Here is a 144,179-nt window from a genome sequence, read left to right on the forward strand (position 1 = left end):
TGTCTAGTTTGTCTGTTTCTATGTTTGGCCTAATATGGTTCTCAATCAGAGGCAGGTGTTTTGTGTTGTCTCTGATTGGGAATCATATATAGGTGGCTTGTTTTGTGTTGGGGTTTGTGGGTGGTTGTTTCCTGTCTTTGTGTTTTCTCTGCACCAGATAGGGCTGTATCGGTTTGCCACATTTTGTTATTTTGTATCGTTGTAAGTGTTCACTGTTTCGTTTAATTAAACATGTTGAGCACTGGCTACGCTGCGTGTTGGTCCGATCCCTGTTACACCCTCTCTTCTCGTGAAGAGGGGGAAGGCTGCCGTTACAGAACCACCCACCAATCTCGGACCAAGCAGCGTAGCAACGGGCAGCAGCGGCAGCAGCAGCAGCAGCGGTACCAGGAGGAATGGACTTGGGAAGAGGTGTTGGACGGAAAGGGTTGCTACACATGGGAGGAGATCCTGGCTGGTAAGGATCGCCTTCCATGGGAACAGGTGGAAGCAGCTAGGAGAGCGGAAGCAGCCGCGAAGGGGAACCGATGTTATGAGGGAACACGGCTGGCCAGGAAGCCCGAAGAAACCCCAAAAATTTCTTGGGGGGGGGGGGGACTAAAGGGGAGTGTGGCGAAGTAAGGTAGGAGACCTGCGCCAACTTCCCGGGCTTGCCGTGGAGAGCGAGAGTACGGGCAGACACCGCGTTGTGCGGAAAGGCGCACGGTGTCTCCTGTACGTGTGTATAGCCCGGTGCGGTACATCCCAGCTCCACGTATCGGCCGGGCTAGAGTGGGCATCGAGCCAGGTTTCATGAAGCCGGCTCAACATATCTGGTCTCCAGTACGTCTCCTCGGGCCGGTGTACATGGCACCAGCCTTATGCATGGTGTCCCGGTTCGCCAGCACAGCCCAGTGCGGGCTATTCCACCTCGCCGCACTGGCCTGGCTACGGGGAGCATTAAACCAGGTAAGGTTGGGCAGGCTCGGTGCTTAAGAGCTCCTGTACGCCTTCACGGTCCGGTATATCCGGCGCCACCTCCTCGCCCCAGCCCAGTAACACGAGTGCCTACACCACGCACCAGGCTTCCTGTGCGTCTCCAGAACTCTGTTCATCCTCCACGCACTCTCCCTGTGGTGCGTGTCTCCAGCCCGGTACCACCAGTTCCGGCACCACGCACCAAGCTTACTGTGCGTATCCAGAGCCCTGCATGCACTGTTCCTTCTCCCCGCACTCGCCCTGAGGTGCGTGCCCTCAGCCCGGTACCACCAGTGCCGGTACCACGCACCAGGTGTATAGTGCACCTCGAGAGTCCAGTGTGCCCTGTTCCTGCTCCCCGCACTAGCCTTGAGGTGCGTGTCTACAAACCGGTACCACCAGTTCCGGCAACACTCACCAGGCCTACTGTGCGCCTCAGCAGGTCTGAGCTGCCTGCCTGCCCAGCGCCGTCTGAGCTGCCTGCCTACCCAGCGCCGTCTGAGCTGCCTGCCTGCCCAGCGCCGTCTGAGCTGTCTGCCTGCCCAGCGCCGTCTGAGCTGCCTGCCTGCCCAGCGCCATCTGAGCTGCCTGCCTGCCCAGCGCCATCTGAGCCATCCGTCTGCCCAGCGCCATCTGAGCCATCCGTCTGCCCAGCGCCATCTGAGCCATCCGTCTGCCCAGCGCCATCTGAGCCATCCGTCTGCCCAGCGCCATCTGAGCGCCGTCTGTCCGTCTGTCCGCCGTCAGCGCCGTCTGTCCCGAGCCGTCAGAGCCGCCCATCTGTCCCGAGCCGTCAGAGCCGCCCGTCAGTCAGGAGCTGCTAGAGCCGCCAGCCAGTCAGGAGCTGCCAGAGCCACCAGCCAGTCAGGAATTGCCAGAGCCGCCAGCCACTCAGGAGCTGCCAGAGCCGCCAGCCAGTCAGGAGCTGCCAGAGCCGCCAGCCAGTCAGGAGCTGCCAGAGCCGCCAGCCAGTCAGGAGCTGCCAGAGCCGCCAGCCAGTCAGGAGCTGCCAGAGCCGCCAGTCAGGAGCTGCCAGAGCCGCCAGCCAGTCAGGAGCTGCCAGAGCCACCCGCCAGTCATGAGCTGCCAGAGCCGCCCGCCAGTCATGAGCTGCCAGAGCCGCCCGCCAGTCATGAGCCGCCTTCCGGTCATGAGCTGCCCTCCGGTCATGAGCTGCCCTCCGGTCATGAGCTGCCCTCCGGTCATGGGGTGCCATCCAGTCATGGGCTGCCATTCAGTCCGGAGCTGGCACTCAGTCCGGAGCTGCCACTCAGTCCGGAGCTGCCACTCAGTCCGGAGCTGCCAGGGGGTACGTTCGGAGTCCGCACCTCAGGAGAGGGGGTACTGTCACGTTCTGACCATAGTTCTTGTGTGTTTTGATTGTTTTAGTGTTGGTCAGGACGTGAGCTGGGTGGGCATTCTATGTTGTGTGTCTAGTTTGTCTGTTTCTATGTTTGGCCTAATATGGTTCTCAATCAGAGGCAGATGTTTTGTGTTGTCTCTGATTGGGAATCATATATAGGTGGCTTGTTTTGTGTTGGGGATTGTGGGTGGTTGTTTCCTGTCTTTGTGTTTTCTCTGCACCAGATAGGGCTGTATCGGTTTGCCACATTTAATATTTTGTAATTGTTAAGTGTTCACAGTTTCGTATTAAACATGTTGAGCACTGGCTACGCTGCGTGTTGGTCCGATCCTTGCTACACCTTCTCTTCACGTGAAGAGGAGGAAGGCTGCCGTTACAGCTGTCCTCAGGCTACACCATGGTGCTACCCCAGAGAGAGCTGTTGAGGCTACTGTAGACCTTCATTGCAAAACAGTGTGTTTTAATCAATTATTTGGTGACGTGAATATATTGATTATAGTTTTATCTAAAAAGGATAACTTTTTAAATGTTTCACTATTTTTATGAAATTCACTGAAGAGGATGGTCCTCCCCTTGCTCCTCTTGAGGAGCCTCCACTGAGCTCAGCCACGACCTCTGGATAATGCTTTGTCCAGCATTTTTTATTTCCTTCATTACCGTTCTTTTAATTAGGCCTATCTGTTGTATTTATTTAGGCTACCCCACCACTAATACGCGGAGACGTTGACATGAGTCGACCAAGAAATATTTATTTAGATTGTGTGTGATTGACATAATGCCTAACATATCCAGAGTCTCTGTAACCCACATGATTCACATATTATTTAGTCTACAGACATACACTCAAGGTGTCGACGGAATATTTGGAATGATTTCACATTTCACTTGGTCACTGATGGTAGTAATCGGCATCAGCTAATCGCTGAAGGTCGTAGTACAGGGACTGAGAACACGAGAACACGTACGCACATAGTGATCTATTACACCGTATCTCTCAGGCTATATAAGCTGTGTTCTTTCTAATAAAGGTTGGAAAACAAATATCCACTGAAGCTGATTTAGTTCCTTTGTGGCAATCAGAGATGTCAAGTACAGGTGGGACCTCCTCACTGAAGAGTAAGTAACTACAGTACTATCCACCTGATTTCCATGCTTGCTGCTCCCTGATTATATGACTTGCTCTTTGTACTAATACTGTATGTATTTTGAACAATATGTTTGAGATCTCTTCGTTATGTGACATCAAAGGTAACATGTACCACTATGTATTTTTTATTGAGGCGTGCATGTTAAGTGCTTTGGACTGGAAGGGTTGTATGACATTTTGCAATATGACGTTTCTATTACTCCCCTCTCTTTCCAGATGTTCCTACCAGAATGATAATTACCTGACTACCGTGGTTCCTGTGGAACGTTCCTCTGGCCTTCTGTACCCCAACCACTACAAACGCTTTACCCTCGAGATGTTCACCTTTGTGGATCACACTCTGTCTCCCCAGAAAGATTGTGTAATTGGCTGGCTTTTTTAATAATAAATACTTAATTTGATATACTATTTACTTTTCACTAACTTATTTTATTCTGTACTCTCTTGCCAGATTTTCATCCACTGTAGTACATCTGTGTGTTACCCTACTCCAGGGGTCTCCTGTGAACCGAAATGCAACAGGCAAAGTAGGTAGTGGTTCGCCCTTTATAAAGGCCTTGCTTGGGCACCATGACCCATATTTAAAGTGTCTCAGAGTAGAAGTGCTGATCTCCAATCAGATCCTCCTTGTCCATAATCTTAATCATTATGATTTAACAGACAACTGATCCTAGATCAACACTTCTACGTTCAGATGCTTTGTTATTGTGAATATGACCCAGGTTCTGTTCTTATCTGTTTCCGTGGTGTTTTTCAGGGAGAGATGTTGCTGCTGCTCAGAGGAAGACTATACAGACTGCAGTGGTCTCCAGTGGAGAAGTGGTCCTGGTTGACAAAAAGCCTGTCTACCCTTCAGACCACTAATTCAACCAGCTACAGTTCATAATGGCGTATGAAATAATGTACTCCGTACTTCCATACCCGTTACAGCGAAGGTAGTGAAAAGCACTGGCACTCATTTTTCAACAAACTTTTACTTGGTGATACTTTCTTTGTTCTTGATTCGTAAGAAAGTTGTCTCTAATAAAACCCCCGTGTCCAGTTTTTTTATTTGACCTTTATTTAACTAGGCAAGTCAGTTAGGAACAATGACGGCCTAGGAACAATGGGTTAACTGCCTTGTTCAGGGGCAGAACAACAGATGTTTATATTTCGTTGGCTTTCGAAGACCTTAGAAAGGCAGGGTAGGATAGATATAGATATGTAGCAGTTTGGATTAAGAGTGTGTGTCCCCCTTTGAAGAGGGGGATGACCGCAGCTGCTTTCCAATTTTTGGGAATCTCAGACGACACGAAAGAGAGGTTGAACAGGCTAGTAATAGGGGTTGCAACAATTTTAGTTCCATTTATTAAAGTGGCCAGTGATTTCAGGTCTATGTATGTAGAAAACAGCCTCTATGTGCTAGTGATGCCTATTTAACAGTCTGATGGCCTTGAGATAGAAGCTGTTTTTCAGTCTCTTGGTCTCAGCTTTCATGCACCTGTACTGACCTCGCCTTCTGGATGGTAGCGGGGTGAACAGGCCGTGGCTCGGGTGGTTGATGTACTTGATGATCTTTATGGCCTTCCTATTGCATTGGGTGCTGTAGGTGTCCTGGAGGGCAGGCAGTGTGCCCCGCTGATGCATTGGGAAAACCGCACCACCCTCTGGAGAGCCCTGCAGTTGCGGGCAGTGCAGTTGCCGTACCAGGCGGTGATACAGCCCCGACAGGATGCTCTCAATTGTTTCTGAGGGTCTAAGGGGCCAAGCCAAATTTCTTTAGCCTCTTGAGGTTGAAGAGGCGCTGTTGTGCCTCCTTTACCACACTGTCTACATGGGTGGACCATTGCAGATTGTCAGTGACGTGTACGCCAAGGTACTTGAAGATTTCCACCTTCTCCACTGCGGTCCCTTCGATGTGGATAGGGGGGGTGCTCCCTCTGTGTGTCCTGAAGTCCATGATCAGATGCTTCGTTTTGTTGAGGTTGAGGGAGAGGTTATTATCCTGGCATCACTGTCCCAGGGCCCTCACCTCCTCCCTGTAGGCTGTCTCGTAATTGTTGGTAATCAGGCCTACTACAAAGTTATTCTTTGTTGTAAGTTGATCTATATCTCTTTTTTCTTTTTTTGTTTTCTTTAATGTTAATAAGGATACAATGTTATGCAGAGATGTACTTATAACAATTTTATAGACAAATTATACTATTTACAGTCGCGGCGGAGAGTTGGGGGGCGCGAAATGTTTACTTCTTCCTAGGGGGGGGGGGGGGGGGGGGGGCGTAACAGAAAATGAGAAGCACTGGGTTAGAGTGACTTGAATTTCAAGAACTCATGCGTTGTGACATGGCAGCATCAGCACTAGCTGATGTCAGGTTTGATTACCTAGAGTCTCTAGAGCTTGAGCACCGTGACCTAGTCTCCAGCGTGATCTATGGGCTGCCCTCTACATCTGGATGCTGAAGGAAGGTTTGGGTTTTACCTTGATCCTTTGGTTGTTGCAGGATGAGCTTGGGTTACCTCCCTGCGATGATGTCTGATGGCTGAATAGTCTGGCTGGATAGCGACAATAACCCACTGTTAGTCTACACCTGTTGTCTACGAAGCATGTGACAAATAAAATGTGATTTCGATTTTATATTTGATTCAATAAACAGTGGATATGTTTGTGATGCATTTAATGTCTCTGGATAGATTTGAACAATCTAGACCAGTATTAATAATATACTGATCCAGAATAAAATGATATGAACAGCTGGGACCTGATCCTTGATCAGCACTTCTACTCTGAGACACTTTATGAATATGGCAGATTTCCATCAGGATTGCTTACATTATCATCACACCATTGACTCAAAATGATTGAGTTGGTATTTGTCTGTCCCTCAGCCACATTAAATAGAATATTTATATTGTATCTCATTGCTCTTCTGGTCTCAGTAAACCGTTTCCTCATCAAGTTGCTCATTCGGATGGGTGAGGATAACATTTGGCAATTATTTGAAATACAATGTTATTATGTTATAACAGAGAATTAAAAAACAAAAATGTATCAAAACTCATTTGGGATGCATGCCAGCAAAGCCACTACACAACACTAAACAATACATTAATTGCACTATAACGGTGACAAACGATGCCGACAAACTAGAAGTCATACAGGAAGTGGGAGGGAGGAGGAAGATAAAGAACGGTTGAGGACATCTAAGGACCTAGAAAATTCCAGCTTTTCATACTGTCTGCCAGCAGATGGCCCTGTTGCACTATTTTGGGGTATTGAGAGGAACACTTTGATCATGTACTTTGTGAAAAGAGAAAGGAATGGAAAAGTTCCACATTCCACATGTAAAGGACTCGATAGATAATTCAAATGGATTTAAATACTACAACATTTCAGGACCTGCTTTGTAATTGATGATTTTGCTGCCATTTGAGCACTGTCCCTCACGTTCCACCTATAGCCTGCCCTTAACCCCATCAACTTTACATTTACTGTATATTCTGTAGAGGTTTTGTTGTTCATGTAAATGCCGATATCTTGGCCACATGGACAGCATTGTCTCATTTCCAATCAAGAGTTGACTGTGAAGGGGACAGCCATCCACCCCAGTGTGTCTCACATTGTATTCAGTGATGTAGGGGATGGTCCCGTCTTTGTTGTTCTAAATGGGAGGGGTAGATCTTTCACCAAGAACCGACTGTCACCCCTGTCACCACTTATCCAAAGTACAGTCATGAACCTGAAGGGACCAACCTTCCCTGGTGGGGCGTAGAACCTTTCACACTTCCAAACAAAACCAACTTATCTCTTCCAGTGGCGATTTTAGCATGTAAATCTTGGTGGGGCAAAACAAACAAAACTCATTTGGGATGCATGCCAGCAAAGCCACTACACAACACTAAACAATACATTAATTGCACTATAACGGTGACAAACGATGCCCACAAACTGTTAGGGACTACATAAAGCTGTCCCAACAGCAGAGTCCCAACAGCAGTCCCAACACCTTACCACTGCAACACCCGGCTATCAGCGGAGCCTTGTCTGGCAGCCTCATTTACTGCCTTTAAAAAACATAGCCATATCAGCTAACTTGCAAATGTGGTTTCATACTGACAATTGAGATGTACAAACTATAACATAAGGGGACGACAAGTGGATACGAGGCAATCCGTAATTTCAATTAAAAACAATTATGAGCGAGCTAGGACGGACATAGTTAATATCACTATTTGTTCAGCACTTTTGAAATGTACAGTGACAGAATTCTCCCTGTACACCAAGTCAGAACCATAGGATAAATAAAGGGGGCATATAAGCAGACAATGAAAGCTCTTACAATATTCAATAATTACATTTCTCTAAAACAGGTTATAGGCTACATGTGCACCACCAAGTCAGAACAGTAGGTGAAATTAAGAGGGGAGAGGCTACAAAAAGCTTACTACACAACCTACCCTTAGTATTACTTTCTAAGCTACAGTATACAAATCTCCCTGACATGTTACATCATTTATGCAGCAACATACAAGACATTTTTGGCCTCACCTTGTTGTGCTGTGCTCACTTGAACAGGAAGGTGGCACGGAGGTCCTTCGTGGGCAAATTTTGTCATCAAACGTTATCATCAAAGTCTGTAATTCTCTGGATTTATGGTGCTATCAAGACAACTTCGAACTCTGAAAGAAACAAGGTTGAATCATGATGACGTCAGTGATCTTCAAGTCGTAGCTCTAGAAAGAGGCCTGAGTTCCTGACTTACAATTCCAAGTTGGATGTCCGTTCAAAACGTATTTTCCCAGTCAGAACTCGTTTTTTCCCAAGTTCCCAGTTGTCTTAAACTCACTGAAGTCAGATTTCCCAGTTCCAGAGTTAACAGTTGTTTTGAGCGTGGCAGAAATCATGCTGGATTGTCAGCAAGGCCAATGTTGAATGTTTATAATTTTAAGCTTGGAAAGATACCCTTAAACCCAGACTTGGGACCACACACCCACTCCACTGAATAGCAGGCTAGTGATGCCAAGCTTGCAGTTAGCCACTGATTCCTTCCAAACCACTCATTGTTGAATTTGCGTTTTCCAACTTGTTTTGTAATGTTTATGTCCAATGGTCGATGAGCATTGATACGTTTCATCTATAATTTCTCTTCATTATTTATCTTCATGTGACGAGGATTAAAAAGGATTTGCCAGGACATTGTCGAGTTGATTCATGATGATGACTGCTAGCTAAGATTTTGAAAGTATGATGTTGACATGATCAGTCCAATCAAAGCTACTCTAGATATAACGCGATTTGACATTATTTTATCTGTGGCCAATGACATTGAGCCTTCTTGGATGGGCACTTCTAATGTAACTCTATGGCAGCACCCAAGGGGCTTGGATTTTCAAGCTCTACCCTTAGATTTGGCGGTGACGTAGTGTTCCCATGAGTGACAGAACACTGAGCCAATCACAGCGCAACTAGAGAACATTACCATCCCCTACGCTCCGTATTTTCCGCTGGCTGCCCCACCACCACAGAAAGCATTGAGCTAGGCTGAAACACCTGCATTTTGGAGCTGCCTTACTCAAGAAAGCAAAAAAGAGAACATGTTTGTATGCAGCTTTATTAACTCAATGATTTTTTACAATTTTTTTTTACAATGTTTGCAAACTTATATTTGATACGTATTAATGACAAAATAACATGCAAAACAGGCAAGCCCACCTGTCCTGAATGACGGGTAGTAACTGATCGATCTCTTCATCTTTCCAATGTAATTTTCCCTCGCAAAAAGGCAGAATAAAGAAGGTGATATAGAGGATCTCAGAGTAGGCAAGACAGAGATTTAAATGTCAGAATTTTGTATATTGTCTTCTGTAGGCTAAATCCCCATCACACACATGGAGACAACTAAAAAAGCTTATGTGCTATATGCAGAAAAGGTGCCATGCTTGCAGAAAAAGTGGACTGTGGGATAGATACATGGACACAATTATCATTATTTGTCTCTTTTCCACTTCCAGTACAAATGTTTTGAAAAGTTCCCTAAATAAAACTAGTGTTTGCTTAACTGATAAATGGCAAACTCCATATATTATTGAATAGCTGTTATAATTTCATCAATTCGTTTCATCAATTCGTTTGATCGGGACATTTTCAATAGAAGGTTACCGCCAAAAAAGATGTGTCCATATTCAAATAAGACAAGATCACGCCCCCCCCCCCCCCCCCAAAAAAAGCATTTAAATACTTAGCCAGCACTCCTCACAGAGTACGTACGACCTTCCATTTATTTTGCGACGACGTGCCTCTTCAAGCACCAGCTCTTCGCTTTCGGTCTATAAAAGGTACATTTTATAGAAGTTCGTATTTATCTGACTATACAATTTTGTTATATTATTATTTAGGTATTCTAAGTAATAGTTAATGTGTAAATGGCAAGACTTGAGTTATTGTGATTAAACATGGTTGGAATGCGGCTTTAGCTGTTATCTAACATTAGCTATAGTAACGTTAGCTATTCTTCACACGCACCAATTTGCCAGTTCACTTAAATAGTGAACATTTATACGGGTTATATTACCATCTATTAAACACACGGCGGGGGTTTCACTTTCTTACAAATTTATAATTAAAGTTATTTACCTATGCTAGTTATCAACTTCATTGTAAAGGTTGCTGCATCCGCCTTTAGCCAGTTAGCTTAGCACCAAGTGGCGTAACGTGGTGCAAAATGGCGCTAACATTCTTGGCCTGCTTACCCCCCCCCCCCCCCCCCCCAACACGCATTTAGCCAGGCTCATTTAGTGGGCTAATCTTTTGTCCAGACATAACACGTTATGTCAAATAACATTGAAATAGTTATTTGCCTGAATTCGGTTAACTATGTACAGCTAATTACAGCACATTGGTTGGCATAACGCGAACTAGCACATTGGTTGGCCTAACGCTAGCTATCTGGCTAATTCTGTGCGCAATGTGTCGGACAATAGCTCCCGCTCTCGCACACGAGAGCTACGTTTACAACTCATAACTACAAGTATCGTGTACACAATGTAAATAAGTAGGTGCTTTTACTTGACCCGAATTGATCCCTTGCAGACAAAGAATCATGTCCGACGAAGGAAAACTTTTTGTTGGAGGCCTGAGCTTCGACACCACAGAGGAATCTCTGGCAGAAGCTTTCGCGAAGTATGGAAACATCGCAAAAGGTGCGTTTATAGACATTTATTTTATTTAGTAAGTGATAGCTGGCTACTTCCAGAAATATTATTCATGTCCGAAATGCTTAATTTTTTGTTTCCCTCGCACAGTTGATGTCATCAGGGACAAAGAAACGGGGAGGTCTCGTGGATTCGGCTTCGTAAAGTACGATAATGCCGAGGATGCGAAGGACGCATTGGAGGGAATGAACGGCAAGGTACATCGGTTTCACTACTTATATTTACCAATTATTGGAAATTTGTTTAACTGACGAGAACTAAGAATACACCTAGGTGTAGCTTAATTAACCATAAAGTTATTTCTGGTTTATCATATCGAAGTTAACAGGATTAATAAATTACCTGGCTAACTCATTATCCCATTATGAAAAGTCACATGTTTTTGACCCACACTGGGTAACTCTCCTATCTCTTACAGTCTGTCGATGGCAGAACCATTCGTGTGGATGAAGCTGGCAAGGGTGGCGGTCGCTCAGGAGGTGGAGGCGGTGGTGGATTCAGAGGTTCCAGAGGTGGTGGCGGATATGGTGGTGGAGGTGGCTATGGAGGGGGGAGAGGAAGAGGTGGGCGAGTTTACTCGCGAGGTATGGGCAGGCAATCTGCAAGATGGTGTGCTCCCCATCATCCATTAGCGTTTTGTCTTGCCCTCCCTCTTAGCCGTAGTTACATTTCAGTGTGAGTTTTCTTTAGCAGTGAGTTTGTTTTTGAAGTCCTGTGGTGTTTTGTTCCCAGGTGGTGGAGGATATGGTGGCGGTGACAGGGGATATGGTGAGAGGAGCTATGGTGGTGGTGGAGATCGCAGCTATGGGGGTGGAGACCGGAGTTATGGGGGTGGCGGTGGATACAGGAGCGGCGGTGGCGGAGGGTACTCTTCTGGTGGCGGAGGATACAGAGACAATAGGTGAGGCGACACGTCTGATTACAGATTTCCTAAATTGGTGGTTGTAGACATTCCCCTCTTGCATCCTTTACAATGAACTGTAGTGGTGAATGATTGACTGACGTTACAAATTCCATTTAGCTCAGGTGTTTGAGCCCAATGTGCACCCCCCAGCTCGGTGGAAGGGGTTTAAAAGTGATGTTTCACACCTGCTAAAAATCTGTCTAATACCAAGCCCAATGCGTATTTATGGGACCGCCTATTGTTGGGCCATAGACATGATGAGGGGGTGCAGAGACGGGACTATTACTTTAAGGAATGGGAAATTAACGCAATGGATTGTTTTGGCAATTGAATATTTGACTTTAGTGTTTCCTTTTTTGTAAATGCTAATGCCATTTCATGTTAACTTTAAACAGTGATTATTTTTTAATAGCTGTTATGAAACCAAACTGATCTCAAAGCACTAATGAACAGGGACCTTACCTATATTTTTTCCCTTCCAATGTTAGGGGCCAGGGAGGCTACGGGGACCGCTCTGGGGGTTCCTATAGAGACAGCTACGACAGTTAAGGTATGTGCTAATGTATTTGTTTCTTTCTTCATAGGCCTAGGCTGCATTAGACCACTTCCTCATCCAAGGTTCTGGCCTTGAATCTTTTACTAGGTTGCTGCTGAATAGTTTAGGATGAGATCTACTTCTCTTCGGTGTACCTTCCCTCCTACTTTGAACTCATTCATACCAATCTACAGGATCATACATTTCCTTGATCTTACACCAGCACAGTTTATACAGGAAGATGACCCCCCCCCTGGTTGTTTAAACTATTTGGGACTGTTTAGTGCAAGGCTCTCAACCCTTTTCCTGGAGAGCTACTATCCTGTAAGTTTGTGCCAACACTAATCTAGTATACCTGATTCTAATAATTAGCTGGCTGAATCAGGTTAGTTACAAGTGGTTGGAGTGAACCTAGAGGGGGTAGCTCTCCAGGAATATTGTTTGGAGAACCCTGGTTTAGTGGGTAACTGGGGATGTTATCAAGCTCAAATGTTCGTGAAACTTGTTTCCTAAACTCAGTGTCTTTACCTGTGTGCCCAATTCTTGTCCTCAGCTGCACACGAGTAAAAATCCACCCTGATTCAAGATCATCCCTTGGCTGGCTGTATTTAAAAAGCTCCTCAAGAAATTTGTCCACATGTTGACCTGATTTTTGTAGTCCTATTCTGTGTTTAAGTAGCTCGAGCGTCTTTAAATTTAGCCATGAGTTTTGGCCATTAATTTACAAACCATGTTTAAAAAGTTAATGATCTCTAAAGGGTGCATCTCGATTTGCTCTTATGGCATTTAGTTCAATTGATAAAGCATAATGTCTGACTTGTTGGTGCTGTAAAAACCAAAACGTTGCTTCACATGGCTGTTTGTATATAAACGCCCACTGTTCTTTACATTCTACTCCCTGTCCCTATCAGCACTGACATCTCCATTTAAATCCTTGATATTAGTATTGTGGATATCAATGAGGCTTGTTTACCTTCCTGTTTTCTTTTGTTTTAAATGACAATGTCCGACCTACCTCCTGCCAAGTTTTAAACTGAGCGAGAAATAAAATTATTCCTATGACCACCTTTATCTATACAATTGAGGTTCTTAAAATAGCTGAGGGTCCTGTATGTTCAGTTTCCAAAAAGAGTGAATTCCTTTCAGACTGAAGCTGTTCATGAAGTTGCAAATTGCAGCATGCTACAGTCTGCTCACGGTGTTTTGTTGTTTTGCTCTGCTCAATGCCTGGCATTTTAAAATGTGCTTGTTATAATGGACTGAACACAAAGATCTGCATCAATGTTACTACTCTTCTTGCCCAATAATATTCCACCTGGGAACGATTTTGTACTTTCTGTTCTTTGTATCATCAACATTGAAGATTATTTTGTCAATTTTGGCTTCATGGAGCCTATTAAAACGATTTGTTGAAAATACTTGTGCCTTGAACATGCTTATGGGGGAATTGGCTGGTTTATTGTCAGTGATTTTAATAGTTTGGTTATCTTCATAGTGTTGGCTTGTTTCCCTTATGTGGGGCTTTAGAGCTAATTTCTATGGTTTAAACTTCCCAAAAGTGAGAACAAGAACTTTGAAATTTTACAGAGATTCATAGGAAGTGACATGGTTCCAGTATTTGTCTAGTCTTTGGCCTATTTAAGTGATGCTTCTCTGGTGGCTTATGTTGCCTCTGATGCAAGTGTGGTGTTTGCCTTTAAGTGGTTAACAGTGAGTGGGGTACTGGTATAGTCGATGCACTTTTCCAGTTTCCTCAAAGCAAAATTTCACTGAAGTATTGTTCTCATTTTCTGCTGGCTTGCCACCGCAGGGCACAGCAGTGGTTGGTAAATGGTAATCTAATCCTCTAGTTGTAGTCAACGACAGTTTCCAAATTGGCAGTTCAGTATAACTTGGTATGTTTCAATAGTTTGTCAAACAGTGCTAAGACCTGCATATGACAATTGAGGGGTACATTTCAACCTATTGGGTTGACTAATCGTCCATGACTTGTGGGGCCTAATAGTGGGGAGTAGGTGGTCCTGTTAATGCTCCATTGCTCAGCTACAGAAAATGCCTACAAGTCCTTGGAGAATGAAGTGTTGCGCCTACCGACAAGTGCTCGTCAGAAGTGAAAGCTGCTCTCTTGCCTAGTTCATTTGTGGAGAATCGATAGGCCAGTTCACGTGAGGTAAACTCCTTTTGCTCTCCTGCTCACATCCTTCAAACTGAGTGCTCATTATTTCCAGATATGTTATCCATTGTACCCCTCTGCTGCAAAGATTGCCACAGTCCAATGTTCCTTGGCCACTTCTGAATTTCAGAACTCTACACTCTTAAATCCACATAGAAAACAACTGTCCCCCCCTCCTTAATGTGCCTTAGCAAAATTACCATTCACCTGGCCTCAGTCCGATCACTTTCGCATCATGTCCGTCAGAAATTCTGACCACCTCAACTGGCTCAATTGTCCCCTCCTTCAGGCCTGATTTAACAACCCCCCCCCCCCCTCTTGTTTTTATAGTGTGGTTCTAAGCATTGTGTTAAGTCTGGGTAGATGAACATGTAATGAAACGGTTGCTTGCTAAAGTATTGCTGTTTTTGTGAGCTTCTGTTCTAATCTCATGAATGTCTTCTCGTTAGGATGAATTTACCTTCTGGAGACTAACCTGTCCTGAACTCTCCAGTGTGTCAGATGGTGATGAGCTGGAATTGCAGTTACTGCTGCAGCTAAATTTAACAGGTTTGTGTCTTGTTCCTGTGAAGTTGATTTTAAAGGCCCACGAGTGGGAATTAACTTCACAATTTTTCTCCCAGTGACAATGCCTTGCTTTACTATTTGATATGTGCTAGTACTTTTGTCTTTATTTTCTGGGCTGGGTTTTATTTGAATGTTACCACTCACAAGCATGGCATTGTTTATTAATCAAAGAAACACCTTCAATTCTTTGCAACTAATCCAAACAGCTTTTTTTTGTAGTCTACACGTCTGAGCCATGGAGCAAATTAAAATGGGGGGGTAGCAAACATGTTTTTGCCTCTCTATTTTTTTACCTGAACACTCGCCATGTTTCCCCAAGACAAATGGCTTTGCTTCACGATGGGATTCACGGCTTTGGTGCAGCTAAACCACACGTCTATCCTACAATGAACAGGCATCTGCGGAAAAAAATTTGAGGAATTTGTAACTTGTTGTGCTGTTAGATTTGTATTGGCGTTTCAGGTCCGACGTGCTCAGGATGTTACATGTAATTTGCGACGTGCATGAGCGAAGTCATTGTAGCATATCATTCCACTTCCAAAATAAATTAAAATAGGGGTTGCAAACTTGTATTTGCACATTTTTACCAGCGGCAAGGTAACCGTTGTCATGACCCTTGTGGTCATTAAAAATCCCATGACACTTAATGTAAGGGTGTTAGCCACGACCCCAGGGTTAAATTCCTGACCTGCCATCATTCCATCATGGTCACCTAATCTGGCATCACTCCTCACGTCCATTTGATAACTGTTGTGAGCGTTCTGGCAAAATGGTTGCCGCGCATTGGTGGTGGATGAGGTGAGTTTCTCCCTTACTATGAAGTGCTTTCCGAGTACCTCGGTAGAAAAGCACAATATAAATCCAATCTATTATTAATACTTATAGAAGATGCAAAACATTTGGCAATAACAATAAATAGATGGCAAAGTCAAAGACACTGGTTTCATCTGTTGCAAAGTTTCCCTAATATGATTGACAAACCCAGCTCCAGAACCAGCCTAATCTGCACTACCCAGAAGTAAAATGATCTTGCGATAGTTTAATTTTGTGTTTGTCTGGGGAATGCCGTTAACAATTGATTAACCGTTGTGTGAAGGAAGGATACTCGAGGCCAAACCCCCCCCCCCCCTGCAAAATTCAACTATCATGGCCAAAAAGGTAATTTCTGTTATTGATTTGCAATATATAGCAAATTGACTGGCTGTAGAGTTTCCACTAGATTCTATCTACACACAGGCTTGTAAAATCACCGCACCCGTTTAAGCATTCGTCCAAATAATCAATGACAAACCACACTACTGCTGCTTGTAATCACAATTCTACACAAGGCTTGACAGATTCTCACGGTTTAATCTGTCCCGAGAGATTAGAACCAGCCTAGCCAATCTTAATACAATGTGGGGGGGGGGGGAAATTAATGTCAACAATTTTAAGGTTAGCAAGATGGCTAGCCGTACTAGCTACGTATCCATCGAATTGGCGACCAAATATTCAATAATCAAAGAATATGCACGTTTTCCCACCAAATGATTTGTTGCGGCTGAAGATCAGTGCGTGATGACGTAATGTGCACAATGTACTTTTTTGCTCAAGTGTTCATGTACCGATATGGCATTTTCAACTCTACCGATAGTTTTGTCAAGCTGTTGTGTTAAATGCAGATGTGCCTCCTCTGGTCTTGGCGCCAACTGCTAGCAGACAGTGGGGGTAGGCTGTGAAGATTGGCTAGTCTACGTTATGAGATTATTATGGATAAAATCATATTTCTATTTGTTAAACAGCAGTCAAGCATAATCTTGTCACCAGAATAAGATGCTCTGTATTTATAGGAAAGCCACATCAAGTGCGTTACTGATCACTTTCACCACCATGTGAAGTTCATAATTTATATAATAAACTGCATGGTTTGAGTCGTAGTGGGAGGACCACACCATATCGTGTGACTCTTTCTTTACCATTATTATATTAATATTTGGTAGAAGTTTCCACTGACATTTTCTGCATAATAGATTTTACAGACCGAGCCCACCGTGTCATATGAACAGATTGTCGGCATTCATAAAATTACACCGGCGCTTTTCCTTCACAGCTGTCATTTTTGACTACTCGCATAACTGTGGCTTGAAACGTGGTTGGCAGCCTAGCCAATAGGTATCTTCAGTCAGTATCTCATGTGACCATCATTTGCTTCCGTAAAGCGCGACAGAGTTGATCAGGCTGCTGATTGTGGCCTGTGGAATGTTGTCCCAGTCAATGGCTGTGCGAAGTTGCTAAACATTTGTTTGAACTAAAACACTCTGTCATAGACATTGATCCAGAGCATCCCAAACATGCTCAAATGGGTGACAATTACATATTTTAGTGTCCTTTTATTGTCCCCAGCACAATGATCATGTTTAATCCACTTCTTGATATGTCAGGTGGATGGATTATCTTGGCAAAGGAGAAATGCTCACTAACAGATGTATAAACCAACTTGTGCACAACATTTGATGCTTTTTGTATGTATGGAATCTTATTTTAACTTATGGGACCAACGCTACATGTTGCGTTTTATTGTTCAGTGTATAAGTAGCCTGTGTCATTCTTCGGAGGTGGAACCTAAACCAGCATTTACGCTCTAGGGCAGGAATTGTCTACGGGGGACCTTGCCTTCTGGTGGTTGCCTTTTTTAAAGGGGCATAATCTAAAATGAAGTCTGCTAATGGAAACTAGGGTGACTTGTAACCACTGAATTCAAATGTTTCCCCTCCACCACAACCTAGTTGGAGACTTGCTTTCTAGTCTTCTGTTTTTGTCTAACAGCTGAACATACAATTTTTTTGTTATTGACAAGATACAGCAATTTAGATGGTACAATGATTCTTTACGCTTGCTTGTTTTGTCACAAACTGAAATGCTAATGTAGGATTTTGGTTACCAGGAAATGGCAGAGTGATATCTTTTGAAAGCTTGCTCGAGATGCCCATGCCTCGTGAGTGACTGAAAAGGGATGGGGCAGCCTTCAAATTTGAGACAGACCAGCTTTGGTTGAGAAATCAGAGGGCAATTCTTCATTAGAATGAAATTATTGAAACAATATTACTGCAGATATTAAGGACATTTTTTTAAAATTTCAATGCAAAAATTATGTTGATCCTTTAAAGTGAATCCATTAAGCCGCCACTGTTCTAATGCTCTGACAATACATTGATTATAATTGGTTTCTTTCATTCCTTGGTCTCAGGTCCAGTGTATGGAGTTGATGTGAGTGTGAGCAGAAGTGGAGTCCACACATCCGGCCAGAAATCTGCATTAGTCCGAAGATTTTTGTGTACATTTTTTTTTAAATTCCAATGAATAATCATTAACAATTAAGGTCCTACAAGCTGCACCTCATTTAGGAAACAGCCGTTAGGTGGTGGTTTTCGCTATACTGACATGTTACAGAATAAACAAGTGCTCTTCTGTTTTTAAATTGAGTTTCAACATTTCACGGCTGTTGTGTTGAAGGTGTTCATGGCTTTGAAACATTTTGGCGCATGTGTTCAACTAGTAGTTTTTATGTGATGTATTGTGAATTCAAGTATCTTCAATAAAGGTGCAAATCATTAACAGTGCCATATCTATCAAAGTCTTTCGCTAAGGAAATAGACGATGGGGTCAAACCTCTGTTTTGGGTCTTTCAATTAAACATTAAATTGATGTTCAGTTAACTCCTGAAAGATGGCAAGCATTGTTTGGTTATCCCAGCTCAGACGGTGTGCTGCAGTACTCCAGGGCATTTATCATAGGGCAAGATGGGTCCCACCCAGTGCTTAATTTATAAATTGGGGTGACCTGGGGAATCGGAACGCATGCATTATCGCAGAGTAAAGCGGTGCTTGCAGAAGTTGCACATGGGGAACATCTTTGATTAATATCTAATGGCTCATAAATGACAGGCTACTTTGACACTGACATCAATGAAAACGGCCTTGTCTTGAATCAATTGCCTGGGTCTGGAGGCACATTGTACAATATGAGGAAATGATAAACCTTTCCAGTTACACTGACTGAGCCAATGACATGCAGCTCACCCACCGGCGATGGCCAATGCACTCTTGCCTAAAGCTTCCCTCGTTTTACTTGAAATAAATCTCTTCGCTCAAGTCTATTTGGAAGTTGGTAGCCGACAAACAGATTAATTAGTCTTTTTTCCCGCGATTTTATTTGAAATGTCATGAAAAGCCTGATTTGGCTGACTTATTCTATAACGTTGGCAAATGTATTTCAATTTATCAGAGGTGCTGCGGCACCTCCAGCGGCTATGATTCTGTATGCTCATGTCTATCAGAGCAGGGAGAGATAATAAAATGTCATTGTAGTTCTGTGATAACTGCACTTCTCTCTCTGGCCACACATTGGTCTATATTGGCTACAATGTTGAGCAAACCATAAACCAGGGCCAGCCTAACACGAATCAATTCTTAGAATATAAGGCACTGTTTTCACATGGTTTTTAGGGGGCAGCCAGAACAATTACAGAAAAGCCATTTGAATGAACTGATTGCTTTATCATTTTTACATTGCAAACTGAAAATGTCGCATGTCAGGAAAGGCAAATGGGTTCCTGAACAAAAGTCCAAAACAGAGATGAACAGATTCAGGCTCAAATTAAGCACTGGTCGCACCAGGTAATGTGTCCCACCGAAACAGACAGCACACTGTCGGGTTTATACAGTCGACATTGGCCTCGTCCCACCCTGAAATCACACAAATTAGAGGTCATCAAATAAAATGGCCGTAGACCTTACCGTGAAATGCTTACTTTATAAGCCCTTAACCAACAATGCAGTTCAAGAAATAGAGTGAAGGGAAAAAATTAACAAAATTACACTATAAATAGTCCAGGTGGCCATTTGAATAATTGTTCAGGAGTCATGGCTTGGGCATAGAGGCTGTTAAGGAGCCTTTTGGCTCTAGACTTGGCCGTGCGGTAGCAGAGAGAACAGTCTATGACTTAGGTGACTGGACAATTTTTGGGGCCTGACACAGCCTAGTATATAGGTCCTGAATGTCAGGAAGTTGGCCCCAGAGATGTACTGGGCCGTACGCACTACCCTCTGACACACACTCCTGCCCCTCGTCTTACCAGACGTAGCTGCTGTGTCCTGCCGATGCATGGAGAAGCCAGCCAGCTCTATATTATCCGTGTCGTCGTTCAGACACGTCTCGGTGAAACATAAAATATTACAGTTTTTAATGTCCTTCTCAACAAGGCACCCCGGGCCCCTCCTCGCCCTTTTCCTCATGGAGGGATTTGGGACTCATCTTGGCAAAGCAGTATATCCTCATCAGACTCATTAAAGAAAAAATCTCTGTCCTGTTCGAGGTGAGTAATCACTGTTCTGGTGCCCAGAAGCTTTTTTCGGTCATAAGAGACGGTAGCAGCAACATTATGTACAAAATAAGTTACAAACAATGCAAAAAAAACTAACAAAATAGCACGGTTGGTTAAGAGCCCATAAAACGTCAGCCATCCCCTCCGGCGCCATTATCCAACAATATCATATGTCTCATCTTATACTGTACTGGCAGTAAAAGAACACATTACGGCATCATCAGTCCAACCCTATCAAATAACACTAACCTCGGATAGGTTTTTAGCCCCTGGTAATCCTGCAGGTAGATATCATATCAAGCATTTTATTATTGATTAGGCTGTCTTGATGCTTTCATCCAAGTGTGTGTATACGTTGTGGTCACATGAGGGGATGTCCGCGATGGGGATGCCTCGGTGTCTGAGGGAGAGCAAGATGCTGCTGTAGGACTCTACCATAAAAAAATGAACCTTGGTTAGCATTCATTGATTCACAGTAGTTCCCTTACCTCTGCGGGGAGAAATGAGAGGAAAGGGATGTCAGTTCTCTCACACTGCTGTAAAGTCCCGGTGCAAGGCAAGAATAGAGCACTTAGGGTAGTACACCGTGGGTATATAGTCCTGACACAAAGACAGAGATAAGTGGAGAAGAAGAGGGACTGGGTGTCAAGGAAGTGCCTTTTAGTTAGTTCAGAAAAACACACACTCCACTGGCAGGTTACTCACAAACGTGCGTAAGCGCAGGCCAGACCAATACATTCGTTCTGACTGGGACCACAGATCACCAAGACTGTAGGATGCCTCTTCAGGGAACTCAGGGGGAAGGCCTGTATATGAGAATTAAGTTGTATATTCATGTTATTTAATTCCCTAGTTTAAAACTACCCTAAAAAGGTAAGAAGGGAGAGCACAGACCTTGTTGATAGCGATGGCACAGACATGGCCCCAGATCTCCATCAGCTGCTGCGGTCCAAAGGGACACTCTCCCAGCAACTCTGCTGCCTCCTCATTACTGAGGGAGAGAGAGACATCAGGAAGAATAGTTGGAGAAATAGAGATCACTTAAGTGTCCTTTAGGAGGTAAAACTCTAGAGGAGGGTGTTATAGTAAATCAAATGTTATTTGTCACATGCGCCGAATACAACAGTGTAAGTGAATTGCTTACTTACAAGCCCTTAACCAGCAATGCACTTTTAAGAAAAATGCCTAAATAAAAGTAACAAATAATTAACAGCAGTAAAATAACAATAGCGAGGCTATATACAGAGGGTACCGGTACAGAGTCAGTGTGTGGGGGCACCGGTTAGTCGAGGTAATTGAGGTAAATGTACATTTGTTGCTTACATTTGTATATTATCTCTCTATTATGCATGGAAATACTTGGGAACAGATTTCTGCTTGGGAACAGCTGAATTCCCGGTGTTCAATTTTTGTATCTCTTTTATATCCAACATTGAAAGAAACCAAAAAACCTTGGGGTGCTCAGAAAACATGGAGGCAAAATAAAACCACCCGCAGGCAGCCAGCTGGAGAACCCTGATCTATACTGATTGAAGTGGATTTAACAGGTGACATCAATACGGGATTCTAGATTTCACCTGGATAGTCTATGTCATGGAAAGAGCAGGTGTCCTTAATGTTTTGTTTACTCAGTGTATACCCATTATGAATGAGTGATGCTGGAGGGTATCTAGCACTGCCTTTGCCCCAGATTGGAAGCTGGTGGCGGGTAGGGGAAACGAGGGGGAGTGTGGCATGGAGGATGGAGGGCTGGACTGCTGCAACTGGTTTCTCTAAATGGTTCTTCCTCCATAGGGAGTTTTTTTCTTTGTCTCATGTTGCAATACATGTGCTCTTTTATGGGATTTAGAGGATTGGTTAGGAATTCTGTGAGAAAATATTTTAAACACTACTAAATGTCAATTAGATTGATGGTCTGACTTAAAAGAGAACATCTAAAAGCAGGTGAATACCTCCCAACCCCTCTACTAATTCCGATGGGGCCACAGTAATCCTCAAATGTCACACCGCGGGATTATTCATAACATACGATCAATCTGACACCGGTCTGTCACAATTCTTACAAGAATATTTACATAGATACGTGTAACAGGAATGTGAGAATTTTGAGAATGACAGCAAATCATAACGTGGAAACTATTTTTTCAGCATTGTGGAAGGAGAGAGAGAACTTCCTCAAACACTACACATGAAAAAACATCATCCATTGACAAGAATGCCTTAAGAGTAGCTACATGAGTGAGACAGGTGTTCGGGTCTCACCTGAGAAACTTTCTGGGCATTTCCTCCAGGTCAGAGCAGCTGTAGATCATCTTCAGAATCTGTCACAAATTGGTATTTTTGTTTGTCTCGTCTCTCAAACTCACAGTGACGCACACCTCCTGTGTGAGTGATGCCCTTTCAGGACTCGATGTGGGTGAACCTGATTAGTTCAAAGTAAACAGCTCAGTCTAATTAAGCTAAAGTTAAAGGGTAACACACCGCTGGAATGCAAAGCAGCTGGGAGGGGTATGTGGGTGTGTGCCAGATGCAGGGACCTAGTAACCAATTTTCAAGCTCCCACCGATGAACTGGACATAAAAATCAAAGCATTGAGGCCTCTCACTCCATCTGCACACATAATAAAGCAGTGTTTCCAACAGAAAGGGTCATCCAGAGACAGCAAGAGGCTGAAAAGAACAAGGAAAGGGCAAGTCTCTTCATCTGTCACAGTCTTTCTTTCAGTGTGAATGTTGAACATAGTCTGGGTGTAGTGACAAGTGCTGGCCCCCTTTGTTGAATGGGACAAAATAATTGCTGAAGACATTACCACTGAAGCAGGATCAGCGTTTCTTCCCCAAAACTTTTTTTGGGGGGGGACGGGGCATTTATTGTATTTTAAAACATACAATCTACCTGCAGTGAAGCCGCACAACATTTACATTAAATTCAGTCATCTAACAGACTCCCATCCAGAGCGACCCACAGAAGCAACCAGGGTCAAGCGCCCCGCCCAAGGGCACATACACAGATCTCCAGCCAAGTCAAATCGGGGACACGAACCTGCGACCGATCGGCCACCGGCCCAAGCTCCCAACCGCCAGGCCAACCATTCAAGATTCCCCGAGAGCTGCCCCTCAACCGCCCGAAAAACCTCCCCCTCCACAGCGGTCAACATCCTGGTCCTCAAATTAAACTGGAATACTTTGCTATTTTTGTTCCTCCGCCAGTTGATCTTTTATATTGGGCAGATAGACCAGTTCCCTAGCTCTTGCCCCAATCTTAACCATAACAAAACAATAAATAACATGCACAACTGACTTAAGATCAGATATGTTGGCCTGTTTGGACTGGATTTTGGTTGCAAATAGAGAAGTAACGTGTAGTTGACAGACACGGTTCTCCACATGACAGAGGCATGTCTGTTCTACACAACACATTTCTATCATGCGGCTGGGCATTCTGTTATATAGAGCGCTCCTGAATAAGCTTTGTGATGGTCCTTGCCTCCACTGACCGCTGCACAGTCAGGCTTCCTGTTGTAACAGGTGCCAGCACAATGAACAGCAATTTAACATGACTGCATCTCACTGGATAGCAGGCTAAAAGGAAAACAACTTTATTTGGTTGAAATTCCCCAACAAGGAGTCTGAAGAGTAGCCTGTTTGACACCGCTCAACAGAATCACCCCGTCCATGAGGGCTGGAAGGCTGTGTTCGGGGCTGCACAGACAGCCATTGTTAATAAAGGCAATCCACATTGCGTTGACAACATGTTTGCCTATTCTATTGCATATTGTTATAAGGGAAGAATTCAGGCTTGTGCTTTGAAAATGTTCTTACATGTTGGGTAGACTACACACTTTCCTTAACCTGGAGGGGGGAAAAAAAGCAGGAACTCGATGACAACCATGTAGGCCTATCTATAGAATAGAATACATTCAAGATCCTGTTTATCCTGTAATATTCCTTCAGTAAATAAAATAAAGAAAACCGACAGAGAATCAGTATGGGGTACAGAAAAGATCACTTTAATATAGAACATTTACAAGAACATTTACAAGCTGTGTGGAGTTGTGGACTCCAGTCAAAAGGGTACTGGCTGTGGCTGGTATGGTAGCTGAGGTGTACTGGAGTGACACAGTTGGACTGGGGGGCGGCTACACGTACCACAGGAAGCCAAAGCGCTTGTGGAGAAGCTCTTCACGGGGTCGAAGGTTAAACAGCTCCTCTGTGAGGGGGGCCACCCAGCGGTCTGTGTGGAAGACATTCTCGCCCACCTAGACGGAAACAAATAGGAGCTTAGTATTCATCATCACGTAGAATAAGCAGCATTGCAGAGTTATTTCCTTTTCTTGGTTCCATTTTAGTGCATATTCTAGAACATTCAGAACTACCATTTGCCGCTTCATGACAATTGACAAATAAAACAGATGTGTGTCTGTCTAGACTGAAATGGAATCAAGCTTCTCTTTACCTTCCAGCCTGGGACATCTTTCATTACAACTGCTTCCTCCTCCAGATTCTCCCTCAGCATCCGTAGTTGTCTAGAGAGAAGAAAAAAAACACGTTTGGTGTTTGCCAAAAGGCATGTGGGAGACTCCCCAAACATATGGAAGAAGGTACTCTGGTCAGATGAGACTAAAATGTAGCTTTTTGGCCATCAAGGAAAACGTTATGTCTGGCGTAAACCCAACACCTCTCATCACCCCGAGAACACCACCCCACAGTGAAGCATGGTGGAGGCAGCATCATGCTGTGGGGATGTTTTTCCATCGGCAGGGACTGCGAAACTGGTCAGAATTGAAGGAATGATGGATGGCGATAAATACAAGGACATTCTTGAGGGAAACCTGTTTCAGTCTTCCAGAAATTTGAGACTGGGACAGAGGTTCACCTTCCAGCAGGACAATGACCCTAAGCATACTGCTAAAGCAACACTTGAGTGGTTTAAGGGGCAACATTTAAATGTATTGGAATGGCCTAGTCAAAGCCCAGACCTCAATCCAATTGAGAATCTGTGGTATGACTTAAAGATTGCTGTACACCAGCGGAACCCATCCAACTTGAAGGAGCTGGAGCAGTTTTGCCTTGAAGAAAGGACAAAAATCCCAGTGGCTAGACGTGCCAAGCTTATAGAGACATACCCCAAGAGACTTGCAGCTGTAATTGCTGCAAAAGGTGGCTCTACAAAGTATTGACTTTGGGGGGGGTGAATAGTTATGCACGCTCAAGTTCTGTTTGTCTTGTTTCTTTCACAATAAAAAATATTTTGCATCTTCAAAGTGGTAGGCATGTTGTGTAAATCAAATGATACAAACCCCCCAAAAAATCAATTTTAATTCCAGGTTGTAAGGCAACAAAATAGGGAAAATGCCAAGGGGGGTGAATACTTTCGCAAGCCACTGTATGTATTAAATAGATTTATATTTTTCCCAAACGGTAGTCAAGCATCGACCGTCATGTCACCAGAATAAAACCCTTGATATTTATCGGAAAGGAGCATCAGGCTCATCACCGTGCACTTTCACCACCCTGTGAAGTTCATCATAACTTATTTCATCGGTAGCCTAAACTGCATGGTTTCCCCGAGTCGTAAAAGATAGGCTACTTACTAACTCAGGTTTGATCACTAGTTTCTCCTTTCATCTGTGGCGCTGCTTTCCTGTGCTAGTCTACAAGTGCTGCACTATCAAATCAGCTGCTTAATTAGCCAGCTGCTTAATGTACTGTAAGCCAAACAACTGTACAGACTAATAATATTACCTAATTAGGAAAAAGAATGCTCTATTTCACTCCCTTACTCATACAAGTAATCTGATTATGTAATGCGTTACCCCCAACACTGTTCATTGGCAAAATTGGCACATCACCTTTACCCCTGTTGAAGTAGCCTCCGACTCTCTCTCTCTCTTACCTCCGGTCCTGCTCTGCTTGCAGCAAAGGCAGAAGAGCTATCCTCGCTTCCAGCTCCTCAATCTGCAACCGCCTACAACACACCAGCAGAACATAACGTAAAGACATTGACCAACAATAACTCATCACAATGATCTGAATTGGTACAATGAATCAGTGACATTAACTGTATTGTGGCAATTCTTACCTCCTCTCCCTGTTCCATTTGAAGAGTCTCCAATAACCGAAACACATGACACCAACTCCAATGGTGAGCATGCTATATCCTGAAAATAAGAATGTATATTAATTGTCTGCCATTTATTTCAGCAAGATAAGAATCACCACAACCAATTTGACCACTAATGCAAGTTACTAATCAGGTTTCCATCCAACCTTTATGCGAGTAAAGTACATATTGGATAAAAAAAAAAAGTGTGAACAGGCCTTTTGTTGTAATGTTTGAGTCACTCAAATATAACATGAATACACATTAGACATGGCAAAATGTGTAGAATTTAAGAAAATTTGCTTTAAAGCTGCAATATGTAACTTTTTGGGTGACCTGACCAAATTGACATAGAAATGTGAGTTATAGATGTAACTCGCATTGAAAGCAAGTCTAAGAAGCCGTAGATAGATTTTATGTGTGCAATTTCTACGCTTCCCATGCTTAAGATTATTTTTTTCATATTTTACTTTGTTTTCTACACCAGCTTCAAACAGCTGAAAATATAATATTTTTTGTTATGGAAAACATATTTCACATCGGTTTATATTGTACAATGATTCTCTACACTATACTTACTAGTTTTGTCACAAACTTAAATTAGGCAAACTGTCATGAACAGTGTTTGTGCTCATAGAAATAGACGGATGGGGCACAAGATGTTCCCCAATGCTGGAAGGGGGTCCTGAGTGAAAAAGTTTGGGAACACCTGATGTAGACTAGCCTACCTGCACTGTATCTGCGAGCTGTTGACTAGAGCGCATATGCCAATATACCAGAGTGGGCACAATCACTATTTAAAATTCGATGGAAACTCATTTAACTTCTATTGTTTTATTCGGTACGTGAGAATTTAACCGAAAAATGTATGTTTATGTGCACTACTTCATCATGCAAATACTTTTATCCGGAACAAGTCAATTTGGTGGAAACGCATCTCTGGTGGTTAAATGCACATTGTTTTTATGATGAGTTTTGAATATTCGCATGAAACTCTTTCGCCAATTGGATGGAAACCTAGCTACTACTGTTTTGTTTGATCTGTTAATTGTTTCCATTACTGCGCAATGCATGGCATACATTCTAATAGAGCCAACACAAACCCAATTTTCTAACAACTGACAAGGGAGAATATACATGTACAAGATGTTTCACTGATTAGACTTCACCATAAAGCTAGGCAACTGATTAGTTTGCTAGCTAAGCTAACAAGCTAAACGAACCAACTATAGTTGGTAGCAACTACACTTCGCCACATCGGTTTCCATATTAATAAAGTACAATAGTGGGATAATAAACATGGTAACAACTATTTAATGTGTAGAATAAATAGCTAATATCACTAGCTAGCTAAAACATTGAACTTGTTAGCCACTAGCATTGGCGTAATTGTTTGACTGTAAAATGATCTACTCAGAACTTCGCCCATTACAACTGTAACTAGTATACTGACCAGAAAGTCCCCGTTTCGGGAGATTTCTCTTATAGTCGACAGGGCCATAACCTCCCGGAGGAGGCATGTCCTGCATCACCTTGAACGCCGCCATCTTCCACTCCTTCCCTTCTCCAAAACAGACCGGAGCGTGACGGTTTTGACTAGGTGGTATACAGCTACAACCGGAAGTGACTTTTTCGTAGAAGGTTACTCCTCGATCACCCCCACAATGTTTTGCGTTTTGGAACACCAGAAGTACATTCGTTTGCAATGGAACTCTGCGTTGCAGAGGCAGTTGCAGTGCGTTCTGTTCTGTGTGGCGCATACGTTGGATTTATCGAATACATCAAATTGTATACAATGCTTGACAGAAAGGGTAGCAGAAGGTGAATGTTGAACTTCTGTTGGCACACATATCCAGATGATGCTGCGTACCAATTTGCGCAATAACGCCTCGATCACACCGAGTGTCTCTTCGCAAAATGGTAAGCAGCATCATCTGGATATGTGCGCAACAACATTCACCTTCCGCTACCCTTTCTGCCCAGCCTTCAACACATACACGTTATGCTTATGTTCGACAACATACTGCCACTGCAAGGAAAATGTAGTGTTCCGTTGGAAATTAAACTACTTTTGGTGTACCAAAATGCAAAAACCCAAACCCTGTCTGTGTAATTGAGGCGTTAGGATATTTTGTGCAGCAGGTTAGGAGAATAAGGTTACATTAGGAAAACGTTTAAGGTTGGTAAAATGCTTTCCTAACCTGCTACGAAAGGTCACTTTCGGTCATCTGAGAGTGATATCATATTAATCTACTTCTAGTCTAGCGCGACAAACCACAGGAGAATGGGCTCTTTCGCCCCTGGCCAAGCAAAAGTGTCATTGAAAATCAACTCCTGAAAAAGAATACTATGACAGGCAGAATCAACAATTTAATGACACATTCCCACTAAATGAAAGGGTTCAAATTACTTCGTCTTTTTATTGGTACTTCTTGGAGCTGGGAAACATTAAACCAAACAAATTGGACAATCCGTTTCCATGAAGGGATGGGAGGCTTACGCTTGCCAGCGAAGAGCCCAAGCTACCCTGTTGAAACAGGGTGGTTGCTGGCGGTCAGTGTTGTGTAGTGGTTCTGTGGCCCAACTTCAGTTCTTGCGCTAGGTGTCATGTTTTTCATATTTCTTAGCGATGGCATCTGAACTAGCACTGAAAATGATTTCCTAAACAATTTTGACAGCAGTAGACAGAAACCCAAACACAGATGTTAATTCATTTATAAACCACATAGCAGGCCTATGGAACTTTTACAGAAGAGAATTACAGTAGAAGAGAACAAAACGGAAAAGCGAGTATGAGACTGCACTTGAGGAAGTAAAAGGAGCCTACAGGAGCACTGTAGTAAACCCAATTACTTCACCACAGGCCTGTCTGGGATATTGGTCCTGATGCCAAGCATACAAAATCAATGAGTGATTTCAATATAAGACATGTTTATTCTCTCCTCTGTCTTTTGTACATCCTCAAACTTCGCCAAAAGGTTGCTGTACCTAACCAAGCTTCATGACATGGCAACCAAAAACCTAAACTTGAAATGTACCTGAGCAGGTGAAAATACCTGCAATGTTAACTTTTTTTCTTATCACCAGATGAGAACTTTTTGTAAAATGATCTGGGATATGACTCCTGTGAGTCTAGAGTATCGTCTTCCACTGTAACTTTGTTTGCATGTAATTCAGACAGTCTTTATTATGCCACGAGTTCTCTTTACAGACATGTTATTACACATATGAAGGGACAACTCGGAAATTAAATAATGTGAAACCAAAGCAGAGGCTACAGACAAAAATATAATAAAGAGATCCTCTCTACTTGTTCTGCTTATGTGAAACATATGAATGGAGAGAAGCTCTGTCAAACTCTGTAAATAGCTGAACAACATACATGGTGGGGGAAAAAATCTTCACTTAAAAAAAGACAACAAATGTGTATGAGGCTAGTATTAATTGTTCAGTTTTTAAAACCATAACACCACGACAGGAATTGTTCATTTATACATCAGTCCCAAACAATAACCAATAACTTACTGTAAATACCCAACAAATCTAAATCAACTGTTACTGAGTTTATGCACTGAAAACATCACTGCTCAGTTTTTCTTTAAAAGGAGAATTTTCCTTTTCGATAAGCAAATAGCATGTTATAGAAAGGTCTAGACACTTTTTTTTCCCAGTTTCACTTGTTTTTGAGAAACTTACCCCAAACAGTCATTCACTTCCTCATTCTCGTTGTGCCATACAGTGGGGGGGGGGGGGGGGGGGGGGGGGGGGCTCTGAAAAGACATGAACAAATGCTCCAAAAACACCCATTTAGAAACTGAACTGCTCTATTGTGATGCAGGTCTTTAGATGTTGTACAAAACGGAATATAACATTGCGGATAAAGTTTGGAATGACACAATTGCATGTGTACAATATCTAAAGACCTGCATCACTGTACTGAGAGCGTTTCTGTATTTAGGTGTTTTTGGAGCGATTGTTCATGTTTTTCCAGAGCCCCCCGTACTGGACAATGAACACGAGGAAGTGAATTGTTGATTCAGGTAAGTACTTTTTTTTTTAAAGGAAATCACAAAAAGTGTGTGGACTCTTCTATAACATGCAATTTACATAAAAAAATTCAGATTGGGTTGTAAAAAGCTAACTTCTCATTTAAAGAGGATGTTTATTGATCATATTTTTTGTCTTTTATCTTTTATTAGGGTACTCTTGAATATAAGGCAAACAGTTCAAGCTAGTCAGTCATTTAATCTTAAAAACACACCTTGACGATTTGTCTGCATCCCATTGCTGAGTCTGTGATGACAGATGGGCAATCGGCTCATCGTCCCGTCCAATAGGTAAAGCTCCATACATCGTTTTCATGGTCGGATATCAACGCACAGTTGGCAGCACGCCATCTCATGAGTTCTTGAGAGAGAAGCAACATTCTCAAACCATCATGAACTCGCAGACATCATGGCTGACGAACATATGGAAGGAAGCCCTTGGGCACATTCATTTTTTTCCTTCGGAGTAAATCGCTGTTTGTGCACACTGACCAAACATCGGTCAACTTCATAAGAAACAATAGACATGAAAAATAACACAAGAGAAACAAAAACACTCGGCAAAAAAAAAGAAAAAAAAAGGAGAATGCTTCTCCTCAAAAGTTTGAAGACTGCGTTTCCTTAACTGTAAATTGCATTGTTTGCATCGACAACAGTAGCTATTGGTAAAAGGCTATTGATAATGACAATGAGTATGAGATTATTATTTCCACGTGTTAGCTGCCTGGGAGATGGAGCGTGAGGGGATCATGTCCAGGAGGTACTCTCTCTGACGGGCGTCCACTGTGGATGAGGTCTTATGGACTGGCAGGCTGGGGTTCACGTAGGCCATGGTCACACCTGGAGAGAAAGAGGGGACAGTCTCTGAATGGGAGGGTGCATTGAGCAGAATAAAACACACACACACAAATAACATTGATATCATAGCAGGGAAATCATGGACTAACTCTACTATTGGGAAGGTGTTCTAGCCATGGAGTCAAAAGGAGAATGCCAGCCACCAGAGGGACTGAAGCAGAAAGAAGGAAACAGAGCATTGGGGACACAAAGAGCAGTCAGATGCCTAGTCCAAAAACAATCCCTGGCCTCTTACGCAGGTGTAAGCAATGTTGTGATCCATCTAACCCTCTGATGGGCGTAAAGGAGCTCCAGCCATATTGCTTAAATAGTTGTACTTACTCATTGAGACCTGCAAACATCACGGTGTAGGTGATTAGTAAAAGGGGCTAGGGGATATTTTTTTGGACAGGACAAAAGTTCAGGGTGTAGAGGTTGGGGGGGGGCAGTGAGGTGTGGTGGTGGGTTGGGGTCCGAGACGGTGTTAGTCTACCTGTGTTGATGTTGTTCTGCTTCCTCCATGCAGTGGCTTGGGCACTACCACTGCTGCTGTTCCCACTGGAGCTGCCCTTTGAACCCTGGGCAGACGAGCGCACATGGGCATGCTTACCTGGCCGGCTGACCAAGCCTGCAGCGGCCACTGCACTCTGCAGCTGAGAGGAGGAGGAGAAAGAGTGGGACACGCCCCTCAACCCCACCCCCACAGACGGGACACCGCCACGGGAGAGCTGGCCCTGAGGGAGAAGGAAAAAGAAGATTGAGTGACAAGATCTGTGTGACAAGAACACACAACACAAGCCAAGGGAACCATTGGGCTGTTGCAGATGGGGAGGTTCAAGTCCCTAGTGAAACACCATGGTAGAATGTAGGGATGTATTGCAAGAGGAAATGGTAGAATGCTGATCTAATGGGAAAGATGGGGTGATCTGTGGCTGAATGTTGGAATGAATGAGTGATGGGATAAATACATACACACATGCAAAGTGTAAAGGTTTGAGGTCCTCTAATCAGGGGTGAGGGTGGGGGTGCGTTTAGTTATATATGTTTTGTGTTTTGGTTTCACGCTGTGAGCGAAGTGTGTGCTGGTCCTGGTGGTTATGGGTGCACTTGCTTCCATGCCTGCCCGGGCGTCGGCGGGGCTTGGTCCTTCCCGCCCTTGGAAAATCCCTTCGAGCCGGGGGCTTCGCCCTGCCAGCAATCTCAGGCCGGGTGGGGGCGAGCGTAACCACTGATCAGAACACCCACTGATGGGAGCAGCCATTTGTATTAAGCAGCCATTTGTATTGATTTTGTATTGTAGTTGTTATTTTTTTTAAATGGGAACCATATGTACGTGAATATTATAACCGTCTATATCTAATTGAATGTGACAGGACCTGTAATTGAATGTGACAGGACCTGGAGTGGCACAGGTGATGATGTGACAGTTTCAGGGAACTGCTGAGTAGTGCGTCACCCCTACCTGTTTGATGTTGGTGGAGTGGTGGCGTGCAATGCTCTGTCCTCTGTTGTGCTGTTGGTGATGGTGCTGGTGATGCAGAGAGGAGGCCCTAGCCTGGGCCTGAGCCTGTTTCAGCTGCTGGGACACTAGATGCTCCACCTTCACCGACGGAGAGGTGGATGAGGAGGAGAAAGAGGAGGAGGGGGTGTGAGAGACAGGGGAGGCAGCCTGCCGGAGGATCTGCTGCTCTATCTCCTGCTCCTGCTGCAGGGCCTTGACAAACGCAGCCTTCAGCCTATTGGTGTGCTCGGCCTTCAGGGCCTTCTTCTGATTGGAGGACATGCAATCTGCACAGAGGATGGTCCCGCCCTTGGCCTTGTCTTGCCTCCAACGGCAGGTAAAATCGGTGCTGCACTGGGTGCAGGTGAAGGGCTCTTTGATGGCGGGCTTGACCGGGGGCTTCCCTGTTTTAGCTGGGGAAGACAAAAAGGATAGAGCGGCGGGGGGAGGGATGGGTAAGAAAGTGATAGTGATATTATTGTGTAAATTAATTGTACGTAATATGGTGGAATACTGTATGTAGTGTTTGCACCTCTGATGGTATCGTGTTATATAGTGTTTACACAAGCATAATATGTACAGTACCTCTCATCATGGAGTCCAGCAGGTTCTGCACCACATCCTCCAGGCCCACCAGGTAGATGAACTCGTTGTTGGCTGCCGAGGGCAGGAAGTTTAGCTCTGGGGTGGGAAGTTTGGGAGGAGGAATCTCCAGAAGGGTCTTCTCCAGCTGCTTACGCAGGGCGAGCTTAGCTGCGGTCTGACAGGCGGCAGGAGAGCCATTCACGTTGACCACAGACACACTGCTGTTTCCAGACTGGGAGGTCATAGAAGGAACCTTCATGTTAGTTGGGGAGGCCTGGGGGAGAGAGGAATGAGAAGGGGTTGAGAGGGAGAAAGAGGGGGGGGTAGGATCTTTTTATTTGAGTTGACCTTTATTTAACCAGGCAAGTCAGTTAAGAACAAATTCTTATTTACAATGACAGCCTTCCCCCGGGCCAAACCCGAACGACGCTGGGCCAATTGTGCGCCGCCCTATGGGACTCCCAATCACGGCCGGTTGTGATTCAGCCCGGGATCGTCACCGGGTCTGTAGTGACGCCTCTAGGACTGCGATGCAGTGCCTTAGACCGCTGCGCCACTCAGGAGACAAGTGGGGAGACGTGTCCAGTTGAGGTTGTCACGCAAATACAGCATGACAGATCAGATTCATTCAAACTGGGTCACATTCAGGGGGAAAGGGTAGCTGAGTTTGAGTGGTTCAATATATCTGAAACATGAATGCAATTAGGTTGATTAATCAAATCTGCAAGTCTCGATTGCACCACTCTATGATTCTGCACACGCCAGAGATTATGCACAAGCTAGCTGGCTACAGTTTGTATGCACACTACAGGGACGGCCAGAAAAGGTGCAGCAGTATTGAGTGGCTAGCTAGCTAATTAGAAATTGCTAATATCATAGACAGTAGGTTGAGACGTGATACGTATTGTTTTGACTTGCTACATGACATACACAAGCACTGTATATTGCCAGCAAGCTCACGCTAACTACTACTACTATTAGAGCTTCCTCTCCAACTTCACTAAATTATTGCGAGTAGTTGCTAAAATGATTTCTCCAACGTTAAAAGGGAAAATCCACACCCAATTTTTTGTTATTTTCTTTCTCCATTAGTCCATTGATACAGTTCTAAAATATTTTGCATGTCAGTAGTCAAGTTTTCAAGATATTCAAGGGCAAAAGTGACACCTGGCATGTCATCAGTACTTTAGTCCTCCATAACATTTTTTTGTTATGGAGTTTAAAAAGTTTTACTTTAATATTTAAAGCAAAGCAGTTACATATAGTCAAAGTTAAATTTAGTAAAAGAATTGGTCTGATTACTTTGATAGACCACTTTATCAAACTTTATGACTTTGAATTGTGGGGCAGTTAGATCACACAAATGTCTAAACAACAATTGAAAGAAGAAAGACGGGGATCTTCTGTCAGAAGACGGCAATAAAGGGCGCGATGTGGACAACACCCTTCGGAAAGCAAAGCAACTGAATCATATTCATGCTGTGGGTTTCAGATAAATAGATACGCGATACACTTTTGTAAAGTGTTCAGTGTAAATTAAGTTTGATTTGACGTTTTAGGCTATTATTTGGGGAGAGAAATATGATGGTGCATCTAGTGATGACAGCTCTTTAAAAGTATTTTTGTGGTAGTTGAAGAACTATGTAGAATAGGTTCGTATGTAGACCTATTGATAACTAGCTATAATTCTATCTAATAAATAACCTTTCACAATTAATGAACCACACATCTACTGACACAACAACTACTGACCACTTCCACACAACTATTAACCAAAACTACTGCCCACAACCACACAACTACTGTCCTAACCTGCTGAACACAACTACTGTCCTAACCTACTGAACACAACCACACAACTACTGACCACAACTACTGAAGCACACACCTACAGTTGAAGTCGGAAGTTATAATTCACTGTATAATAATTCCAGTGGGTCAGAAGTTTTACATACACTAAGTTGACTGTGCCTTTAAACAGCTTGGAAAATTCCAGAAAATTATGTCATGGCTTTAGAAGCTTCTGATAGGCTAATTGACATCTTTTGAGTCAATTGGAGGTGTACCTGCAAAGACCTCAGAATTTTTTTGTAGACCTCCACAAGTCTGGTTCATCCTTGGGAGCAATTTCCAAACGCCTGAAGGTACCATGTTCATCTGTATAAACAAAAGTACGCAAGTATAAACACCATGGGACCACGCAGCCGTCATACCGCTCAGGAAGGAGATGCGTTCGGTCTCCTAGAGATGAACGCACTTTGGTGCGAAAAGTGCAAATCAATCCCAGAACAATAGCAAAGGACCTTGTGAAGATGCTGGAGGAAACGGGTACAAAAGTATCTATATCCACAGTAAAACGAGTCCTATATCAACATAACCCGAAAGGCCGCTCAGCAAGGAAGAAGCCACTGCTCCAAAACCGCCATAAAAAAGCCAGACTACGGTTTGCAACTGCACATGGGGACAAAGATCGTACATTTTGGAGAAATGTCCTCTGGTCTGATGAAACAAAAATAGAACTGTTTGGCCATCGTTATGTTTGGAGGAAAAAGGGGGATGCTTGCAAGCCGAAGAACACCATCCCAACCGTGAAGCACGGGGGTGGCAAAATCATGTTGTGGGGGTGCTTTGCTGCAGGGGGTACTGGTGCACCTCACAAAATAGATAGCATCATGAGGGAAGAGGAAAATTATGTGGATATATTGAAGCAACATCTCAAGACATCAGTCAGGAAGCTAAAGCTTGGTTGCAAATGGGTCTTCCAAATGGACAATGACCCCAAGCATACTTCCAAAGTTGTAGCAAAATGGCTTAAGGACAACAAAGTCAAGGTATTGGAGTGGCCATCACAAAGCCCCGACCTCAATCCTATAGAAAAATGTGTGGGCAGAACTGAAAAAGCGTGTGCAAGCAAGGAGGCCTACAAATCTGACTCAGTTACACCAGCTCTGTCAGGAGGAATGGGCCAAAATTCACCCAACTTATTGTGGGAGCTTGTGGTAGGCTACCTGAAACATTTGACCCAAGTTAAACAATTCAAAGGCAATGCTACCAATACTAATTGAGTGTATGTAAACTTCTGACCCACTGGGAATGTGATGAAAGAAATAAAAACTGAAATAAATCATTCTCTCTACTATTGGTCTATCAAAGTGATCAGAACAACATTTAACTTAGACAATATCTGACTGCTTGGCTTAACTAAAACACACCAAATTTCTTCCATTACCACAATTTTTGTTTTAAAAGAGTTAAAGCATGTCCCACCAATTACATGGTACAATGGTAATTGTACCATGTACAATTACCATGTAGTTATTATTATTATTAGGAACACTACTCCTCTTACGCCGTTTAAATTAGAAACGCCATTCAAACTTTAAAACGTACAGACGGGTCTGGAATAGTGTGCTTGCATACAACTTTTTGATACTATCTATATACTTATATATACTTATTAAACTACTAAAACCTTCATCCACTTGTATGGGATTTCTTCAATATTCTAAAGCTTCCATTGTGACATCATGACTTCCAACTTTCCATTCGCTGTAAATGCAATAATGTAAATTTGGACACAAATCAGAACTTTGACCACTTTCCCAACAAGTTAGACACAAACATGTATGCATCTTGTTCTACTTCCCTGCTATTCAAATCTGGAATCAGAACATAATTATCTTCTACCAATCAAAAGGTTACAGCTGTTTGTCACCGTTTAGACTGATGGAAACTTGATAGCTAACGCCAGCTAACAGCGCTCTCATGTCTCGTCATTGAGCAGCACAAACGGAGCCATTGTTATGGATACCGATGCAAAAAAGAGCCACGTAAAAACAAAAATCACAAATTCTAGTTCTCTCCTCTTTCACCATCTAAGCTATCAACTCCAAACCAACATTGAGATGTTCATACAGATGCTACTTAGATTGCTTGTCAAAATATTCTAGTCATCTCTCTTCCTTCCAGGCCTTTTCTTCTCTTGACTTTATATTGCGATTGGCAACTTTCATAAATTACGTGCATTACCACCACTGACCTCGTTTGTCTTTCAGTCACCCACGTGGGTATAACCAATGAGGAGATGGCACGTGGGTACCTGCTTCTAGAAACCAATGAGGAGATGGGAGAGGCAGGACTTGCAACGTGATCTGTGTCAGAAATAGAACTGATTTCTATTTTAGGCAACGCAGACGCTCGTTGGCGTGTGCGAGCAGTGAAGGTGCAATAATTGAATAACATAGATTTCTACATTTATTTTGCAACGCTCGCGCCGTGTGCGCGAGCGGTGTGGTCAGCCTGTTAGGTATGCTGCAAGGAGGCATGAGGACTGCAGATGTGGCCAGGGAAATAAATTCCAATGTCTGTACTGTGAGATGCCTAAGACAGCGCTACGGGGAGACAGGACAGACAGCTGATGGTCCTCGCAGTGGCAGACCACGTGTAACATCACCTGCACAGGATTGGTACATCTGAACATCACACCTGCGGGACAGGTACAGGATGGCAACTACAACTGCCCGAGTTACACTAGGAACGCACAATCCCGCCATCAGGGCTCAGACTGTCCGCAATAGGCTGAGAGAGGCCTGTTGTAGGCCTGTTGTAAGGCAGGTCCTCACCAGACATCACCGGCAACAGCGTCGCCTATGGGCACAAAACCACCGTCGCTGGACCAGACAGGACTGGCAAAAAGTGCGCTTCACTGACGAGACGTGGTTTTGTCTCACCAGGTGTGATGGCCAGATTTGCGTTTATCGTCATCCCGATTTGCGTTTATCGTCAAAGGAATGAGTGTTACATCGATTTGGACGTGGAGGGTCCGTCATCATCGGACTGAGCTTGTTGTCATTGCAGGCAATCTCAACGCTGTGCGTTACAGGGAAGACATCCTCCTCCCTCATGTGGTACCCTTCCTGCAGGCTCATCCTGACCTGACCCTCCAGCATGACAATGCCACCGGCCATACTGCTCGTTCTGTGCGTGATTTCCAGCAAGACAGGAATGTCAGTGTTCTGCCATGGCCAGCGAAGAGCCCGGATCTCAATCTCATTGAGCATGTCTGGGCTAGGGCCATTCCCCCCAGAAATGTCCGGGAACTTGCAGGTGCCTTGGTGGAAGAGTGGGGTAACATCTCACAGCAAGAACTGGCAAATCTGGTGCAGTCCATGAGGAGGAGATGCACTGCAGTACTTAATGCAGCTGGTGGCCACACCAGATACTGACTGTTACTTTTGATTTTGACCCCCACTTTGTTCAGGGACACATTTTTCCATTTCTGTTAGTCACATGCCTGCGGAACTTGTTCAGTTTATGTCTCAGTTGTTGAATCTTGTTATGTTCATACAAATATTTACACGATAAGTTTGCTGAAAATAAACGCAGTTGACAGTGAGAGGATGTTTCTTTTTTTGCTGAGTTTATATATACTTTTGGAACTATAACCATTTAAAATGTGCATAAACACAGCAGACATTGTGGCTTTGAATGAGAACCATAGGAATACAAATGGTTCTGCTCCTTGGCCAATTAAGCTACAAGACCAACTTCAAAACATTCAGGCTATGCTAACTTCAAGTTCTTTAGAATCTTTATCAACTACCTACATATACATTTGCATAAATTAGCATAAAGCAACGTACCAACAGTAACTCTTGAACCGTTCAAGCTAGATACACCAAACCGACTTGCACATGTTCTGGCTATCTTAACTTAATATTCTTTAAATAGTTAATCAACTATAACTGTATAAATTAGCATACAAATGTCCCACCAACAGTAGATTAAGGCAGCCCCCCGCACCTCTCTGATTCAGAGGGGTTGGGTTAAATGCGGAAGACACATTTCAGTTGAACGCATTCAGTTGGTCAACTGACGAGGTATCCCCCTTTCCTAACTCTTGAACTGTTCAAGCTGGAGACACCAAAGCAATTTTCACATGTTCAGGCTATTCTATCCACTGCCACAAAAATACTGAAGGAAGTCACAATTTTCATTAATGGAAAAAACCCCATCTAGTTGTTATTATTATCATCACAAACTTGATGCTCTTAAAAGAGGCAGTGTACAATGTTCAATGAGTCTCAATAGGGAAATTATGTTTTTAAATCATGTAGAAACCTAATATTCCACAAATTACTTTTTCATTTCAATCACAGGTATTTATATCAACATTTTAGGTTTTTATGATAATAAAATGTATTTACAGGGTTACATATTAGGTGAGGGCACAACATGTGCTTCAGAAGTAGCTAGAATTCATATAGGCTGTATTTGAATCGATAAACAAATAAAATAAAAATAGAGCCCTGCCTCGGACCCACCCACCTGTGAGATGTTGACCAGCAGGCTGGCATTGTTGATGTTTCCCACCCTGATGAGGCCAGACTGCATGAGGCCTCTCTGGGCCTGGGTGCCGGGTACGTTGGCCCTGGAGGCCAGCAACAGGGGAGGGGGGCCAGAGCCTCCAGAGCCAGATCCTGACAGTTGCTGCTGTTGCTGCTGCCGGAGAGACTGGATCTGCTGAGGAGACACAGCGATTGGCTACAAAGGGGGTCAGGGGAGAGAATTGGGAGAGATTGGACCGAGGAGGAGAAGAGAGACAGGGCAGGGATAAAGAGGGCCAACATTGGACAGAGAGAGGGCATATAGAAGAAGAGAGCATTGGACAGTCGTGCTCATGGGACAGAAGAGGATGAGGGACACAGCAGCAATATGTGAGGGAGGGTGGAGAGATAAGGGGGGGGATGAAAGAGACCGAGACAAAAAGAGAGAGAGAGAAAAGAAAAAACAGGTGAATGTAGTCAAAAACACAAAAGTCAGTCATGAGTAGTGAGTATTAATATCCTCTGATGACCAGTTTGGCAGGTAGATTGTGGTCTCTCGTACCTGTGCCCCTCTAACCAGGGGTGGCATGATGATCTGGGAGTTGTGGGGGCCATGTTTGGAGGAGATCTGCTGCCCGCCCCTCACCAGAGGTGGTGGAATGACTGTGCCTGAACTCCTACTTGACCCCACCTGGGGATGAAATAAAGTCTTCGGACTCATGTCTCGGTCTTAAACTAAATGATGAAATGAACAGAAACGTGGTAAACATGAAGAAAAAAAAAAACGTGTGTGTGCATACAAGCTTGTTCGTGTGAGAGAGATGTCTGACCTGCTGGGAGCCTTTGCTGGCTGTAATGGATCCCCGGATCAGAGATGGAGGAGCTGCAGAACCTGACAATACTGAGGGCTGTGGAACAAGACAGAGATGGATAGAATGAGCTGGGTATGTGTGTGTCTATTTGTACGTTTGTGGAAGTATGCGTCTGGGTGAATGTATTTGTGTTTACCTGTGTGGCTTTTTCTGTATCGCGTGCGTGCGTGTGTGTGTGTGAGAGCAAGAGAACTGGGATCTGAACTCCAGTTTTCCACTTTGGGAAACCAAATTCCTTCTTGGGCAGAGGGTGACACTGATTTTATGTCACAGGGCAGGGCTACCTCATCACGACAACTCACCTTGGCTACATGCGTCCATACCTTCTGCAGTGTGTCCTTCTGTGTCTGGCTCTGTCGTAGTTTCTTCAGCAGCACCAGCTTGGCCTCCTCCTGCCTCAGCTCCCCTTTCAACTGCTTTATGATGCGATCCCTGTCCTCTGGACTGGTCTTCTACACACAGAGACCAGACAAAGACCAATTAGACCAGAGAGAGAGAGACCAGCGCGAGAAAGGCCAGTACAGCAGACACAGAGAAGTAGCTAAAAAGTATTAAGTAGTTGCAAAGTTGTTAATTATCTAAAATGCTAAAGTTGTCCGTGACGAGATTCGAACACGCAGCCTTTGGGTTGCAAGACCTTCGCGTTATACCTTGCCTGAAGTAACATTCTATCTTATGTAACCATACCATAAAGTAACATATCATACTAATTTGAGTGTCCCGGATTTACATTCACTATGCTACGTTTAGCCTCAGTGTATGAATAGAAAAGGTGTATACAGCAGTAGTTACATAGGATGAGCCTTATCTAGAGTACAGTGCATTCGGGAAGTTTTCAGACCCCTTGACTTTTCCCATTACAACCTTATTCTAAAATGGATTAAATGTTTTCCCCATCAATCTGCACACAATACCCCATAAATACAAAGTGAAAACAGGTTTCTAGAAAGTTTTGCCAATTTATTAAAAATAAAAACAGAAATACCTTATTTAAATAAGTATTCAGACCCTTTGCTATGAGACTTGAAATTGAGCTCAGGTGCATCCTGTTTCCATTGATCATTCTTGAGATTTTTCTACAACTTGATTGGAGTCCACCTGTGGTAAATTCAATTGATTGGACATGATTTGGAAAGGCACACACCTGTCAAAATAAGGTCCCACAGTCTATATAAAGGTCCCACAGTTGACAGTGGATGTCAGAGCAAAAATCAAGCCATGAGGTCGAAGAAAGGGTACCATTTATGCAGCATTGAAGGTCCATAAGAACACAGTGGCCTCCATCATTCTTAAATGGAACAAGTTTGTAACCACCTAGATTCTTCCTAGAGCTGGCAGCCCGGCCAAATTGAGCAATCGGGGGAGAAGGGCCTTGGTCAGGGAGGTGACCAAGAACCCGATTGTCACTCTGACAAAGCTCCAGAGTTCCTATGAGGAGATGGGAGAACCTTCCAGAAGGACAACCGCCTCTGCAGCACTCCACCAATCAGGCCTTTATGGTAGAGTGGCCAGACAGAAGCCACTCCTCAGTAAAATGCATGTCAGCCCGCTTGGAGTTTGCCAAAAGGCACCTAAAGGACTCTCAGACCATGAGAAACAAAATTCTCTGGTCTGATGAAAACAAGATTGAACTCTTTGGCCTGAATGCCAAGCATCACTTCAGGAGGAAACCTGGCACCATCCCTATGGTGAAGCACGGTGGTGGCAGCATCATGCCGTAGGGATGTTTTTCAGCGGCAGGGACTGAGAGATTAGTTAGGATCAAGGGAGAGATGAACGGAGCAAAGTACAGAGATATCCTTGATGAAAACCTGCTCAGGATCTCAGACTGGGGTGAAGGTTTACCTTCCAACAGAACAATGACCCTAAGCACACAGCCAAGACAACACAGGAGTGGCTTCGGGACAAGTCTCTCAATGTCCTTGAGTGGCCCAGCCAGAGCCTGGACTTGAACCTGATCGAACATCTCTGGAGAGACATGAAAATAGCTGTGCAGTGATGCTCCCCATCCAACCTAACAGAGCCTGAGAGGATCTGCAGAGAAGAATGGGAGAAACTCCCCAAGTAAAGGTGTGCCAAGTTGGGATGTACAATATATCGGTGAACATATCGGAATAGGCCAATATTAGCAACAATGCCAACATCGGTATCGGCACGATTTCTAGTTTGACGCCGATGTGCAAAACCGATGTCAAAGCTGATGTGCATACCTATATAACGTAGGTTAATGACGTAATGACGGCACGTAAAATTTTGCGCTGTACATGCAACACAGCATTCCTAACCAAGCCCACAATGTCTGCTGTGTGGATCGAGCAGTCAACAAGTCGAGCAGTCATTTGAAAGAGTAAGAAAATCTCAGCGAGACAACTCAATGGCAAAATCCATTAACTTGCCCTTAACAATTAACCATTCTCTGTCGTGGGTGACCAAGTGCGCTATTTTTCAGATGTTGCCCTACCGGAGTTACACAGTAACACTGCCGACACAGGCTGTGAACCATGCTCGATGCAATGTACAAGGACCGCTACCTCGATGCAGACAAGAAACAGGGTTTACGTGAAATGTTACAGACACAGCTGGACAAGATAGAAACGGACACAGTGACAGTGTGCACCGAGGAAGAGAGGCCACGGACAGACAGAGTTGAAACTTCACATGTTTGATGAAATCCTGGTTGAGAATGAAACGACTGAACAAATGAACAACGAAACAGCACAGCAAGTAAGTGAATGAAATAGGTTTTGATTGTTTTACTGGTAATTGGGACATAGGTAAATCCCAACAAAATAACTTTTTGGTCAGTGTGGTGTGTGTAACCTTTATTTAACTAGGCAAGTCAGTTAAGAACAAATTCTTATTTACAATGACGGCCTACCCCGGCCAAACCCGGACGATGCTGGACCAATTGTGCCCCGCGCTACTGGGCTCCCAATAACGTCTGAATGTGATACAACCTGGATTCGAACCAGGGACTTTAGTGACGCCCCTTGCACTGAGATGCAGTGCCTTAGACCGCTGTGTCCACGTGTGTGCGTTAACTATTTAAACTGTACTAGAATGCTTAAAAGGCCGCTAAAAGTTTAAATATCGGTATCGTTTTTTTTGGCAAGGAAAATATTGGATATCGGTATCGGCCAAAAATGTCATATTGGTGCATCACTAGTGCCAAGCTTGTAGCGTCATACCCAAGAAGACTCAAAGCCATAATCACTGCCAAAGGTGCTTCAACAAAGTACTGAGTAAAGGGTCTGAATACTTAAGTAAATGGTATATTTCAGTTTGTTATTTGTAATATATTAGCAAAAATTGTCATTATGAGGTATTGTGTGTAGATTGATGGGGAAAAAACGATTTAATACATTTTATAGAGTAAGGCTGGAACGTAACAAAATGTGGAAAAAGGGAAGGGGTCTGAATACTTTCTGAAAGCCCTGTATATATGAAGTGGGTAAAAAACGATGTAACATTATTAAAGGGACCAGTGTTCAATGACTATGTACATGGTGCAGGATTAAGTACTGGGTGGTAACAGTGACTAAAGTTCAGGGCAGGGTACTGGTATAGTTCTTTCACTAACCATAAGTAGGTCTGTGTCCAGCTCCTTGAGGTGGTTCAAGCCGTTCATCGGCGGACTGCAGGAGTCATTATCCGACAGGACAATGACATCATCGTCTGGGGACAGGAGACGCTTCTCCCTCATTAAGGTGCTAATCGAAGAAGAACATAGTGATTAATTCTACACACAATACCCTATAATGACAAAGCAAAAACAGGTTTTTAGAAATGTTTGCTAATTAATAAAAAATAAATAAACTGAAATATTACATAAGTATTCAGACCCTTTACTCAGTACTTTGCTGGTGCACCTTTGGCAGCGATTACAGCCTCGAGTCTTCTTGGATATGACGCTACATACTTTGCACTAGTCCTGAGTGCTCTGGAACTTTATGCCATTGATCTTTTTCTCAATCATAACTAGTTTCCCAGTCCCTGCCACTGATCAACATCCCCACAGCATGATGCTGCTACCATGCTTCACCGTAGGGATAGTGCCAGGTTTCCTCCAGACGAGATGTTTGGTATTCAGGCCAAAGAGTTCAATCTTGTTTTCATCAAACCAGAGAATTTTGTTTCTCATGGTCTGAGAGTCCTTTAGGTGCCTTTTGGCAAACTCCAAGCGGGCTGTCATATGCATTTTAATGAGGAGTGGCTTCCATCTGGCCACTCTAGCATAAAGGCCTGATTGGTGGAGTGCTGCAGAGGCGGTTGTCCTTCTGGAAGGTTCTCCCATCTCCACAGAGGAACTCTGGAGCTCTGTCAGAGTGACCATCGGGTTCTTGGTCACCTCCCTGACCAAGGCCCTTCTCCTCTGATTGCTCAGTTTGGCAGGGCGGCCAGCTTTAGGAAGAGTCTTGGGGGTTCCAAACGTCTTCCATTTTTTAGAATGATGGAGGCCACTGTGTTCTTGGGGATCTTCAATGCTGCAGGAATGTTTTGTTACCCTTCCCCAGATCTGTGCCTCGACACAATCCTGTCTCGGAGCTCTACAGACAATTCCTTCGACTTCATGGCTTGGTTTTTGCTCTGACATGCACTGTCAACTGTGGGACCTTATATAGAGAGGTGTGTGCCTTTCCAAATCATGTCCAATCAATTGAATTTACCACAGGTGGACTCCAATCAAGTTGTAGATACATCAAGGATGATCAATGGAAACAAGATGCACCTGAGTTCAATTTCGAGTCTCTTAGCAAACGGTGTGAATACTTATGCAAATAAGGTATGTTTTTTATTTTTCATAAATGTGCAAAAATGACTAACGACCTGTTTCCACTTTCTCTTTATGGGATTTTGTGTGTAGATTGATGAAGGAAAAAAAGTAAATTGATCCATTTTAGAATGACGCTGTAACGTAATAAAATGGAAAAAGGGGTCTGAATACTTTCTGAATGCACTGTATGTATAGCACATTATCAAGTCATCGAGTGTTAATGAAAAATTGTTTTTTGGGACGAGGATATTGAGAAAGGAGGATCAATTATCCAGGTTTAGACCATACCGTGAAATTCTACCTTACAAGCCGTTAAGAAACAATGCAGTTCAAGAAGTAGAGTTAAGAAATGATTTACTAAATAAACTAAAAGTAAAAGATTTAATAAAAAGTAACAAAATAACAACACGGCTATATACAGGGGGTACCGGTACAGAGTCAGTGTGAAGGGGGGACAGGTTAGTCGAGGTCATTTGTACGTGTAGGTAGGGGTAAAGCGACTACTCATAGATAATAAAACAGTGAGTAGCAGCAATTGAAAAAACTAGGGGGGGGGGGGTCAATGTAAATAGTGCAGGTGGCCATTTGATTAATTGTTCAGCAGTCTTATGGGGCTTGGGGGTAGAAGCTATTAATAAGGAGCCTTTTGGACCAAGACTTGGTGCTCTGGTACTGCTTGCTGTGCGGTAGCAGAGAGAACAGTCCACGACTTTGTTGACTGGAGCCTTTGATTTTTTGGGGGGGCCTTCCTCTGACACCGCCTAGTATATAGGTCTTGGATGTCAGGAAGCTGGGGCCCAGTGATGTACTAGGCCATACGCACTAGCCTCTGTAGCGCCTTACGGTCAGATGCCGAGCAGTTGCCATTCTAGGCGGTGAAGCAACCGGTCAGGATGCTCTCGGTGGTGCAGCTGTAGAACTTTGAGGATCTGGGGACCCGTGCCAAATCTTTTCAGTCTCCTGAAGGGGAGAATATGTGCCATCTTCACGACTGTCTTGGTGTGTTTGGACCATGATAGTTTGTTGGTGATGTGGACACCAAGGAACTTGAAATTCTCGACCCGCTCCACTGCAGCCCCGTCGATGTTAATGGGGGCCTGTTTGGCCCTCCTTTTCCTATAGTCCACGATCAGCTCCTTTGTCTTGCTCATATTAGGGAGCGGTTGTTGACCTGGCACCACACTGCCAGGTCTCTGACCTCCTCCCTATATGCTGTCTCATCATTGTCGGTGATCAGGCCTACCACTGTTGTGTCATTGGCAAACTTAATGATAGTGTAGGAGCCGTGAAAAGGGAGTGCAGGAGGGGACTAAGCACGCAACCCAGTGTTGAGGATCAGCGTGGCAGATGTGTTGTTGCCTACCCTTACCACCTGGGCTGGCCCGCCAGGAAGTCCAGGATCCAGGTGCAGAGGGAGGTGTTTTGTCCCAGGGTCCTTAGCTTAGTGATGAGCTTTGTGGGCACTATGGTGTTGAACGCTGAGCTGTAGTCAATGAATAGCATTCTCACATAGGTGTTCCTTTTGTCCAGGTGGGAAAGGGCAGTGTGGAGTGCGATTGAAATTGCGTCATCTGTGGATCTGTTGGGGCAGTATGTGAATTGGAGTGGGTCTAGGGTGTCCGGGAGGATGCTGTTGATGTGAGCCATGACCAGCCTTTCAAAGCACTTCATGGCTAGCGACGTGAGTGCTACGGGGCAGTAGTCATTTAGGCAGGTTACCTTCGCTTTCTTGAGCACAGGGACTATGGTGCTCTGCTTGAAACAGTTATTACAGACTCGGTCAGGGAGAAGTTGAAAATGTCAGTGAAGACACTTGCCAGTTGATCTGCGCATGCTCTTAGTACACGTCCTGGTAATCCGTCTGGCCCTGTGGTCTTGTGAATGTTAACCTGTTTAAAGGTCTTGCTCACATCGGCTACGGAGAGCGTGATCACGCAGTCATCCGGAACAACTGGTGCTCTCATGCATGCTTCAGTGTTGCTTGCCTTGGTATTTAGCTGGTCTGGTAGGCTTGCGTCACTGGGCAGCTTACAGCTGGGTTTCCCTTTGTAGTCCGTAATAGTTTTCAAGCCCTGCCACAGCCGAGTGTCAGAGCCGGTGTAGTAGGATTCAATCTTATTCCTGTTTTGACGCTTTGCCCGTTTGATCATTCGTCTGAGGGCACAGCAGGATTTCTTATAAGCGGCAGCTCTAGCCTTTAGCTCGGTGCAGATGTTGCCTGTAATACATGGCTTCTGGTTGGGATATGTACGCTCAGTCACTGTGGGGACGACGTTGTCAATGCACTTATTGATGAAGCCGGTGACTGAGGTGGTATACTCCTCAATGCCATTGGATAAATCCCGGAACATATTCCAGTCTGTGCTAGCAAAAGAGTCCTGTAGCGTAGCATCCGCGTCATCTGACCACTTCCATATTGAGCGAGCCACTGGTATTTCTTGCTTTAGTTTTGCTGGAAAGCAGGAATCAGGAGGATAGAATCATGGTCAGATTTGCCAAATGGAGGGTGAGGGAGAGCTTTGTATGCCGCTCTGTTTTTTCCTCTGGTTGCACATGTGACGTGCTGGTAGAAATTAGGTTAAACGGATTTAAGTTTGCCTGCAAAGTCCCCGGCCACTAGGAGCGCCGCTTCTGGATGAGCATTTTCTTGTTTGCTTATGGCCATATACAGCTTGTTGAGTGTGGTCTTAGTGCCAGTATCAGTTTGTGGTGGTAGATCGATGGCTACGAATAATATTGATGAAAACTCTCTTGGTAGATTGTGTAGTCTACAGCTTATCATGAGGTACTCTACATCAGGCGAGCAATATCTCAAGACTTATTCCATATTAGACATCGCGCACCAGCTGTTATTGACAAATACCCCTCGTCTTTCCAGACGAAGCTGCTCTTTCCTGCCGATGCACGGAAAACCTAGCCTGCTCTATATTCTCTGTGTCGTCGTTCAGCCACGACTCGGTGAAACATAATATATCGATCGAAGATCATCCACTGTTATTTTCCAGTGATTGCACATTGGCCAATAGAACGGATGGTAAAGGCGGTTTACCCACTCGCCAATTAATTCTCACAAGACACCCCGCCCCCTTTATTTCCGTCATTTCTTCAAGCTAATGACGGGGATTTGGGCCTCGTCTTGACAAAGCAGTATATCCTTCGCGTCAGACTCATTAAACAAAAAATCTTTGTCCTGTTCGAGGTGAGTAATCGCTGTTCTGATGTCCAGAAGCTGTTTTGGTCATAAGAGACGGTAGCAGCAACATTATGTACAAAATAAGTTACAAACAACGCAAAAAAACAAACAAAATAGCACAGTTGGTTAATAAGAGCCCGTAAAACGGCAGCCATCCCATCCGGCGCCATTATTCATTACGCTGCTGCTACTGTTTATTATCTATCCTGATTGCCTAGTCACTTTTACCCCTACCTACATGTACACACAGTATTACCTCAATTACCTCATAACCCCAGCACATTGACTCGGTACCGGTACTCCTTGTATATAGTCTCGTTATTGTTATTTTATTGTGTTACTATCTTTTTTTGTTGTTGTTGCAAATTGTCATACATCTTAACTCTGCATTGTTGGGACAGGGCTCGTAAGTAAGCATTTCATGGTCAATTCTACACCCATTGTATTCGACACGTGACAAATAAATTTGATTTGATTTGTTAAGGAGTAGCAGTGTTTGTATTGGAAGGCTATTAGTTTATATCTGTTCTCCTGGGTCTAGAATCTTCTGTGGGCTTGCCAGTTGCCGCTAGTCTAATGACATTCTGTTTGAGTTTGACCAGCATCAATGAAATGTGGATTGCTGTAAACCTTTATGGATATGAATAACCCAGTTTAGATTGGAAAATGAAAGTTAAATGTAGCGCAAATGATGAACTCTAATGAGACAGATTGTCAATCCTCAGAAGTGGGCATTACAGTACGCAGCCCTCTCCTCCTCGGGGTTTAGCACCTTGAGAGTATGTGTGTGTCACCCCATTACCACTTCCTGTGGATTAATCACTCATCCAAAGCAGGTCACATGACCCTCCACTCAGGCATCATCACGTGACCCTGTCTCTCACGCCCCCCCCCGTTCCTTCCACAGTGGAAACCATGGCAACGGCTGGTTGGAACCGGTTGGTGACAACACAGGCTTCATTTTGTGGAGGGGAGTTTTAGGGTTCAGGTGGTGACAGGGGAAATGGAGGGAGGGCCAGGCACTGGAAGTTTTGAAGGACAGTTTTCTTTTGAAAAAAAGTATTAAAAAACTGCACCCCCCCCAATAGTAGGTACTCCGTTCAATAAAAGCAATTTAGATTACAATTACAAAATCTTCTTAAAAAAGTACTCTCATTGATCTCACACTATGCCCCCCCACACACCAAACAGGTTTTAAACACTTGACTTCCGTCAGAACCGAATTCTAAAACTAACTAAGTGCCATCTTGAAACTACTCGAGTAGTCAGGGAAACTGACCTCAAGTCAGTTTTGAATGACGCAGAGTAAATGGTACCAGAACTATAGTAAAAGGAGCTGATCTCACATCAGTTTTTAGGATAATAAATACAGTGTGGTCTCACCCTCTCGAGGTGCTCATGTCCAGCGCCTGCTCTCTTGTCTGGACCTCAACTTTAATGGTAGCCTTCACCTCCGTTGCCGTCATCATACCACTAGCCACCGTCGGTTCCGACTTCACGGTCCTGTTCCGCCCATCTAGAGGCACCTCACTTTTCACCCTGACCTGGTCGCTGTGGTCATTCCTCTCAGTCCGGTTGTCTAAGCTCGGATCTGACCATTTCGGGGCCCAGTCCCGCTCTGGCTCCTTTGCTGGTAACACTAGCGATAATTTTAACTTGGGTAGTTCTGGTGCCTTCTCAGGCTTGACCACATGTTTAAACTGGTCTAGGTCATCTTTTGTGGTTTCGCGTTGTGGTTCCGGTTTAGTTGAGCTCTCATCATCCTGGTCTGGAGCTCCAGTCTCTGCCCGGTCTAGTTTGGGCTTCTTGCAGTCAGACTCAGTGGGAGGGACTTCTCTCCCTAGCGCCCTCTTCTGACTGCGCGTCTGGCGAACAGCCTCCTCAGACATCCCCCTACAAAAAGAGAGAAGAAGAAGACTTGGTCAGACATTCACTTGAATAGACAAAGCTGACATCAATAGACAGTAAAGCATATAGCCTTGGACCAGGATGGGTATAGCTGACCTCAAATCAGTTGTAAAACATAAAGTCTATAGAACTTGGACAGGCATAGCTGACCTTGAATCCATTTTTAGAGATAAAGCCCAGCTGACCTTGAAGCACTTACTGAGGACAGAGGCAAAACACAACGCCAGATTCAGTCCCTCTCTATTAAGCTAGCTAAGTGGGCACCAGATGTTGTCCTGTGGGACAGAATGGAGACAGACGTACAGTAGCTAGTTCTCTCTCCTTTGCTCTCCCTTGTCTGTCAATGGGACCGATGGCTATGGGATTGGAACACACATGACCACCTTGGTGCCCACTACCCAGATGCTAGCGGGTCTTAATCACTACCTCCCGTTTATACACACACACACACACACACACACACACACACACACACACACACACACACACACAGACACAGGAGCTGCCAGGAAACAAGAAGTTGAGAGACTTGACAAAACTGGAGACAAGACTAGACTGTCTGTAGGAGATACTCCGAGACTAATCACAGTCATACAGTAGTGTGAGGAGTCGTGTCCTGCGTCACACATGTGGACTGGGGTCCCACTGCTGTCCTCCATAAATAAACAGAACACTCACTCACTCAGGCCCCTTGTCTGCCCAGTGACGCACGGCAGGAAGCTACGGCTTCGGGGGGAAAAAACTGCCACATTAACCCTTTCACCACCCTCCTTTTTCCTTTTCTCAGAATAGGGTAGTTATGGCGGCAAATATGCAGCACACACTGCCACACTCCTTACTGTACCTGGGCCACACACACACACGCGCTCACATCTTATCTGATAAAAGAAAGCTGACTCAAGTTTTTTTTGTTTTTTTTCAACCTCTCTGACATCACTGAGGCACACATGACCCTTCCCAGGATTCATAGGGAGACACAAAGCACTTTTTCTAAGAACCAGTCTAAACCGGTTGGCGAGTGATTGTGTGTGTGTGTGTGTGTGTGTGTGTGTGTGTGTGTGTGTGTGTGTGTGAGAGAGGCTAAAGCAGTTTTTAACCCTTTGAGGGCCGAAACGGAAACTCAGTTTCTACACTAACAGACGCTTGTATAAGGGATAGGGAGTGAGAGAGAGGGGGCAGAGACGAGAGGAAGGGGGAAAGAAGGGGGGGGGGGGGGATTTGAGGGAGGTAGCGTTCCAAAACACACGTCTGCCGGGAAGATGAGGGAAGAAAAAAAAGAGAGAGGGAGGGAGGAATAAAACGCCCAAAATACTGAAGGACACTCATGTCTGCTGCTGTCAAGACTACAACTAGAACTTTTCTGATCGGCACTAGGCAGTAGGGCCTACAAGGCACAGGTCTGGGATCAGCTCACCCTCCTCAAATCCTAAGCTCATCTATTAGGGCACAAAACTAACTTTCGATTAGATTAGTGTCGAAAACTCATTTGATGCTCCCTGACTGTCTATGAACGTAGCTCCATTATCATTTCTACACAGTTTGCTTTCAGTCATTTTAAAGTATATTTAGTTCATTTCCCACCCCTGGTTTAAAGGCTACTTGATCCTATTGTTACAGTGAAAAGTGCAGTGTCACTGTCTATAGAGTGTAGTGGAAGTTGACCCTATCAGCAGCCGGTCCAAGGGCAGTTCAGCTTTTTAACAGGCAAGGTCAGGATCTGAATGACTTAATGGCAGACATGTATCCGGTTACATCTCTATGGAAGCTCACACATCCACCAAGATGATAGATCCATCAGAAAGCTCTCCCCCTTCGCTACACACAGGAAAGGGAAAGAGGGATACCTAGTCAGTTGCACAACTGAATGCATTCAACTGAAATGTGTCTTCCGCATTTAGCCCAACACGGGGGGCTACCATAATCGACATCCACGTCTTCGGCGCCCGGGGACCAGTGGGTTACTGCCTTGCTCAGGAGCAGAATGACAGATTTTTACCTCGTCAGCTCGGGGAATCAATCCAGCAACCCCAACGCTCTAACCACTAGGCTACCAGGTCTACATTGGCATGATCTTCATCATCACCAACATCATCATCACCGTTGGAAGTTGACCGCTGGTTCTCTTATACAACAGTTATCAGCCAATAACAACACAATCAGGCCTCTGCACAATAACCTAACGTAGCAGGCATCTTCCCCACAGTGACAGTACGTACATACCAAAACCAGAAGCCATGGATTAGAGGCAACATCCGCACTGAGCTAAAGTGAAATGTCAGAATAATAGTAGAGAGAATGATTTATTTCAGCTTTTTTTTCTTTCATCACATTCCCAGTGAGTCAGAAGTGTACATACATTCAATTAGTACTTGGTAGAATTGCCTTTAAGTTGTTTAACTTGGGTCAAATGTTTCAGTTAGCCTTCCACAAGCTTCCCACAATAAAAAAAGTTGGGTAAATTTTGGCCCATTCCTCCTGACAGAGCTGGTGTAACTGAGTCAGGTTTGTAGGCTTCCTTGCTCACACACGCTTTTTCAGTTCTGCCCACAAAATTTCTATAGGATTGAGGTCAGGGCTTTGTGATGTCCACTCCAATACCTTGACTTTGTTGTCCTTAAGCCATTTTGCCATAACTTTGGAACTATGCTTGGGGTCATTGTCCATTTGGAAGACCCATTTGCAACCTAGCTTTAACTGCCTGACTGATGTCTTGAGATGTTGCTTCAATATAATCTACATCATTTTCCATCCTCATGATGCCATCTATTTTGTGAAGTGCACCAGCCCCTCCTGCAGCAAAGCACCCCCACAACATGATGCTGCCACCCCCATGCTTCACGGTTGGGATGGTGTTCTTCGGCTTGCAAGCATTCACCTTTTTCCTCCAAACATAACGAAGGTCATTATGGCCAAACAGTTCTATTTTTGTTTCATCAGACCAGAGGACATTTCTCCAAAAAGTATGATCTTTGTCCCCATGTGCAGTTGCAAACCGTAGTCTGGCTTTTTTATGGCGGTTTTGGAGAAGTGGCTTCTTCCTTGCTGAGCGGCCTTTCAGGTTATGTCGATATTGGACTCGTTTTACTGTGGATACAGATACTTTTGTACGTGTTTCCTCCGGCATCATCACAAGGTCCTTTGCTGTTGTTCTAGGATTGATTTGCACTTTTTGCACCAAAGTACGTTCATCTCTAGGAGACAGAATGCGTCTCCTTCCTGAGCGGTATGACGGCTGCGTGGTCCCACGGTGTTTATATTTCTGTAGTATTGTTTGTACAGATAAACGTGGTACATTCAGGCGTTTGGAAATTGCTCCCAAGGATGAACCAGACCAATTATGTCAATTAGCCTATCAAGAAGCTTCTAAAGCCATGACATTATTTTCTGGAATTTTACAAGCTGCAAAATAGTAAAAACGATAGTTTGTTAACAATAAATTTGTGGAGTGGTGGAAAAAACGAGTTTTAATGACTCCAACCTAAGTGTATGTAAACTTCCGATTTCAACTGTGTATATAAAAACAAAAATGTAAATAAATAAATCGGCCGATTAATCGGTATCGGCTTTTTTTTAAATCCTCCAATAAATTGGTATCCGCGTTGAAAAATCATAAAATCGGTCGACCTCTAGTCTGTAAGCTGTTAGTGTCTTAACGACCGTTCCACAGGTGCATGTTCATTAATTGTTTATGGTTCATTGAACAAGCATGGGAAACAGTGTTTAAACCCTTTACAATGAAGATCTGTGAAGTTATTTGGATTTTTACGAATTATCTTTGAAAGACAGGGTCTTGAAAAAGGGACGTTTATTTTTTTGCTGAGTCTATTTATCTCTCCATGGTTGCAGAATCTTATCTATTTTTATTAATTTTCTATTGAAATGAATTGTGGTATGTGAATTTATATATTTTTTAGATGTGAATACCAAGTATGTCCACTTCACCATCCGCCCATTTTATTGGTAACCTACAAGGTAGTGTAAACACAGTATTGGTTAATATGAGGACAGGGGGTGCTGTTGTCACTTTTTCTGGAAAACGTGTCCAATTTAAACGGCTTCCTACTCAATTCTTGCTCGTACAATATGCATATTATTATTATTGGATAGAAAACACTCTCTAGTTTCTATAACCGTTGGAATTATGTCTCTGAGTGAAACAGAACTCATTCTACAGCACTTTCCCTGACATGGAGTGAGATTTCAGAAATCTTGGCCCCTCTTCCCAGGTCAGTTGTAAGGTCCCTGTAAATGCTATGAGGATACAAACACTGCCTACGTCTTCCTCTAGATGTCAGTAAGGGGTGACGCTTTGAATGGAGTCGATTGCGCAATCAGGGCCTGTATAAAACACCAATGACCGGAAGTAGCTTTCTTTTCGTCTCTGCGCCTGACGCACGATGGTCGTCGGACTTGCCTCCTTCCAAGCTGTTGTTTAGCCAGTAATATTTCTCCGGTCATGCTTTTACTCGTTATAGGTGTTAAAAACATCATAAGGTAGTTAATTTGAACCGTTTTATAGCAATTTATATCCGTTTAGGGCGATTTTATGGCATTTCTGTGTGATGCACTTTGAGGAGCTGGGCACTTTGAGTGCATGGTGAACGTTAGTGGCCATTTCGACGGGACAAGAGGACATCTTTCGACCAAAAGACGATTAGACCGGAGAAAGGATTCATTGCCCAAGATTTTGATGGAAGAACAGCTCATAGTAAGAACTATTTATGATGATAAATCGTGTTTCTGTCGAAAAATGTTAAACGCTTATGCCGCCATTTTGTTTGGTGTAGCTTCGCTTTGGCGCAACCTGTATTGAAAAGTAAGGATAATTTAAAAAATGTAATTCAGCGATTGCATTAAGAATTAAATTGTCTATCAATCGCTGTCAACCCTGTATTTTTTAGTCAAGTTTATGAGTATTTATATATAAGACTAGATCACTGTCTTATATGGCCCCTGACATTTTCTGACCAGCTTGGCTACTTTTCTCATTGTATAACCACAATTTTGGTGGCTAAATATCCACATTTTCGAACAAACTCTATATGTATGTTGTAATATGATGTTACAGGAGTGTCATCTGAAGAATTCTGAGAAGGTTAGTGAAAAAATTAATACATTTTGGTGGTGATAATGCTATCGCTCTTTTGCTGGGGTAATGTTTGCACATGTGCTATGCTAATATAACGATTTATTGTGTTTTCGCTGTAAGACACTTAGAAAATCTGAAATATTGTCTGTATTCACAGGATCTGTGTCTTTCAATTAGTGTACGCTGTGTATTTTTAAGAAATGTTTTATGATTAGTAATTAGGTAATACACGTTGCTCTCTGTATTTATTCTAGTCGAGTTGTGATGGTGGGTGCAATTGTAAACTATGATTTATACCTGAAATATGCACATTTTTCTAACAAAACCTATCCTATACCATAAATATGTTATCAGACTGTCATCTGATGAGGTTTTTTCTTGGTTAGTGGCTATCAATATCTTTATTTGGCCGAATTGGTGATAGCTAGTGGTGTTGGTGGACAAAGAAAAAATGGTGTCTTTTGCTAAGGTGGTTAGCTAATAGATTTACATAGTGTCTTCCCTGTAAAACATTTTAAAAAATCGGACATGTTGGCTGGATTCACACGATCTGTATCTTTCATTAGCTGTATTGGACTTGTTAATGTGTGAAAGTTAAATATTTAAAACAAATATTTATTTTGAATTTCGCGCTGTGCCTTTTCAGTGGAATGTGGGAGGAGTTCCGCTAGCGGAACCCCAGTCCCAGACAGGTTAACGATCCAATACGTAATATGGTACACTTGTCATAATTAGGTTTTAATCCACAGAGGTTAGAAAAGTGATCAAGATCTTCAATGATACTATGCAGGGATCCAGATTGCGTATTTAAGAAAAAAATAGAGTCATCGGCATTCATTGACACTTCAGTTTTTATCTCTTGGATTTCTAACCCCTTGATGTTCTTGTTGGATCTAATTTTAATAGCTAGCATTTCAATGGCTATAATAAATAGATATGGAGACAACAAACAGCCTTGTTTTTCTCCTCTTAAAAGCTCAATATTTTCTGAGAAGTAACTATTATTTACATCTGGGGTCGCTGTACATAACTTTAACCCATTGTATTAGAGATTCAACTGCTATGAAGACCAGGCCTGGTATCTTAGATGTTTCATAATGTTCAATTGTTTCAAGTAATTCCCGTGTATTATCTCCAATATATCATCCATGTAAATTAACCTGTCTGATCAGGATGAATATCTGGTAAAACCTTTGCTATGCATTTCGCCAGGATTTTTGTATCACAACATTGAAGTGTTAGAGGCCTTCAGTTTTTTAAATGGACTGGATCTTTATACTTAGCACCTGGGTCCTGTTTAAGTAGTAATGAAATCAGACCTTCTTGCTGAGTACCTGCTAATAATGGATCTTTTTTTATTTAACCTTTATTTAACTAGGCAAGTCAGTTAACTTCTTCGGGGTAGGGGGCAGTATTTTGACGTCTGGATGAAAAGCGTGCCCAAAGTAAACTGCCTGTTACTCAGGCCCAGAAGCTAGGATATGCATATAATTGGTAGATTTAGATAGAAAACACTAAAGTTTCTAAAACGGTTAAAATGATGTCTGTGAGTATAACAGAACTGATATGGCAGGTGAAACCCCGAGGACAAACCATCCAGGATGCTTTTGTTTTATTTCACTGTTTTCAATTGGTTTTCTATGGGAAACTAGATTTCTGAGGCACCTGGTTGCAGTTCCTATGGCTTTCACTAGATGTCAACAGTCTTTAGAAATTGGTTGATGTTTTTCTTTTGAGTAATGAAGACGTAGCCCTGTTCAGACTGAGTGTCAAGCCAAGTGGACTCTCGTGTTTGGGGTGCGCGACCTGGAGCTCGCTCCACTTTGATTTTATCCGCTATTGAACACAGTATATTCCGTATTAAATTGTATTGATTATTTACGTTTTAGGATACCTAAAGTTGGATTAGGAAAGTTGTTTGAACTGTTTGGACCAAGTTTACAGGTAACTTATTAGATAATTTGTAGTCATGTTGGGCGAGTTGGAACCGGTGTTTTTCTGAATCAAACGCGCCAAATAAATTGACATTTTGGGGATATAACGAAGGAATTCATCAAACAAAAAGGACCATTTGTGATGTTTATGGGACATTTTGGAGTGCCAACAGAAGAAGATCTTCAAAGGTAAGGCATGAATTATATCGTTATTTCTGACTTTCGTGTGGCACCTCCCTGGTTGAAAATGATTTGTTATGCATTTGTATGATGAGGCGCTGTCCTCAGATAATCGCATGGTTTGCTTTCGCCGTAAAGCCTTTTTTGGAATTCTGACACGGCGGCTGTATTAACAAGAAGTTAAGCTTTATTTTGGTGTATTGCACTTGTGATTTTATGAAAGTTAAATATTTAAAATAATTTAATTTGAACTTTGCGCTCTGCAATTTCACCGGATGTTGTCGAAACAGCCGTAACAGGTTATCCTCAATAATGACAAAACTAAACTAATTGTGTTTTCTAAAGCAAGAAATAGACCTCTGAACCTATTACTACCTGTCAGGGCAATGAGATTGAGACTGTAACCTCATATATATCTTGGAATTTTAATTGATGACGGCCTCTTTTAAATTGCATATTCAACAACTTACAAAAAAATCAAAATTTGAAGTTTGGATTTTATTTTAGGAGTAAGGCCTGTTTTTCTTTTGAAGCCAGAAGGAGGCTAGTATCAACTACATTTATGCCTATACTAGACTATTGGGATATTTATATGAATGCTTCCGCTCAGTGTTTGAGATCAATTGACACACTTTACCATGAAGCATTGAGATTTATTTTAAAACTGCAAAACCCTTACGCACCACTGCACTTTGTATACCAGGGTTGGCTGGCCTTCTCTAGTCAATCGTAGGCTCAGTCACTGGTATACGTTTATTTACAAAGCCATTTGGGTTTAGTACCATTTTATTTGGGCATTTTTATTGTTCAGAAATGTGGTGGGTACTCTCTTCTTTCGCAGGACTTTATCCTGCTAACTGTTCCAAATGTCCGAACTGAACTTGGTAAAAAGGGCTTTTATGTACTCCGCGCCATTAGCTGGGAACGCCTTACAGAATACTTTTAAACTGGAAGAACTTGTCCCGATTGGTGTTTTTAAATCATTGATGAAGGATTTTGAGGCTGATTCCCTGACCTGTCAAAGTTTTTAAATTTGCTGTTTTATTGTTATACTCTTGTGAATTCGATAGTTTTTTTTACTAGATTACCTGTAGTTTTTCATGTTGTCTGTCTGTAATTGTGTAATGACTTGGTGCTGCCTATCTTGGCCAGGACGCTCTTGAAAAAGAGATTTCAAATCTCAAATGAGCCCATCCTGGTTAAATAAAGGTTAAATAAATAAAACATTTTTTTTTCTTAAATACAGCTTCATAAATCCGTTCAAGCTCTATTATCGGATGATGACAAGGGTGGGGAAAATGGATTGGTTTGACCCAAAAATGATAAGGTCTGTTGAATTTATGAATAAATGGGTTGGTGATGCAAAATCTTTGGTCACTGAACATCACCCTGAAATAGATGCCGATGACAGTGCGTCAAAAAACTCTAGGAGATCCTCAAAGGCTTCCTCCACAACTTCAACTAGGATAAGGGATGGCCCTCTTGGCCAAGGCAGAAGCAGAAATACTAGCTGAGCTAAATGACAAAAAGGAAAACCTGGAAATGCAAGCCCATCTAATGCCAAAGTAAAAGTTCTGGAAGAACATGAAGATTCCTTACAAATGGGACAAAAGACACAAAAGGATTTGCATGAACGTATATCATGAGGAGTCCAGAATAATGAGGTCTCTTAGAACCCTGGAAAAGGTCAATCCGTATTCTGTGGAGAACTCACCAGAGGAGGATGAAATGTACACTAGTCCTCGCCTGAACCCAAAGCGCATTCAAGATGTATGGCCTAGGAGTAGCCACCAGCATATATCTTCATGGCCAACAGGTGGCACCAATATGCCAAACAATTCTGAGCAGGTTAAATTTGCTGCTGTTCTACACAGACAAAGCAAAGTGACTGAACTCATTGTCAAGCAGCAAAGGTTGACTACTTCCTGTCAGAGAAATTCCAGTCATTCATAAGAGCCTTTGAGCACAGTATAGACAGCAAAGCTGACAGGAGTCAAGACAATATTTATTTCTTAGAGCAATATACAAATGGTCAAGCAAGAGAACTAGTCTGCAGCTGTCATCATATGGAAGCTGGGGTGGGTTACAGGGAAGCTAGGAGGCTATTAGAACAGCATTTTGGAAGTGAAATGATAATATTTCAACTCCTTACATGGAGAATTGGGCTGGTCTGCCATTGAAACTGAGGATGGTAATTGTATTTATTTAATTTAACTAGGCAAGTCAGCTCTGCACACATACGCACTTTTCTTGCAAGGATGCTGCAATGCTATACAACATATTGGATTTATGGATTAAATGAATAGCACCTCAAACATGAGAATAATCCTTTTAAAATGACCATTCAAACTTGAGATCTGTAGCCTGTGATATTCAAGAATGAACTAACCAATGAGCTTGTTTCAGAAACCTTGTGCTTTTCATTGAGGCAGATATCCAGCTTTAGCTTTGGTTTGAGAGTTTGGGTTTTGGAGTTCTGTTCCCAATGAAAGGGTCTTGGATATCTGCCTCTCAATGAAAAGCACAAGGTTTAGCCAAAGTACAATCCATGGAAAATAAAAGACAAACTACGATCACATATATCCTACCAACGGGACATTAAAAACTGTAATATCTTATGTTTCACCGAGTCGTGGCTGAACAGCGGCATGAATAACATACAGCTGGCGTGTTTTAAGCTTTTCGCCAGGACAGAACAGTGTCCTCTGGTAAGACAAGGGATGGTGGTCTATGAATATTTGCAAACAGCTGGTGCACAAAATCTAAGGAAGTCTCGAGCTTTTGCTCACCTGAAGTAGAGTATCTCATGATAAGCTGTAGACCACACTATTCACCAAGAGAGATTTTATCTATATTCTTAGTAGATGTCTATTTACCACCACAAACCGATGCTGGCACTCAATGAGGTGTATAGGGCCATAAGCAAACAGGAAAACACTCATCCAGAAGCGGTGCTCCTAGTGGCCCGAGGACTTTAATGCAGGGAAACTTAAATCCGTTTTACCTAATTTCTACCAGTATATTAAATGTGCAACCAGAGGGAAAAACTCCAGACCACCTTTACTTCATACAGAGACACGTACAAAGCTCTCCCTCCATTTGGCAAATCTGACCATAATACTATCCTCCTGATTCCTGCTTACAAGCAAAAACTAAAGCAGGAAGCACCAGTGACTCGATCAATAAGAAAGTGGTCAGATGAAGCAATGCTTCATACAGGACTGTTTTGCTAGCACATATGTTCTGGTATTCTTCGGATGGCATTGAGGAGTACACCACATCAGTCACTGGCTTCATCAATAAGTGCATCGATGACGTCGTCCCCACAGTGACTGTACATACATACCCCAACCAGAAGCCAGGGATTGCATGCAACATTCACAATGAAAGCTTCGTCTTTCAAGGAGTGGGACTCTAAACCGGACGCTTATAAAAAAAAATCCTGCTATGCCCTCAGACGAACCATTAAACAGGCAAAGAATCAATACAGTACTAAGATTGAATAGTACTACACTGGCTCCGACGCTAGTCGGATGTGGCAGGATTTACAAACTATAACAGACTGAGCTGCCCAGTGACACGAGCCTACCAGACCAGCTAAATTACTTCTATGCTCGCGTTGAGGGAAGCAAAATTGAAGCATGCATGAGAGGCATGCATGAGAGCATCAGCTGTTCCGGACGACTGTGTGATCACGCTCTCCGTAGCCGATCTGAGTAAGACCTTTAAACAGGTCAACATTTATCATTCATAAGGCCGGGGGGCCAGATGGATTACCAGGACGTGTACTCCGAACATGCGCTGACCAACAGGCAAGTGTCTTCACTGACATTTTCAACCTCTCCCTGTCCGAGTCTGTAATACCTACATGTTTCAAGCAGACCACCATAGTCCCTGTGCCCAAGAACACTAAGGTAACCTGCCTAAATGAGTACCGACCCGTAGCACTCACGTCTGTAGCCAAAAAGTGCTTTGAAAGGCTGGTCATGGCTCACATCAACACCATTATCCCAGAAACCCTAGACCCACTCCAATTTGCATACAACCCCAACAGATCCACAGATGATGGAATCTCTTTTGGAGATTGCAGGAGATTCCTGGACAAAAGGAACACCTACGTGAGAATGCTATTCATTGACTACAGCTCAGCGTTCAACACCATAGTGCCCTCAAAGTTCATCACTAAGCTAAGGACCCTGGGACTAAACACCTCCCTCTGCAACTGGATCCTGGACTTCCTGACGGGCCGGCCCCAGGTGGAAAGGGTAGGTAACAACACATCTGCCATGCTGATCCATAACAGGCGGGCCCCTCAGGGGTGCGTGCTTAGTCCCCTCCTGCACTCCCTGTTCACCCATGACTGCATGGCCAGGCACGACTCCCACACCATCATTAAGTTTGCAGACAACACAACAGTGGTAGGCTAGATCACCAACAACGATGAGACAGCCTATAGGGAGGTGGTCAGAGACCTGGCAGTGTGGACAACAGGAAAAGGAGGACCGAATACGCCCCCATTCTCATCGACTGGGCTGTAGTGGAGCAGGTTGAGAGCTTCAAGTTCCTTTGGTATTGACTTCACCAACAAACTAACATCGTCCAAACACACCAAGGCAGTCGTGAAGAGGGCACGACAAAGCCTCAGTAGACTGAAAAGATTTGGCATGGGTGCTCAGATCCTCAAACAGTTATATAGCTGTACCATCGAGAGCATCCTGACTGGTTGCATCACTGCCTCGTATGGCAACTGCTTAGCCTCCGACCACAAGGCACTAAAGAGGGTAGTGCGTACGGCCCAGTACATCACTGGGGCCAAGTTTCCTGCCATCCAGTACCTCTATACCAGGTGGTGTCAGAGGAAGGCCCTAAAAATTATCAAAGACTCCAGACTCTCTCTGCGACCGCACGGCAAGCAGTACCGGAGCACCAATTCTAGGTCCAAGAGGCTCCTTAACAGCTTCTACACCCAAGCCATAAAACTGCTGAACAATTAATCAAATGGCTACCCAGATTATTTGCATTCCCCCCCCCACTCCCTCTTTTACGCTGCTGCTACTCTCGGTTATTATCTATGCATAGTCACTTTAAATCCACCTACAGTTGAAGTCGGAAGTTTACATATACATAGGTTGGAGTCATTAAAACTCGTTTTTCCAACTACTCCACAAATTTCTTGTTAACAAACTACAGTTTTGGGAAGTCAGTTAGGACATCTACATTGTGCCTGACACATGCAAATTTTTCCAACAATTGTTTACACACAGATTATTTCACTTCTAATTCAGTGTATCACAATTCCAGTGGGTCAGAAGTTTACATACACTAAGTTGACTGTGCCTTTAAACAGCTTGGAAAATTCCAAAAAATTATGTCATGGCTTTAGAAGCTTCTGTTAGGCTAATTGACATAATTTTGGTCAATTGGAAGTGCACCTGTGGATGTATTTCAAGGTCTACCGTCAAACAACTCAGTGCCTCTTTGCTTGACATCATGGGAAAAATCTAAAGAAATCTGCCAAGACCTCAGAAAAAAAATTGTAGACACAAATCTGGTTCATCCTTGGGAGCAATTTCCAAACGCCTGAAGGTACCACGTTCACCTGTACAAACAATAGTACGCAAGTATAAACACCATGGGACCACGCAGCCGTCATACTGCACAAGAAGGAGACGCGTTCTGTCTCCTAGAGATGAACGTACTTTGGTGCAAAAAGTGCAAATCAATCTCAGAACAACAGTAAAGGACCTCATGAAGATGCCGGAGGAAACAGGTACAAAAGTATCTATATCCACAGTAAAACGAGTCCTATAATCGACAACCTGAAAGGCTACTCAGCAAGGAAGAAGCCAATGCTCCAAAACCACTATAAAAAAGCCAGACTACGGTTTGCAACTGCACATTGGGACAAAGACGGCAATTTTTGGAGAAATGTCCTCTGGTCTGATGAAACAAAAATAGAACTGTTTGGACATAATGACCATCGTTATGTTTGGAGGAAAAAAGGGAAGGCTTGAAACCCGAAGAACACCATCCTAATCGTGAAGCACGGGGTGGCAGCATCATGTTGTGGGGGTGCTTTGCTGCAGGAGGGACTGGTGCACTTCACAAAATAGATGGCATCATGAGGTAGGAAAAGTATGTGGATATATTAAAGCAACATCTCAAGACATCAGCCTCCCGGGTGGCGCAGTGGTCTAAGGCACTGCACCACCAGAGTCTCTGGGTTCGAGCCCAGGCTCTGTTGCAGCCGGCCACGACCGGGAGGCCCATGGGGCGGCGCGGTGTTTATGTGTACGGTGTTTCCTCCGACACATTGGTGCGACTGGCTTCCGGGTTGGATGCGCGCTGTGTTAAGAGGCAGTGCGTCTTGGTTGGGTTGTGTTTCGGAGGACGCATGGCTCTCGACCTTCGCCTCTCCCGAGTCCGTGCGGGAGTTGTAGCGATGAGACAAGACAGTAACTACTAACAATTGGACACCACGAAATTGGGGAGAAAAAGCGAGAAAAAAAATAATAATCTCAAGACATCAGTCAGGAAGTTAAAGCTTGGTCACAAATGGGTCTTCCAAATGGACAATGACCCCAAGCATAGTTGTGGCAAAATGGCTTATGGACAACAAATTCAAGGTATTGGAGTGACCATCACAAAGCCCTGACCTCAATCCTATAGAAAATGTGTGGGCGGAACTGAAAAAGCTTGTGCGAGCAAGGATGCCTACAAACCTGACTCAGTTACACCAGCTCTGTCAGGAGGAATGGGCCAAAATTCACCCAACTTATTGTGGGAAGCTTGTGGAAGGCTACCCGAAACGTTTAACCCAAGTTAAATAATTTAAGATCAATGCTACCAAATACTAATTGAGTGTATGTAAACTTCTGACCCACTGGGAATGTGATGAAAGAAATAAAAGCTGAAATAAATAATTCTCTACTATTATTCTGACATTTCACATTCTTAAAATAAAGTGGTGATCCTAACTGACCTAAGACAGGGAATTTTTGCTAGGATTAAATTTCAGGAATTGTCAAAAACTGAGTTTAAATGTATTTGGCTAAGGTGTATGTAAACTTCCGACATCAACTGTACATGTACATATTACCTCAATTACCTCGACTAACCGAGGTGCCCCCGCACATTGACAGCGTACCGGTACCCCCTGTATATAGCCTCGCTACTGTTATTTTACTGTTGCTCTTTAACTATTTGGTATTTTAAATTTTAACTTTACACTTATTTTTCTTAAAACTGCATTGTTGGTTAAGGACTTCTAAGTAAGCATTTCACTGTAAGTTCAGCGCATGTGACAAATAAAATTTCCTTTGATTTGAATAAATGTTTTGAGGAAAACATTACTAATGTTGGAAAAAACAGTCTTCCTTATGTTGTCACCCAGAGTCACATTTGTTTATTTTGCAAGCTATAGCACAATATAAGCCACACTGCTTCTTGACACACTGCTCGCTTAACCCGGAAGCCAGCCACACCAACATGTCGGAGAAAACACCATCCAGCTGGCGACCGAAGTCAGCTTGCAGGTACCCGGCCCGCCACAAGGAGTCGCTAGAGCACAATGAGACAAGGAAATGCAATGTGACACAGCCTGGGATCGAACCCGGGACTGTAGTGATGCCTCAAGCACCACCCGGGAAGCCCTTCAGTTTTTTATTTTTAATACATTTGCCAAAATGTATAAAAGTTTTTGTTTCATCATCATAGGGTACTGTGTGTATAGTTTTTCCCCTGAACAATTTAATCAATATTAGAATAAGGCTGTAACATAACAAAATGTGGAAAATGTCAATTGGTCTAAATAAAGGTATATACCGTATTCTTTATATAAATAAAGGAATATACTGTATTCTAGTCATTGAACACTGGTCACTATAATAATGTTATATACAAAACACACCACGATATGTAGATATTTATATATATTATATGTACATATATTTATATTCCAGCCTCTGATATTTCTTAATTTCAGTAGAGCACAGCACAGCAGAGAAGGGTAGACTTTAGTACTTGTACTTACTGTATTGTACTGTACTGTGCTCACTGTACAGTATGGTGCTGTACTGGTCTGTATTCGATACTGTGCTATCCAAACATCAATGATGGGTTTGGATTTGGTCTAGTCAGTCTGTGGACGTTAACATCCAGGCCAGGGTGGACTGACCAAATGTTAACTATATTTCAACTCGGTTGGTACTCAGTGGGTGAGGATGCTGGTTACACTAAATGTAAAGAGAGGAGGCTCATGGGAAGGTGTCAGTAAGATCCAGGAGAGATGACACACACACATACACTACAGTTCAAAAGTCCGGGTCACTTAGAAATGTCCTTGTTTTCCATGAAAACGTACATGAAATGAGTTGCAAAATTAATAGGAAATATAGTCAAGACGTTGACAAGGTTATAAATAATTATTTTTAATTGAAATAATAATTGTGTCCTTCAAACTTTGCTATCATCAAAGAATCCTCCATTTGCAGAAATTACAGCCTTGCAGACCTTTGGCATTCTAGTTGTCAATTTGTTGAGGTAATCTGAAGAGATCACCCCATGCTTTCTGAAGCACCTCCCACAAATTGGATTGGCTTGATGGGCATTTCTTATATACCATACAGTCAAGCTGCTCCCACAACAGCTCAATAGGGTTGAGATCCTGTGACTGTGCTGGCCACTCCAATATAGACAGAATACCAGCTGACTGTTTCTTCCGTAAATAGTTCTTGCATAGTTTGGCGCTGTGCTTTGGATCATTGTTCTGTTGTAGGAGGAAATTGGCTCAATTAAGCGCCGTCCACAGGGTTTGGCATGGCGTTGCAAAATGGAGTGATAGCCTTCCTTCTTCAAGATCCCTTTTACCCTGTTCAAATCTCCCACTTTACCACCACCAAAGCACCCCCAGACCATCACATTGCCTCCATTATGCTAGACAGATGGCGTCAAGCACTCCTCCAGCATCTTTACATTTGTTCTGAACTCATGAATGTTCTTCTTTGTGATCCGAACACCTCAAACTTAGATTCGTCTGTCCATAACACTTTTTCCCAATCTTCCTTTGTCCAGTGTCTGTGTTCTTTTGAGCATCTTAATCTTCTATTTTTATTGGCTAGTCTGAGATATGGCTTTTTCATTGCAACTCTGTCTAAAAGGCCAGCATCCCGGAGTCGCCTCTTCACTGTTGACGTTGAGACTGGTGTTTTGCGGGTACTATTTAATGAAGCTGCCAGTTGAGGACTTGTGAGGCGTCTGTTTCTCAAACTAGACACTAATGTACTTGTCTTCATGCTCAGTTGTGCACCGGGGCCTCCCACTCCTCTTTCTATTCTGGTTAGAGCCAGTTTGCTCTGTTCTGGGAAGAGAAGAGTACAAAGTGTTGTACGAGATCTTCAGTTTCTTGGCAATTTCTCGCATGGACTAGCCTTCATTTCTCAGAACAAGAATAGACTGATGAGTTTCAGAAGAAAGGTCTTTGTTTCTGGCCATATTGAGCCTGCAATCGAACCCACAAATGCTGATGCTCCAGATACTCACCTAGTCTAAAGAAGGCCAGGTTTATTGCTTCTTTAAATCAGCACAACAGTTTTCAGCTGTGCTAACATAATTGCAAAGGGGTTTTCTATTGATTAATTAGCCTTTTAAAATGGTAAACTTGGATTAGGTAACATGCCATTGGAACATGGGAGTATTGGTTGCTGATAATGGGCATCTGTAAACCTATGTAGATATTCCATTTTTTTTTATCTGCCGTTTTCAGCTACAATAGTCATTTACAACATTAACAATGTCTACACTGTAATTCTGATCAATTTGACATTTTAATGGCCAATATTTTTTTTGCTTTTCTTTCAAAACAATAAGGACATTAATAAGTGACAAACTTTTGAACGTTAGTGTTTGTGCATGTGTACACACACACACACACACACACACACACACACAGTACCAGTCAAAAGTTTGGACAACTACACATTCCAGGGTTTTTCCTTTATTTGTACTATTTTCTAAATTGTAGAATAATAGTGAAGATATCAACACTATGAAATAACACATATGGAACACTGTAGTAACCAAAAAAGTGTTAAACAAATGAAAATATATTTGAGATTCTTAAAAGTAGCCACCCATTGCCTTTGCTTGCTTTGCACTCTTGGCATGCTCTCAACCAGCTTCACCTGGAATGCTTTTCCAACAGTCTTGAAGGAGTTCCCACATATGCTGAGCACTTGTTGGCTGCTTTTCCTTCACTCTGCAGTCCAACTCATCCCAAACCATCTCAATTGGGTTGAGGTCTGGTGATTGTGGAGGCCAGGTCTTCTGATGCAGCACTCCATCGCGCTCCTTCTTGGTAATATACCCCTTACACAGCCTGGAGGTGTGTTGGGTCATTGGCCTGTTGAAAAACAAATGATAGTGGGACTAAGCGCAAACCAGATGGGATGGCTTATCGCTGCAGAATACTGTGGTGGTCATGCTGGTTAAGTGTGCCTTGAATTCTAAATAAATCACAGACAGTGTCACCAGCAAAGCACCCCCACACCTCCTCCTCCATGCTTCAAGGTGGGAACCACACATGCGGAGATCATCCGTTCACCTTCTTTGCAGCAATTCAACCATGAAGGCCTGATTCACACAGTCTCTTCTGAACAGTTGATGTTGAGATGTGTCTGTTACTTGAACTCTTTGAAGCATTTATTTAGGCTGCAATTTCTGAGGCTGGTAACTAATGAACTTATCCTCTGCAGCAGAGGTAACTCTGGGTCTTCCTTTCCTGTGGCAGTCCTCATGAGAGTCAGTTTCATCATAGCGCTTGATGGTTCTTGCGACTGCACCTGAAGAAACTTTCAATGTTCTTGAAATGTTCTTGATTGACTGACCTTCATGTCTTAAAGTAATGATGGACTGTCGTTTCTCTTTGCTTATTTGAGCTGTTCTTGCCATAATATGGACTTGGTCTTTTACCAAATTGGTCTATGTTCTGTATACCACCCCTACAACACAACTGATTGGCTCAAACGCATTAAGGAAAGAAAGAAGTTCCACAAATGAACATAAGACACACCTGTTAATTGAAATGCATTCCAGGTTACTTCCTCATGAGAGAATGCCAAGAGTGTGCAAAGCTGTCAAGACAAAGGGTGGCTACTTTGAAGAATATCAAATATATTTTTTATTTGTTTAACACTTTTTTGCCTACTACATGATTCCATATGTGTTATGTCATAGTTTTGATGTCTTCACTATTATTCTACAATGTAGAAAATAGTAAAAATGTAAGAAAAATCCTGGAATGAGTAGGTGTGTCCAAACTTTTGACTCGTATTGTGTATATAAACTCAGCAAAAAATAGACATCACCGGTAACAATGGCGCCTATGGGCACAAACCCACCGTCGCTGGACCAGACAGGACTGGCAAAAAGTGCTCTTCACTGACAAGTCGCAGTTTTGTCTCACCTGGGGTGATGGTCGGATTCGCGTTTATCGTCGAAGGAATGAGTGTTACACCGAGGCCTGTACTCTGGAGCGGGATCGATTTGGAGGTGGAGGGTCCGTCATGGTCTGGGGCAGTGTGTCACAGCATCATCGGACTGAGCTTGTTGTCATTGCAGGCAATCTCAACACTGTGCGTTACAGGGAAGATTTCCTCCTCCCTCATGTGGTACCCTTCCTGCAGGCTCGTCCTGACATGACCCTCCAGCATGACAATGCCACCAGCCATACTGCTTGTTCTGTGCGTGACTTCCTGCAAGTGTTCTGCCATGGCCAGCGAAGAGCCCGGATCTCAATCCCATTGAGCACGTCTGGGACCTGTTGGATTGGAGGGTGAGGGCTGGTGCCATTCCCCCAGAAAAGTCCGAAAACTTGCAGGTGCCTTGGTGGAAGAGTGGGGTAACATCTCACAGCAAGAACTGGCAAATCTGGTGCAGTCCATGAGGAGGAGATGCACTACATTACTTAATGCAGCTGGTGGCCACACCAGATACTGACAGTTTTTTTTTATTTTGACCCCCACTTTGTTCAGGGACACATTATTCCATTTCTGTTAGTCACATGTCTGTGGAACTTGTTCAGTTTATGTCTCAGTTGTTGAATCTTGTTATGTTCATACAAATATTTACACGTTAAGTTTGCTGAAAATAAATGCAGTTGACAGTGAGAGGATGTTTCTTTTTTTGCTGAGTTATATATCAAAAGCCTTTACTTACATTTTTCAACCATTTTACATCTTAAAAATAAGTATCCAAGCCTTCATTTCCCAAAAATATATACTCTTAGCATTCATTTTACACCCATTTTGATATGCTCCTATGAACTTCACGTTTTGGTGATCATGGGTCCTTTTACATGAAAATGCCCATAGGCTATATCTAAATTGATTGAAAAAATATTACATGTTATGTTGTGCTCCTAACTTGTTAAAGACCCAGTCAAAAACGTGATTGTCCTGTGTTTGATATATATTTCCACACTATGAAGTTGGAATAATACTGTGAAATTAATGATGCCCTTTTAGTGTAAGAGCTCTTTGAAAAGACTGCCTGAAATGTCAGCCTGCTTAGGCCTGCCAAGTGATACAAAGTCTCTACTCTGCTACTCTCCATCCAAGTTCATATTACAATGTGCCCAGAATGTCTCACTGGCAATGTGAGGACAACTTTAATTATAGTGAATAGCCTAGTGGTTAGAGCGTTGGGCCAGTAACTGAAAGGTTGCTGGATCGAATCTCGAGCTGACAAGGTAAAAATGTATCGTTCTGCCCCTGAGCAAGGCAGTTAACCCACTGTTCCCCGGGCACCGAAGATATGGGTGCCGATTAAGGCAGCCCCCCGCACCTCTCTGATTCAGAGGAGTTGGGTTAAATGCGTTAGCCACATTTAAGTTGCATAACGGACTAGGTATCCCCCTTTCCCTATAAGGTCCTCTTGATTAAAGAAGCCCACGTCAGAGAAGAGGCAAAGCAATAGATTGGACTCTCGCCAAAATCTGTCCAAAATAAGCCCAACGCGTTTCTATGGGCTTATTTTGAACCTATGCTTGTCGCCTGTCTTCCTGCCTTTGGGACAACGACTCCCATTGCTGGGGCGGAAACCTGAGCATCTTGTCATTGTATACAGATCTCTGCCTCCATTAGGGTGCTTATTAATGCAACCATGTGATAACGCATCGCAAAGAACCCCCAAAGCGATTGCTCTGACGAACAAATGATTGACCATTCCAGAAGCTCTCTTTCGTATTACTCTAGAATCCCGAAGATAAACCAATCAGCACTACAGCAGGCAGATAGCCTTATCATGCAAACCATTTTCATATGCTAATTGTTGAGAAAAACTAAAACAGGAACCAAGCGTACTACTTGGTTACACATAACTAGGGGCCTGAGTATTTCCTGACTATGTGACCTGAACAGGAAAAACTAAGGACCCATACCCAGAGGCTACTCTTAGCCTACACTCTCTGGCTACAAGAACCCTCTGCATGATTGGCCTATAGTTCACCAATCAAAGTGAGCCCGAAATTGACATAAGTGAACAAAAAAGCACATTTTAAAAAAAGCACTTTCCGAGCAGCCGAAAGAAAACTGGACACAACTGAGGTGTATAGGAACCGGTCACTGACAACTGAACACAACTGAATCTGTGCATGCCTTACAATACAGTGACTGGCTCAGCTACTTTTGCACTGCATCAGCCGACTCATACCGCTAGGCAGGAGAGAAAGTGTGTGTGAGTTTGAGTAAATGTGTGTGCGTTCAGCTTTAAGAGGAGGAAGACCATGGTCGTTGCAGAAGTAGGAAGATTACCAAGGACTATTTTGATACAGTAGAACACTGGCAGCCTGTAGGGTTAAGTGCCACGACTAGGGCAGGGGCTCAGACCAAGGCACCGTCCACCATTACGCCACCGTCAAACCCACATTAACCATCAAAATTCCCGAACACGCAAACTCCCCCCTTTAAAAACTAAACACAGCCCACGCTGTATTCTGACCGGCGCCACGTTCGACCACAACATGTTTATAAATCGCGCAACCATGAAAATAACCTAGCTGCCAGCTAGCATAAATAATACCAATGAATTATTATTGGCCACCTTGCTATCTTAACGTTACTAGCTACCAGTACCTGTCCAGTTATTTTCCCCAAAAAGTGAAACACCAACACGCAGTTCACGAAACCACAACTTGGTGCATTTAAGTTACATGAAAAGCTGAAATTGAGCTATGGTAGCGACGTTTTTTTGTATGACAAAATAAACAACCACCAGGTACCCGGACCTAAGATAAAGCCAATCAAGTAACTTACTAACCTAACGTAGCAGGCGTAAAAGAAACAAGTAGCTACTAGGACGTTAGCTAGGGCTAGCTTGCCTTCGTTGGGGAGAATGTGGCCAGAGGAAAATGTAAACTCCAAAGCCTGCTAAATGTATTCGCGTTCTACTTAAATAATAGTATAACGTATTACATGTGTTAAGTAATTCGGGATAATGAATATTCGCACTGGCAAGCCATCTACCTGGGTTGACAAAAAAGATAACTAAGTAACTAGCCATGTAACAAAGTGCTGCTCTAAAAATAATTTGAACTCCCAGTCCACGACAATCCAGATTGACAGTCTCTGTTCGATCAAGCCCATTCTAAAATTACATTGGCGAAGTGAAATTAAAATTCGAAATATTGTCAAACTATGTGTGGACATAACAATAAAGCCTGGAGATGCAACTTCTATAAACGTATGAAGCCCGTTCCCAACCGTAAGCGCTTTCATTCTGCGGAGAAGTGCTACTTTTCAACAGCCCATCAGTTTCTCTATCGTCACAGATAGGTGGAGGAAGAGGAGCTGGCTCTCGATAAGTCCAAATAAAAGGCTTCCCTCAATCCACTTCCCCCAAAAAACTTCGGAACATCTCAATCAACTTACTCGGTCGATTCGACAGCGATCCGTCGACTGCGCTTCGTCCAAGGTATTTAGGGTGACAATCTGCTGCAATTATTCGATGTATTTTTTGAAATTCAGGGTATACCCTGTATCTTTTCTGCCCTCCCCGCTACCGCCTCTGTTGCCAAATAATGCGCTTCTCAACACACATGGAGCTGCGGCGTCACCGCAGCGGGCATGCGCCCTTCAACACGCCAGGGGGACCCTGTGCATATCTATAACCACTGACCATCAAGGGGCAAAGCAGCACCAACATGCCAGGGTCCCTAGGTCTTGTGGTTGCTTCTTGTCTTCAATACCTGTAACAGGATCCGACTTGCTTTTGAGCCTACAATGGCCATAGTCAGAACTAGAATAGGTAGAACTGATCCCAGATCAGTTGCCATAGGCATGGGTCTGAGGAGCCCTATTCACATGCACAGTGATCGAGGCCATATCCCATTCTCTCTTCATAGCAGGTCAGAAGATAATACAGAAGCAAACTGTCTCTACATCAGCAATATCATACCATCGTGAATAGCCTGCCCTTGGGCATGTATGATTGAGACCCCACCCTTGGTGTAATGTTCAATTTCAGTCTTCTAATCTAGTTCATCTCCAAATGGGAAATGACCACAGCTCACCTAAATGCATGCTCTGTGTGAGAGGGAAGTGGGGAGATGTGAGTTTTTAGGTTTCCTCTACAAACAGGTATTGGATCAGCTTAGTTTACCTTGCTCTGCCCAAATGCTAACCATACTGACCTTAGACCAGTGTCAACTTCATCCTACTCCATAGTACTCAGGGGGGTGAAGTGGTGAGATAGATACACCAAAGAGCAGGGGGACCGAGAGAGGGATACTCAAAAAGGGAAATTCAAAGTGAATGCTTTATCAGCTAACTGTCCTGCTGTTCATCCCAAAAGACACAAAAAGGAGGAGCAGGATGAAGTTGCCATAAACACTGATCTGAGGTCAGTTTTGTGTTTCCCCTCCTTAATGAAGGCATCAGGGAGCCTAGCGCTTAAGAGCATTGGACCTGTAACCAAAAGGTTGCTGGTTTGAATCCCTGAGCCGACTAGGTGAAACATCTGTGTGCCCTTGAGCAAGGCACTTAACCCTAGTTGCTCCTGTAAATCGCTCTGGATAAGAGCGTCTACTAAATGACTCAAACGTAATAGACGTTATAGATTAGGCTGTGCCTATGGGTAACTCATACCTGGAGAACATAAGGCCCCTGATATATCCTGTAAGCTGCAGGGTAGTCTTATCTTGGCCCTAAGTTACTACACACATCTCTATCATCTCTTCACAGGTTCCTGTGTCTGCTAGTGTCAGAGTAAAGCCCTGTTGCTTGTTTATAATGCAGTGAATGGGGCCGTTCTCCCTTTTCCCGAATGATGTCAGACCTCTCCACTCTGCCATCTCTGTTTGCCTGGTCTTTCCTTTCTCGTGAACAACCAGCATCCTAGTCATTGAGGCAATTGTGTGTGCTATGACACTCCGTCGCTCCGTTTGCGTAGAGTACTTCATGGTGGGATTTATCTATGTAGCATTAGGCTGAGACAAAAGCCTACAGCCCCCCAGGACTAGGAGCAAAGAGTAGGATATTACTATACAAGACTACTGCAGACATTCAGGTTGCTTCTTTGTTCTGGTCTCTCAGTGAGAAACTACCTACTGCAGTCTGAGAAGCGACCCATCCATCGAAGACTGGATACCACGCTCTTCAGACAGCAACTGGGTTTCTATAACACTCTCAGCCCTCCTCCTAGCACTATCGCGTCATTACATTTTTTGTCATTTAGCAGATAATCTTATCCAGAGCGACTTACAGGAGCAGTTAGAGTTAAATGGCTTGCTCAAGGGCAAATGGACAGATTCGGACCAGTGACCGTTCGGTTACTGTCCCAACGCCCTTAACCGCTAAGCTACCTGCTGTCCTGTCATACGACTTTATTTCCCATACACTTGTAAGTTTGTAAATGTAGTAATACAATGGAAGTGTTGTGCTTGTGATGTAAGTTTGCTCATGCCATGGCCCCCTTTTATAAGACCCCTTACATTCCCTGACTCCCTCTCGCTCTCTAACTCCCTGTTTTTTTTCTCTATTTACAGTAAGCATTAGTGAGAAAACAGACCACATTCATTATGCGTCTTTCATAAAGACGTGAAAATGTGAATGAATGCTCTCTGCTAAATATTCATCAACCACAACACATTATAATGATCAATCGATAAGAACACAGAACCACGTCCTAATTTCAGATTCACACTGCGCTTCTTTCACTGTGGCCTGGTCAGGACTGTGGCTTCTCTACTCTCCCTGCATGAGGTAATGGCCACCAGTAACAACATGACAGCTTCAACTTAATTCCCATGAAGTACTATAACAAAGCACAAAGTAGCTGTCCCAGTCACGATCAGCCCCACTCACTATTTGGCAGGAAGTGGCTTCCTCCTCATAGCTTTGCTAAGACACCTATTACCTAATAAGTATAAATGGCTAGTATCACACTCACAACAGTCTTTGACTCTCTCCCCCCTCCCCTTCTTTCTCTTCCCAAGCTCATCTCTTTTCACTCTCGTCTTTCAAAAACCATTGGAGGGTAAACATGTGCATTGAGATGAAGCAGATTCTATGTGGGGGTATTTGTGTTTTTCTCCTGCCCTTTCAGTAGAGCTGTCTGAGGGGGTAGAAGTGGCCTCTACACTCTGACACAGGTTCAGATATCTTGTCATCTCCCTAACAGTTAAGATTTAGATCAGGGGTAGGGTAGTCAGATACTAGGCCTGTGGTTAAGTGCACTTTCTACCTTACGCTGCGGTGTCAGTCTCGGCTCTGCAAATCAGACAAAGAGAATAATGTGACTGAGTCTCTCTGAAGGACCGATATCCATAACTGGCTCATGTCCGCTCGAGGTAGAAGATGCCTCTAACTACAGATGTAGGATCAGTGTATGCCACCAGAACCCTAGCCATAGTAGTATGGCGCCACTGGAGAAAAATTAGGGTTAAGTGCCTCGCTCAAAGACACCGACAGATTTTTCACCTTGATGGCTCGGGTATTCCAAACAGCAACCATTCGCTGCGGGTTACTGGACCAATGCCCAATCCATTAGGGGATGATAATATGTATTTGGACTTCTACCAACTTCTAATGTCCCTGTGGTAGCAACCATTGAATAAATCTCAAATGTCTTTCCTTGATTCCGTGTGTCATTGATTCCTCAACCTTCTCAAAACACATTGGAGGAGAAGAGGTTGAGGAATGAAGGACACCGAGTCAAGGTAAGACTAGTTTCATATGGAATAAGAATTAGAATTCTGTGTACAACAACCTCAGATACAGACCGCACACCACACTGGGACAGGGCCACTGGGACTTCTATACACTTCCTTCTGTTCGCATCATTATTCATTTAGGTTTGATCAATATCTGGAGGACAAAAATCAAGACCACGGAAGGGCAGGGCTCTCCCATAATCTTCACAATATTAAACATGGAAACCTCCAAAAATGTTAAGAATGTGTACATTGGTCTGGCCAACAATTTTTTAAATGTGTAATTCAAACCTTGGTCACTACACACAATTAGACCTTTGGTTTTACCATTCTCTCAGGAAGGGGTATAGCGGGGAGAGAAACTTCCAATGCAGAAACGATGTTCTTAAGTTTCTTTCAAAGTACCATTGCCTAACCTTCAACCATTTCCACACATCTCTTCCAGCCTACATTGTGGGCATAAATGTGCCCTCAAGCATAAATGTGAAAATTAGCATTTTAAGTGTCGTGTATAGCCAATTCTCACAGGATTGGGGTCAAGGTGTCTGTTACATGGGTTGAACAGAGCTGTTAGATGATCTGTTGTCTCCAATCAGGACCAACGCTCTGTAACAGCCGATTTATTTGGTCTCAAAAGAAAAGTTAAAGGTAACATTTGTATGTTGGAGTGTTCAGATCAGCATAAACATTATTATTATTATTTTTTTAGGTGGATGCAAAATAACTTTCCTTTAGCAATTCTATTCAAAACTTTTCTTGATAATGTGTTGAAAATAACCAACCCCTAATAATTCAATAGTATAAAATAGACTTGATAACTTAAGGCTGTCGTAGCTCGACCATTTTGATTCACAACTGACCAAACCTAGCCTTTACATGTTTAAATCATTCATAAACATCAAAATACACAACGGGGAAAAAGTCTAAATGTTTACATGCCATATTACAAAAACATATCTGCAAAAAGAAAGAAAAGTGAAACTGATATATTGTCAAACCTGGTATATAAAATAGTTAAACTTTACAAAATCGAATAAATGATTCATTTGGTAAAATAAATTGTTAAATATTTACAACACATAGGTGTCGTTGCAAAATGGTTTGTAAGGCTGCGAAAATCAAGTCTGCATTGTGATACACCATACAAAAAAAAAAAAAGTGACTTTCACATAATTACACAGTGAATAAGAATTGTGGTATTCTTGAAAAACATATCACCATTTAAAAACTGTTCCATAAAATACAACTAAAAGTGTCCTTTGCCATTTCACCAACAGGTTGCTCAAATATGACTATGCAGTGCCCCCCTCCGGTTGCAATGTGTACTGTAGTAGAGTTCAGGGGGACAATACTTTTTAGACGCAAAAAAAAAGGGGGGTGCCAACACTGTTGCCATTAAAAATTGGAGTAAAAACAACATTAAAATATTCACCCAATCCAATGCCTTTATTGCCCACTAGGACTGTTGTTGTGTAGGGCCTAACCATTATTTTAAGTTCTCTCACATGTGCTCCAGTGACTGTCTTCTCACTGGTTTATTGTTCTGCTTTGAGCGTGGGCTACAGGCAGTGTCTTTTCTCTCTGTGTGTAAAAACCTACGGAACCCTTGTTGTCCGCAATTCAAAGTCAACCATACACACCACCAGCTAGACCAAAAAGCTAGCTTTGACTGCCATGTGGATATCAGTAAAAACTTGAGAAAAAAAAGATTAGATGTGAGGTTTCAACTCTATAAGGTACTCTACTTTCATTAAGTGTCCAGTGGCAGTCTGAGGTTCTCTCTCTCTGTAGTATTCCATTTCAGCATTAGTTGGCGCTTCTCGTTGGCATGGTAACAACAATGTTCAAACAGACCGGCATCCAGGCTGTATGCAGATCAGCAGCATACGAGTCTCCCTCTTCTTTTCTTTCCCTTCACTGCTCTCATCCTGTCCCTTCATCTCTCATCCTTTCATGGCGTGGTGGTGCTCAGAGCAGGCTGGCCAGGCTGGTAGTGGGTCCGTTCTGTGCCTGGAACTGGCCCACTGGAGGTGGTCCATCCGTCCACTGCAACAACACTCAGTCCATCAGCTCACTGTCTCACATTAATTCCTTTAGCTGTGCATGTACGTTACTGGTCAAAAGTTTTAGAACGCCTACTCATTTAAGGGTTTTTATTTTGACTATGTTCTACATTGTAGAATAATAGTGAAGACATCAAAACTATGAAATCACGTAGTAACCACAAAAGTGTTAAATCAAAATAGAGTTTATATTTGAGATTCTTCAAAGTAGCCACCCTTTGCCTTGACAGCTTTGCACACTCTTGGCATTCTCTCAACCAGCTTCATGGAATGCCTGGAATGCATTTCAATTAACAGGTGTGCCTTGTTAAATGTTAATTTGTGGAATTTCTTTCATTCTTAATGCGTTTGAGCCAATCAGTTGTGTTGTGACTAGGTAGGGGTAGTATACAGAAGACAGCCCTATTTGGTGAAATACCAAGTCCATATTATGGCAAGAACAGCTCAAATAAGAAAAGAGAAACAGTCCATAATTACTTTAAGACATGAAGGTCAGTCAATACGGAACATTTCAAGAACTTTTAAAGTATCTTCAAGTGCAGCTGCAAAAACCGTCAAGCGCTATCTGACTGTCATCAAGGCAAAGGGTGGCTATTTGAAGAATCTTAAATATAAAATACATTTTGATTTGTTTAACACTTATTTGGTTACTACATGATTCCATGTGTTATTTCATAGTTTTGATGTCTTCACTATTATTCTACAATGTAGAAAATAGTACAAATAAAGAAAAACCCTTGAATGAGTAGGTGTTCTAAAACTGTTGACCGGTAGTGTATATGTTGGACATTGTGGGTGGATAAATATTCACCATGGTGCAGTACAAAAATATTGATGTATGATGACTAACTGATATCGATTGATGAGTTCTTATCCTAATGAAGTTATGCTTTAGAAGGCTGTGCATTAATTATATACACATATTGATAGCTTGATTGATGGATCCTTACACTGATGAGGTTGTGCTCAGGGAGACTGCAGGCAGCAATGTGGTCCTGCAGGAGCTGCTGGGAGAAGTTCTGGTGCATCTGAGCCGCCTCGTGGGCATCTATCGTGTTCCCACACGCCTTGTTCAGATCTACAGGGAGGAAAACACACATTCCCAGTCAGTACCACACACACACACAGACACAGACACAGACACAGACACAGACGTTGTCTTACCCTTAAGCAGAGCTGAGGACCAGAGCTGGACTGACATGTCAGGGATCTTGCTGGCCAACTGCATAGCTGGAACAACCATGTTGTTGCTCTCCTGGAGGAAACACAGCACCAAATGCATGGTTCAGATTGAATCACACCTCCTAGCATTGCTCTGAGGCATTATGCGGTCTGGGAAACACTGCTATAAAACCCCAGAGTGCCCTGAGATGTGATCTCACCCGGTGGTTCCCCAGCACGTAGAAGATATGGCCCAGTAGGACCAGAGAGCATGCAGTCAGACGATTCAGGTCTTCAGCATTGGACATCTTCAGAGTCTCCCTCAGGAACCGCCTAACGGGACACAGTCGTACGCACATTTCTTTGTTTAGGCTTCACAGTTGTGCTCTTAGGCTTTCTTTCCAACTGAGCAGGTATTCAAAGTGTGTGTGTTGAAGATATTATTTGTATGTCATGTATTGGAAACATAAACAAATTGTTGCTACAATGTCTGGTAAGTCATAGGTGAACTTACTTGGCCTCGTTGTATCGTCCCTGGAAGAAGGAGAGGAGTCCACGGATGTAGAAGGCTGCTGCTCGCAGACAATGAGAGCTGGGACGGGAGGGGCAAAGGAGTCCATTTAGACTCAAACATCGCAAGATTGTACGTGGAGCTGCCAAAATACATAGACAAACATATACAACACATTCTCTTACCTGACAGGGAAGTTGTGATCTGGGTTTATCCTCTCCAACAGGCTATAAAGCTGTTATAACAACAAAAAAAATGGACGTTAGACCCAAGTCAAGAAGTGCCATTCATCACAACAACCCTGCGATTCGGAATACAGCCGATGCCCTCTGACCTCCTGGTGCCTGTTGCCTTCCCTGATGTAGACGCTGGCCAAGTTGGTCACGATGAAGGCCCACAGTTCCTGGTGCGTCGTCAGCTGGAAGAGTGAAACACGTATTTCAGTAAACACAACAAGAACTAGAAAATGAAGAGGTCACTCAAATTTTGCCAATAGGTATCTTAGAGACACTCACGTCACTCACCCGCAGGGCAGCAGTGAACTGCGCCTCTGCGTTATCCATGCAGTTCACGGAGATGCAGTACAGACCCTGGAACAGACCACAAGCGCGATAAGGGATGTGATTGGAACAACATAGAAAATCAGGACAAAATGACTGCCTGTCCATTTCATTTATAACGTATAGATATAAGAAATCACATTAAAAGTCTTGAAAAATCTGGAGAAAAAAATTACAATCACTGATACTCACTAGCAGGGTGTGTAGCTGGGATGCGTGGTTGGTGAACAACCTTGGGGACTGAGCGCACAGCTGACACACCTGAGAGATCTGAGAATAGGGGAAGATGGAAAAATCAAGCAGGTCATGTGCGCTTCAGTCCAACTATCTGTATACACGAATGAATGTGCATGTTAAGCTAGTTCCATACCTCCTGCAGTGCCGTGGCCTTGTGACCAGTGACGAGTCGACACATGATGATGTGCTCCAGCAGGATGACTTGGAACGTGGAGAGGATGGGGCTGGAGTCCAGCACTAGAAAAGACAACAAACATGAATACTACTACTGCTGCTGAAAAAGAAAAAAGCACTGGGAGCTGTTGAGGGTATGGTTCAGAAGATCACAGAGATCCTATTAAATTACCTCTATATGTAATTCTCTGGTGAGGATTCCATTGACTTACTTTTGAGCTTTTCCAGCTGCATGAGTGCTTTGTCTGTGTATTTCTGGGCCTTCTCCAGGTAGCCTGCTTGCATGGAGTGCATGACCGTCACCTGTGGGAGAAAAAACAACAACGTTAAATCCCTTTTTTTAACCTATGTAGTGACAACAATATGACCCAGAGGTCAAAGGTCATGCGCCGTGTCTGTATCCCACCAGGTAGACGAGGACACACATGTGCTCCTTGGGCAGCCAGTGGAACAGGTCGGCAGGGTTGCTGGGTAGGATCTCATCGTCGTGGAGTGTAGAGATGGTCTGGATGCACTGCTGCAGCTGCTTCAGACACGGCTTCACACTCTTCACCTATCAGCCCAAATGAAATGCATTCATCACATCAGTTTTGTACTTTTACAAGTGGGGCTACGTATGAAATAATGCCTGAGCGTTGCATGACTTAATCTCTGCGTGCTTATTGCTCCTGGTTCCTGTCGTGTTGATTAAGTCCCATTTCAAACAGGTTTCAATAACAGGCCCTTATATTTTGTGACCAGTGACCACACTCAAATACAGAACGCAGGCCTTTGCGATGATTACTCAGGCCATACCCTGCCTGTTAAGTGTATATAGCTACTGTATCTAGAGAGTGTGAATTCATGTCATATATATCACACACAGTTGAAGTCGGAAGTTTACATACACTTAGGTTGGAGTCATTAAAACTCGTTTTTCAACCACTCCAAACATTTCTTGATAACAAACTATGGTTTTGGCAAGTTGGTTAGGACATCTACTTTGTGCATGACACAAGTAATTTTTCCAACAATTGTTTACAGACACATTGAAATAATCTATCACAATTCCAGTGGGTCAGAAGTTTACATACCCTAAGTTGACTGTGCCTTTAAACATCTTGGAAAATTTCTGAACATTGTCATGGCTTTAGAAGCTTCTGATTGGCTAATTGACATCATTTGAGTCAATTGGAGGTGTACCTGTGGATGTATTTCAAGGCTGACCTTCAAACTCAGTGCCTCTTTGCTTGACATCATTGGAAAAATCAAAAGAAATCAGACATTTTTTTTTTGTAGACCTTCACAAGTCTGGTTCATCCTTGGGAGCAATTTCCAAACGCCTGAAGGTATCTGTACAAACAAATGTACGCAAGTATAAACACCATGGGAAAACGTAGCCGTCATACCGCTCAGGAAGGAGACACATTCTGTCTCCTAGAGATGAACGTACTTTGGTGCGAAAAGTGCAATCAATCCCAGAACAGCAGCAAAGGACATTGTGAAGATGCTGGAGGAAACAGGTACAAAAGTATCTATATCCACAGTTAAACAAGTCCTATATCGACATAACCTGAAAGGCCGCTCAGCAAGGAAGAAGCCACTGCTCCAAAACCGCCATAAAAAAGCCAGACTACGGCTTGCAACTGCATATGGGGACAAACCTCGTACTTTTTGGAGAAATGTCCTCTGGTCTGATGAAACAAAAATAGAACTGTTTGGCCATAATGACCATCGTTATGTTTGGAGGAAAAAGGGGGAAGCTTGCAAGAAGAAGAGCACCATCCCAACCGTGAAGCACGGGGGTGGCAGCATCATGTTGTGGGGGTGCTTTGCTGCAGGAGGGACTGGTGCACTTCACAAAATAGATGGCATCGTGAGGAAAGAAAAGTATGTGGATATATTGAAGCAGCATCTCAAGACATCAGTCAGGAAGTTAAACCTTGGTCGCAAATGGGTCTTCCAAATGGACAATGACTCCAAGCATACTTCCAAATTTGTGGCAAAATGGCTTATGGACAATAAAGTCAAAGTATTGGAGTGGACATCACAAAGCCCTAATCTCAATCCTACAAAAATGTTGTGGGCAGAACTGAAAAAGCGTGTGTGAGCAAGAAGGCCTACAAACCTGACTCAGTTACACCAGCTCTGTCAGGAGGAATGGGCCAAAATTCACCCAACTTATTGTGGGAAGCTTGTGGAAGGCTACCCGAAAACATTTGACCCAAATTCAACAATTTAAAAAGCAATGCTACCAAATACTAATTGAGTGTATGTAAACTTCTGACCCACTGGGAATGTGATGAAAGAAATAATAGCTGAAATAAATCACTCTACAATTATTCTGACAATTCACATTCTGAAAATAAAGTGGTGATCCTAACTGACCTAAGACAGCGAATTTTTACCGGGATTAAATGTCAGAAATTGTGAAAAACTGAGTGTAAATGTATTTGGCTAAGGTGTATGTAAACGTCTGACTTCAACTGTATATATATATATATATATATATCTATCTATCCTGGTATGTGTAAATGTTCTTGGCGAATAAAAGGCGATACTGATTCTGTACCTGTCCAGCATCCAGGTAGTGTGTGACCTGCAGCACCAGGAAGAACACCCTGAGGGACTCCTTCTGGATGGGGTTTCCCTGCCAGTTCTCCACGATGGTCCCACACAGAGTCAGCAGGGGGTGCACCTCCCCAAGCTTCCTCTCCATCAGCAGCAGCTTTAGACAAACACACAGGGTGACATTTCACTTTTCTTAAAAAAAAAAATAAAAAAAAATAAGGGAACATTTTGTTATTTAACACTGTTAATCTTAGGAATTTGTGGATTGGGGTGGATTATCCCTTTAATTAAACAGCACAACATAACATTTGTTTTGTTTATTAGGTGGGCATCGAGACTTTCATTAAAACAGTTCAGGAAGCAATGTTCCAAGTGCCTCCAGCAGAATTTAATATTGAATTTGTCATAAAAATGATCATTACTTCATTTGAATTCATCATCATGAGAGAATCTTGAGATGATCAGTATGTTTCTCAACTTACCATTCCTTTACTCAATAGAAAGAGGGCTCTGTGTGGGAGGATAGAAAACAAGGTTCAGTAACATCGTATAACCAGACTACAACACTAGTCATCATCAGAGCAGTAAAACAACACCTTGACAAATGTACGGACATGACGAGAACTGCTCAAATGGTTCAACTTGTGTTGTACCATGATACACTACCTGGTGTACTCGGAGCCCACTACCCGGGCATACTCTGCCCCGACCCCCAGGAGGTCACAGGCTGACACTAGATCCTTCTCCAGCGTGTGCAGTTGCTGAGGGGAAGAAAAACAGGACCATTGAGCAAAGTAACTAATGAGCCATATATAAAGTACAGTTCCTTTCAGAAAGTATTCACACCCCTTTACATGTTCCACATTTTGTTGTGTTACAGCATGAATTTAAAATGTAGATTGTGTCACTGGATTCAACCCATTTGTTAATGGCAAGCCTAAACATGTTCAGGAGTCAATTTGCTAAACAAGTCACATGGAATCACTGTGTACAATAATGTTTGACATTATTTTTTCAATGACTACCTCATCTCTGTACCCTGCACATACAATTATCCGTATGGTACCTAAGTTGAGCAGTGAATTTCAAAAAGATTCAACCAAAGACCAAGGAGGTTTTCCAATGCCGTGCAAAGAAGGGAACCCATTGGTAGAAATATTAGACATTGAATATCCCTTTGAGCATGGTGAAGTTATTAATTCCACTTTGGATGGTGTGTCAATACACCCAGTCACTATAAAAATACAGGTGTGCTTCCTAACGCAGTTGCCGGAGAGGAAGGAAACCGCTCAGGGACTTCACTATGAGTGATTTTGGTGATTTTAACACAGTTAGAGTTTAATGGTTGTGATAGGTGAAAACTGAGGATGGATCAACAACATTGTAGTTACTCCACAATACTAAATGACAGAAGAAAAAAAATCAAAAACATGCATCCTGTTTGCAATAAGGCACTAAAGTATACTGAAATAAAATATTAAAAAACTATTTTACTGATTTACAGTTCATATAAAGAAATCAGTCAATTAAAATAAATAAATTAGGCCCTAATCTATGGATTTCACTTGGCTTGGCCGACCAACTGGGGAGTCAGGCCCAGCCAATCAGAATGAGTTTCTCACAAAAGGGCTTTTTTACAGACAGAAATACTCCTAAGTTTCATCAGCTGTCCGGGCGGCTGGTCTCAGATGATCCCAGAGTTGCAGAAGCTGGATGTTGAGGTCCTGGGCTGGCGTGGTTACACGTGGTCTGCTGTTGTGAGGCCTGTTGGACGTACTTCCAAATTCTAAAACGACGGAGGCGGCTTATGGTAGAGAATTGAAAATGTAATTCTCTGGCAGCAGCTCTGGTGGACATTCCTGCAGTCAGCATGCCAATTGCGCGCTCTCTCAAAACTTCAGACATCTGTGGCATTGTGTTGTGTGATTAAACTGCACATTTTAGAGTGGCCTTTTATTGTCCCCAGTACAAGGTGCACCTGTGTAATGATCATGCTGTTTAATCAGCTTCTTGATGTGACACCTGTCAGGTGGATGGATGCACTATGTAAAACCTTAAATTGTATGAGGCCAAGGCGAGCACAAGATGTAGTGGAGCACACTATCAATAGCTTCATCCCACCACTCCTGTGTAAATTCAACACCCATTTCCCGTACCCAAGCAGATTTAGTTGTTGGTGATGTTTGTGTCCAATGACATAATACACAGATACATCTGAGAAATGACTGCTCTCTGTCGAGGTAATAGAGTCAATAAACCATCCCAGGGTTGGCAAGGGGGTAGAGCAAGGAAGCCAGAAAATTGCGAATAGACAATGCCTAATTTGATGGTAACGGAAAAAGTAAGATGGAGGCATAGAGTATTTAGAGGCCAGGTTAGGAAAACTAGAAAAATGTAATTTACATATAAAAGTCTTGGACGGACTTAATAATGCTTTCTCTCACTGGTATTATCTATTAGGGAAGTGGAGAATAAGTGACTCTTATCAAAAAGGCCCATAGTAGATGCAGAGGAGAATTTAAAATGCTGTCGAAACTGGTACCAAATCTTAAGTGTGGAAAGCACTACACGATTGCCAGTATAGCGAGAGGGGGATGCTGGGAGAGAAGAGCGGAGTAAAGCAGGAAGAGAAGCAGAAATACAAGAATGTGCCTCTAGGTGGCACCATGGGGTATGTGGAGCTTGTAACCAGAATGGCAAATTACTGAAAGTTGGCTGCCCAGTAATAGTGTAAAAAGTTGGGTAGTGCCAGCCCTCCACTAAACTTGCATCTCTGAAGTAAAGATCTAACTCTGGGTACCTTTCCTCCCCAGATAAATGTGGAAACAGCCTGATTTACTTTTTTTTTTATTATATATATATAAAAACAATGGGATATATTGAAATAGATAAAAGGAATTTGGGTAAACTGTTCATTTTTACAGCATCAACCCTTCCTATAAGTGATAGTGGTAAGCTACCCCATCTCTGAAAATCAGCTCTCATTTGCGTAAGCAGGGGAGCAAAGTTTGCAGAAAAAAAGGGAATGAAATGAACAAGTTACATTCACTCCAAGGTATGAGACCAGAGAGCTTAAACTGAAAAGTCTGTCTGCTGAAGCGCTGTAGAATTTATCCACATTTTTTAACAGCAAATAGGTACTCCAATTCAATTCTGTTGAATGCCTTTTCTGTGTCTAGGGAGTTTACTACCTCAGGGGAGTTTGGAGATTTGTTTAACATAAATAATGTTAAACAGCATCCAAATATTAAATTAATATTTCTCCTTTATAAGGCTGTTTTTTCCTGTGATAAGAGTCCTGGTAAGACTACTTACTTCCAGACCCCTCTATCCTTTTGCCAGCACCTTTACATCCACATTAAGGAGGTTTAGGTGCCTAAATGAAGAACAGGAAGTAGGGTCTTTCCCTTTAAGGGGAAGCACTATTGAAGCCTGTGTTAGGGTAGGTGGCAGTGAGCCACGTTAAAGTGATTCATTATACATAGACAAAAGGGGCTAACTTGGTATAGAATTTTTTACAAGAACTCAGTTGGAAACCCATCAGGCTCTGGAGCCTTACTGCTCTGCATCGACTTGATAGACTAACTTTAAGGCTGAGAGGAGAATCAAGGTCATCTCCAGTTCAGCCAGAAATGTTGTCATATTGGTAGTATCTGATGGAAATGTAGACATATACAGGCCAGGGAGGAATAAACATTTGAAGGTGTTATTGATCCCCGTAGTGTCAGAAATCAAGCTATGAGAGGAATCTTTAAATTTGGGGAATCAGACGGGTAGAAGCGCAGCGTTTTAAATTGGTGTGCGAGCAGACGACTTTCCCTGTCGCCATGCTCATCGTAGGTACCACACGAACGCAATAGTAACCGTTCTGCCTCTGTAGCGGACAAGAGATAGAATTCAGATTGTAAGTTCAACCGTTGCTTATACAGCTCTGGAGAAGGCGTCAAGGCATTTTGGTGGTCTAAGTCAAGGATGGCTCTAGAGTTCTTCTAGTTTAGCTTCCTGAGTTTAGTTTAAATTAGCAAAATAAGAAAGGCCTTAAGTGATTCCCATAAAAGAGAATGAGAGGTTGAGCTTGTATGATTTGAAAAAAATAAAATGATCAACAGAGGTGGTGATAACATTACAGAAGTCTGCATCAGACAGGAGAAGATCATTAAATCTCCAGAGAGAGGTACGAGTTTGTCCTGATAGGACTATGTTGAAAGGCTAAAGGTCCATGGTCAGAAATTACAATGGGTAAATATTCAGAAGAGGTGACATTTGGAAGTAACTTACGATCAATAAAGAAATACTCAATGGGAGAAAAATAATGGTGTCTGAAATAACATTAGTAGTAGAGAAATATATGATTTTACTAACCAAAATTGCAACCCCTCCGGCTATGGAGTTAAAGTCTGAGTGGAAAACCTGACTGAACCTGGAGTTTTGTAGCCTCGAGTGATCTTTAACGCGTAAATGGGTCTCTTGTAAAAAATATCACCTTTGCTTTTAACTTTTCCCAAATGGGAGAAGACCCTTGACAAGATTATGCATCGTTTTAGTATTCCAAGATAAAAACTTTATAGGATTAGGCCTACCTATTCCAATATTACTATTATTAGCGTTGTTAGCCATCTAAAATATTGAAAGGAAAAATGTGTGAACAGACCAAGCATTTGCAAAGATAAGAGAAAACGGACGAAAAAATCAATTTAAAAAACGACCAAAGGTCACTCCCCTTGACTCCCCCTCCTATCCAAACCCAATGTCTCCTTTCCCCAGCGAATGGAGACAGCAGGTTAACATTTGTGCAGCGTCGGTGTATACATTTGAAAATGTGTTCACAAAAGAGTAAAGTAGGTCAAAAGAAACTACCCATAACCGTAAAACAGAACTTTCCTGACTCATGGAGTCTTCAATCAGTGCAACAGATACGTGTCTTAAGGATGGCCACATGCTAAACCGGAAGCCTTGTGCACAAAATTTGAGAGAAATAAGCTTTTTGTGCATATGGAAAATTTCAGGGATCTTTTATTTCAGCTCATGAAACCAACACTTTATATGTTGCATTTGTTTGGTATAAAACTGTAGAGAGAAAAAAAAATGTGGCATAGAAATGAACTTCATGTCCTGAATACAAAGCGTTATGTTTGAGGCAAATCCAATACGACATCACTGACTACCACTTCAGATTTTCAAGCACGGTGGTGGCTGCATTATGTTATGGGTATGCTTGTCATCGGCAAGGACTAGCGAGTGTTTTGGGATAAAAATAAACAGAATAGCGCTAAACACAGGCAAAATCCTAGAGGAAAATCTGGTTTAGTCAGCTTTCCAGCAGACACTGAGACAAATTCACCTTTCAGCAGGTCAATAACCTAAAACACAAGGAGTTGCTTACTAAGACAACATTGAATGTTCCTGAGTGACCTAGTTAAATCTACTTGAAAATCTATGGCAAGACTTAAATGGCTGTCAAGCAAAGATCAAAAAACAACTTGACAGAGCTATATTTTGCAAATATTATACAATCCAGGTGTCCAAAGCTCTTAAAAGACTTACCCAGAAAGACTCACAGCTGTAACAGCTGCCAAAGGTGGTTCTAACATGAGACCTGTATTTAATTTTCTATAAATTAGCAAACATTTAAAACTTGATTTATTTTATTTTTTTAACTTTGTCATTATGGGGAAGTGTGTGTAGATATGCGATATTGTTTTAATCCATTTTGAATTCAGGCTGTAACAACAAAATGTGGAATAAGTCAAGGGGTGTGAATAATTTCTGAAGGCACTAAATAGAGGTTATTTCAAAAGTTACAGATTTAGTTGTTAGGTTGACGTACCGCCAGTTGGAAGAGCAATCTGCAGTGCCAGTAGGGAGTTTGCTGGGAGATCTGGATGGCCTTCCGTAGCAAGGGCTTTGCAGAGTCAACCAGATTCTAAAAAAAGACCAGAGATAAAATAACTTTTACTACAATACAAAAACCTACAATCAGAGGTGTTTTCTGAACAAACTGCCATATGATACTTTATCTTAGTTTCAGAGTTCACTTACATGCAAAAGCAGCTCAATGAGGGAAAAGACAATGCAAGGATTACTGATCAAGCATATTTTGTGATGACATAACAGCCAAAAAGTAAAATGAATGAGTATGACATTTTGACACGAGTATGACATTTTGACACGAGTATGACATTGTCTTGAAAAAAGGTTGAATGACTACAGAAAGGAGAACAAACCAAATTGCAAATACAAACATGTGAACAGAACTGTTGAAATGCAGGAAATGGCCTAGTGCAAGGTGAAGGAAGGCCACAGGGTGCCAAGGATAGCAACACTTCACTTACCTGTTGGCAATAGAGCTCTGACAGAAGACTTGCAGCCTCAAATTTGACATCTTCAAACTGAGGGATCTGGTATTATTTGTAAAGGAAAAAAACGTTTCTCTGCAATCTGCACAACAACATTACGATCAATGAAGATTAAAGACATAAATAATTGAAAGCATGGTCAACACTTCTCCCGTTAGATCAGTGGTTAGCAAACCTCCCCTGGAGACCCTTCTTTAAATTTGTATTGGCGGATTGCAACCGAGAGGTCCATACACCGCAACCTACTGTATTGGATTATGAGGCCAGTTTACATTTTTCTTACTTAGCCCTGTGTTTCCACCTACTCTTCTGGAGTGTGTGCATGCATTCAACTTTGTGAAGGGAAAAGGGCCAGGGAAAAGAGAAGAAAAATCGCTTAAAGGACGGGACACTATCGTTTAACACACCATGTAACTCTTCTGCAGTAAAATCTTGTTCACCCAAGTATACTTCTCTGCAGTTCTCACCACATCTACTTTCTGTGATTTTACGTTCCATGTCAGCGCTACAGTTGATAACCATGGCTTTGAAAGGAAAGAAACCAGCCTTTCTGAAGCACGTTATTACTATCACTCTATTGGTCTCGGCCTACTCACAGGGATCCTCTCAGGATCCCTCGCCCTGATTCCATCTTCCTCTACTACTCTCTTCACTAGCTCAGCATACGACAACTTCTGTAATACTCTGATCCTGGCAACCTCAACCTGCCCCTCTCTCACAGGACACTTCTGATCTCCAGCACAATGGGTACCCCTACAGTTAACACACACCTTTTCCCACTGATACTACACATTCCGTTGTCTCATGCACAGACTGCACACTTCTCACATCAGTGTCTTCTGTTTCACCACATTCCCCACGGAGTCTGCGTCGCACTACACGGCGGGTATCAGACGCCGGGAATCTTCAATTTCAGTTGATCCTTCTTAACACTACCCCAGGTATCAATCACTTTAAAACGCTCCACTCCGTGCTCCAGAGAGCAAAGCAAGTCACAGTTGTCCCTAGGCGCGTGGTGAAAAGCGCCCGTTCCCTCTGGACAGAATAAAAAAATAAAAAATATATATTTAAACAGCGCAAGTCCACCTCGAGTTCCTTTCACTGACTCAGTCCCCAAACTCCTTTCCACCCAACCTGACACCACATATGTAAATCAGCCAGAAGGCAAGGATCTCTCCAACAATCTCACTCCCACTGGGCCAGAATCATCCTTGTCATCCTTTTCTTTCTTCACAGACATCAACCTCCAACCCTTGCAGCTCCAAATCCTCCATTATTATTTTTTTTAAACATTACCCTCACTCTCTTCAACTCCTTTAAACTCCATGTCACTCATCAGTTTCACATTCTGAGCTACTAAAGTATGGTTTCCATTTTTGTACACCCATTTGTCCTTGTTCCCTTGACCCTGCCCCCATCTTCCTCTTGTCAGTGCCACCTTCTGAACTACTGTAGCATGATTTCACATTTCTGTACTTCTCCCTCTCAACCGCCTCTCTTGTACCAGGTTTTTCCCCCTTTGTTTATTCAACTTTTCCAAAATACGGTTTTTCATTTTTGTACTTGACGCCCATCAACCTCCCTTCCTTGTCCTCCATATTCGAAACCCCGGGCTTCGAACTACCAAAAAGTCCCTTGTTTCTCAGCCTTGTCTTTTCAAGAACTCAGTGCGGAAGTGGTGGCAGCATTTTACGCAACATGAACCATGAAAGTACGGCGTAACACCATTTCCCCATCCCTAGCAAACACAGCCGATTAAACTATTTGCATTCTAAACTGAAAATCATGATTAGTTGATTATTGAAGTCAGCTGTGTTAGCTGGGGAAAAGTGTGACATAAGTCAGGCCCCCCCAGGACTGGAGTTGCACATCCCTGAGATAATAAGCATCGTTGTGTAAATACTGACTAAGTGGCTCGCAACAATAACCATATAAACAGTCTATCCCCTCCTCGGGGAACCCCAGATGTTTCACTATTTTGTTGTAGCCCTGAACTAGCTCACCTGATTCACTTTTTCAAGGGTTTGATGATTAATTAACAAGTTGAATCCGCTGTTCTAGTTCGGGAATAGATCAAATAAATGGAACGGCTGGGGCGTCCCCCGAGGAGACGTTTGAGAACTACTGAGTTAGATGCATACTCTCACACACGAAACCATTATAATGCAAAAGGATACTTGTTGTGATATGAACCACTGTGAAAGAAAACAGAGTGCGAAAGTTAGTTTCAATTATCCGTTTTGTACATGGAATGTTGACGTCCTAACAATTAATGTAAGCTGTCACGCGATAATGTAATATTCTCACTGATGAAATCAACAACGTTGATTCACTTTTCTGATCTGCAACACAGACCGCTTTGCCATAACTGCGGCCTTACTCTCCCCTCCACAATATCCACGAAGTTTCCTAGGGAATGCTCACCGCTTTCTCCAAGTGGCTCCGGGCGAGTTCGGTGTTCTTGGTGTGGTGGTAGAGTACCGAGCCCAGTTGGAGATGAGTTCGGGCTTCGACCCTCTGCGGCGGTTTAAACTGAAACACCGCCTGCAGACAGTGGACGCAGAGACGGATCTTGGGGGGACTTGACGTGCGAAAATGTTCCGCAAAGCCGAGCAGAGCCAGATACCAAGATTCCGGAGCGTCTCCGCTTGTCGCCATTTTGCTAACAAAAGCAACAGTCGCTATCACACGACTGCCGCTGTTCAGCGATAGTTTGGTCCAGGGCACTGAACTAGGATCGGTTATGCTCTCTGACTTCTGAATGTTGTGGTTAAATTGGGTAAACTGTCATTGACAAAGATTATGGATATACTGACAATATGCATTTCTCTCCGCCCTAACAGTGGGGGGTCGTTATCCACAAAGCGGGCTGTCCAGCTTATCATTTCTTTGATTTTGGATTGGTGGATACATCTCATTATTGTAATACCTTTTTAAATATTCGGTAAGGGTTGACGTCAACCGCCTGTATTCAATGGAGAGAGACGCTATGCTACTAGCCTCATGACATGAATATGCATAACTATCTCGAGACAACTCCGATAGTGTTTTTTCTAAAATTTTCCTGGAAGTCACGTGTCCTACAGCAGTACTCTCGTAACAAATTAAGCATTAAACTTATATTCGATCAAATAAAACTCATGTAGCAAATAAGCAGTTTCTTTTTTTGTTGACCCAACTTCGACACTCAATGACGTCATACAAAACGTATTGCTTGATGCGCTAAACAACAAAAAAACACCACCTGCTGGAGGGAGAGATTATCGGCGGAGTTGGGCCTATATGAGCACAGGGTGACCGGACGCGTTACCAGGTGATTATGGGGTCAAATGGATCCAAGGGCCCAGCCCTCGATGTAGCTGAGAGGGCGGTGAAAAATATAAACGTTAATGCAAATCACCAGCGGCGACCGCTGGGCGATGACCAATCATATTGAGTGGTTTCCATTACGAACTGACGCTATGCGACCCAAGGCTGGAGACTTTCTTCAGCAAGGTTGGCTGACAAAAATACTAGGATGGAAGCAATGTAAGTGATTATAACGTCATAACGAATTATGCAAACAAGGTACATTTGAGAGGAATATGTTAGTTAATATAGAGACAAACGATTATGCATATTTTCTTGTCAAAGTTAATTTACGAAAATCGCGATTTAGCAAACTAGATGGAGAGGATAAAGTGGAGTGGAGGATAAAAATGCCTGTATGCCTACGGATATGTAGGTAGCTATGTAGCCGATCTGTGTATGGACTCTAAAACGTTTGGTATTGTGATGAAACAGCAGGGAGCAGGTCCCGAACCCTCGACCTTCTAGCCCGAAGTCCAGCGCGCTATCGACTATGCCGCAAAAGCATGCTCACGCGGCAGAGTCGATATCCGCGCTTATAAACCCAGGGTCGTTACAGTATACATATTAGTTCAGAACCTAGCTATGAATCTCAGCTATCATAGCCAGTTGTATCAACTTCAAAACAGTTTGAATGACATTAATGAAGCCTATGGATTGAGTAGAATATAATATAACTTTGTGCCAAGGATGCAAGTCGTATATTCATGTAGTTATTACCATGCATGGGATCCCCACATTGTAGCCTGTACATTTAATATATTCACTGATCATGTAACTCTATTTTGGCAAATAAAGGTGCAGTTCAGGAATGAATGTCTGAGATTATTTTACAGTCATATCCAATACCAGGAGTATCAAATTCCAGTCTTTGAATGATTCTGTGTCTGCATGTATGTATTACAATTATACATTTCAACAGTGTTTACCAATCTTGGTCCTGGGACATCAATGGTTACAGATTGTAACTATGCAATAGACTAGAAACATGATTTAACTAGTTAAAGGCTGATTTGTTATTCGTATATATAGAATTTAAAAAAACAGTACACACTTTGTATGCATCATGTAAATACTCTAAAACCGGTTAATCTCAATATCTAATTTCCTTAATCTGCATTTATCTGATAAACACAGAATAGGTGTAGTATTTAATCAAATGAGACTTCATTTAAACCAGTAGAGAACATGAAACACTTTATTGAAAGAAGTTCATTATCCAAGTGTTAAAAATACATAATGTATTATACATGCATTATGAATACAAGTTCAATCTGTACTTCAATGCACATCTGGTGTGCATTATAAAAACAGAGGAAGAAATGAGGTGGCGAGAGAGGTGTAAAAGACAGAAACACAGTGCTAACCCTAATATTATCTCAGTTCATCACAATTACATAAGTGTCTCTAGTGGTATCTCCTAACCTGCCTTGGGCTCCCAGTCGACCCGAAGGTCATCTTAAGAGCGGGTGAGGTGGCGATGACGGGACTGGGGGTTGGCATCCTCCCTCACATCAAAACATATCTGCAAACGAGAGACAGATGGAGAGTGATGACGGGACTGGGGGTTGGCAACTGGCTATGATAGCTGAGGTTCATAGCTCGTCTGCAGTTTAAAAAAAAAATTGTAACACTGTCAGTGATCATAATCATCAGGAGCTGAAATGCAAAACTGACCTTGGATCATTAACACTGGGACTACTGCGTCTCTATTTCAATGTAAAGCATCTCTTTAATAATACTTCCTGTTGACCCCACCATGTGCCCTCTATGTAGTCAGTTCAGATGCGTGAGGGGTTCACCGGCACAGCTGATATAACCTAGAGGATTTAGGGAGAAGGGGAGAGGATGAAGTGAAGGAGAGAGACTTATTGAGAGAATAAGGTAGTTAAAGAGACAGTGTTCAACAGGAATCTGTGTGTGTGACCTCACCTGGTGTCCACACTAAGTGGCTGCAGAGTACTTTATGCTGAAAAACATGCAGGAATTGAATAACTGCAGTTGACATAGCTAAGTAAATACTCTTATTGCAATGTGGGTGGCTCTTAAAAGAGCCTTTGGTTCTGCATAGTGGTGTTGCCAGGGTACAGCACCCTCTTTCAAGAAGTAGGAGGTGAAGATCTCCCACACACGGATTGCCTCTTTTGCTGCGTTGATGGACCCTATCCTTGAAACATCCTGCTGAGCAGTAGACTTCTCCTCTAGCACACGGTGGCGAGCTGCAGATCCCCTCCTGGTCCTCGTGTCCATTGTCATGAAGTTATGCAGGACACAGGTAGCCTTCACACGCCTGAATTCCTCCAGGAGGCAGTCCAAAATGGCCCCGGTCACCCAACCTTGCAGTGCCCTACACGGTAACTGTAGGCAATCGTTTTGAAGGAATCTCCAGTTACAAGGTATCTGTAGGAATATGGAAGATCATGTCATTACTAGACTTTGACATCACCAGGTCATTGTGGATTACTAAAGTATAATATCCCTTATAACAAATCATGATTTTTTTTTTTAAATTGAACCATTATTTAACTAGGCAAGTCAGTTAAGAACAAATTCTTATTTACAATGACGGCCTAGCGGGGAACAGTGGGTTAACTGCCTTGTTTAGGGGCAGAACGGCAGATATTTACCTTGTCAGTTTGGGGATTTGATTCAGCAACCTTTCGGTAACTGGCTCAATGCTCTAACAACTACGCTACCTGTCGCCCCAATGATAACATTGGATTGATTGATGCATGTGCACACACGTGGATGTATAGCAGGTGACAATAGCAGGATCATATCAAGGACAGCGTCACCAATCAATACATAAATATCACTTGAAGCTTGATGATGAGTTGATCATTTGAGTCAGCTGTGCAGTGCTAAGGCAAAAAACAGAAATTTGCACCCTTTTGAGTCCCCAGGAACAGGACTGAGAACCACTGCTCTTCCTTGGGACCTCTTCATCTGCAGACAGGCTTTCACAGCTCTCTGTATCTGAGGACAGAAAACCTCACAAGAAACAGACTTCATTATACTCAAATTAGACCGCACTGAATATTATGTTACTATTATCTTTGTCCTCACTTCTAGCGACTGGAACTACACAAAAGTACCTGCCCTATCCAGAATAACCTAACGTTACTCTCTCACTTTGACAGCTGGGGCTGCTATCGTTTCACCTTCCTCCATGGCTGTTAGCTAGCTAACGTTACCTACAAATGCATTTGGAGTTTGTTTTTTTACAGTGATAAATACATCAAGATAGCTAGCTAATATAAAGTTAGGTAGCTGGTGATATTTAATTCACTTAGCTAGCTATCTTTACAGTATGTAAAGTTGGCTAGATAGCTACTGTAACTAAGTTAGTAGCTCATTTGAGTTAGCATGCACTGTAGGTAACTTTGTTAGCTAATATTACATCGTTGTTTGTTTTTTACATTTTAGAAATGCATTTATTTACTTTAATAGGTTCTCTCAGCCATGTGGACGATTGCAAACAGGGCAGCAAAGTTTTTGTCACCAGAGCGTTTTTGAGCATATTACTATGTAACTATTTACCCATTTAATAGCCAGACTTTCATACAAACTTGCAAAGTTTGTTTGTCACCAGAGCGTTTTTGAGCATATTACTATGTAACTATTTACCCATTTAATAACCAGACTTTCATACAAACTTGCTATGCTGAATTCTTGACGCACAACCGATAAGGCTGCCATCTGCTGCCAGCGCGCCCACAAGCGAGTCACAATGGGCAGCCACTCTGGTTTTCTGCAGTGCTCTCTCATTGATTTACATTGGGTTCCCAGGTGTCCGTAGTTAAAAACGTCCTAAAACGACCAGTGGCGCCCCCCTGTGGCCGATCCCGGATAAGGGGTGTTGAGGGGTTGCCCAGCGGCCAGGGACAATATCAGATTAGGGATAATACATACATGAAATGTATACATGAACTTCATCTCTATATAGGACACTGGTCCTGAAGAGTTTACATGGTGTGCAGGCTTTTGTTCCAGCCCATCACTAACACACTTGCTAATCAACCATAAAGGAAGACCTGGCACTGTTTGTTGCACATTGATTAGAATCTGCATAAATAATATAAACTTTTTATAAAACTAACTATGTGTGCCCGTTTTGGAAATTACAATATTTGTTGCATGTTTAGTTACTTGCAAAATTCATAGAAGACTCAAAGAAATTCCCACCAAAAGCCCCTCAAACGGACCATCCAAGCAATGACTACGTAGTAAAGCATGCATCACCTCCCACTGACTTCATTTCCCACAATCCCATTGCACTCACGCTTGCTACGAGCAGTGTCAGTCACAGCAAATACAAACAACATGGAACAGAAAATAATGTCACAGACAGTGCCTCCAGGATCTAAAGATGTTAATGACACGAAAGTGATCAACTTTCAAGAGTTTTGTATGCAAAACGTGGACAGACTGAACCTTGAAGTGACAGATACAGTTGAAGTCGGAAGTTTACATACACCTTAGCCAAATACATTTGAACTCAGTTTTTCACAATTCCTGACATTTAATCCGAGTAAAATGTCCCTGTCTTTGGTCAGTTAGGATCACCACTTTATTTTAAGAATGTGAAATGTCAGAATAATGGTTGAGAGAATGATTTACTTCAGCTTTTATTTCTTTCATCACATTCCCAGTGGGTCAGAAGTTTACATACAGTCAATTAGTATTTGGTAGCATTGCCTTTAAATTGTTGAACTTTGGTCAAATGTTTCAGGTAGCCTTCCGCAAGCTTCCCACAATAAGTTGGGTGAATTTTGGCCCATTCCTCCTGACAGAGTTGGTGTTATTGAGTCAGGTTTGATTTTCCCCTGATGTCAAGTAAAGAGGCACTGAGTTTGAATGTAGGCCTTGAAATACATCCACAGGTACACCTCCAATTGACCCAAATTATGTCAATTAGCCTATCAGAAGCTTCTAAAGCCATGACATCATTTTCTGGAATTTTCCAAGCTGTTTAAAGGCACAGTCAACTTAGTGTATGTACATTTCTGACCCACTGGAATTGTGATACAGTGAATTATAAGTGAAAATATCTGTCTCTGTAAACAATTGTTGGACAAATTACTTGTGTCATGCACAAAGTAGATGTCCTAACCGACTTACCAAAACTATAGTTTGTTAACAAGAAATTTGTGGAGTGGTTTAAAAACGAGTGACTACAACCTAAGTGTATGTAAACTTCCGACTTCAACTGTAGCTAACCCTGCTATTTGGGGTGCAGAATATGTTCTATAGCCATCACTAACCTCAAATAACCTTAGACCCTGGGGTGGAGACAGGCTGTGAACTGAATATTTTATTCGGTGGGATCCACAGGTGGTGCGAGGATATCGACAAGGTAAGAGATCAACACTTGTGTAAAAGTTTATTTGAATATCAACTAGCTAGCTAGCTAGTAGCCCAAAGGCTGGCAGATGATGATATTGAGCCGTTTCATCTTACCATCCAAAGCACATGTGTCAAACTTATTTAATCGGAGTGCTGAATGTCTGCAGGTTTTCGCTCCTCCCCTGTACTTGATTGAATCAAGGTAACTAATGAGTAAATAACTCCCCTCACCTTGTTGTTTAGGCTTTAATTGAAAGGAAAAAACAAAAACCTGCAGGCACTATTGCTGTGTTCAAAACAACTGGGAACTCAGAAAAATACGAGGTGAAATTATGACGTCAGTGATCTTCAGGTCAGAGTTCTAGAAAGAAGCCAGAGTTGGATGACCATTCAAATCGATTTTTTTTCCACAGTCGGAGCTTGTTTTGTCAGAGTTCTCAGTGTTTGTTTTGAATGTGCTGAAGTCAGAGATTTCCGAGTTCCCAGTTGATTGGAACGCGGCATATGCCCTCCATGGAATGAGTTTGACCCCTGATCCAAAGGAAATGTATGAAGCCTATACAGGTATCCCACAGCGCTGTGACACAATATTTTCTGAAACCATAACTCAATACTGTCAAAACTGGTTTGATAGTTAATAGTTGATAGTTTTTGTAGCAGGTTATTAGAGCATTTGTCTCCTAACCTGCTATGTTAATTCACCTAACCTGCTGCATAAATTATCATATGAGAAGTTACTTTGGTATCGAGGTGGCGTGAAAAGTTGCATCGATGTACATATTTTGAAGCATACAAACGGAGTACGTATCTGAGAAGGGACCTCCAAGCTCCGTTTCACATACTTTGATTTGGGTTCATACTCCGACCCTTGCTCCAATTTGCGTGCTTGGAGCACGGTAGTATACATTTTGAGAAGCACCCACGGCCTGTTCAGTGTGTGTGACATGTGTCTTACATGCTGACCAAACCGCACGCGCGTCCGGCATTGGCGCAAGGTGATTTTGTACACCCACACCAGACCCAATCAGGACACGCAGGTTGAAATATCAAAACAATCTCTGAACCAATTATATTAATTTGGGGACAGGTCAAAAAGCATTAAAACATATATGGCAATTTAGCTATAAAGCTAATTTGTCCTGGGATATAAACATTGGGTTGATGAAGAGATGGCACGTGGGTATATGCTCCTAAAAACCAATGAGATGGGAGAGGCAGGACTTGCAGAGCGTGGAGCATCACAAATAGAACAAGGTTCTATTTTAGTGCCTGGCCACGCAAATGCTCGCGAGCAGTGTGGGTGCAATGATTGAATAACTTGTATGTGTCAATTTATTTTGCAACACTCAGCGCACGCAACGTGAGCGGTGTGGTCAGCATGTTAGGGTTGCACAATCAGTGCCAAGTAATGACTTGCAACCATAGAGTTAGATACAGTATCTACCTGTATGCTTGCAACCCTTCCACCTATCTATCCATCCAAACAGTAGTACCTAATATGGGATATCTATATTGTAGCAGCTGTTATAGATTAACCTCATGAGCTCATATTCTTAAATGAACATGCCCTCCAGTGTTGTCCACCACCACTCTTCTCCATCCACATCTGAAACTCCTAAACAGACATACGGACAGACAAACAGGCAAACACACACACACACACCTGGGCCAAAATAATGAACACACTGTTGAGACAAAATCTACAATATATAGCTTGATGACATGCTTTGTTGTCTTCCTTGTTGTAATGTATTTATTTATTATTTTTATTTATTATTATGAACACAACAAATACAAAAAAACTGAAATATACAAACAAGAGTACATAAACCTAACAGACAGGGGTATTACATATCAAGATTAATTTTCAATTTGTTAAATAATTTTATGGTGCGTATTGCTTTTTTGTTTTAACATTTACTGATCATTTCAAAATAGTATTTAAAAAAATCTTAATGTGAAAAGGGGTTTGTTCTCTGCCCACTTAATTTTATGGATAAAGAATCTTCCATGAAGATAAACAAATTAACAATGAAAGTTAAATCAGGGTCCATATCATTGGGATCAAAATGAAACATAATATCAGAGTCTCTCAGATTAACATTAATAGTCGTTTCTTAAAAATAAAAAAATCTTTTAACTCACTCCAAAATCTTCTGACATAAGAACAGTCCCAAAATAAATGATCAAGAGTTTCTGGGTCACAACCACAAAATACACATGTGTTATTAATAGCTATTTTAAATCTGTGTATAATAAAGGTCTGTACAGGGTAGATTCTATGAATGAGTTTGTATGATGCTTCTTTCACCTTATTAGATATACAATATTTACCAGACAACAACAAGACTTTGTTCCAGTTCACTTGTCCTGGGGCTGCATTCCAGTACATTTTAGCAGAGGGAATAGTAACATATTGACATAGTTTCCTTATATACATGTTATTACATTTACAGTTTAAAATGTCAATTCCTTCTAGCTGTATTGAGGTTACAAAATCCTTAACAGTTGCACTTGGAGTATTGTTATATTCTCCTAAAAGAAGAATAGCACCTTTAGGGACAGCTCTAACAACTATTTGATACTCCTCAGGAATGAATGTAACGTTGTGTGTCCTCATGAATTTTTGATAATCATATAGTTGGCCATCATTATTCAATAATTGTTTAACCCAGATAATCCTGTTGTCAAACCAGCTCTGGAAAAATAAAGACTTGTTTTTGTAATTTGGATAGATTCAGAGAGCCTCAGCCAGGCGTACCGTCAAAAATCGCTCATTACTAGCTAGCTACCTGTACTAGCCATCATATTAGCTGCTAGCTTGCGGCACACCGCGACCTCACACGCGCGGATTCGTCTTAGCAACAGTAACTATTGGGCGGAGTTAAGGGAGAGAATCAGCGAATCGGCTTACAAAACGTTTGTTTGTGATGCAGATCGGCAGTCTGATTCGGTAGGCAGTCAGATCTGGCACTGCCACACACATACCTACATTTTACATTTTAGTCATTTAGCAGACGCTCTTAGTGCATACATTTTACATACTGAGATATCCATACCGGCCAAACCCTCCCTAACCCGGACGACGCTATGCCAATTGTGCGTCGTCCCGGTTGCGACCGGCTGCGACAGAGCCTGGGCGCGAACCCAGCCCAGCCTGGGCGCGAACCCAGAGACTCTGGTGGCGCAGCTAGCACTGCGATGCAGTGCCCTAGACCACTGCGCCACCCGGGAGCACCTACTTGTTTAACAAGATTAAGGAAGTTTCCTTTAAAATTATTCATTAATATTATCCTGCCAACCACTATATGAAGAAGTTTAAGAAAAACACAAATTCAAATTGTACCTTTTGTAATGACCACCCAGAAATGGTGTTGCATCTTTTTTTGGCATTTTATTCATGTAAGGAAACTGGCAAGACATTTTACACTATTGTGGAGAGATGTACTGCTTGGATTTTTTTTAACCTACGATAGAGATAAGTTGAAACAATTTTATGTAATTAATTTCATTTATTCTTTTGGCCAAATTTCATATTCACAAATGTAAATTTACAAACAAAACACCACATTTTCTTACCTTACAAATAGAAATCGAACTATATTTTAAGACAATTAAATACTCTACTAACAAAAAAGCTGTTATAATTCAATGTATGTCCCTTAACTTCTTGAGAATACAGGGGGTGCTGTTTCGCATTAGCATAATTGCCTCTACAGATTAAACTGCCTCTTAATCAATTATTGCTGTTACTATATGCATACTGTTACTATGCATACTGTTACTATATGAACGACTCATCAGGACTAAGGACACCTTGATCAACATTCTGATGAAAGATCAGCAATAGTAAGACCCAATTTACGATGTTATTTCATATATCTGTCGTGCATGTGAACTGGTCGGGCGCGTCCAGCTGGTTCTGGCTGGCCTGGTTATGCTAATTTAGCGCTACATTTTGTTTTCGCTATAAAACATTTTAAAAATCTGAAATATTGTTTGGATTCACCAGATGTTGGGCTTTCAATGTCTGTACGCTGTGTATTTTTTCTGAAATGTTTTAAGACAAGTAATTAGTTATATAACGTTGGTCTCTGTAATTGTTCTAGCTGCATCAGCACTATATCAGATTGCAGCTGCAATGTAGAACTGTGATTTATACCTGAAAAATGCACATTTAAAAAAAAAAAACTATGCTATACCATAAATATGTTATCAGACTGTCATCTTATGAATTTGTTTGTTGGTTAGTGGCTATCAATATCTTAGTTTAGCCGAATTGGTGATAGCACCTGATGGAGTAAGAAACTGTTGGAGTAAGAAAATGGTGTCTTTTGCTAACGTGTTTAGCTAATAGATTTACATATTGTGTCTTCCCTGTAAAACATTTAAAAAATCTGAAATGGTGGTTTTATTCACAAGATCTGTGTCTTTCATTGGGTGTCTTGGACTTGTGATTTAATGATATTTAGATGCTACTATTTAATTGTGACGCTATGCTAGCGATGCTAATCAGTGTGGGGGGGGGTGGGGGGTGTGGGGGGGGGTGGGGGGTGCTCCCGGATCCGGGTTAGGTACTCTGTAGAGGTTAACCTCGTGGTTAACCTCGTGGTCCTTGTGTAATGTGATCTTGTACCCCCTAGCCCAATTGTCCTTTGTATATTATTTGTGTTCCACATGTACTTTCTGTATTGATTTGTTGTTAAAAAAAAAAAACATTTAAAGGCAGATCTGACAACGGCCCAGGTGCCGGTTTCCCGACAGCGATTGAATTTAGGCTTACGAGTGTCTGGGTTGGCGCCCCCCTTGGGTTGTGCCGTGGCGGAGATCTTTGTGGGCTATACTCGGCCTTGTCTCAGGATGGTAAGTTGGTGGTTGAAAATATCCCTCTAGTGGTATGGGGGCTGTGCTTTGGCAAAGTGGGTGGGGTTATAGCCTTCCTGTTTGGCCCTGTCCGGGGGTATCATCGGATGCGGCCACAGTGTCTCCTGACCCCTCCTGTCTCAGCCTCCAGTATTTATGCTGCAGTAGTTTATGTGTCGGGGGGCTAGGGTCAGTTTGTTATATCTGGAGTACTTCTCCTGTCTTATCCGGTGTCCTGTGTGAATTTAAGTATGCTCTCTCTAATTCTCTCTTTCTCTCTTTCTTTCTTTCTCTCTCTCTCGGAGGACCTGAGCCCTAGGACCATGCCTCAGGACTACGTGGCATGATGACTCCTTGCTGTCCAGTCCACCTGGCCGTGCTGCTGCTCCAGTTTCAACTGTTCTGCCTGCGGCTATGGAACCCTGACCTGTTCACCGGACGTGCTACATGTCCCAGACCTGCTGTTTTCAACTCTCTAGAGACCGCAGGAGCAGTAGAGATACTCTTAATGATCGGCTATGAAAAGCCAACTGACATTTACTCCTGAGGTGCTGACTTGCTGCACCCTCGACAACTACTGTGATTATTATTATTTGACCATGCTGGTCTTTTATGAACATTTGAACATCTTGGCCATGTTCTGTTATAATCTCCACCCGGCACAGCCAGAAGAGGACTGGCCACCCATCATAGCCTGGTTCCTCTCTAGGTTTCTTCCTAGGTTTTGGCCTTTCTAGGGAGTTTTTCCTAGCCACCGTGCTTCTACACCTGCATTGCTTGCTGTTTGGGGTTTTAGGCTGGGTTTCTGTACAGCACTTTGAGATATCAGCTGATGTAAGAAGGGCTATATAAATACATTTGATTTGATTTAACGATGCATCTTCATACAACGGCTGAAGATGTAACATGCATTTTCCCAAAACACACCACGCAGAAAGAACGTTCTGATAGAATTGAAAGAAAGGCAGCGTTGCTCTCGGATCAGTGTTCCCCCTTTCAAATCTTACCTTAACATTAGAATTATTCCACAATACTGACGACGGATCAGCTCCTAGAGATATATCACCTATGGCTACAAATATTGAGGTGGCTTATTCTAATGCTTACCCTATAATAATGCACTAAATCAAGATTTGGCACGTCATTGCACCCGTTACACATCATGAAATATATTGAGGCAAAAATTACAGACAGTAGCATACAAATAGCTAAATAAAACTCAATTGAATGAACATGAAATTGATTTCAATATCATTTAAATACACTGCTCAAAAAAATAAAGGGAACACTTAAACAACACAATGTAACTCCAAGTCAATCACACTTCTGTGAAATCAAACTGTCCACTTAGGAAGCAACACTGATTGACAATAAATTTCACATGCTGTTGTGCAAATGGAATAGACAACAGGTGGAAATGATAGGCAATTAGCAAGACACCCCCAATAAAGGAGTGGTTCTGCAGGTGGTGACCACAGACCACTTCTCAGTTCCTATGCTTCCTGGCTGATGTTTTGGTCACTTTTGAATGCTGGCGGTGCTTTCACTCTAGTGGTAGCATGAGACGGAGTCTACAACCCACACAAGTGGCTCAGGTAGTGCAGCTCATCCAGGATGGCACATCAATGCGAGCTGTGGCAAGAAGGTTTGCTGTGTCTGTCAGCGTAGTGTCCAGAGCATGGAGGCGCTACCAGGAGACGTGGAGGAGGCCGTAGGAGGGCAACAACCCAGCAGCAGGACCGCTACCTCCGCCTTTGTGCAAGGAGGAGCAGGAGGAGCACTGCCAGAGCCCTGCAAAATGACCTCCAGCAGGCCACAAATGTGCATGTGTCTGCTCAAACGGTCAGAAACAGACTCCATGAGGGTGGTATGAGGGCCCGACGTCCACAGGTGTGGGTTGTGCTTACAGCCCAACACCGTGCAGGACGTTTGGCATTTGCCAGAGAACACCAAGATTGGCAAATTCGCCACTGGCGCCCTGTGCTCTTCACAGATGAAAGCAGGTTCACACTGAGCACGTGACAGACGTGACAGAGTCTGGAGACGCCGTGGAGAACGTTCTGCTGCCTGCAACATCCTCCAGCATGACCGGTTTGGCGGTGGGTCAGTCATGGTGTGGGGTGGCATTTCTTTGGGGGGCCGCACAGCCCTCCATGTGCTCGCCAGAGGTAGCCTGACTGCCATTAGGTACCGAGATGAGATCCTCAGACCCCTTGTGAGACCATATGCTGGTGCGGTTGGCCCTGGGTTCCTCCTAATGCAAGACAATGCTAGACCTCATGTGGCTGGAGTGTGTCAGCAGTTCCTGCAAGAGGAAGGCATTGATGCTATGGACTGGCCCGCCCGTTCCCCAGACCTGAATCCAATTGAGCACATCTGGGACATCATGTCTCGCTCCATCCACCAATGCCACGTTGCACCACAGACTGTCCAGGAGTTGGCGGATGCTTTAGTCCAGGTCTGGGAGGAGATCCCTCAGGAGACCATCCGCCACCTCATCAGGAGCATGCCCAGGCGTTGTAGGGAGGTCATACAGGCACGTGGAGGCCACACACACTACTGAGCCTCATTTTGACTTGTTTTAAGGACATTACATCAAAGTTGGATCAGCCTGTAGTGTGATTTTCCACTTTAATTTTGAGTGTGACTCCAAATCCAGACCTCCATGGGTTGATAAATTTAATTTCCATTGATAATTTTTGTGTGATTTTGTTGTCAGCACATTCAACTATGTAAAGAAAAAAGTATTTAATAAGAATATTTCATTCATTCAGATCTAGGATGTGTTATTTTAGTGTTCCCTTTATTTTTTTGAGCAGTGTATATATAGCTCTATGTAGCATATAGGCTACTGTATTTATATTTTTAATAGCCATCTCGGTTTTCATTGAATCATCTTTTTATCCTTTGCTTGTTAATAACAATTACAAAGAAATTGGCAACTTTGTATTTGTAGTCACATTTGTTCTGAAGTTATCGATGGTCACAGAAAGACAGATAAACATCTTAATTTTATGTTTAGGGAAAGGGGGATACACAATTGAGATGGTTTGGGGTGAGTTGGACCACAGAGTGAAGGATAAGCAGCCAACAAGTGCTCAGCATATGTGGGAACTCCTTCAAAACTGATGGGAAAGCATTCCAGGTGAAGCTGGTTGAGAGAATGCCAAGAGTGTGCAAAGCTATCATCAAGGCAAATGGTGGCTACTTTGAAGAATCTAAAATATATTTTGATTTGTTTAACACTTTTTTGGTTACTACATGATGACATATGTGTTATTTCATATTTTGATGTCTTCACTATTATTCTAAAATGTAGAAAATAGTCAAATTAAGGAAAACCTTTGAATGAGTAGGTGTGTCAACTTTTGACTGGTACTGTACATAGACACACTGGCTTTACTCAAAGCCAGTAGCATTTTGTTAGTAAAGATTGAAAAAGTAAGGGGCCTAGGCAGCTGCCCTGGGGAATTCCTGATTCTATCTGTATTTTGTTGGAGAGGCTTCCATTAAAGAACACCCTCTGTGTTCATGTAGACAGGTAAATCTTTATCCACAATATAGCAAAGGGTGTAAAGCCATAACACATACTTTTCTCCAGCAGCAGACTATCATCGATAATGTCAAAAGCCGCACTGAAGTCAAACAAAACAGACCCCACAATCTTTTTATCATCAATTTCTCTCAGCCAATCATCAGTAATTTGTGTAAGTACTGTGCTTGTTGAATGTCCTTCCCTATAAGCGTGCTGAAAGTCTGTTGTCAATTTGTTCACTGTAAAATTGCATTGTATCTGGTCAAACACAATTTTTTCCAAAAGTTTACTAAGGGTCGGTAACAGGCTGATTGGTTGGCTATTTGCACCAGTAAAGGGGGTTTTACTATTCTTAGGTAGAGGAATAGCTTTTGCTTCCCTCCACTTTCTAGTAACTGCTTTGCTTTATCTTGGCCAGGTAGCAGTTGTAAATGAGAACTTGTTCTCAACTGGCCTACCTGGTGAAATAAATAAAAAATTAAAGATGTGGCAATCTCGTCCGCTACTATCTTCAGTAATTTACCATCCAAGTTTTCAGAATTATTCAAATAGATTGCAAATAGTCTCTACAAGCCACAATGTTGAATAAAATATTTACTCTTACTTTACCTGCTGTCTGTGCTGTTGGTCCTTTTACGGTAGGAAGTGGAGATAACATATCCACAGTAAAGTATTGTTTACCTGACTTTTTGCGGCGCCGGTAGGTTCTATCTCCTGTATTTTCAATCTCCTGACACATTGCACGTGATGCACAATATGTAAACAATCACCGAATGTAACCAAAGGTTGTCAGCCCGAAGCATTTTACCTCGCAATCAGTTGGAGGTGCTTGTGAAATTTGCCAGCTGATTGGGTGGGACAACATTTGGTCTGTAGTTCAGTTAAGGTTGGCCATTGTTTACATGTTTTCCATGCAAATTGTGTCACTATTTGAAAATAGAAAACTGGAAATACTAACAGTTTTTTCCAATTGCTTTGGTGCAATACAAAAATGTGGTACATTTTCGCAAAGCTTAGTACAAAACGGAGAACGGATAATCAAAAAGGCAGTTGTTTCAAAGTGCTAAGCACATTTTCAATTGAATAAGTATAACACAATCATAGTCACTTTTCTCACCAAACTTAATCAGTTTCATCATTACAATACATGTTCAAATAAAGTAATTTATTTTCAAAATGCAATGCTCTCATTACTGTTGATACGATTGTCTTCTCATTTGTTAAAATACATTTTACTAACACTTAATTCAACTACTCTAAATTGATAATCACTTAACCATTTGGTAAACCTATAGATTTTAAACTGAGTTTTCTACTACAGATTGAGAACTACAATGAAAATGTATGTTTGTAAAGTATAAACATATAAAGTATGATATACACTCAGTGGCCAATGGTACCCCACCCCGTTTACGAAAATTATTTGTTCCTTCAGACAGTAAGTCACGTGGCTGTGGCTTGCTATATAAAGCAGGTTTCGAGGCATTCAGTTACTGTTCGAATGAACATTAGAATTCAGTTACTGTTCGAATGAATTTTAGAATGGGCAAAACGAGTGACTTAAGTGACTGAATGTGGTATGATCATTGTTGCTTGGCGCATCGGTTCCAGTATCTCAGAAACGGCCGGCCTCCTGGGCTTTTCAGACACACAACAGTGTCTAGGGTTCACCAAGAATGGAGTGACAAACAAAACATCCAGCCAGCAGCAGTCCTGTGGGTGAAAACAGCTTGTTGATGAGAAGTCGAAGGAGAATGGCAAGAATCGTGCAAGCTAACAGTGGTACATTTCCACATCTCTAAGCACAAAAATCTAAATAGATAATCAAAATGACTCAATGTATTCAATTGATTGGACATTTTTTGAAAAGGCACACACCTGTCTATATGAGGTCCCACAGTTGACAGTGCATGTCAGAGCAAAAACAAGCCATGAGATCAAAGGAATTGTCCGTAGAGCTCTGAGACAGGATTGTGTTGAGGTACAGATCTGGGGAAGGATACCAAAACATTTCTGCAGCATTGAAGGTCCCTAAGAACGCAGTGGCCTCCATCGTTCTTAAATGGAAGAAGTTTGGAACTTCTGTAGGAAGAGCTGGCCGCCCGGCCATACTGAGCAATCGGAGGAGAAGGGCCTTGGTCAGGCAGGTGACCAAGAACCTGATAGTCACTCTGACAAAGCTCCAGAGTTCCTCTGTGGAGATGGTAGAACCTCCCAGAAAGACAACCATCTCTGCAGCACTCCACCAATCAGGCCTTTATGGTAGAGTGGCCAGAGGGAAGCCACTACTCCATAAAAGGCACATGACAGCCCGCTTGAAGTTTGCCAAAGGCACCTAAAGGACTCTCAGACCATGAGAAACTTGATTCTCTGGTCTGATGAAACCAAGCTTGAACTCTTTAGCCTGAATGCCAAGTGTCACGTCTGCAGGAAACCTGGCACCATCCCTACGGTGAAGCATGGTGGTGCCAGCATCATGGTGTTAGGATGTTTTCAGCGCCAGGGACTGGGAAACTAGTAAAGATCATGGGAAAGATTAACGGAGGAAATTACAGAGAGATCCTTGATGGAAACCTGCTCAGGATCTCAGACTGGGGTGAAGGTTTACCTTCCAACAGGACAATGACCCTAAGCACACAGCCAAGACAACGCAGGAGTGGCTTCGGGACAAGTCTCTCAATGTCCTTGAGTGGCCCAGCCAGACCCCGGACTTGATCCTGATCAAACATCTCTGTGGAGACCTGAAAACAGCTGTGCAGCGACGCTCCCCATCCAACCTGACAGAGCTTGAGAGGATCTGCAGAGATGAATGGGAAAAACTCGCCAAATACAGGTGTGCTAAGCTTGTAGCGTCATACCCAAGAAGACCCGAGGCTGTAATCACTGCCAAAGGTGCTTCAACAAAGTACTGAGTAAAGGGTCTGAATACTTATGTAAATGTGATATCTAAGTTTTGTATTTTTAGTAAATGTGCAACTTTTTCTAAACAGTTTTTGCTTTGTCGTTATGTAGTATTGTGTGTGGATTGAGGGAATAAAAAAAAATCTGTGCAAATGGTACAAACCTAATGCACAACAACTCCTCCCCTCCTACATGAACTGTCACAAGATTAAGTCAGTTCTCACAAGTCCAAGCATTTAGGTGTGCACGCCTATCTCTCGTAGGGTAACGGCGATAACAATGTCTGTAGACTGTGACTGTTGACACAGGCGTAGGCATGTGAGTAGCCTGTATCATAGTCTGGTCACACACTTGTGTGGGTGCAGCTGAGTCACTGTCCTTAGGTGATAACTGCTGGGTCAGAATGTCATCCAGTGACAGTTCTGGACCACTCACAGCTGGTGGTTCTGTCGGTGGGTTTACTCAACAGTAACGGATCTGTTTGCCTTTTCTATATGTGACGTCCTCTGTTGTCTAAACAGTGTAGGACACAGGACCAGTCTGAGCAATGACTGTAGCAGGAACCCAGCTTGGTCCGTTGAGGTAGTTCCTAGCTAAGACTGTTCCTCCAGGATCAAAAGCTCCTGTGTTTGGCTCGCAGTTCACAACGTTTGACGTGACGCTTCTGTTGATGTCGTACTGCCTTTGCGAGGTTTGAATAGGTTGAAGCTTGTACGTAGCTTGTACGTAGCTCGCAGACCGCACACAGTCTGTTTGTGGTGCTGGGAATAACTCACACTTTACATCCCTCCCTCTTTCTCTTCTCAGGTACAGTAACATCATGCATGTGTTTGTGCGGATCTCTCGTGAGGAGGGTTTGAAGACGCTGTACCGTGGTTTTACCCCCACCACACTCGGAGTGGTGCCCCACGCTGGACTCAGCTTCTTCACCTACGAGACACTCAAGAAAATGCATGCAGGTTCTGTACTTTCTCAGCTGATTTAGCTTGTCTATTCTAGTGTGTGGCTACTGTGTATTTAAATCTAAGGTAGCCTACTATCATTCTGACATGAATCCTGTCCCTCTATCACCATTCCCTGTATCTCTGTTTCCGTCTCTGTGTTTCCCATTGTGCATACCACTTTGCTCCACCTTCTCATGCTCCGAGTTTGTTCTCCGAGGATTTTCTCTTGAGTATGTTCTTGAGGACTAGAGTGTGGAGAACGCATAAAACTTGACATTTGAAAAGCACTGCGCACTCCCCTGCTGCTGCATTACCTATGGCCAATCGAGACAAAACAATATAACGGTAGCTAACAAACTTTTGTACATTGCGCTCTTCCGTACATTTGACCTTTTTTTTAGCACCCCAAAAACGTAAAACTTCCAGGTCAACTGTAATGTGAATACCGTTGTAAAGCGCAATTTCTCCCCTTTCCGGCAAAATCAATGACAAGACCTTCATGCTGCCCGTCTCTGCGTGGTTGACGGCGGCAACGGAGCTCTGCCGGGTCTTTTTAAAAATGGTGGGTGGGGAAGAGTGATAGTGAAAGGTTGGATTCGGGGTAAACTTTGAACATTGATATACTAAAGACATGATAGATCAGACGCATATAAAGGAGTGAGAAGTTAATGGTTCTCAGTAGTAAGACAACTAAGCTTGGAAAGTGCTGAGTGCAGGGAAAACAAATTGCATGTGACAGTACTGATAAGGGGAGAAACTGTTGAAGGCTCATATCACTTAGTTCCCTGCTTAGCAAGAAGGATGCAATGTTTAGAGATAAGGAGGAGACTCGACCCAAAGTGGGTTATGAATACCACCACGGGGGAAGCCATGTCTTTTGTCTGAATACAGCTGTGTCGAACCTATAGGAAGAATTAAACTTGCTTAAGCTTCTCTAGTGTCCGTGAGTTATTTACTCTGAAAAATAAGAACCCAACAGTGGAGATACGTTGTGTGGGGAAACAGCCTTATTTCACCCAATTTGTCCAACTTATCACCTCTAAAATGTAAATAAAACACTATAAAGAGTTAATATAATGTCTCATTACAAACCTATTTGAGGCTTGTGTCGAATTTGAATCAGATTTTTGGGGCTGCGCTAAAGTTTTCTTCATTAAACTTAATTTAACGGCTGTCACGGCTTTTGAGTCATGATGGCTCGCAGTGATTACGCAAAAAAATTACAATTGATTTGAATTTAACAATCGACGAACTCACGAGTAATTCACTTTAACACTCCCCATTACACTCACCATCGATCATTTCTTGTTTTTAATCTGCGTGAGAAGCACTACACCTGGTGGAAAGAGACTGTACGACACAGAATGAGTTGAATAATGCATGCCGTACATTACGGTGTGACACGTCACCATTTAACGTACAGTGTCAGGGGTCCATTTTTTTCTTCAACTTTTCTCCAATACTGTTGGCAGTTACCATGTTAATCAATGCTTGAATATAGTTCCGAATTTTGATGCCAACACAGTCGCTACAGTCCCATTTTTTTTCGTTTTCATTGCTGCAGTTGTACAAATGTGTACGGAACGGGGTTAGCTACCGTTAGAGGCCTTTCTTGGTTCTGTAATCAATTGTAGGGATTTTGATTAGTTCAGAATAAAAGCAGTTGTGCATAGTACTTTCAAAAGATACATTTGTGGAAAGGCACAAGTCAGGGGATGGATATAAAAGATTTCAAAGGCTTTGTCCCTCGGATCACCGTTAGGACCATTATTAAGAAATGGAAGGCGCATGGCACCACCCAGACCCTGTATAGATCAGGCTGTCCGTCTAAACTGGATGACCGGGCAAGGAGGAGACTGATCAGAGAGGCTACCAGGAAGACAAAGGTGGCTTTGAAGGAGCTTCAGGCCTTTATGGCAAAGACTGGTCAATGTGTGCATGTGACCACAATATGTGACCACAACTGAACTCAAAACGATATGTCCGGCGAAAACCCAATACATCTTTCCACCCAAAGAACACCATGCCTACAGTAAAGCACGGCGGTGGCAGCATCCTGTTGTGGGGGCGTTTCTCTTCAGCAGGGACGGGAGCGCTTGCACTAGAGACAGATTCTTGAGGAGAACCTGCAGCCCTCTGCCAGGAAGTTGAAAATGGGAAGATGGTTCACGTTTCAACATGACAATGAGCCAAAGCAACCGTACGGTGGCTGAAGGACAAGAAGGTCAATGTCCTTGAGTGGCCTAGTCAGAGCTCTGACCTAAATCCCATTGGGAATCTGTGGAATGACTTGAAGAGTGCAGTCCATGAGCAGTCACCATGCAATTTGACTGAGCTTGAACAATTCTGCAAGGAAAAATGAGTTAGTAAAGATGTATTCAAATAGATTCATGGCTGTAATTCAATTAAAATGTGGTTCCACCAAGTATTAACTCAGGGGTGTTCACTTATCCAAATAGGGTATATTAGTGTTTTTAATTTGAATTAATCCCCCCCCCAAAAAAAGATTCACTTGGATATTGTGAGTTACTGTGTAAATAAAGCTGGAAAAAGTCAGCTTTGATGTGTTTTCATTTCAGGCTGTAAGGCAACTAAAGTTGAACATATTTGAAAGGGGGTGGTGACTTTCTATACCCACTGTACATGGATCTGGATCAAATGACTTATTCCAGTCTATTTCCTTACCTTCCATATGAGTTGGATTTCAATTGGTAAACAAATGCCTTATTCCAGTCTATTTCCTTACCTTCCATATGAGTTGGATTTCAATTGTTAATCAAATGACAATGTTTCCCTATCAGACTTAGTTTTGTTTGACTGCTGTTTTTTTAATGACTTTTATACCAAAAGGATTTACAAGGGGGTCATTGTAAATAAATAATCCCATTTATGACTAGAGAAGATGAACATTAAGACCATTATTTGGCCGACGTGAAGTTCTCAGAGGAATTATACAGTGAGTGTACAAAACATTTGGAATACCTGCTCTTTCCGTGACATAGACAGACCAGATGAAAACGATGATCCCTTGTTGATGTCACCTGTTAAATGCACGTCAATCATTGTAGATAGAGGGGAGGAGACCGGTTAAAGAAGGATTTTTAAGCCTTTAGACAATTCAAAATCAAATCAAATGTTATTTGTCACATGTGCCGAACTTTCGGTCAAATGCTTACTTACAAGCCCTTAACCATCAATGCTTTAAGAAGTTCAGGAAAAAAAGTGTTAAATAAAAAGTAACACATAATTAAACAGCAGCAGTAAAATACAATAGCTAGGCTATATTCAGGGGGTACCGGTACAGAATCTGTGTGGGGGCGATGGTTAGGACCGAGCACGCCCCCATTTCTTTGTAGACAGCTAAGGAAAATACAGAAACATTGATTGTGCATGTGTGCCATTCAGTGGGTGAATGCGCGAGACGAAAGATTTAAGTGCCTGTGAACAGGGCATGGTAGTAGGTGCCAGGCGCACCGGTTTGAGTGTGTCAAGAACTGCAACGCTGCTGGGTTTTTCACGCTCAGCATTTTCCCGTGTGTATCAAGAATGGTCCACCACCCAAAGCACATCCAGCCGACTTGGCACAATTGTGGGAAGCATTGGAATCAACATGGACCAGCATCCCTGTGGAACCCTTTCGAAACCTTGTAGTCCAATCCCCGATGAATCGAAGATCTTCTGAGCGCAAAAGGGGGTGCAACGCAATATTAGGAAGGTGTTCCTAATGTTTTGTATACTCAGTGGACAATGAATACAGCGGCTGACCATACGCAGCTGTCGCCTTTTGATGTTTTTTTCGCTAACCTACTAACCTGGAATTATGCACACCTGTAGAATGAGTTTTACTAACACAGACAGTCATGGGTTAACCTAACACCCAATATGTTTCTCAGTGTTGAGTCCTTATAGTGCATTCGGAAGTATTCAGACCCCTTGACTTTCCACATTTTGTTACGTTACAGCCTTATTTTAAAATGGATTCAATTGTTATTTTTCCTCATCTACACACAATAACCTATAATGACAAAGCAAAAACAGGTTTTTTTGAATTTTTTTGCTAATTTATTCAATATTAAACACTGATATCACATTTACATAACTATTCAGAGTTTGCCTTTTGGCAAACTCCAAGTGGGCTGTCATGTGCCTCCCTGACCAAGGCCCTTCTCCTTGGTCATGGAGGCATTGCTCAGTTTGGCCGGGTGGCCAGCTCTAGCAAGAGTCTTGGTGGTTCCAAACTTTTTCCATTTAAGAATGATGGAGAACACTGTGTTCTTGGGGACCTTCAATGCTGCAGAAATGTTTTGGTACCCTTCCCCAGATCTGTGCCTCGACTCCATCCTGTCTCAGAGCTCTTTGGACAATTCTTCCAACCTCATGGCTTGGTTTTTGCTCTGACATGCACTGTCAACTGTGGGATCTTATATAGACAGGTGTGTGTGCCTTTTCAAAATCATGTCCAATCAATTGAATTTACCACAGGTGGACTCCAATCAAGTTGTGGGAACTTCTGAAGGATGATTCATGGAAACAGGATGCACCTGAGCTCAATTTCAAGTCTCATAGCAAAGGTATTTCTGTCTTTAATAAAGCCAGAAATGTGGGGAAAAACTCATTCTGACTGGGCCTGGCTCCCCACCCATGTGGGCCTGGCTCCCCACCCATGTGGGCCTGGCTCCCCACCCATGTGGGCCTGGCTCCCCACCCATGGCTGCACCTGCCCAGTCATATGAAATCCATCGATTAGGGCCTAATTTATTTATTTTAATTGACTGATATGAACTGTAACTCAATAAAATCTTTGACGTTGTTGCATGTTGCATTTATGCTTTTGTTCAGTATAGATAAAGAAGGTTGGAGCTGCTGGAATCTATTTCAACAGTTGGCTCCTCGTGAGTATCCCAAGGCCCCAGCACTTCCTCATTCTGCTTCTGTAGGAGCATTATGCATGCTGGCTGTCGTTAATGTTCAGAACTATGAATATATTTGTGTATTATTTATCAGGGTTGACATTTGCAGTTGATCAATTGTTTCAGCACTATTAGGAAGCACACCTGATAAGGTTCAGGTGATATCATTCAGTTTCAAGCTGTGATTTAAGCACAACCTACCTTCCGAGTAGTTCACTTGGAGACCAGTTTGAGGTCGAGGCCAGCATGCACAGTGGCCTTTCAGGACCAGGATTGGGGAGCATAACCTCACAGGGAAGCTATAAAAGTCAACACCTCACAGAAAAGGCAACAGACGTACTTCCCCCACTTTGTACAGCTTTTCTGAGTGTGTTCTTCTGTGATGCTTGCACTCTTAGTCTCTTTACAACACAGTTTTGCATTGGTGTCCTGTATACATGGTACTGCTAGCTACTGTGGCTGCTCCAGGTTGAAGATGTCCCTTAGGCACAGATCTAGGATCAACTTAACTTCCCCAAATCCTAACCTTGATTATTATTATTATTAACCTTGATTATAAACTGACCCTAGATCTGTGTCCGTGGACAACTATATTGTACTACCTTTGAGCCTACCTAGCCCGACTGAGGTTTTGTGGTGTGTTCTGTGCTGCATTATGGTAAGTGCTGACTATCCTACCGATCCTTGACTTCAGCGATGTCGTTTACAAAATAGCCCCCAACACTCTACTCAGCAAACTGGATGTAGTCTATCACAGTGCCATCCGTTTTGTCACCAAAGCTACATATACTACCCACCACTGTGACCTGTATGCTTTCGTTGGCTGGCCCTTACTTCATATCCGTCGCCAAACCCACTGGCTCCAGGTCATCTGTAAGTCTTTGCTAGGTAAAGCCCCGCCTTATCTCAGCTCACTGGTCACCATAGCAACACCCACCCGTAGCACGCGGTCCAGCAGGTATACTTCACTGGTCATCCCCAAAGCCAACACTTCCTTTGGCCGCCTATCCTTCCAGTTCTCTGCTGCCAATGACTGGAACGAATTGCAAAAATCACTGAAGCTGGAGTCTTATATCTCCCTCTCTAACTTTAAGCATCAGCTGTCAGAGCAGCTTACCAATCACTGTACCTGTACACAGCCATCTGTAAATAGCACACCCAACTACCTCATCCCCATTATTATTTACCCTCTTGCTCTTTTGCACCCCAGTATCTCTACTTGCACATCATCTGCACATCTATCACTCCAGTATTGTACATATATTTTTCTGTTATTGACTGTACGTTTGTTTGTAACTCTGTTGTTTTTGTCGCACTGCTTTGCTTTATCTTGGCCAGGTCGCAGTTGTAAATGAGAACTTGTTCTCAACTGGACTACCTGGTTAAATAAAGGTGAAATAAAATAGAGTGCGCCTGGTTGCAAATGTGACGTGACTAAGTCCAATTGCTCTTGCGACTCATTATTTGAAGTGCCTAGAGAGGAATAGTAACCTTTTTACTATGTTTGGTAAACATGTACTACTTCACTAACCTTTTGTTGATTGCTTCCATTTTCTAGCCTGGCCTCTGTTTTTCATATATCCTATGGGGCTCCCGAGTGGCGAAGCGGTCTAAGGCAGTGCATCTCAGTACTATAGGCGTCACTACAGTCCCTGGTTCGAATCCAGGCTGTATCACATCTGGCTGTGATCGGGAGTCCCATAGGGCTGTGCACAATTGGCTCAACGTCGTTAGGGGAGGGTTTGGCTGGGGTAGGCCGTCATTGTAAATAAGAATTTGTTCGTAACTGACTTGCCTAGTTAAATAAAATAAATACAATTATAATGTTATAGAGAAACTGATGACTACCGTTGGAGTTCGAAGGAGGTGTTCAACCAGGGTCAATGTCTTCCGTTGAACCCATATTTCTCAATGATGAGGGTCAGAATTGAGTACCTGACACAATTTCAAACAATCTCGCGAACCCTTTTCCTTGTTACTTGTGGACTCCACATTGCAGCTATATGGGAGTCTGCAATGGTAAAGGATAGGGGTGAGGGATCGATTTGGAATTAGTACCGAAAAGTGCACTAATGGTTGCTATTAGGATAAGTCGCCTCCAAAACAGATGCTTTTAAGAAATGGTCAAAAAACCAAAACCCTCTAGACAATCAGGCAATTCCAAAGCATCATTTGTTTGGTTTGTTTTCTGAGTCAATATTTTATAAAATGAAGACACAAGTTGTTTTTGTGATAGTTTGATGTGACCTATACCAAGACTGAATAATCCATCAGATTCTCAATTCAAGTGAAACTCAATTCTGAAAGAGGTGTGTGATTTTTATGACTCCGAAGTGATTTCTATTGTACCTAATTGAAAAGCAAAAACATTTGTTCCACTTTATCAGACCTGCAAACAGTATTCATGCATGTGACTACACAGACATAACCCATAGCTGTTGTTTTTAGTGCATTGATGAACTTAACAGTTTTATGAATGGTCATGATTTGTGCCAACATGATTTATGAAACTATACATGGAATCTGTGTACAGTCTTGATTGACGATGTTCATCTGAAGAGAATTGTGAAATCTCTGAAATAAAGCTGAATGTTGACATGCACACTAAAGCTACAGCTGTCTTTTATTTCTCTTATCTTTGTACCGTGACAGTGGGATTCATTTTTCATTTCCAATCCTGAAAATCAAATGGATGGAAAGGGAAAACTGATCCCCCACCTCGGTCGAAAGAAAATCATCTCAGCCACCTGATCTACTTAGCAAATACAAAAAAAATCCAGCTTATTGATTATTGAAAAAAGGTGCCATTTAAAATGATCTAAACATCATGTACATCATTTTAAACTGCAAGAAAGACAAACTGGGGTGGCCACAAGAGAGCGCTATATGACTGCTAAACTGTTGGGATCTCGTATCTTGGTTTCATCATACCCAATGCAATCAAGTTCAAAAAGGAACCGTCTGTAGATGGCAGTGTAACACTATTATAGCAAACATGTTTTAGTATGGTGATGGCCTTGTGCTTCCTTGGTCCTGCCCTGAACTTGACCTTGACAAAGCTACCATGCCTTAACTCACTACCACTAATCACACCTGGGTCCTTATGGTCTCAAGTAGCCTCTCCTTCTATATAAGGATTCTGAAAGTTGTACTAGTGTGGTGAAAACCTACCCAGTCCCTTTCAAGTAATATTGGAGATGATCACAGAGAGGAGGGTGTTTTGAGAGTATTGATCAATCATGTCTTAATTTCTTAATTCAAACCCATACCATGCACTGTGTCATATGAATGGATGTTGGGTCATTTTAGTTTGGTAAACATCAGCCTTGATTCCAGGTCAAAACACAACCTGAATCTGGGTGGTGTACAGGTGAAGGCAATATGGTCGATGCGGCCTACACCAGATTTCTCCTGTTTCACATCAGTGCAGATGAGACAAGGCGACGAAGCCGCATTAGACTGAGACACCTGTTCCTTCCTCTTGGACTTAATAGTGGGGCGGCAGGTAGCCTAGTGGTTAGAGCGTTGGACTAGTAAGTGAAAGGTTGCAAGATCGAATCCCCGAGCTGACAAGGTAAAAATGTGTCGTTCTGCCCCTGAACAAGGCAGTTCCTTGGACATCATTGAAAATAAGAATTTGTTCTTAAATAAAATGAATAAATAGTGAGTGGTGGGCCACCTTGGCCTCCAACCAATCTTAAGTCTCCATTGAGCACTCGTGATCCTAACAGAAGATTTGATTTATTAGGATCCCCATTAGCGGACGCCAATGGCAATAGCTAGTCTTACTGGGGTCCGACGCATAACGAAAAAGACTTTACAATTTACATGCGTTTAAAAACGTTAACGTGTGTATAACGGAAGTGGAAGTGGGCTGTTGTGGGGAGAAAGGAGATGGGTATGGAAAGAAAGGGATACAAGACGTGGTTGCCATAGGTACTTGGCAGAGTGCCAGGTAGAGGGAAAGAACAATGAGCATTTTTTCAAATAACTCAAACTGTTGAACCATTCTGCCTGTTGAACCATTCCATGGCACAGTGCTTACTAAAACCCATAGAAACAACTGCAGTAGAAATCATTGGGAGCATCCACAACCATACTCACCTCTGAATAGTAGTAAGAGGTGAGAAAATAAATTAATTTGCCCTAGCTGTCATTAAAGGATGCGTTTCAGTATATACAGTGCATTCGGGCAGCCTTATTCTGAAATTGATTAAATAAAACAATTTCCTCATCAATCGACACACAATACCCCATAATGACACAGTGAAAACAGGTTTTAAGTTTTTTTTGCAAATGTAATAACAACGAAAAATGGATAACTTATTTACATAAGTGTTCAGACCCTTTGCCAAAATTGAGCTCCGTGCATAATGTTTCCATTGGTCATCCTTGATGTTTCTACAACTTGATTCGACTCCACCTGTGGTAAATTCGGTTGATTGGACATGATTTGGAATATATAAGGTCCCACAGTTGACAGTGCATGTCAGAGCAAAAACCAAGCCATGAGGTTGAAGGAATTGTCCATAGAGCTCTGAGACAGGATTGTGTCGAGGCACAGATCTGGGGAAGGGTACCAACACATTTCTGCAGCATTGAAGGAACCCAAGAACACAGTGGCCTCCATCATTCTTAAATGGAAGAAGCCAAACTGAGCAATCGGGGGAGAAGGGACATGGTCAGGGTGGTCATGGCCACTCTGACAGAGCTCCAAAATTCCTCTGTGGAGATGGGAGAACCTTCCAGAAGGACAACCATCTCTGCAGCACTCCACCAATCAGGCCTTTATTGTAGAGCGGCCAGACAGAAGCCACTCCTCAGTAAAAGGCGCATGACAGCCCGCTTGGAGTTCGCCAAAAGGCACCTAAATGACTCTCAGACCATGAGAAACAAGATTCTCTCGTCTGATGAAACCAAGATTAAACTCTTTGGCCTCAATGCCAAGCTTCATGAGAGATCCTTAATAAAAGCCTGCTCCGGAGTGCTTAGGACCTCAGACTGGGGGCGAAGGTTCACCTTCCAACAGGACAACGACCCTAAGCACACAGCCAAGACAATGCAGGAGTGGCTTCAGGACAAGTCTCAGAATGTCCTTGAGTGGCCCGGCCAGAGCCCGGACTTCAACCTGATCGAACATCTCTGGAGAGACCTGAAAATAGTCCGAGAGGATGTGAGCTTGAGAGGATCTGCAGAGAAGAATGGGAGAATCTCCCCAAATACAGGTGTGCCAAGCTTGTAGCGTCATATCCAAGAAGTCTCGAGGCTGTTTTAGAATAAGACTGTAAAGTAACAAAATGTGGAAGAAAGTCTAGGGGTCTGAATACTTTCCAAATGCACTGTATAGGTAGGTTACAACAAGCAGATGATAGAATTGTATCGGAATCTGTCAGGTGCATCTGACAGTTTATGATACACTGCAAGGCAACAGGACTTTATTTATCCCTTGAGGGGCTATCATCAGGAGCAATAATTTATACACTGAACAAACATGTAAACACAAAATAAAACAATTTCAAAAGGGTTACTAAGCTACAGTTTTTATAATGAAATCAGTCAATTGAAATAAATTCATTAGGCCCTAATCTATGGATTTCACATGACTGGGAATAGAGATATGCATATGTTGGTCAAAGATATCTTTTAAAAAAGGTAGGGGAGTAGATCAGAAAACCAGTCAGTATTCATCCGTGAAGAGCACACTTATCCAGTGGGCCAGTTGCCATCGAAGGTGAGCATTTGCCCACTGAAGTTGGTTACTATGCCGAACTGCAGTCAGGTCAAGACCCTGGTGAGAACAACGAGCATGCAGATGAGCTTCCCTGAGACGGTTTCTGACAGTTTGTGCAGAAATTCTTCGCTTTTACAAACCCACAGTTTAATCAGCTGTCCAGGTGGCTAGTCTCAGGCCATCCCACAGTTGAAGAAGACGGGTGTGGAGGTCCTGGGCTGGTGTGGTTACACGTGGCCTTTGGTTGTGAGGCCGGTTAGACGTACTGCCAAATTCTTTAAAATGACATTATGGTAGAGAAACAAAAATTATCTGGCAACAGCTCTGGTGGACATTCCTGCAGTCATCTTGCCAATTGCACGCTCCCTTAAACCTTGAGACGTCTGTGGCATTGTGTTGTGTGAGAACTGCACATTTTAGTGGCCTTTTATTGTCCCCAGCACAAGGTGCACCTGGGTAATGATCATGCTGTTTAATGAGGTTCTTGATATGGCACACCTGTCAGGTGGATGGATTATCTTGGCAAAGGAAAAATGCTCACTAACAGGAATGTAAACAAATTTGTGCAATGAACTTGAGAGAAATACACTTTTTGTGCTTTTGGAAAATTTCTGGGATCTTTTATTTCAGCTCATGAAACTTTACATGTTGCATTTCTATTTTTGTTCAGTGTATATGCAATACTGTATATGAATATTCCCACAGAACCATCACTGTGCACAGAATACTGCATTGGATGTAAGATATTTTATGCATAGTCAATCCACCTTATCACTCCGCGTTAAAAGACCCGTTACTATCGTTGTTATGGTGATTATGTTAATTAGACACACCAAGGAAAGCAAAGACACACAAGGCTCCCCATTGGCTTCCTGATGTAGCGAAACTGAGCTCATACATAACGGAACTGATGCAGGGATGGAAGAGTCCAGCTCTGTGGATTCCAACAGTGGGAGAGCCCAAATCCAATGGGATGATTTTTTGGGGGGTGTATTTTATAAATCTGCAGTTTATGTGGCTGTGTGCGCTTTCTGTATCACATGTAGGCTAAGGTAAACCTTTAACAATACAGTTAGAAGGAAGAAGATTCATTTTTCATGTATACATTCAGGCCAAATTTATGAATTTGTCTTATGCGCACTATGTGTTTTTATTTGATGTACTTGCATTTCTGAGAACAACATTTGTAGTTTATTCGGGGATTTTAATTGACTAAAATATAAACATGCCTTCTTTACCAGCCTGCAACGTATAGGCTAATAGGCCACACTAGTTCGTAGGTTATTGAGGTGTGCAAGCTCAGTGTTTGGTGTTGAGCTGGCTTATAATAATGAGGTTAACTAATTAGATGGATGTTTGTGTCAGACAACAGTACTGGGGAGGATATATGCATGTACAGTATGTGTATGGTCAACACAGGCTATTGTCAGTGGCTACAGAACTACATTAAGGTATGGAATATGACTTGTGCTTTCAGTAAACGCCAAGATGATATAAATTACTTTACATTTAGCATTTGTTTCTTGCCCCAATCGAAATGTATTTAGTCATTTAGACAATAATAACCATACTCTCAGATATTTCTCTTATCCTTCTCATTATTCGTTTTTAATAAACGTCTTCGTTTAGCCTACACGATAAAAACGTTTTGTTTGATATGCTACTATTTGATTGACTATGAAGATTTGGTGTCTTGCAATTGATCAAACTTGCTCTTGAAATATGTGACAAATTATGACAATGTTAAAATAAATGTCATCCTTTATGGGAGCATAATTTTGCCAGCCTATGAAAACTATTTCAGCACTGTTTAAGATAAACGTTGATGCTTAAATATTTTCAAGAGCTTGAATTTTTTTTTTACTGCTAAATGTATTACTTTTTGTATACATATATATCAAAACAATATTTTGAATTCACAAAGTTGATATTACATTGTTTGAACCTTGTTATTAGAAAATAATTAACGCAAGTTGTAGCGATAACATCAACGAGCTATAAAAACGTAGTACAATATTCTTCTAACGTTTTTATACACATTTAACAGATTATATAATAATCCGAATTAGTTAATTTTTTCGCCAAAATGGCGTTAATTGTAGGCGTGGCTTGACTATATCAATACAATGTTGGCATTTAAACTGGACAGTAGCCTAGGCCTACCCTTTTTGAAAGTCCGGTTTACCACAAAAAAATACATTTTAAATGTACAATCAATTACATGATTCCCCCTAAATCAACAATTGTATCGTTGGTAAATAAATTTGTAGCTTAAAGTCGTCAATTAGACTTTCCAAACCATATACCCCAATCGCAAATTGTGGTCATTTAATGACCATTGATTCTAGCACGTTATTTCCCTTACAATAGCCTACAAATGAAATATCAGTAAAATAATCTTCATAGCTTTAAAATAACTTTTAATTCCAATAAAACTTTCAGACCGTTTCAGTAGAATATATTCATCAACCATGCTTTGTTTTGTGTGTGCTTATGCTCCATAGGTTTTAAAAATTATTTAACTAGGCAAGTCAGTTTAGAACAAATTGTTATTTACAATGACGGCCTACCCCGTATGACGCTGGGCTAATTGTGCGCTGCCTTACGGGACTCCCAATCACGGCCAGATGTGATACAACCTGGATTCGAACCAAGGACTGCAGTGGCATTTTACACTGAGATACAGTGCCTTAGACTGCTGTGCCACTCGGGAGCCCTAGGTACAATGATAGTGTGCACTACTATAATAAGCTATACAAATAGCCTAATATTAGCACTGACAAGTATCAATGGGCATGGTTCTTGGCCAGAGACAGCATGTTCATCCCTGTTCTGCAGTGATGCCACCCTTGCTCAGCATGGACACTGTGTGGGCAGTCACCCAGCTCACTGAGGCTCCCCTGGGGGTGCCAGCAAAGCCTACTGGACTGCCAGAGCCAGTTCCAGAGAGATTATACTATTCCTTTCATTCATTGAGATTCTTTGTTCATTTCTATGATCTGCTCATTCTTCATGGCTTTGGAAAGAAGCTGGGTTCTATTGGATGTAGAAGTCAATGTTTCCTAGATTGGTTCTATTGTATATGATGTGTGAAGTGGAATTTGAATTCGAATCAGAAAGTGGTTTTCTTTGCATCACAATATTTGCATAATATGTACTGTGCCTTCAGAAAATATTCACACCCCTTGACCTTACACATTTTGTTATGTTACAGCCTGAATTTAAAACTGATTAAATTGAGATTTTATGTCACTGGCCTACCCCATAATACCCCATAATGTCAAAGTTGAATTATGTTTACAAATTAATTAAAAATGAAAAGCTGAAATGTCTTGAATCCGTAAGTATTCAACCTCTTTGTTAACCCTAAATAAGTTCAGGAGTAAAATTGTGCCTAACAATTCACATAAATTGCATGGATTCGGTGTGTGCAATAATAGTGTTTAACATGATTTTTGAATAACTACCCCATCTCTGTACAATTATCTGTAAGGTCCCTCTGTCGAGCAATGAATTTCAAGCACATATTCAACCACAAAGACCAGGGAGGTTTTCCAATGGTTCGCTGGGTAAATGGGTAAAAAAAAGCAGACATTGAATAATCCGTTGAGCATGGTGCAGTTATTAATTGCACTTTGGATGATGTATCAATTCACCTAGTCCCTACAAAGATACAGGCGGCCTTCCTAACTCAGTTGCCGGAAAGGAAGGAAACCGCTCAGTGATTTCACCATGAGGCTAATGGTGATTTTAAAACAGTTAGAATTTAATGGCTGGGTTAGGAGAAAACTCAGGATTGATCAACAACATTGTAGTTACTCCACAATACTAACCTAAATGACAGGGAAAAGAGGGAAGCCTGTACAGAATACAAATATTCCAAAACATGCATCTTGTTTGCAATAAGGCTCTAAAGTATCACTGCAAAAAATGTGGCAAAGAAGTTTACTTTTTGTCCTAATACAAAGTGTTATGTTTGAGACAAATCCAACACAACACATCATTGAGTACCACTATTCATATTTTCAAACAAGGTGGTGGATTCATCATGTTATGGGTATGCTTGTCATCGGCAAGGACAACAGAGGTTTTTTTGTATAAAAAGAAGCGGAATAGAGCTAAACACAGGAAAAATCCTAGAGTAAAACTTGGTTCAGTCTACTTTCCAACAGACCCTAAGAGACAAATTCACCTTTCAGCAGCACAATTATCTAAAACACAAGGCAAAATATACTGTACACTGGAGTTGGTTACCAAGACTACATTGAATGTTGGCCAAGTTAAAGTTTTGACTTAAATCGGTGTTAAAATCTATGGCAAGACTGGAAAATGGTTGTCTAGCATTGATCAGCAACCAACTTGACAGGGCTTGAAGATTTTTTTTACAAATAATGGGAAAATATTGTACCATCCCAGTGTGCAAAGCTCTTAGAGACTTAACCAGAAAGACTCACAGTTGTAATCGCTGCTAAAGGTTACTCGGGGGTGTGAATAATTCTACTTAATAATCAGTTGGTAGAGCATGGCGCTTGCAACGCCAGGGTTGTGGGTTCGTTTCCCACGGGGGGCCAGTACAAAAAAAAAAAAAAAATATGAATGTATGTACTTGTAAGTCGCTCTGGATAAGAGCGTCTGCTAAATGACTTAAATGTAAATGTAAATGTACTTATGTGATTTAGGAATATTTTTACTCCTGAACTTATTTAGGGTGTTGAATACTTATTGACACAATACATTTCAACTTTTCATTATTTGTAAAAAAAATTCTAAAAACAATTCCACTTTTACATTATGGGGTATTGTGTGTACGCCAGTGACACAAAAATCTCTATATAATCCATTTCAAATGCAGGCTGTAACACAACAAAATGTGGAAAAAGTCAAGGGGTGTGAACATTTTCTGAAGGCACTGTATTTCTTGGGAGATGATGATCATATGATGACTATCAAATGTAGCCACCAGTCAAAACATAATTTGACATTGAAAAACTAAACCAAATAGATACAAAATACTTTCAGAAAACAAAGCACTTTTATTGATCTATATCTGTTATATTATAACTGTACACATCATAAATCATATATCATACACACCTCAGCGAAAGATCAGCTTAAAAGCAAAACAAATGATCTGTGATCATTGCTACTTGTTTTCCAAACTAGAATGGCTCCAGAGAGCAACAGTCAGTTGTGAAGAACTGAGGTGAGTGTACTAATTCAATGTCAATATTGTAGAACCAATTTCTGTATTGTTATTTTGTCCAGTTTTAAATGTCCATCTTACTCCACATTCTATGAATTTTTATAGCAAGCTTGAAGTCAAAGGACTCCCCCCCCCCTCTTTTTTTTTCTTAGGTGAACCAATGGGAGCTCTCCACAAGGTCTCATGTGATCCGGTTGGTCCAAACAAGCGACCTTCGTTCTTTCACTCTCACATGTCGATCTGTGTGGACACAAAGACAATGGGTTAGACGATATGTGGCTCTTTCAATTGTTCAGTGCTGGTTATGTGGTTAAAATGATACTGAAACAGCACTTTGGACTGAACACATAAATGCAGTGAGATAGTATTGCTATCAGTCCAATGTGCTAGTAAAGCAGCACTGATGACAGGGTGATGATGCAGTGTGTGTGTGCACGTGCAGTGGGTAATGATTGCGGGGATGTGCATAAGGCATGTGGTCACTGTCGCTGCATGTGTGTTTCTCCCATCTCCTACCATCAGTCCTGTGGTTGGCGTTGCGTGTGCGTTTGTGTGTATGGGGGGGGGGGGGGGGGGGGGGGGGGGGGGGGGGGGGGGGGGCACCAACGAACCCTTATCTCCCAGGGCAGTGATCCCCTCAGTCTGCACACAGACACAGGTCAGCACAAACAGCCTGTGTGTGTGTCTGTGCTCCACCCCCAACCCCTGACCTCTAGGTGTGGGATGGTGATGTCTAGAGGAAGGGCAGTCAGCTGGGACCCCCTGAAATTACACCTCTGGGAAAACACAGACACACAATCCCAGACTCACTCAGAGACACACTTCTCTTGTCTGACTTTTGCAACATCATGGACCTAATGACTCTACACTGTGATGTTCATAAGGCTAACATCAATTCCTGTTGTATAGGTGTGTTCCGTTCATTACGGATGAGGAATAGTCATAACAATTGGTCATAAAGGAGGCAGGCATGGCCAGTTTAAAATAATAACTAAATTCAGACCTATGCATTTTGACAATAAACCAATATCCAAATGCAATAGACTAGGGGATATATATACATATACAGTTGAAGTCGGAGGTTTACATACAACTTAGCCAAATACATTTAAACTCAGTTTTTCACAATTCCTGACATTTAATCCTAGTAAATAATTCCTGTCTTTGGTCACTTTTCTTTAAGAATGTGAAATGTCAGAATAATAGTAGAGAATTATTTATTTCAGCTTTTATTTCTTTCATCACATTCCCAGTGGGTCAGAAGTTTACATACACTCAATTAGTATTTATAGTATTTATATTAGTACCAAAACCTCCGGGCTCTCCTTCACTGCAGCCGAGGTGAGTAAAACATTTAAACGTGTTAACCCTCGCAATGCTGCAGGCCCAGACGGCATTCCCAGCCGCGTCCTCAGAGCATGCGCAGACCAGCTTGCTGGTGTGTTTACGGAATATATTCAATCAATCCTTATCCCAGTCTGCTGTTCCCACATGCTTCAAGAGGGCCACCATTGTTCCTGTTCCCAAGAAAGCTAAGGTAACTGAGCTAAACGACTACCGCCCCGTAGCACTCACTTCCGTCATCATGAAGTGCTTTGAGAGACTAGTCAAGGACCATATCACCTCCACCCTACCGGACACCCTAGACCCACTCCAATTTGCTTACCGACCCAATAGGTCCACAGACGACGCAATCGCAACCACACTGCACACTGCCCTAACCCATCTGGACAAGAGGAATACCTATGTGAGAATGCTGTTCATCGACTACAGCTCAGCATTTAACACCATAGTACCCTCCAAACTCGTCATCAAGCTCGAGACCCTGGGTCTCGACCCCGCCCTGTGCAACTGGGTCCTGGACTTCCTGACGGGCCGCCCCCAGGTGGTGAGGGTAGGTAACAACATCTCCACCCCGCTGATCCTCAACACTGGGGGCCCACAAGGGTGCGTTCTGAGCCCTTTCCTGTACTCCCTGTTCACCCACGACTGCGTGGCCATGCACGCCTCCAACTCAATCATCAAGTTTGCGGACGACACTACAGTGGTAGGCTTGATTACCAACAACGACGAGACGGCCTACAGGGAGGAGGTGAGGGCCCTCGGAGTGTGGTGTCAGGAAAATAACCTCACACTCAACGTCAACAAAACAAAGGAGATGATTGTGGACTTCAGGAAACAGCAGAGGGAGCACCCCCCTATCCACATCGACGGGTCAGTAGTGGAGAAGGTGGAAAGTTTTAAGTTCCTCGGTGTACACATCACGGACAAACTGAATTGGTCCAGCCACACAGACAGCGTTGTGAAGAAGGCGCAGCAGCGCCTCTTCAACCTCAGGAGGCTGAAGAAATTCGGCTTGTCACCAAAAGCACTCACAAACTTCTACAGATGCACAATCGAGAGCATCCTGTCGGGCTGTATCACCGCCTGGTACGGCAACTGCTCCGCCCACAACCGTAAGGCTCTCCAGAGGGTAGTGAGGTCTGCAGAACGCATCACCCGGGGCAAACTACCTGCCCTCCAGGACACCTACACCACCCGATGTCACAGGAAGGCCATAAAGATCATCAAGGACAACAACCACCCAAGCCACTGCCTGTTCACCCCGCTATCATCCAGAAGGCGAGGTCAGTACAGGTGCATCAATGCAGGGACCGAGAGACTGAAAAACAGCTTCTATCTCAAGGCCATCAGACTGTTAAACAGCCACCACTAACATTTAGCGGCCGCTGCCAACATACTGACTCAACTCCAGCCACTTTAAAAATGGGAATTGATGGAAATTATGTAAAAACGTACCACCAGCCACTTTAAACAATGCCACCTAATATAATGTTTACATACCCTACATTACACATCTCTTATGTATATGTATATACTGTACTCTATATCATCTACTGCATCTTGCCATCTTATGTAATACATGGACCACTAGCCACTTTATACTATGCCACTTTATGTTTACATACCCTACAGTACTCATCTCATAGGTATATACCGTACTCTATACCATGTACTGCATCTTGCCTATGCCGTTCTGTACCATCACTCATTCATATATCTTTATGTACATATTCTTTATCCCTTTACACTTGCGTGTATAAGGTAGTAGTTGTGGAATTGTTAGGTTAGATTACTTGTTGTTATTACTGCATTGTCGGAACTAGAAGCACAAGCATTTTGCTACACTCGCATTAACATCTGCTAACCATGTGTATGTGACTAATAAAATTTGATTTGATTTGATTTATTTGGTAACATTGCCTTTAAATTGTTTAACTTGGGTCAAACGTTTCAGTTAGCCTTCCACAAGCTTCCCACAGTAAGTTGGGTGAATTTTGGCCCCTTCCTCCTGACAGAGCTGGTGTAACTGAGTCAGGTTTGTAGGCCTTCTTGCTCGCACATGCTTTTTCAGTTCTGCCAACAAATTTTCTATAGGATTGAGGTCAGGGCTTTGTGATGGTAACTCCGATACCTTTACTTTGTTGTCCTTAAGCCATTTTGATACAACTTTGGAAGTATGCTTGGGGTCATTGTCCATTTGGAAGACCCATTTGCGACCAAGCTTTAACTTCCTGACTGATGTCTTGAGATGTTGCGTCAATATATCCACATAATTTTCCTCTTCCCTGATGATGCCATCTATTTTGTGAAGTGCACCAGTCCCTCCTGCAGCAAAGCACCCCCACAACATGATGCTGCCACCCCCGTGCTTCACGGTTGAGATGGTGTTCTTCGGCTTGCAAGCCTCCTTCTTTTTCCTCCGAACATAATGATGGTCATTATGGCCAAAGAGTTATATTATTGTTTCATCAGACCAGAGGACATTTCTCCAAAAAGTATGATCTTTGTCCCCATGTGCAGTTGCAAACCGTAGTCCTGCTTTTTTATGGTGGTTTTGGAGCAGTGGCTTCTTCCTTGTGTAACAGTATAGCTTCCGTCCATCCCCTCGCCTCTACCTTGGCTCGAACCAGGGACCCTCGGCACACAGACAACAGTCAACCACGAAGCATCGTTACCCATCGTGCCACAAAAGCCGCGGCTCTGCAAGGGGAACAACTACTTCAAGGTCATCAGAGCGAGTGACGTCACCGATTGAAACGCTATTAGCGCGCACCACCGCTAACTAGCTAGCCATTTCACATCGGTTACACTTGCTGAGCGGCCTTTCAGGTTATGTCGATATAGGACTCTATTTACTGTAGATATAGATACTTTTATACCTGTTTCCTCCAGCATCTTCACAAGGTCCTTTGCTGTTGTTCTGGGATTGAATTGCACTTTTCGCACCAAAGTTCGTTCATCTCTAGGAGACAGAACCAGAGGACCGCTCCTTCCTGAGCGGTATGACAGCTGTGATGTCCCATGGTGTTTATACTTGCGTACTATTGTTTGTACAAATGAACGTGGTACCTTCAGGCGTTTGGAAATTGCTCCTAATGATGAACCAGACTTGTGGAGGTCTACCATTTTTTTTTTCTTCCCCATGATGTCAAGCAAAGAGGCACTGAGTTTGAAGGTAGGCCTTGAAATACATCCAGAGGTACACCTCCAATTGACTCAAATTATGTCATTTAGCCTATCAGAAGCTTCTAAAGCCATGACATAATTTTCTGGAATTTTCCAAGCTGTTTAAAGGCACAGTCAACTTAGTGTATGTAAACTTCTGACCCACTGGAATTGTGATACAATGAATTATAAGTGAAATAATCTGTCTGTAAACAATTGTTGGAAAAATTACTTGTCATGCACAAAGTAGATGTACTAACCGACTTACTAAAACGATAGTTTGTTAAGCCCATTTTTTGTCCATTAAAATAACATTGAATTGATCAGAAATACAGTGTAGACATTGTTAATGTTGTAAATGACTATTGTAGCTGGAAACGGCTGATTTTTTATGAAATATCTACATAGGCGAACAGAGGCCCATTATCAGCAAACATCACTCCTGTGTTCCAATGGCACATTGTGTTAGCTAATCCAAGTTTATCATTTTAAAAGGCTAATTGATCATTAGAAAATCATTTTGCAATTATGTTAGCATAGCTGAAAACTGTTGTGCTGATTTAAAGAAGCAATAAAACTGTCCTTCTTTATACTAGGTGAGTATCTGGAGCATCAGCATTTGTGGGTTCGATTACAGGCTCAAAATGGCCAGAAGCAAAGCACTTTCTTCTGAAACTTGTCCGTCTATTCTTGTTCTGAGAAATGAAGGCTATTCCATGCGAGATATTGCCAAGAAACTGCAGATCTCGTACAAAGCTGTGTACTGTTCCCTTCACAGAACAGCGCAAACTGTCTCTAACCAGAATAGAAAGAGGAGTGGGAGGCTCTGGTGCACAACTGAGCAAGAGGACAAGTATATTAGAGTGTCTAGTTTGAGAAACAAACGCCTCACAAGTCCTCAACTGGCAGCTTCATTAAATATTACCCGCAATACACCAGTCTCAACGTCAACTGTGAAGAGGCAACTCCGGGATGCTGGCCTTCTAGACAGAGTTCCTCTGTCCAGTGTCTGTATTCTTTTGCCCATCTTAATCTTTTATTTTTATTGGCTAGTCTGAGATAAGGCTTTTTCTTTGCAACTCTAGTAGGGAATGGGAAAATGGCAATCTTCGTGGTCAATATTTGTGTAAATAAAAACATGTTTAGAAGAAAATCATGGTACCAATCATTGCTTCTAATACACCAGATATATGTCCTTGAACCAATTATTTTAAAAGATGGAGCAGCACTGAGCTAGCCTGCAATGTCACTTCCTGGAGTAGCTCAACGAGAGCAACGTATGTATTCATGAGACGCCATTTGGCTTCAATGTGCTATTGAGTCTTCACATAGTGACCGATGGCTTTGTCCATTCATATACAGCCATTGCTCTCGGGCCCAATGCCTCTCGTACCCATGGAAGGTGGCCCCCAACAGCATATCGGCCTAATAGATTCAGAGGGGTACAGCCAGCCCCTCCTCTCCCCCCTCAACTCTCACACTGTTGAAAACTTAGACCAGGCTGCTCACACACACCCCACAGGACTGGGGTTGAGGGGACTGGGGAAGAGGGCTGATTAGGGGGTTATCCACCCCACCAGACTGTGGTTGAGGGGTGGTTAGGGGGTTGTCCACCCCTCCAGACTGGGGTAGAGGGTTGGTTAGGGGGTTGTCCACCCCACCAGACTGAGGTAGTTGCGGTTAAAGGGAACTGTTCTATCAGTACTGCCAGATCAACTAGCGTCTATAATATATAAAGGCAGTTTTCCATTATAAAAGATGGATCCCCTTCCTTGTCCTAACACTGGTCTCTGGTGGTATTTTAATATGAATAAATGATCCCCGTGTGTGTGTGTGTGTGTGTGTGTGTGTGTGTGTGTGTGTGTGTGTGTGTGTGTGTGTGTGTGTGTGTGTGTGTGTGTGTGTGTGTGTGTGTGTGTGTGTGTGTGTGTGTGTGTGTGTGTGTGTGTGTGTGTGTGTGTGTGTGTGTGTGTGCGTGTGCGATAGACTTTCTTTCTGTTACTGCTCCTGATATTGTGTCTGTCCAACAAAGACTTCCCCGTGGCCCCCTCATTATAAATACATGTCATTGGATCACACCTCGTCTGAATCACTGAGTCTGCTGTGCTCTAAGTGGCCGTGACTGAGTCCTGAATGAGTGGTTGGAGGACAGTTATGCCAATAAAGCCAGTGTGTTTGTGTCTGTCTGCCTACGGCCCCCAGCCTATGGGAACCACAGCCTCACAGCAGGCTAGGGTCAAGGGTCGGGGGCTGTCTTTTAGACACACACACACACACATATGCGTGCACGCTCTTCTCAGACACACACACACACACACTGCTGGAACGTCCTTTATGTAAACTACACGAAAGCAAACTTGGACTGAAAGATGAGGATGGAGGGAAATAGATGAGAGGAGAAAGAAACACAAGGCAATTTAACACATTTCTCATCTACCGCTCTACTAATTGCTTTTACTCTTTACTTGGCAATGCCACTATTGTCTACATATCATTATGCTGTATATCATGCATGTAAATCCTACAGACTTGAAATCTAACCTTTACTCTTAAAGTGTGCCATAAATAGTAGGCTGAACTAACAATGCTATTTCTAATGCTTATGAGTTTGCCAAGAGAGGACCCAGCACTTCTGTCATTTGAACCTTGAATGCATAGATAATTAAGACTCTGCAGCATAAATGGTTACTACAGCATGATGCGGGCCTAGGTACAATAGAGAGAGCGAGAGAGGCAGGTCAGCTTTCAATCTGGAGCACTGTGTTTTCTGCTGTCTCAACAGAGACCCACGCAGCCATCCCAGTCCTGACTCACTTATCTCCCTGTGGAAAATTAGAATCAGGCCGCAGAATTGTCCTCTCTCTTCCACCCCTCTCCCTTCCTCTCTCTCTCTCTCCTACGGCTGCAAATATCAAGGCGGCTATTTCTGACTCAATCCTCTCATCCCTTGTTCCCTCTTTGCTTCCCTGGATTGGATCGTTTCCTTCGCTTTACTTTCACTCGTCTTTTTAACTTAGGAGTGAGGTGTGACCTAGACTAAAGGACATGCAAAAGTCCCACGTCTTAGTCACAAATAAACAGTAACATAAGCAAATACTAGAACCGAGTCACTAGTCTGTGCACGGAATCTGCCTGTGCTATTGTTACTCTGAATGTCAACAGGGCCTACACTGGAGTGCATCATATAGAGTTACACTGGGCGCTACAACAACTCACACCAGATTGTTCTTTACCTTTTGAGTGATCCAGAGTGGACAATAGTAATGATATGAATGGGGCGGATGAACTTGACTGAGAAAGAGAGAGGGAGAGAACAACTTGAGATTCAGTCAAGAGAGGCTCAGGCTTAGGGCACTAGCTAAAAAAACAAATTTCATTGTCCCAGGTTTGTATGTGTGTGCATGGATGTGCATGTGCACATGTGGGTATTAGCAGATATGTCTGCGGGGGCATCTGTTGGAATAGCTCTGAATGTGTTTCTAGACTCATTAATGCAGTTTGGTTACAATGAACAGAACCAGAGATGGCGGCTGGCCATGCTAATCACTGCACTAGCCTGCCTCTTGCTTCCCAGAACCCTCTGCTGCACATGTCTCCTCCCACTCGCCAGACTAGGACCCAACATAGCCGTCTGCAGACAGCTCCTGATGGGAAATGGAGGTGGCATAGAAGAGGGGGTGGAAGTGAAGGGGATGGGGGTCCCTCTCCACATTCTCTCCGTCACAATTGAATTATAGAATCCACTCTTTATCAGTGGATTGATTCAGCCCAGCTGATGGTGTGTGTGTGTGTGTGTGTGTGTGGGTGGGTGGGTGGGTGTGTGCGTGTGCATTGGAACTATTTGCATTGGAATTAGCTACGCTGGGCTGGGATCTTTCCTTAGGATCTGCCATTGTGCAAATAGAGAATTTGATGATAAAATAAGCAAATGGAGGAGTAAAGAAAGAGAAAGATGTGAATGTTTCAATACAACAAGGATTTTGGAGGCGAATAAGAGCAGATATAGCTACTACACACTATGACCTATCAGGGCAGAGAGCTGAGAAAGACACGTGAAAGAGAAACGCGGCGAGAGAGAAAAGACCGAGACTCAAAAGGTTTCATTGCTCGGCTTGATTTAAGTCCGAGAAACGGAGGCCTGGTGGCGTGTGAAAGTTGGGAGACTACACGCACCCACTTCTCAAAACTCTGGGACAGGGAGACAGGGTCTATGGGTCTATTGAGCAGACGGAGAGGGAGTTGTCCCTTTAAGCAGAGCTAATGAAGCTTACACCCCCAATGCATTAAAAAAGAGAAGCGAGAGTTAGAGCTGGCCTCCTTCACCCATTCACTCACTTCCTCCCTTTGGAGAGATCCTGGTGAGGTCATGATTTCCTCTCTTAAAGGCGTAGCACAGCTCATAATGCGGAGGTACAGCACTCTATGCGGCTATAGAGGTGCAGGGGAGAGCAAGGGAAAGCTAAAGTGAATGGTTTTGATGGGGGAGAGAGTAAGGGCTTGGGCTACACTGTTCTACTACTGCTTTTCATAGAAACTAATCTGTTACAGGTTGGACCTTTTAATTGTGCATGTTTCAAAATGAATGAAATACCATGTGGTTAAAAGCCTTCTAAAAGCATAGACTAAGCAATGGTCTGACGGAACACACTGCATCACAAATGTTTAACATGTCATTTGCTTCCTAACATATCTTAGCTGGCAAAGAAGTTCCAGGAATGTCTGAAATCAGAATGTCAATCACAAAACAATCTCACTCTTTCAGTAGGGGAGGTCTAACTTGAGGGGGCCTGCCTGTCAGTTATTCCAGAGGGGCTGAGTGACATCGGATGATGGAGGACCCCTTCATCACCATCCCTGCAGCAGCATCCAGTCTGACCCCTCTCCTGGCCTGAAAGAGGCACTCTGAACTCCAAGGCAAACAAAAGATGGCTACTGCTTATTAAACAGGCCTGGACCTTCATTAGCATCCAGCCAGACCCAGACAGACCGAGTGGTGGCCCTACAAGCACGCGCACACTTACAACGAGAGAGGCCCCCGGTTTGGCCTTGACCCTTGAACTCTGGGGTTCTCTTTCACCTGCTGCAGAGGCATTCAGGCCTTGCTGGCCGTCTAGCCAGTGCCTGCCTGTTCTGCATGTATTTTCCTGACGTTCCCACGCTCCCAGTCCAGACAACCAGGACCAGCCTGTTCATCCCCCTCTCCATCTCTCCATCACCAGCACACAGCAGTATTCGTATAGGACATTATGGAGATCTGCATCATGTCTGGCTGTCTGACTTCTTTGCCCTCACAACCTCTGCACTCTCTAACCCCACCATTAGTATGGGCGAGCCCCCGAAACCCCACTTGAAAGCATTGCCACTTCCTAATGAGCGATCGCTATAAATTCCAATGGCGATGTCCTCACTATATTCAGATTATTCTGTGACTGCGACTGTGACTGTGGAACTATCTCCCTTTGTCACACACCGAGACAACGAAATGTAATTTCTATATAGTGTTCAGTCTTCACTGCAGATACGGAACATCTCAGTTGAAATGCTGTCAGTTGATTTTTTTTCATCTGTCTCTGAGGGTGTTCATTTAGTCCTGTTGTATTGTCTGTGAATTGCACAACCGCATGTCTCCATATTGCAGCTTCTCGACCTGCCGTAGCGCTTTCGTATTTCACCAGTACCCCTCCCCTCTCCTCTTTCCTCTCTCTCTCCGAGCTTATAGTGTTGTTGATTTCTCTCTACTTCCCTCCTCGTTGCTTCCTCTTCCTGTTCCATTATCCATTTCTATTGGCTGTAATCTGCCTTCCATCCTCTCATTGGACAGAGTGAGGCAGAATATCAATAATGTATTCAACATAAGGCTAAAGCTCTTCACTGTAGTGGTGGCGTGTACGTTCGGGTTGTGTATATGTCTGGGTCGTCGACAGCATATTGGCTCCCTCGCTGCGCGGAATATGTAAATGACTCACACACATGCACATACACGCAGACCAAGACATGGCAAACACCCCCTACTCCCCAAACCCCCTGAACTCTTACCCCTTCGAACACCTCACCCCCCCAACCCCCAGGTCTAGACCCCCAAATCGCCTCAGTCTCCTCCTCACCCAGAATCCCCAAAACCCCAAAATACAGACCCCCCCCCACCCTTTCCTCACTCCCACAACCATCGGACATACCCTATGAGTCACGTGACCGCCATTTTGCACACATATAGCCAACTGTACAGGTCTGACTGCTGCAGCTGCATGGGCGAATGCAAATACGAAGACAGCATTGTTGCTCAGCTACTCAGACCATTCCTCGAATGAATTAATGGGGAGAAACTGAGAGGCTCAATCAAATTTAACTATGGGAACAATGCGCCAGAGGATTTTTTAATGTATGAGAAATATTCGTCTCTATCCACCTAATTCCCAGACTTTAACATTTTCATTAATTGACAGTATCGGCTAGTTATTAGAAAACTATGAATTCAGATGAGTAAATGTGCAGTGAAATGACGCCTCACCCAAGAGAGGTTTTTAAGATGTAGCATTTGTCCCTGTATTTTCCCCCATCTGTCTGAACTGTCTGAAAGAAATGACACTGAGATACTTGAAAACAATAGTATCAGAGATTTCTTTCCGCAATAAGGAGAGCATCAGCTCAAAAGTGAATGACTCAATGCTATTTCCATTCCTCTCATTGTACATCTCTCATGTGATCTCCAATTTCAATTATATCCTGAAACAGCAGTCGGTTACACCACAGCTTTGCGACTGGGCAGTATACATACACAGATGTGTCCAATGCCATGGAAACCAGACGACCTACTATGAGAGACCAGTGTGCATGATAATGAGGCTATTATGGTCTGTCTGTTATTCGTTGGGCCTGGGCATCCCCTCTTAATTACAGTCTGTGTGTGTGTCTTGCTTTTCATTTACGTGTGTCTGTACATGGGTGTCTGTACGCGTGTGTGTGCCAATAAACGAGTGTCTGTCTGTGTGTGTGTGTGTGTGTGTGTGTGCTTGGGTTGCATGTCTGCTGCATGTCTGTGTGCGCGTGCGAATAAGCATGTGTGTTTCTGGGGGCGTTTGATTAACAAAAGCCCCTGCCTCTCTGTACAGTGAGTGATCTGCATAGGGGCAGCATTTCCCAGACTCACACATCCCCCCCATATGGCACCGCCAGATCATTCCTTTTATAGTAGCCACATTACCTCCATAAAACACAATATTACACACACACATCACAAGGGAAACGAACAGCGGTGACAAGCCTTTCTACTTAGTATACGCACACTCGCCACCTCTACGGCATGATTTAGAGCAATTAGCTCTGTCGGCACACACTGTAACTAAATCAAGTGGATATGCAAATGCAATTAGCCTAGATTTGCATACGGCGGGTGAGGTAACAGATGGCGCTAGGACTGAGACGCCGATGGCCGCCATCTTTGTCAGAGGAACAGAGTGGTGGCCATTTTGTCTGAGGCTGTGCGAGTCTGGATGAAAACAACTGCGCTGCGTCACCGTGACTAGGACGGTATCTTGGCACTAGCGCCCTATAACAGACAGCTGCTTACAGTTGGCACATACACAGGAAACGAAGGGGTGTGAGGAAGACCCTCCATTATGGGCTGGTCGTAGTACCTAACACTACCAGACAATTGCAGGGTACAGTGCATCTGAAAGAGATGCTATTCGAGACCAATACAGATTTGTGGGTTGTGTGGGTTAGTTTTCTTCCCACAATACAGGACAATACATCACGAAGGCGGAGACAGTACAGGTGCATCAAAGCTGGGACCGAGAGACTGAAAAACAGCTTCTATCCCCAGGCCATCAGACTTAAATAGTCATCACTAGCCAGCCTCTCCCCAGTACCTTACCTTGAACCCTAGTCACTGTTACTAGCTGGGTACCACCCGGTACTCTACCTGCACCTTAGAGACTGCTGCCCTATGTACATAGTCATTGAACACTGATCACTTTAAATGTTTACATACCGTTTTACCCACTTCATATGTACAAATACTGCTGTGCACATCTTTTCTATTCATATAATGTCTATACACACAATTTTATATATAAAACAAATTCCGGACTCTTACATTGCTCTTAATTTAAATTTTTTCGATTTTTGTTTATTGGTTTGTATTGCTAGGTATTACTGCACTGCTGGAGCTAGAAACACAGCCTTTTACTGCACCTGCGATAACATCTGCCAATATGTGTATGCGACTAATAAAATTGGATTTGAGGTATAATCTTGCTTTATATTAGATTGTAACTACAGGGAATTGCTCAGTGTTTGAAAGGAGAAGTATTGTCAGTGTGTGTAACAGTGGGAGAGTGTGTTGTTACTGAGTAAGATACCTGTCTGCTGGTTCTGTGTTGTTCCAGGGAGTGTCCAGTCATCTGTACCGCTCCTGTTGACGGCCTTGTGTTTTCCTGGATCCTTTATGTCCCTTTTATTCTCGCTGGCCAAAATGAATGAACTATATTGATAGGAGATCTGGCCTGGGTTTTTCGTTCTATGGTCTTTGATCATGCCAATTGAAAAATTCAATTGGAATTGAACAATAAAGAGACTGATAAAAAAATAAAAATCGATTTCCGTGGTTGTTGTGGTTTGTATATCGCTGTGGAGGAAGCACGCCAGTGTAGAAAAGAAAAATAGAAGTGTAAAAATGAGACGTTACTGTCTCTTTGACAAATGTAAAAGCTTCCCCGGGAATAAGCAGTGAGTGGATCTGAAGTCTGGATCAAAAACCAGAACCCCCCCCACCAGCATTCACACACAGCTACAGGGTGTAGGTGGGGGAGTACGTCAATCTTTTTTTAAGAAAACAGAAATAAAGAGAGAGGGAAATCCCCTTTAGCATTCTAAAAAAATAATAATAATAACTCAGGAGAGTGTGTATCATGTGGTGTTTGTTGGTAGGCCCCTTCCAGCAGAACTACACACACCCAGTGTGGTTAGGGACCCAGGCCCAGTCTGAGGAGCCTTGGCTGAGGCTGAGCGAGTTCAAGATGGGCCTCCTCTGGAGGTCTCCAGGCCCCTAGGCCGTGGGCTAACCAGGACAACCCCACTCTGTTCTCCACATTCTCTTCTCCATATTGATTTCTCTTGCCGTCATCTCCAGAGGTGCTGGCAACCAGCAGGGACTTATTCATGCCTCACCAGCCCACTCAGGAGCTCCCTTTTGGGGCCGCACTCGCTTCAAAGGGCCCTGGGATGGGGGGGGTGGAGCAGGGGAGGAGAGACGAGGACAAGAGCCCATGGCGATGAATAGATGAACAGCCGCGTAGAGCCTCTCTCTCTCTCTGTTCAGTCGTCTACCCAGCCTTCATCCTTCACTCCATCCGCCCACTCTCTTTCTGTTTCACATTCTCCATCTGTGAAAGGGAAATGCAGAGAAAGTTTTTGTTTTTCACGTCACCTTTAGCATTAGACAACTCTCCGCTTTCATGCAAATGCAAATGTGTTACAGCAGCACTTTGATGATGGAGATGTGGGAAGCAAACGCCAACTAGTGTTTTAGTAACGTTGCCTCAAGGCTCTACTAAACACAAACAAACACTACAGAAAATGAAAAGACATGTGTTGGATACGTTGACCTTACGCTCATAAAAACACATTTTATTGGCATATACAATGTATTACACAATGATAACCAAGCTTGCAAAGCAACCTTTTTTGTTTTAGTTTAAACGATATGCTGCAATGCCATCTGATTTGTTATCGGGTTGATTTTGAATTCATCATTTCAGTAATCACACTAATATCTCTCTGATAACCTCCACAAGGCTTCCCCAAAGTCTTCTGAAACTGTCTCCCTGTCTCCCTGTCTGTCATCCCCAAGTGCATTGATGGGATATTATTCTGATGGTGTCTTGAGTCCTGTTCTGATGGTAATAGCAGAATGGACATTCCTTTATGTACCCATCGGCCCTTTGTCTTTTTTTCCCTACACTGTGAAAGAGTTGGCCTGGGCCTCCCACCACAACCACACACCCAAATGTACCCATTTATGCCTATAAGATCCAGGGGCCAGGAGATGTCGACCTATGGGGATGGTAAGCATTATGACGAACATAGCTATGGTTGTAAGAGACGTTTGAGAGACTTGAAAAGTAATGCAAATGTGCAGGACATTTAGGTTTAAAAAAAAGCAAGGTTGGTAGTGGTATGCAAGTTTTTGTTGACCGTGTATTTCAGTGGAAAACTGCAGTACAGAACGCGTGTGTATCTGTGTGTCCTTCACATATCAATGCATTCTTATGTGGGAGAGTGTGTTTGCTTAAGAAAATAGTAGGGACCAGAGAGGTCAGGGGTGCAGCCACGATGGCCTATGCAAAGGGGGGTTATGTGGAGGAAGATTCAGACACAATACTCCCATTCAGAGGGCTCAGACATGGGTGTTAACTCCCCATTCCCCCACACACAATAGTGCTCCCCACCAGAGGCGGGCTGAGGGACAATGTTAGTTCAAGGCAGCCCTCCACCAAGCACGGAATAAAGGCACTGCATTATAAAGACAGGAGCAGTGTGGGCGGGTTGAGAGGTGAAATGCAAAGGGGAGAGAGAGAGAAGGGGGGGGGGGTGTTTGCATATAAGGAGAGAAAGAGGGGTGTCTGTGTGTCAGCACTGAGGGGTGAGTAGCCCAGGGTCCATGGCTTTGGACTTGAGGAAAAATAGGAATGGGAGCAGGAGGAATGGGAGCAGGAGGAATGGGAGCAGGAGGAATGGGAGCAGGAGGAATGGGAACAGGAGGAATGGGAGCCTAGGAAGAGAGAGATACAGAGAAGGGGAGACTAATAGGAGAGCTACAGGTTCAACTGAATAGGAGTATGCAGAGTATTAAGGGGTGAAGTAATACCATCTCATCAGAAAGCTCACAGGGTTCCTCCAAAAGTCTCAACAACAAATATATCACCAGCATTGCCAGTGGCGAACAACATACTTATTGGTCTGTGGTTACAGGGGGAGCTAGTTAATAGGGGTAGAGACCCTCTCTCTCACTGGGGGGCTAATGGACCCCTGTGGTTGGAGGGGGGGGGGCAGCTTTGTCCTGCAGTAAAGGATTCCACTGCTAAAACAGGGGAAAGACCCCACACCCTTCAACCTCCTGCGGACTGCAGTGAACCAAGAGGAACGAGAAAAGGAGAGCAAACAGTTACAGCTAATTCAACTAAAACGTACTAAACGCCACATAAAAACAAGCGAGAAAGCAAGAGAAAGGGAGGAAATAACAAAAGGGGAACGTGAGAGATAGAGCGATAAATGAAGAGGGAATTGAGGTCAAATCTGGAAAGAAACGGATTTCTCTCCTTTTTGTCTGTCTCCATTTTGATTGACAGCTTGTAGGCTCAGACTAGACAGGCAGCTCTCTAACTCTAACCTTCTCTCGCCTCCCCTCTTCATTTCCCTTCTTTCCCCTCCCCTCATGTCTCCTTTCCCCACATCCTTTCCCCCCCATCTCTTCGGCTCTCCTTTCCTCTCCACACCCAGTATATTGCCTCATAGCTGCAGTGCAGAGGGAATGTCAGAAACACACAGCACCCAGAATACCAAATATTTGTGACTATAAAAATCACATATATGTGTGTGTATACTCATGAAGCTACACTTTAAAGTGCCATTTGTAAGAAACCACACAACACAGCATACGACCTATTCTATGTACTACTGTGAAAGCCTTGTTGGTGTCTCTCTTCACTCCTGTCGCTTCAAAGGCTAGAGATGAGGGAGTGTTTTCTATTCAAACAGCAGGGTATCAACTCCACTAACAAACCCAATAAACAGACTATACATCCCCTCACAATACTCCCACTGCCTGTGGCACAGATCCTCTCAATGCGCACACTGACTGTCACAATACGTCTTTACGCCGAGCTAATTAGGAGGAGGGCCCCGTCTCTATCCTCTACCTCCGCCTGAATACCAGGGCAGGAGGGAGGGGAGGAGAGAAGGAGAGAGGGATGGAGTGCTTAGTCTCTGTTTACTCGGAGGACTGGCGGGTGTGTGTCTTTGATTTTTCGGGAATGTAAAGCTGGGGCGGGTAATCGAGTCAGGGGGGAGCGATATTAGTGTGACACATCCCCGAGTAGCATGGACGCAGCGGAGGAGGGCAGCGGGGAGCGATTTGAGTGCGACACCATTCTGGGTAGTGTACAGGCAGTGAGAAAATGGAGGGGGAGAAAAATGTGTGTGACACCGCTCTGGGTGACACACACAAGGATCCACGACAAGGATGAGTACAAAGAAAGTCACCATTTCTGCCGTCTATATCACGGCTCACAATGAAATCATGGCAGAACATATGTGGACTGTATGAATCTGTCAATCCTATTAGGCAGGTTTTAAAAGCCTAAAACATTTGAACATGTTACAAAATTAAATGTGCTCTGATATCAGAGTGAATACGAAGCGGCAGCAACACCCTCGACACTGCAAAAATGCTCTCTCCCTCTCTCTTATATCACTATTGTTATCGTAGAGCCTAGCCCAACGATTAATTCTTGCAAGAATCAAAGATGGTATTTAGTATTGTGTTTATAGCTGAATACAAAAATGTCCCCCTTCCCTCTCGCATCCATGCCCCCAATATTTGGACAGGGATTGAAGGTCACACTGAGAGTCCGCCTTCAAGACATTCCTCCAATGTTGCCATGTCTTCCACCAACACACACACATATACAGTATACACACACACACACACACACAGACACACATAAACTGACCCCCCCCCTTCACTCCTTGTTTAAATTCGCTGTCTTTTGTGTCTCCCCAAACCACATTCTCTCTCTGTGTGTGTGTGTGTGTGTGTGTGTGTGTGTGTGTGTGTGTGTGTGTGTGTGTGTGTGTGTGTGTGTGTGTGTGTGTGTGTGTGTGTGTGTGTGTGTGTGTGTGTGTGTGCATATGCGTGTGTATATGCGTGTGTGTGTGTGTGTCACAACCAAACTCACGACTATGGGTCCCAGATCTAGCACAAGGCCAAGTTTGTCTGCAGGGGGTGCAAAGTGGGGGGTGAGAATGAACACCACAGCATATAACAGCTATCAACATAACTGAAATGAACTATCTCTCTAGTGCATCATAGCATACTGTACCTAATAATAACTGAACTATCTCTCTCTAGTGGATCATAACATACTGTACCTAATAATAACTGAACTATCTCTCTCTAGTGCATCATAACATACTGTACCTAATAATAACTGAACTATCTCTCTAGTGCATCATAACATACTGTACCTAATAATAACTGAACTATCTCTCTAGTGCATCATAACATACTGTACCTAATAATAACTGAACTATCTCTCTCTAGTGCATCATAACATGCTGTACCTAATAATAACTGAACTATCTCTCTCTAGTGCATCATAACATACTGTACCTAATAATAACTGAACTATCTCTCTAGTGCATCATAACATACTGTACCTAATAATAACTGAACTATCTCTCTAGTGCATCATAACATACTGTACCTAATAATAACTGAACTATCTCTCTCTAGTGCATTATAACATACT

The 144,179-nt window shown here is 42.9% G+C and overlaps 4 protein-coding genes and 1 pseudogene across 14 annotated transcripts; 1 reads left to right on the forward strand and 4 right to left on the reverse strand.

The window, feature by feature from the left end:
• The first annotated feature begins 9,669 nt into the window (after positions 1 to 9,669).
• Positions 9,670 to 14,799, forward strand: LOC129824400 (uncharacterized). 6 transcript variants are annotated; one of them, XR_008754748.1, is made up of 7 exons: positions 9,670 to 9,779; positions 10,534 to 10,643; positions 10,746 to 10,852; positions 11,074 to 11,239; positions 11,388 to 11,555; positions 12,043 to 12,109; positions 12,648 to 12,670. XR_008754748.1 is itself a non-coding variant. In XM_055884009.1 (7 exons), exons 2-6 carry the CDS (start codon positions 10,544 to 10,546, stop codon positions 12,106 to 12,108), a joined length of 603 nt encoding a protein of 200 aa, XP_055739984.1. In that variant the 5' UTR covers positions 9,670 to 9,779; positions 10,534 to 10,543; the 3' UTR covers position 12,109; positions 14,717 to 14,799. The 6 variants fall into 6 exon arrangements, 5 of the variants coding, with proteins under 5 accessions (XP_055739984.1, XP_055739983.1, XP_055739985.1 ...); XM_055884009.1 differs by lacking the exon at positions 12,648 to 12,670 and adding an exon at positions 14,717 to 14,799 and having other exon boundaries at positions 11,388 to 11,556; positions 12,048 to 12,109; XM_055884008.1 differs by having other exon boundaries at positions 11,388 to 11,556; positions 12,048 to 12,109; positions 12,648 to 13,512.
• A 4,603-nt stretch (positions 14,800 to 19,402) lies between these two features.
• On the reverse strand, positions 19,403 to 22,606 carry LOC129824401 (yjeF N-terminal domain-containing 3-like; annotated as a pseudogene).
• A 1,578-nt stretch (positions 22,607 to 24,184) lies between these two features.
• On the reverse strand, positions 24,185 to 28,010 carry LOC129824402 (NADH dehydrogenase [ubiquinone] 1 alpha subcomplex subunit 13-like). Its single transcript, XM_055884013.1, has 5 exons — positions 27,752 to 28,010; positions 26,278 to 26,356; positions 26,092 to 26,163; positions 24,652 to 24,721; positions 24,185 to 24,454 (listed from the first exon to the last, which is right to left on the reverse strand). Exons 1-5 carry the CDS (start codon positions 27,843 to 27,845, stop codon positions 24,335 to 24,337), a joined length of 435 nt encoding a protein of 144 aa, XP_055739988.1. The 5' UTR covers positions 27,846 to 28,010; the 3' UTR covers positions 24,185 to 24,334.
• A 682-nt stretch (positions 28,011 to 28,692) lies between these two features.
• LOC129824403 (transcriptional repressor p66 alpha-like) lies at positions 28,693 to 72,634 on the reverse strand. Of its 5 annotated transcripts, none has more exons than XM_055884018.1 (11): positions 72,468 to 72,634; positions 49,816 to 50,325; positions 44,046 to 44,175; positions 40,789 to 40,917; positions 40,424 to 40,501; positions 40,156 to 40,284; positions 39,595 to 39,789; positions 33,268 to 33,541; positions 32,644 to 33,095; positions 31,675 to 31,915; positions 28,693 to 31,184 (listed from the first exon to the last, which is right to left on the reverse strand). In XM_055884018.1, exons 2-11 carry the CDS (start codon positions 50,319 to 50,321, stop codon positions 31,048 to 31,050), a joined length of 2,271 nt encoding a protein of 756 aa, XP_055739993.1. In that variant the 5' UTR covers positions 50,322 to 50,325; positions 72,468 to 72,634; the 3' UTR covers positions 28,693 to 31,047. The 5 variants fall into 5 exon arrangements, with proteins under 5 accessions (XP_055739993.1, XP_055739990.1, XP_055739992.1 ...); XM_055884015.1 differs by having other exon boundaries at positions 39,595 to 39,810; XM_055884017.1 differs by having other exon boundaries at positions 39,595 to 39,786; positions 40,768 to 40,917.
• Positions 72,635 to 76,352: 3,718 nt separating this feature from the next.
• On the reverse strand, positions 76,353 to 92,551 carry LOC129824405 (MAU2 chromatid cohesion factor homolog). Of its 2 annotated transcripts, none has more exons than XM_055884020.1 (19): positions 91,785 to 92,551; positions 91,538 to 91,555; positions 89,337 to 89,402; positions 88,832 to 88,927; positions 83,671 to 83,765; positions 83,487 to 83,514; positions 83,006 to 83,161; positions 80,861 to 81,007; positions 80,667 to 80,757; positions 80,414 to 80,517; positions 80,236 to 80,313; positions 80,008 to 80,073; positions 79,818 to 79,901; positions 79,669 to 79,718; positions 79,487 to 79,564; positions 79,194 to 79,305; positions 78,976 to 79,066; positions 78,762 to 78,889; positions 76,353 to 77,794 (listed from the first exon to the last, which is right to left on the reverse strand). In XM_055884020.1, exons 1-19 carry the CDS (start codon positions 92,016 to 92,018, stop codon positions 77,717 to 77,719), a joined length of 1,800 nt encoding a protein of 599 aa, XP_055739995.1. In that variant the 5' UTR covers positions 92,019 to 92,551; the 3' UTR covers positions 76,353 to 77,716. The 2 variants fall into 2 exon arrangements, with proteins under 2 accessions (XP_055739995.1, XP_055739994.1); XM_055884019.1 differs by having other exon boundaries at positions 79,999 to 80,073; positions 91,785 to 92,549.
• Between the last annotated feature and the right edge of the window lie 51,628 nt (positions 92,552 to 144,179).

This window comes from Salvelinus fontinalis, chromosome 26 (genome assembly GCF_029448725.1).
Source record: "Salvelinus fontinalis isolate EN_2023a chromosome 26, ASM2944872v1, whole genome shotgun sequence".
In the NCBI taxonomy this organism is placed as follows: Eukaryota; Metazoa; Chordata; class Actinopteri; order Salmoniformes; family Salmonidae; genus Salvelinus; species Salvelinus fontinalis.

Excerpts from the sequence above, each read along its gene's own strand:
- LOC129824400 (XM_055884009.1), top strand. The coding sequence starts at position 10,544 with ATGTCCGACGAAGGAAAACTTTTTGTTGGAGGCCTGAGCTTCGACACC. Across the intron at positions 10,853-11,073 it reads TGGAGGGAATGAACGGCAAG|TCTGTCGATGGCAGAACCAT; the intron begins GTACATCGGTTT and ends TATCTCTTACAG. Across the intron at positions 11,557-12,047 it reads GGAGGATACAGAGACAATAG|GGGCCAGGGAGGCTACGGGG; the intron begins GTGAGGCGACAC and ends TTCCAATGTTAG.
- LOC129824402 (XM_055884013.1), bottom strand. The coding sequence starts at position 27,845 with ATGGCGGCGTTCAAGGTGATGCAGGACATGCCTCCTCCGGGAGGTTAT. Across the intron at positions 24,722-26,091 it reads CAAGCAGAGCAGGACCGGAG|ACAACTACGGATGCTGAGGG; the intron begins GTAAGAGAGAGA and ends TCTTCTCTCTAG. Across the intron at positions 24,455-24,651 it reads AAGATGTCCCAGGCTGGAAG|GTGGGCGAGAATGTCTTCCA; the intron begins GTAAAGAGAAGC and ends GTTTCCGTCTAG.
- LOC129824403 (XM_055884014.1), bottom strand. The coding sequence starts at position 50,321 with ATGTCTGAGGAGGCTGTTCGCCAGACGCGCAGTCAGAAGAGGGCGCTA. Across the intron at positions 40,918-44,045 it reads TGGACACAGACCTACTTATG|AAGACCAGTCCAGAGGACAG; the intron begins GTTAGTGAAAGA and ends CTCTGTGTGTAG. Across the intron at positions 31,185-31,674 it reads GCAGAACAACATCAACACAG|GTGTGACCATGGCCTACGTG; the intron begins GTAGACTAACAC and ends CTTTCTCTCCAG.
- LOC129824405 (XM_055884019.1), bottom strand. The coding sequence starts at position 92,018 with ATGGCGACAAGCGGAGACGCTCCGGAATCTTGGTATCTGGCTCTGCTC. Across the intron at positions 83,162-83,486 it reads TTCTATTGAGTAAAGGAATG|CTGCTGCTGATGGAGAGGAA; the intron begins GTAAGTTGAGAA and ends GTTTGTCTAAAG. Across the intron at positions 77,795-78,761 it reads CTGAGCACAACCTCATCAGT|TGGACGGATGGACCACCTCC; the intron begins GTAAGGATCCAT and ends GTGTTGTTGCAG.